This window comes from Eleutherodactylus coqui, chromosome 3 (assembly GCF_035609145.1).
Source record: "Eleutherodactylus coqui strain aEleCoq1 chromosome 3, aEleCoq1.hap1, whole genome shotgun sequence".
Taxonomy (NCBI): domain Eukaryota; kingdom Metazoa; phylum Chordata; class Amphibia; order Anura; family Eleutherodactylidae; genus Eleutherodactylus; species Eleutherodactylus coqui.
The window spans coordinates 303,619,627-303,763,805 of NC_089839.1; the positions used below are offsets into that span (position 1 = coordinate 303,619,627).

Below are 144,179 nucleotides of genomic sequence, written 5' to 3' on the forward strand. Positions count from 1 at the left end.
ATAAGTGAAACTACAGTTGCCGCTACGGAGCGTAGTTGCGCACGAACAGTTTTTTTTTTCCTTCTCGGACTTTTCAAAATCTGCGCTAGTTCTCTGCAGGAAGAGTTGTATTTTTTAATGGTACCATATAATGCATTCCAAAAATTAAACATTTTTTTAAAGTGGGGTAAAATGGGGCAGCTCACAACAGTTACAATCCTGGAGTAGAGCGCAGGTAAGCCGGACGCTTACCATTTAGTCCCATGTGCAAATCTACTCCTCTTGCGAAACTCGGTCCTGACAATCTGCTGTGCAACACCCATAGTCCTTGTTGGGTGCTCAACTGTAGGTCATCTCTTGCTCCAACCCCGTCAGTTATCTCTGTGTCTCCTTTATAAGGAACCCCCAACTTAAAGGGCTTTTCCCAGTATGAAAAACGTCATAAAATAAAAAAAGAGACAGCACTCACCTCTCTTCTGCCCCCTAGGAAACAGTTGAGTGACTCCAGTATATAGGTCCAGCGGTAGTCAGGTGACCACCACAGCCAATCAAAGGCCACAGCTTTATCATCCCAAGCTCCTGGCATCACGGTACCCAGTATGTGAGCGCTGATGCCAAGAGTTCAGGCGGTGATGCTGTGGTCTTTGATTAGTTGCAGTGGTCACCTGACTTCTGTCGGACATACATACTATGATCCGGAAAAGCTCAGCCCATCAGCTGTTTTCCAGAGACTGAAGAGAGGTGACTATCGTCTCTCTAATTTTTTATGGCATGCCCAGATCCTAGAATTGTTTTGTATAGTGGGACGACCTCTTTAAAGGGATTGTACCAACATTCCAAGTTATCCCCTATACGTGTCCCGCGGCTCTGTCGCTGTGAATGGAGCACTAGGGGAGCATGGGCAGTCAGCGCGCCATTCATTTTAATGAGGCTGATGTTAATACCCTTATGGGTGCCACTCGGTTATCTTCGCAGTCCCATTGTCAGTGAATGGAGTGCTAGTGCGCATGTGTGACCCGCGCCCCATTCAGGCTCCTCCTCACTGCGGGGATAACTTGCAATGTTGGTACAACCCCTTTAAGGCTCCTATTAGCATACATCAGCCACGCCTCCCAACATCCACAGCCGCCCTGCCGCACTCCGCGCACCTTTACAACAAGTGTAGCACGACTTTAGAAAACTTTGACAATTTTGCAGATAACTTTACGCAATATCCGCATCTTCAGGTGATAAATAAAAGCTAAGCTCCGAAAGGGAGTCCATCTGCCCATCCGGACCCAGACAGCATTGCCAGAATCACATGTACCTGTAAAAATGCCATTAAACTAATTTAAAGCAATATTCCAGTGTTGAGATAAAACTCTGTCCTGGGACAGGAGGGTGGGGGGTATGTTACCTGCAGTTGCTCTTCTCTGCCGCCCCTCCAATCCCCTGGTTCTGGGGTTTGTTTTTGGCTGTCCAAGGTGGCTACAGGTATTTTCTGACTGCCTAATGCACACTGTGCACTGCTCTCTGGTTGGCCAGCACTGATCATGTGAGCAGCACTGGCCAATCAATGAGCAGATATAGAACATTGGTAGTTTAGTGGGGAGTAGGTAGTCTGAAAACTGCATTGGCCATCCTGGACAGCCGAAAACAGGACTGGAATTGGCAGATTGGAGGGACAGTAGAGAAAAGCAACTGCAGGTAGTATGGCTCCTCTGGTCATGGGGGTCAAGTCATTGGGAACCTGTCACTTGCCTAAAGCACCGAAAACTAAGTTATGGCGCTGTTGGGCAGGTGCCAGGGAGGCACCTTTCATAGTCGCCAGCTTCTTGGTTCCTGCGGAGCCCGCCTGACAAGTTCATGCCCCGGATGAAAGTCTGATTCTTTTCAGAGCCCCATGTGCGCACTCTTCCATAGACTTGTATAGGAAAGCAGGGGATGCTGCAAAGAGTCAGATTTTCGGTCTGCGCAAGGACTTTACAGGTGGGCACCGCGGGATCCGCGAAGCAGGTGAGCATGAAAAATGCCTCACCACTCCCTATCAGCTGCCTAGCACCACCATGAGGCAGGTGACAGGTTCCCTTTAAACCGTAAAGAACCCTTACGGGCGCAGCCTGCGTCCCTGGATGCTTTCGTGACTCACGTACTAAGTGCTGATAAAGAGGCACAGGTGCTGCGGAGTATTTTTCGTGCCTCGTTCAATCGATTGGCTTTTGTGACCTCAGTTCTCTTCACTCTTGGAAACGTTTTGGAACAGGTGAGTTCTTGAGGGTCCGCGATCACGAATACTTCACATGGAACCGGCTGCCCTCCATCCGCCGGCTGAAAGATTAGAGGCAGCGCTGAGTGCCAGGACCGCTGCGGGACTATATAAAGAACATCACCTCATAAGGTGGGACCTTCACTGACATTACCGTCAGGACAAAGCATAAAGCTTCGTATAGTTACAGCTCCGATATAATGTGGCCACTTATAGCAGCCACAGATGGAAGGAGGAATCTCTGGTTTCACAAAACGCCTTCAACGCTCCACCACGCTGACACAACTTGGGTTAAAGGGGTTGTCTGGTTACTGGATAACATCCCTTTAATAGGTCTGAATGTACTAAAATAATAAAAAAGGCTCTACTTACCCCGCCGCAAGTATCTGGTGCTGTATCCCGCTGTGGTCCCGGTGTTTGCTGTGATAGCTGCCATTAGAGGAAATCAGGTGACCCCTGCAGCCAATCAGAGGCTGAATTGTCATGTTCCCAAACTCCTGGCATCATGGCGCCCAGGGTGTGAGAACGGGCAATGCCTTTAATATGATCGCAAAAGTGCAAATCACTTTATTTACCTAAAATGACATTTTTTTGTGCTGAAAAATCTGTCCAAAGTGCTGTCCACTAGAGGTCTGTCTCCCTTCCTCCTAATTTGCTGACCACTGCCTGTTGTCGTGTGACTTCCGCCTCTAGTAACAGCTATAACAAGACAGATTACAGGTAGAGTAGGAAGGGGATGACTCATGCTGCCCATAGAAGTCTATGGAGAAGAGAGAGGATGGTGAGGAAGAGGAGGGAGACTCACACAGGAGTGGCTGAAGCTATTTATCACTACTGGAATCACATCTACACTGCTCAGTACTTCTCTACCGTCCTCCATGCTGGTGTTATGTCTGTGTGTGTGCTACAGAGAGTAAAGGTGGTTCTCCCACGAATGACATTTATTATTTATTCATCAAGAGCAGGAGAGGGGATAAATGTCTGATTGCTGGGGGTCTGACGACTCAGACCCCCAATGATCCTGACATCTGTGCACCTCAAATACCCCATATGAATGGAGCAGTAGTGCAAGTGCGTGACCACCTCTCCATTCATTTCTATGGGATGAAAGAGGATTGCCAAGTACATTGCTCTCCCTCCATGCCATAGAAGTGAATGGAAAGATGGTCACACGTTCGCACAACCGCTCTATTAACATAGGGAACTTAGGGGGCGCAGATATCAGGATTACTGGGGTCCCAGCAGTTGCTCTTCCCCCCCTCCTCCCCCCGTCATCAGACATTTACCCCCCTATGCTATGGGTAGGGGATAACTTTATAAGTGTTTGGGTCCAACCATCGATAGCGAGAACGGGGGTGGGGGTGGGGGGTGGGGGGGGGGGGGGGAGAGGGGTCGCACATGTAAATCCCTACTTCAGCCATTGCAGTGGCAGCGCTGGAGATTGCTGGGACCCTGTACTCCGGCAGCACGCATGCGTAACGTCCGCTCCGCTCATGCGTCGTTTTACATTCACGTACAAGAAGCAAAGATCTGGAAAATAGTGAGGAATTAAAGTATATGAGAAAGTTCATCTGGCCAATGTGATGCCAGCGATGAAAGTCATCTACTAACCTGTCTGAAGGGGGAGCTGCAGAGCCACATTCACATATCAGAACTTAATGACCGCAGAGATAAGCGGCACTACATCAGTGCTGCTTATCTCCCATCTGGCACACATCACTATTCCAGGAAGTCCCTTCTGTGTCAGAAACTGACAACTGCGCCCAGCTGCTGCAGCACCTCATAACATGCACTTCTACTGCTGCAGACCTTCTAGTACATTTCTCAGCTGCTCCAGAACCTCATAATATATACCTCAACTGCTGCAGAACATCATAATATACACCTCAGCTGATGCAGAACATCATAATACACCTCAGCTGCTACGGAAAATCATAATACACACCTCAGCTGCTGCAGAACATCATAATACACCCCAGCTGCTACAGAGCATCAGTATACACAGCACAGCTGCTGCAGAACATCATAATATATACCTCAGCTGCTGCAGAACATCATAATACACCTCAGCTGCAACAGAACATTATAATACACACCTTAGCTGCTGCAGAACATCATAATACACACCTCAACTGCTGCAGAACATCTTAATACACACCGTAGCTGTTGCAGAACATCATCATACACACCTCAGCTGCTACAGAACATCATAATACACATCTCAGCTGCTCCAGAACATCTTAATACACACCTCAGCTGCTGCAGAACATCATCATACACACCTCAGCTGCTGCAGAACATCATAATATATACCTCAACTGCTGCAGAACATCATAATACACACCTCAGCTGCTGCAGAACATCATAATACACACCTCAGCTGCTGCAGAACCTGATAATACACACCCCAGCTGAGAAAGAGCATCATAATACACACCTCTGCTGCTGCAGAACATCATTATATCATATAATGTTAAAATTTACAATAGAGTATTATATCATATACAGGGTTAGCGAAATTAAACTTCCCCCTCTGGAGGGCGATCTGCTGCTCCAAATGAGACGAAATTTGGACAGCGGTCACTTCAGGGGATGCGCTCGCCATTTATATATAAAATAATTTTTTTAAACGGTCGCTGATAGGTGGCGCTATAGCTATACAAATCATGCTGCAAATGTTCAGTTTGGCCCCCTTGGTTTCACCATCGCTCTCCGCTCACATAGCCGTGATTTCCACCACTGAACTCAGCGTTTCGGCTTTAATTATTATACCATGCCGATGAATGCTATCCTTGACAATAATGCAGGTCTGTCATGGTAGACCTGGCCCGCTACAGCGCCACCTATTGGTGACTTTATTGCAAAATGTTTTTTATAAATGATGATCGTCTGAAGGGGCCGTTGTCTGAATTTGGTCTCATTTGAAGCAGCAGAACGCCCTCCAGAGGCCTCTGAGTTGGGGCAGTTTAATTTCACTAACCCTGCATTACCTTTAGTTACATACAACCTGATAAACAACTAGTAGAGCACAGATGCGTATGTCCAAAATGCAAGCAAAAGTAAAATATTATAAAAGGGGTTGTTCAGGATAGGTCATCAATAGCAGATCGCCAAGAGTCTGCCACTTGGGACGCCCACTGATCTGCTGTTTGCCAGGTTAGTGTACTCGCGTACTGAGCTGATTTCTTCAGGAAGCAGACAGCTCCGTTCCCACTGCAGTGGCCAGGCTTGGTACTGCAGGCGAAGTTCCCATTGAAGTGAATGTAAACTGTGCCTGCAATGCCAAGCCTGGCCACTGCAGAGAAAATTGAGCTGCCTGCTTCCTGCAGAAATCAGCATAGTGAATAAGCACACCAGCCTAGCAAACCAATCTGCTACTAATAGCCTATCCTACAGAAAGGCCATCAATAGTTGATAACTGGACAACCCCTTAATGGTTATCATACTTCATGAGGTCATTAGATTGTTGTGAAATATAGAAGGTTCTCTATAAAATATTCAGTAATTATGTTCAATAGATAATGAATTAGCTGACTCACAGATCAAAGGCCTTTTACAGCCCTGCAGCCTGGTTATCGTGATCAGCTATTCCATGTCATTTTTAATTATACTTAATATATCATTATTTATGACCCCATTCACATAGCAGTAATAAGGAGCTGCAAGGACCAGTAACACAGCAGCCGCATACACTGAATGACCCCTTTATTAGAGCTCCCAGACCTCCAACGATTGGCGCTTCCCTGTATGGACCTTATCTCCATGACCCCAGAGTGCGGCATAAGATCACATGACAGGTTCTCCGTGGATCAGTTTCAGTGTGATGGAGAGAATCCAGCGATCTGAGCGACTTCCAGCGAGGCCGGGTCATTGGTGCTGGACTAGTCGGGGCCGGGATTTCACCGGGGGGGGGGGGGGGGGGGGGGGGGGGAGGTTCTTGTGTAACAGTGTGGAGAATATAACAAGAATGCAGAAAACAAGAATGACGTGATTAAGGACAACATCCAGCGTAAGGGGATCCTGTAGACGGAAACAACTTATCAGCTAAAGGGGTCAGAGGAGGATGTCAGGAATTGTTCTGATGAACAGGCCCTGTGTAGTCAAGAGCAGCTGAGTACAACGCTGGAGGGCCAACTAATGTGTCTGAATGTACAACTTACTGTTCCATCGCACGGATGGGATATAATGGGCTGTAACAGCAGGCGACCAGTTCCAGCGCCATTGTGTTTAAGAGACACAAATACGAGACTCAAGCAGGCAAAAGAGCACAAGAAATGTATCACTGAGCAGCGGAAAAACATCTCCAGGTCAGATGGATCCAGATCTCTGTTGCCCCGTGCTGATGGGAGGTCAGAATTTAGTGCAAGTAGCATGAATTGATGACCCCTTCCTGTCAGCTGGGCAGAACATGTCAGCACCGCCATCTAATCCGCAGCAACTACAAGAAGCTTCCTGTCCGCAGGGGCCGATATTCCGGCAGAACGATTTCTTAACCTAGTGCAATCTACACCATGACGGACGGGTCTGAAGGCCAAAGGAGATCCAACGCGATCCAATAAAGATGGACTGTTTTAATGCAGAAGGACACAGGTCTTCGTAGAAGAGAGGGAACTACATGGCTTTGGATTGCGGGGTCCATGCAAAGGCATGGACAAATATTCATGTGCCCGTGCGAAGATTTAATTGCAATTGCGAAGCCCTGCCCCCAGAATGTTCGGGAATGTTCTAGATGCTCTGCTGGCGTTCTATAGAAGGAGAGGCGCTGCTTTACACTCCTGAATGAGGCAGAGCAGAGATTACATAACCAGTGCACAGAGTCATCAAGTAGCAGAGAAGTGTGAGACAGAGACAGCAAGGCCTTAAAATAACTGTCTACTTTGGGAGCAACACAAAGACCACCAAAGGCCCTGATGACTTGGGGGCTGAGCATCAGCTATGGAAGATGGGAGAGTGACCAGACCTCAGGGTCGAAGGATGAGAGGAGAGGGAATCTCCCTCCCCGCAATTCCCAATCCCAAGGCAGTGCTGCTGAAGATAGAAAGGCCGGTTTTTGGTGAAGCGGATGACAACAGCTGCATAAATGGACTTGTTTTCTCGGGGACGCTGATACATAAATCCCTTGCCAGGGTGGAAGGTTGGGAACCTTGTTGGCACCTCATGGGACTGTAATTTATGGCACCATAGTTTGCAAGGGTAGGAAGAGGTCTGTGTCATGCAAAGCAGATTCAATAGAGGCCAAGGCCAGGATATAATGTATGCTGCTGCCAGATGTCGTACACGATATACCTGAGATATGAGAAGTAATGTTCTGTGCATATTATGCGTTCCGTTTAAAGTACCAGCGCCCTCCTAATGGAAAGTTTGGTCAGTAAAGTTTATTTTATGAAAAAATGTATGCTGCCTCCATCTGTCACCGCCACGCCATACGCAACACCACCACCTGCTTCATGCCTTACAAAACGTACATAAGGATCTGGCCTACCCCAAGCCCTCCTCGAAAAAGAGGAAAGCCCCTAAAGTTCTCTAACCCAATTAGGGAGCCATGCAAGGGTCTTGGACCACCAGCTATCCAGGCTGCCCCCACGTTTTAACTTGAGACCCCAGAATGGGGATCTGGAGGTTTCAGTGGGAATGAGGAACCTTATGGTCACACATCTTAATAGCCAGAAGCTCTGGTGATGTTGGGTGGTCAATGGAAGAGCAGTTGATTTGGAGACCCTCCCTCCTCTCTATGACCCTATAACTGTTTCACCTCTTGTAATCTTGTGCTAACATTTATCATGCATGCTTTATAAATGGAGGGTATTGTCCTCCATCAGTGACGTATTGATCCCTGGTGGGTCCGGGTCTTCAGGGTGAGTCACAATGAACTATAGAGAGCTGGTGTGAGTTGGAGGCCAGTCGGCGCAGCAGATGCTGGATGTTTCCTGGGAGGATGGGGTTGCTGCAGAAGCTAAAAGGACTCGTATTACTGATGCTTATCAGCTTCTTCATGTTTTATGAGAGGCTCATTGCCTGCAGTCATGTTTTCCAGCTATTGTCCAACACACATGGTATAAAACCTATATACGTCATCAGATCTCCAATGTAAACCCTGAACGTCATAATTCTGCTATAATTACATTAATAAATATGTTCCCCGATGCTTTATATATTGTATGTAAGTATATACAATACAGTATTATTACTAGATCCATGGTAAAAGACACTATGTGAGGTTTGGGGGTGACCAGGGACTATGAAGCTATCTTCTGATTTTCGAGAGGCAGGTCAGAAGATAACATTGGTGGGGATCTGTGAGCTGAGAGCACCACTCATTCACAGCTAGGGAGTATAAAGGCTATGCTCACATCTATACAGGTTGGCCAGATCCAGGACACGATGGAAACCCAAAGAACCCCGTTATAGTCAATGGGGTCCATCAGGTGCGATTTATGGTCATCTTGATCCAACACTTCTGTCATTTTTGTTGTTTGACTCTGACAGTCAAACAATAAAAAGCATGAGTGCGAGTGTGAACAGAACCTAACTAGAATTCATGTGTTGACAGTAAACTGAATGACACAGTTGTGTAACTAGACTCATTGTCAAAAAAAAATCAAGCACCAAGAAGGTGTTGTTGTCTGGCCCTAAAGGTGGTTCCCCCTTGGCCTATAAAAGGCTCTCGGAGGCTCCTTGTGTAGTGACCTCTTCTTCCGCTTGTGTAGAGCTTGTTGACCACTAGACGCCTCTAAGACGCAGAGAAGAGATTTCACCCCGTTACCAGAGTCTGAGAGGGGCGCATTATTGGACTGCGAGAAGCTAGAAGGTCATATCGATAAATTGACCCCCACCGAACCGTTCTGACCAGTAGAGAGGATCGTCTTATCGTCCATCCAGCACAAGCAGCTCCAACTGTTTAGTTGTTTGACATCCAAAGACACGTGGCCCCATGGTCAAAGGACATTTGATCTCACGGCACCCATTACTGTCTTGTACACCCATCCTGCAGCCACATGTGTTGTCTCTCATGGCGGCTTCCAAGAGGCATTTTCCAGCAGGATAATGCTCGGCCGCACACACAAAGGGGTCACAGGAATGTTCCCACAACATAGTCACACTTCTGTGGCTGTCCAATCATCAGATTTATCACCAATAGAACATGTATGGGACCATTTGGGAAACCGACTTCGACAGCCTATGATTTTGCACGATCTAGAGGATCAGTTACATCAAATGTGGAGCGATATGCCGCAGGATACCATACTGAACCTGTATGCCTCCATGCTTGCCCGTACCACATCTTGCATCCAAGCTGGAGGCAGTAAAACAGGGTATTAGAGCCTTCATGCACGCCTGTATCACATCTTGTATCCAAGCTGGAGGCACTAAAACAGGGTATTAGAGCCTCCATGCCCCCCATATCACATCTTGTATCCAAGCTAGAGGCGGTATAACAGGGTACTAGAGCCTCCATGCCCCCCATATCCCATCTTGTTTCCAAGCTAGTGGTGGTACAACAGGGTGCTAGAGGTGGTACAACAGGGTACTAGAGCCTTCATGCATGCCCGTATCACATCTTGTATCCAAGCTGGAGGCAGTAAACAGGGTATTAGAGCCTCCATGCCCCCTATATGACATCTTGTATCCAAACTCGAGGCGGTATAACAGGGTACTAGAGCCTCCATGCCTGCCTGTATCACATCTTGTATCCAAGGTAGAGGCGGTACAACAGGGTATTAGAGCCTCCATGCCCCCCATATCCCATTCTTGTATCCAAGCTGGAGGCAGTAAACAGGGTATTAGAGCCTCCATGCCCCCCATATGACATCTTGTATCCAAGCTCGAGGCGGTATAACAGGGTACTAGAGACTGCATGCCTGTCTGTATCACATCTTCTATCCAAGCTACAGGTGGTACAACAGGGTACTAGAACCCACATGCCCACAGGTATCACATCTTGTATCCAAGCTAGAGGCAGTATAACAGGTTACTAGAGCCTCCATGCCCCCCATATCCCATCTTGTATCCAAGCTAGTGGCGGTACAGCAGGGTACTAGAGCCTCCATGCCCACCTGTATGACATCTTGTATGCAAGCTAGAGGTGGTACAACAGGGTACTAGAGCCTCCATGCCCCCCATATCCGATCTTGTATCCAAGCTAGTGGTGGTACTACAGGGTACTAGAGCCTCCATGCCCACCTGTATCACATCTTGTATCCAAGCTAGAGGTGGTACAACAGGGTACTAGAGCCTCCATGCCCCCTGTATCACATCTTGTATCCAATCTAGAGGCAGTACAACAGGGTACTAGAGACTCCATGCCCGCTTGTATCACATCTTGTATCCAAGCTAGAGGCGGTACAACAGGGTACTAGAGCCTCCATGCCCGCCTGTATCACATCTTGTATCCAAGCTAGTGGCGGTACAACAGGGTACTAGAGCCTCCATGCCCACCTGTATCACATCTTGTATCCAAGCTAGAGGCAGTACAACAGGGTACTAGAGCCTCCATGACCACCTGTATCACATCTTGTATCCAAGCTAGAGGCAGTACAACAGGGTACTAGAGCCTCCATGCTCACCTGTATCACATCTTGTATCCAGGCTAGAGGCGGCACAACAGGGTCCTCTCCCTAAAAGGGGTCGGTTCTCCACAATAAATGACCCTTTTGCTCTGATATTGTAATCACTTATATCAATGTTACAATCACACAGAGAAAGTTTCATTCCATCCACAACTTCTAGGGGAGGGATGGGTACTTGAGAAGTAACTGAAGGATGGAAAGTTGTGCCATTTATCAGTTCTCCTACAGAAAGTAGGGCTTGCATAGTAGAGCTGTGCAGCAGAATGCTGCCATTATATTTGCCCCTCATTTTGCACCTGGATGGATCGCTTCAGCCTTCGAACTTCATGGCAGCTGCTTTTTTTTGGACGCTGCGATTGTCTTCTTTATCACCCAGGTTCTACTGCAAAAATACGGCATGCAGCACAAAAGTGCACAAGGATGCAATCTAATGCAAGCTCTGTCCAAAAAAAAGAATGGCCACTTCCCTTATTGCTAGGCCTTACCCACTTTTGGAAAAAGCATAAACCTGCAAAAAGCCATAATTTTGTCACCTGGACTTAAAAATGGCAGCTTTTGTACACAGGTAAACATGCTCCACTGTTCCTGAATGATATCGTACAGTGACAGATAGCGGTATGAACTCCTGTAACATAGTACTGCCACAAAGCACCTATCATAAGTGCTAGGGTAGCAAATTATCTCACCTCCAGAAGAAAGAAGACTGTTTCTCTAGTGCCACCTAATGGAGGGAGCAGGGGCGTAACTATAGCGGATGCAGGGGATGCGGTTGCACCCGGGCGCAGGAGCCTTAGGGGGCCCATAAGGCCTCTCTTCTCCATATAGGGAGCCCAGTACTATGGATAAAGCATTATAGTTGGGGGCCTCGTTACAGGTTTTGCATCGGGGCCCGGGAGCTTCAAATTACGCCTCTGGGAGGGAGCTACTCTATAAGTCAATGCCCAACCCATTGAAGAACCTTGAATTATGTCTAGAGATTTTAGCCAAGCCAAACGTAAGAAACACAAGTATATAGTCAGCTGTTGAGAGTTCCTGACCTTCTTCGGTACTCTGCTCTGTACTAACAAGGGGCAAGAACTCCGAAACAGCTGACTATTGACCAATGTCTTTTCCTTTTGGCTTGGCTAAAATCCCTAGGCATACATAATTCAAGGTTCTTCAATGGATTGGACATTGACTTATAGAGTAGCTACCTCCATTAGGTGGCACTACTGGGAGAGTTTTCTACCGTCTGGAGGAGAACTAATTTGCATGCCTTTTCCCAGAGAGCACTGCCTGCAAGACTTCCCACCCCAGATAGTGGTCTCCAGACGGAGTAGCAGTACTCCCTGAGAGATACCTGGGTAGCAGGCATACTTGATATGGCTTCCAGTAGCCAATGGGCTGCATCTCCACTCTAACCGGAGGTGCAGATAATGTTCCACCTACAGATTATTGAGAGGAACAAGGAGTAGAAAACAATGGGGGACAAAGTGAGTCCAGCTAAAGCGTGCTGACAATCCTTCCAATGTCCGATTTCACTATATGTCTTAGCCCTCGCCATGAGCTTTGCCGTGAAGAAATTCTGTTCTGTGCTCTGAACGTTCAAAGATATTTACGATAAAGTTTATTTAAAAAAGTTAAAAGTTGTCTTGCGCTGTGTCCATATAAAGAAGCAAGTCTCCGGGGACTATGCATGACAGAGAGGGAATGCAGAGGAGAAGGGGGAGAATGCAGAGGGGGCTCTGCTGTCATAGCTGAGATAACAAAGCTCCATCTGGAAAACATGAGAAACTTTGCAAGAGGATGGGGGATGGGCATCTAATTAAATAGAACAGTAGTTTGAAGCAACTGCAGGTTTCCTTCTAACGTCCACATTAGGGCTTCATTCACATGGGCGTATATCGGTGAATGGTGCGCAATCCGTCCATCCGTTTTTACATCGGCCGAGAAAGATCGTTCTGGACCTATCTTTCACGGCTGGAATACGGCTGGTCCCATTGACTCATATAGGAGCCTATGGAAGCTGCCGGAAAGGGGAGGTGGGAGGGAGTTTAGCTGCATCGCTACTAAACTCCATCTCCGCCCCTTTACCGGCTGTCGGCAATGGGAGGGAGTGGGAGATTAGCACACTAGCTATGACCTGTCCCACCCCCTCCCATTGCTAGCAGCCAGCAAGGGGCAAAGAAGGGGTGGGAGTTTTGAAAACTAGCTCCCGTCTCCTCCCATTGCCAGGAGTTGGAGAGGGAGTTTAGCTCTCCTTCCGCTCGATGGTATCTCGGGTGGGGCATATACACGCGGCCTCCCTGAACGGGTGCATGAACTATCTATCTATCCGTTACAGTCAGTGTTGGTCTCCTGCTGCATCATTATCTTCTGCTTTCTAAGTTGTTGTTGGGATAGTTGCCATGACCTATTGGAGGGGATCAGCGGACCACACTGCTCAGCCTAATTTCAGACAGGAGGGTCTGATTGGTTTGCCTCTCTATAAATACTTTTCGCTTCTGCAGTGTGGTGCGGTTGATTGCTGTGACAGCACAGGTTCTATCCAGGATTCCTTGTTCTAATTCCAAGTACCTAGTTCTAGTCTAGTCTGTCCAGTCTGTGCGTCATGTGACATGGGATAGTGTATGGCATCTGGTTACCCATAAGGACAAATTGGGGATGTTTAGGGGCAGTGGTGTCTGGTGTCGAGGGACAGTATCAGGGAGAGACGTGTAGTGCAACTATGGTATACAACAAAGAAACTGGGGGCACAGACGCACAATTTCTAGTATTCACTACTGAATAATAAATAGATGATTATCAATTCAGTCGTATCCGACCCTCGGTCACTCCATGCATCAATGTTCTCAACGCATTTCTGTCTTTCACATCCAGTGTCCGAGCGTCGGATGCGACTAAACGGATAATCATCAATAAATAAATTCAAAACAAATGGATTTGACAGAGAAACAACAGGTTTATAAAGCAATGTGTTATGGAACTTGAAATTCTATCATAACTAAAATCTGCCGTAGACAAAAGCGAATGCTGCATTCTATTAGCTATATTGACTTGACTTTGCACTGTATATCTAAGACAATATATGGTCTCTTTGAATAGTCCTTCTAGTCATTATTAACAAGGTAAAAAAAAATCCTCTCAAATATTAGAGTCTACTAATGCGGCCTCTACTAGTGGTTTGGGCACCCTTTGCTTCTTGAGTAGTACTATATACTGATACTATACAACAGGCTAAACGATAGCAGCAAGAGTATCAAGCTCAAAATACTGGTGGTCGACCACTTCAAGGTTAAAGTTCAGTCCTAGATGCTTTTAAGTGTGCACACTGCACTACTGTCTTAGAGACCGGTCTCTACTTACAATTGTTTATTAAAGGAGATGTCCCGCGCCGAAACGGGTTTTTTTTTTTTTTAAACCCCCCCCCCGTTCGGCGCGAGACAACCCCGATGCAGGGGTTAAAAAAACCACCCGCACAGCGCTTACCTGAATCCCGGCGGTCCGGCGTCTTCATACTCACCTGCTGAAGATGGCCGCCGGGATCCTCTGTCTTCGTGGACCGCAGCTCTTCTGTGCGGTCCACTGCCGATTCCAGCCTCCTGATTGGCTGGAATCGGCACGTGACGGGGCGGAGCTACACGGAGCCGCTCTCTGGCACGAGCGGCTCCATAGAAGACTGCTGAAGACCCGGACTGCGCAAGCGCGGCTAATTTGGCCATCGGAGGCCAAAAATTAGTCGGCACCATGGAGACGAGGACGCTAGCAACGGAGCAGGTAAGTAAAAAACTTTTTATAACTTCTGTATGGCTCATAATTAATGCACAATGTATATTACAAAGTGCATTATTATGGCCATACAGAAGTGTATAGACCCACTTGCTGCCTCGGGACAACCCCTTTAGGTTCAGCCATAACTCAGTAATCATAGTCCACCAATGTTTAATTTGCCAGTTTTTGATAGTGGCGTATGGTGTTGCTGCTTCCTTTCGCTCTAGCGGCACTGACCAGTCCTCACAGGAGTCACTGATGACCTATTGCCGTAAGCACCTCTCGCTGTGTGTCACTTCTTTGCCCTCAGTGGCTCTCTCTCAACTTATATGGCTGCCTTTTTCTCTCCATGTGGTCAATTTGGAGGGCCCATGCTCACCCCCAGCATATTGCCAAATTTTCTGTGTCACAAGTCCTATCTGATAGCCTCCTCTAAACCTCATCGACCCTCGTCGCCCCCCTCCCCCCACCCCTCTAGCGAGGTGAACCGAACATGCCAATCAGAAATTTGCTGGGGAAATATGCAATCCAAAGGTGTTGTTATACAAATTGGCCACTAAAATATCAAATTCTATGTTAACCCTTGTGGGCTTGCCAGCTACAACTATTATTTGTGCATTTTTCACACATTCCAGCAGGGTAGCCCCCTACAGATGTAGGGAGAATTAGTGTTGGGATAACTATTTCCCTGGTTGTTATTTCTGTTCCATAAGTTCTGTTCCAGTTTCCATTGCCAGTTTCATTATATTCATCATCATCCTCACCATTTAGTTACCATCACCCTCTGCCTCTGTCATCTAATTTTGAGTCCCTATGTGTGTTTGTGCTTCAAATCTATATTTCTTGCGATGTCCAGCTCTTATCCTTTGCAGCTCTACTGTAAGTCTTGGGAGTATCTGACTGCTGGAAGACACTTTCAGGACCTTTTCATACGGGATCATTGACGGGCACAGAAGTGCAACGACAGTCTTCGCAGTAGTAATGGTTGCTGTACTGTCACATAGCGATCATTGCTCAGTGCAATCCCTTCCACTTAGCTGCCTCCATTCACAATAAACAGATAGTCGTTCATAGATAAGTGAGTGCTTACACAGGCCGATTGTCATTAGATTTTAATGCCCAGATGATCTCAATGACGAATGATAAGTGAACAAACGCCACTTCGTTGTTCAGTCGCTGCAAGCATTTAAATTGAACGATTATCGTTCAGAAACTGCTCTGTAAAAGAGGGACCTCAGAACCGAAAACCTATTTTATATCCATCTATCTGTCTATTTTCCATCTCATATCTATCTATCTATCTCTCTATCCATCTCATATCTATCTATCTCTCTATCCATCTCATATCTATCTATCTATCTCATATCTATCTATCTATCTATCTATCTATCTATCTATCCATCTCATATCTATCTCTCTATCCATCTCATATCTATCTATCTATCTATCTCATATCTCTCTATCTATCTATCTATCTATCTATCTATCTATCTCATATCTATCTATCTCCTATCTATCTATCTCATATCTATCTATCTCATATCTATCTATCTATCTCAGATCTCTCTATCTCATTATTTGTCTATTTTTCTCATATCTCTTTATCGTATATCTATTTATTTATCTATCTATCTATTCATCTCATATCTATCTATTTAATTATATATCTCATTATCTGTCTTTTTTCTCATATCTATCTCTCTCATATCTATCTATCTTTCTATCTATCTCACATCTATCTATCCGTCTATCTATCTATCTCTCTATCTATCTCATATCTATATATCTACCTATCTCATATTTATCTCATTATCTGTCTTTTTTCTCATATCTATCTTTCTATTTATCTCACATCTATCTATCTATCTATTTATCTATCTCTCTATCTCTCTATCTATCTATCTATCTATCTCTCATATCCATCTATTTTTCTATCTATCTCATATCAATTTATCTCATATCTATCTATTTATCTATCTATCTGTCTCATATCTATCTATTTAATTATATATCTCATTATCTGTCTTTTTTCTCCTATCTATCTCCTATCTATCTATCTATCTATCTATCTATCTATCTATCTATCTATCTATCTATCTCATATCTCTCTATCTATCTATCTATCTATCTATCTATCTCATATCTATCTATCTCATATCTATCTATCTATCTATCTCATATCTATCTATCTATCTATCTATCTATCTATCTCATATCTATCTATCTCCTATCTATCTATCTATCTATCTATCTATCTATCTTCTATCTATCTATCTATCTATCTATCTATCTATCTATCTATCTCCTATCTATCTATCTCATATCTATCTATCTATCTTATCTATCTATCTATCTATCTATCTATCTATCTATCTATCTATCTATCTATCTATCTATCTATCTATCTATCTATCTATCTATCTATCTATCCTGCATAACGTTTACTCTGATGTAAGCATGTAGCCTATGGACACAGTTTCTAAAGCCGGTATTCCTGCTATATATATTCCACTGTTGAGCTGGCACATGACAAGTGGCTTCAGGTGGGCATTTCATAGGGCACCTTTGTGGCAAAGCGACTACAGAGAGGTGCGTGGAGTTGCGGCAGATTGGGGGCAGAGATGATAATAGTAGCTGATGGGAAGGTGGTGGCAGTGACAGGGGATGGAGCAGCAGATGGGAGGAGAGGGGAGACAGAGCAGATGAGAGGCACAGCATGCAGAGGGAGGGCAGGAGGAGGAGAGATCCAGGGACTTCTTTTATTCCCAGCGTAACAGGAAGTGTCTCACCTGTGAACATGTACAGAGACTGAGTCAGTGACAAGGTGGAAACCTGACAGAGGAGGCGGCTGAGGGGGGAGAACGAGGAACAGGAGCCAGGGGGTCCAATTAACTCCAGCACATCCCTGCATCCCTGCGCTACCACCATGCCTCTGGGACTGAGAGGGAAGAAGAAGAACAAGACCAAGGAGGTCTCCTCCAAGTTAGTGGAAAGTGAGGAAGTGGATAACCGCACAGCTGGGAGCAGCACGGCGAAAGACGCTGCCAATGCCAACGGTGCGGCTGGTTTGCCACCTCCCCCGGTGAGCTTGCGACCCAAACTTGTATTTCATACACAACTGGCACATGGCAGCCCCACCGGCAGAATCGAGGGGTTCACCAATGTCAAGGAATTGTACGCCAAGATTGCCGAAGCCTTCCAGATCACCCCAGAGGAGGTAAGACAATACACAGGTGCCATCCTAAAGCAGGGACTGTTACCGGTTAACCTGCTCCATACTATTTAACATAGTCCCTCCGGCAGGACTTGGTGTAAAGGTCACTGGCGAGTCAAGTTACTGAGTAGCCTCACCCTTCCTCGGGTTACTGACCCATTACCAGTTTCTATGTACTGATCACTAGTGGCCCAGCAACAGTTACCCTACTTGATGCCCGGCTGGGAATCGCTGGGGTCTGAAGACCTCAGTAATGGGGTTTAATTGCTGCGTCATATCAATGACTCATCTTTGGTATGTTCCATATTTGCTAGCGGTAGATTCCTGGAGCGGTACGTGTGCTGGGTGTGCCAGAGGGGGCACCAACGAGCTATGGGGCAAGGGATTTAGACACCGGACTAGGCAGCAAATTGAATCTTTGCCCCCATTGAAGGAAAATAAGCATACTGCGTTCCCTTTTGCTCATATGGTCGGTGGGGGTTCCAGTGGTTGGACCCCCCACTGATTAGACACTAAAGGGGTATTCCGGGACTTTTTATACTTTTTGTATTGATGAGCAGTGGTGGTCTGCTGCTTGACATCCACCGATCAGCTGACTCCCATTGCCGCTGTCATTACAGTCAGCAAGGGAAGCAGAAAGCTCTGACCATAGCACAGCATTGACTTCAATGGGAGCTACGCCTGCATTACGAACCCAGGCCACTATGCTATGGTCAGCGCTCTCTGCTTTCTGGACTGACTGATGAATAGCAAATATTTTTCAACAACATTCCCAGAATTCGACTTTTTTAAATGTGGAAACCGCAAAAACCTCGTAAGCTGGCTTTACATGGGCACAATACACGGAGAATAGGACCCATTGATTGTCATTGGGTTCATTCACATTCCTGTATTTTGCACGTGCATTTCGTGTTGCGCAAAAAAAAAAATAGAACATGCTCTGTTTTTCTGCGTATTTGCACACCAAAAGTCCCCAGAGAAGTCAATGGAGGGTGTACAAATGCGAGCGCGATACGCAAGGAGATGTGTGTAACACGGCGTAATTGCTCAGGAAAAAGAACACATCCAGAACTCATTAGGACTAATTAGTAATTTCAATTGGTGTCTTTGTTTTCCGTGCCTCCCTCTTACAACTTCACCAATGTCTCTAACCTGTGCCAGCAACTGAACCAATACCTCCACCCTGCACTAGTCACTGCACCGATGCCTCCACCCTGCACTAGTCACTGCACCGATGCCTCCATCCTGCACTAGTCACTACACCGATGTCTCTACCATGCGATGGTCACTGGACCAATGTTTATACCCTGTGCCAGTTGCTGCTACGATGCCTCCACCTTGTACCATTGGTTGCCCATCCACTATAGAATACAATTTATAGTCATCACTCTCATCCATAAAGCTCTCCTCCCTATATCTCTTACCTCATCTCCATCTACCTCTGCTCTGCTATTGGCCTTACACCAAGTTTCTCCTCAATCAAAATCTCCATCTTCAAGACTTCTCCTGAGCTGCACCAGTTCTCTGGGCTGTGCTGCCCTGGACAATTGGGTTAATCCACAATATTCACAATTTTAGGCATGCCCTAAAAAAGTTGTCCTTCTAGAGAGGCCAATCACATCTCCTAACTTTTCTCCAGTTACCCCTCTTCTACACTCTCTCATAGAACCTGACCCCCTTCATCCAGCAGTATCCCCCACACCTCATACACCCTAACACACCTCATATCGGTACCTACACAAAGAATGGCTGCTGAGCGGCTCATATAGTTGAGGCCTCATTCACACTAACGTTTTTACGTGACTAATTTAGCCGCAGTAAAACAATGGCGACTATGTAAAGCATTGGATGCCACTGCATTCAATCACATGGGCAACTATTAGCCCTGTAAAAACATCCGGTTGGCAATGATAGGACATCACCGGCCAAATACGCCGGCCAATGTTTTGACGCAACCAGAAAAGATAAGTCTTGCCCTATCTTTCAGCTGCGATGAGCTGGCGGCTCCCCTAAGCTTCTATGGGAGCTGCCGCCAAAGAGAGAGGGAGGGAGTTTAGCAGCGGCTAGGGCTGCTAAACATGTCAGCTGACTCTATTGAGGCATTAGAAGTCTTAGAAGGAATTCTGGGCTATGGCGTATATACAAGGTTTTGTATCTGCATTTTATGGGAGTGTAATCACCATTTACAGGTAAATTGCACTCACAGGGTGCAGCTTTATCACCTGAAGGGATAAGAAGTGAAGAAGTGATAGGGCGGACCCGGGATGGGGGGTTAAAGTGAAACTTATCACCCATAGAACATGTTAAGATTGGTTTTGGAAGTAAATAACTCGTGATCCAAAGACTCATCTGGATTAAAGGAGCATAAAAAAATGCTCAAAAGGTATAATAAATGGCGCTGCGGTCTCAGCACATGCAGGAAGTGTTATTCTTCAGACTGGATGATGAAAAGTTACACAATTTTTCAATACACTTTCTGCATCAGCTTTCTCAGGGTTTTCTAGCTCCTTGTTTGCTGTCATTGAATGGGAGCCTCCACTCTTTCCAACCATTCCGGATTCTGCAGGACAGCCCCACATTTGAGACGCTGTCTGGGGAGGCAGGAGGCATGACCCGCTCCCAGGTTCTACATGTAAAATGAAGGAAAAATATATATATATTACATTCACCTTCTGCGCTGCCCTTCGCTCTGTTCACTGTCCCCTCCAATTTCACAGCCAGTCATGTGATGCTGCACAACTGAGGCCAGTGATTGGCTGCAACAGTCATGCGCCATCAAGCATGTGACCGGCTGTCGGGACCAAGGCCAGGAGAGATCAGTGGGATCTGGAGGGACAGCTAGCGGTCCATAGAGGTAGCAGAGAAAGTGAGGTGACTGGGGCGTCTAACGGGGCTCACTATTACTCTTAGTGCCACTGTCAGAGTTCCGATTACTATTGGGGCCACAAATGAAGATCATTATCACCACTAGGGCCGCTAACGGGGGTCACTAGTACTACTGGGGTTGTTAAGCCTACGTGACCGCTGCAGCACTAGTAAACAGAAGACGGCTTTTAAAAAAAAAAAACTTTATTGAACTTTTTTTTACACTTTTTTAATCCCTCAAGAGAACTTGAAGATATGATTATTTGATCACTAGGATACTACACTGCATTACTTATGTAGTGCATTCCACTAAACCTATGACAGCAGCCTTTAAGACTCTTTGTCAGACCTCTTGTTGCCATGGGAACCCATTGATACCTTGCAATCGTATGGTGGGGTACCGATGGGTGACAAGAGGTGCCCCCTGCCTCTAGGGCATGTAAGGGGTTAAACTGCCAGGATCTGAGGTTTCCCCGTTCCTGGCAGTTACAGCAGGAGGAGCCTGGTTGTCAGTAGTCAGCCAAGCCACCGCCTTAAAAAGATGAATTTGCAGGTTTAAATCCCATTAGTTACTACTGTAAAAGGGCGTATTGGTGGTACTAAGGGGTTAAACAATACAGCTCGCCCTGACAAATACCAAGCCCTCTTATGGTGATGTTGACAGAAAAAGTTAAAAAGTTCCGGCTCTTGAAAATCAGAGCAGAAAAAGCAAAAAGGAAAAGTAAAGCGTTAATAAACACTGAATTGCGCAAAAGATAAAATGACAAACTCTGCCGGAGGGTTCAGGCCAGAAGTCTTACTGGTAGCGATAGATGTTTAAGGAGTGATGTCACCCTTCGGGGACGTCTGCCGGGTGACGGGGCATTGTTCTCCGCAGGTTCACACGCAGCATTGAATGCACAGCCTGAAAACGAAGACCAGAAGGGGATTAAAGAGCAATCCCAGCCACAATTGGTATTAAGGAGGATCGGCCGCCATCTCCCAACCTATGTAGATAAAATGGGGGGATGTGTGGGTCCTTTAAACACTTACCTTCTAAGTAATCTAAGGAGGCTAATAGTGGCGAAAGTTCTTGATAACTATGCAAATTAGGACAGCAGAAGTCCTGGGAGGAGTAGAGTCCTGGCCGGGGGTATTAGTAGACTGTGAAGATGCGCAAGTACCATGGGACTCCGGAAGAAGGGGTAGGATGCCGATGCAGTTGAGATGGGTGATGGCTGGAGACCTAGGGCATTTGGCATAAGATCCAGGGCACATGTAGGGGCATGATAGGATCAGCCCTGCTTAGTGAAGGAAATGTGATATTTACTTGTACTTCATGTGCAACTGTTTAATCCAGGTTATGTTACAGCTCCTGTCGTGGCCAGAGGAACGTGGTGTGTATGTTCTAGATCTCAGGCTGGTGGTCACTTTTAGGTTTACCTAACCAGTCACCACTATAATGAGCATTTAAGTTCAGTGGATGACTAGTACATCACATCTCGCCCCACAGGGAGGTATCTGTAGTTGGTAAAGTGGCTGTGCATGGCACACAAGCTGTTGGTGTTGCCGCTGGTTGGAGTGCGGTGGCAGGTCTGAGAGGTCTTTGGAAGAGGTTGGGTGAAGTCTTGTGGCCATGGAAGCTGTGAGGTCCGGTCAGTGACCCACTGAGAGGTTGGAAGCCTTGCTACCGTAGACACTGTGAGTGCTTAGCCCTGAGTACCACCAAGTGTGACCCTGCAGCCATGCCAGGCCTGCTGTGTGCTTAACGAGACTGTAAGGTCGCCTGCACACGGGGGGCGGATTTGCATTACGGAATCTGGAGTGGGTGTCCACCTCCGGATTCCGCAGCAAATACCGCCTGTAGCATGCAATGGAAAAGCAATTTTTCCTGCCACGAGTGGAAATTAATTGTGATTTTCCACTCGAGGAGGAAAAATTGCTGCATGCTCTATTTCTAGGTAGATTCCATGCGGATGACTTCCATTGAAGTCAATGGAAGCCGTCCGACCTGTGGTCCTTCGGCAATCACCATTGACCATCTGCAGTACAGATCAAGGCTGCATGAACCCTTTCAGCAGCGGTGTCTGGACGTACCTCCTTTTAGAATCTTCAATATGCGGATGGTCTTTGTGGCTCGCCATTGGACTTGAGTAGTATAGATTTTTTAAAGCTCCTGCTTTTCCCGCGGAATCTGCGGACCGTTTGCAATGTCAATTGAGTACGGGCGGCGGGTCGGACGGTTTCCATTGACTTCAATGGAAGACATCCGTGTGGACACCGCAGTAAAATGGAGCATGCTGCGATTTTTCATATGGTGGCGGAAACCACAATTGGTTTCCACTCGTGTGCATGAAGAATCATTTTTCCACAGCATGTTATGGAGGATTATTGCTGCGGTATCGGGGGCTGATGCCTGCTCAGGATTCTGCAGCAAAAATCCGCCCGTGTGCATCAAGCCTAAGAAGATTCCGGAAAGGTACGCGGGGCACCCAATCGGGCACGGGGTCGGATTCTGCTGCAGAATCCCACATGCGGGATCTGACCTGTTCGTGTGCAGGCGGCCTAACTTGATCCCGCAAAAGGGCTGAAATGCCATTACTAAGTTCTAAAGACCTCGTTCTTCTACTGCCAAGTAAAGACTGTTACTTTTTACCGCAATGTATGTTTCGTCTCTTGACCTACTTGCCTAGGGGCCCCCACACATGCGGCCCTGCAGTCTCCAATGCCATCGGTTCTGGCTGCATTTGACTTGTGCAACTAATTCCAGTGATTCCTAAGCTCCATCTATACTTAGTGGCAATGCCACCATCAGGGTAGTGGCACCAGTATTGCTATAACAGACTGCGGTGCGGGTCATGGGTGCGCCAGGCCATGGGGCAAATGCTCATTTTACAAGCCACTGTGTTTAATACGCTGGCCAGGGTAAAGCTCCTTGTTGGAGCCCCTTCTACCACCAAGAATGGGAGCAGATGCCCCACATGCCCCTGCCAGGCTGGATGGAAATCCCAGAAACCAGGCTGCTCTTCACTCCGAGTGTAACTGTGACCATAAATTAAATACAGTGTCCTAATTAAAAGATAGAACATAGATTACGTTAATTATTCTGGCAAATGTCCCAGATCGCAGCCGCAGTTTATAAATAAGATTACTACTCATTTGGTGCAGGGGTAATGCATGCAGATCTTCTTGAGTAACCTGTAAATTAATTACGTCCAAGTCGTTTTGGTGCCAGCTATATAATTAGAAGAGTGCGGTAATCGCCGCTATAAATGTAATAAGCCAATTTTGCATTGATTTGGAATTCAGATGAGCCAATTGTAATATGGAAGGCTCCTTACTAGAATAAGGTCACCACCAGGAAGTAGAAGTCATTGGATCGTCCATTTCTGAGAAGTTCTTAAACAAGTTCTGCAGTCTTGGGAAACAACTGGACCAGCAGTGTTGGAATCTTTGGCCCGGTTCCAAAAACTGGTCACAAGGTTGTGGACTCTATCTGTGCCGATGATGTCATCTCAGGGGTTGGCTGTTTGACTTATTTCAATAACTAAGCCAGCCCCCTTCCCAACTGGCCAGTTCCCTGGGATGACATCATAGGCACAGGGATGGCCCATATCACCTGACCCTGTGTTGTAACCGGGCCAGTAGTGGAGGTTCCGATAAGTCGGGGTAAGAATTTCTCCTCCCTGAACAACCCCTTTTAATCATTTGTTACAACAATTTCTTAGTTAAAGGGGTTGTGCCGAGTTATATAATTATCTACAGGATAGGAGATACCCTTATAATCGGTGGGGTGAGACTACTGGTACCGCCACTGGTTTCAAGAACGGGGGTCATGGAGAAAAAGTTGAACAGGAGCGCCCCTTCTGCATTCCTTTCAATGACAGTGCCGGAGTACAAGCGTTCTGCAATCTCCAACGCTGCCATTGAAGTCGATGGAGAGTTGACATCCATGAGATCAAACCCCCATCGATCAGCAATTTATCTCCTATCCTGGGAATAGGGAATAACTTGTTTTCATGGGACATCCCCTTTAAAGAGAACCTTTCATCTTGATTGAAAGTTTACTAGCATTTTGTGTACACAGCTCCTTTGCAGACTTGTGTGTTTCTATGGCTACAGACTACAATCAAACTATGTAGTCTGACCCCTAATCCCTTCAATCTATCCTCTACTTCTCGCTCATACACATTTGGCATCTTATTAAAAAGCGTGTGACTGCAAGCATTGTTGTGCCGTCTGATCTGTAAACCCGAAATGCATAGGTCTGCGTGTGAGCTGTATACATAAAACGGAAGAAGCTCCCTAGTCAAAACTGTTTGTAAAGTTGCTTCATTATCTGTTTGAGATGCATGGGAAGAATAAAAAAGGGTTGCAAATGTGGCCATTCCCTTTAAGTTGGGTGTTCTACATGTTTTTCGCTTCTGAGAATGCTGCCTTTATGTGAGGGTTGGGTCTCTGCTTCTTAATAGGACGATTTGCTCCTCAGGAGACATGACAGCGCTATAGTGTGATGTTGTGCCGCTCATCCCTGGCAGATGGACACGTTTCCTTCATGCAGCTTTTTATGAACGTTCTGCACCTTTTCCCTCTTTTATGATCGATTGTAAAAAATGCAGAAAGTTTCCGGGTGTCACTTGTAAAGCAATGAATAAATAACCGTCAGAAGTCGTCATCCGAGTGACAGCGGGAAGAAAGATACTTTTATGGGATGACGGGCCGGGAACGATTGTAAACCTCCAGCTATTTGCCTTTATGCTCTGTATGTGTAATAAAACTGCTAATGACGCCAGCAGTCTCCACACAATGAGAGACTGACTGCAGTAACCCCGCGTACCCCACCCCGGCAAATCACACAGGGGCCGAGACCGCTGAAATATGGGGAACTGTTGGGGGAGTTCTGTAAGTAAAACCCCTGATATAGAAGACCACCCAGAGCTTAACAATACAGTGTAATACAGGATGTGACTCAGGAGCAGTACAGGATAAGTAATGTATGTACACAGTGACTCCACCAGCAGAATAGTGAGCGCAGCTCTGGAGTATAATACAGGATGTAACTCAGGATCAGTACAGGATAAGTAATGTATGTACACAGTGACTCCTCCAGCAGAATAGTGAGCGCAGCTCTGGAGTATAATACAGGATGTAACTCAGGAGCAGTACAGGATAAGTAATGTATATACACAGTGACTCCACCAGCAGAATAGTGAGTACAGCTCTGGAGTATAATCCAGGATGTTACTCAGGATCAGTACAGGATAAGTAATGTATGTACACAGTGACTCTACCAGCGGAATAGTGAGTGCAGCTCTGGAGTATAATACAGGATGTAACTCAGGATCAGTACAGGATAAGTAATGTATGTATACAGTGACTCCACCAGCAGAACAGTGAGTGCAGCTCTGGAGTATAATACAGGATGTAACTCAGGAGCAGTACAGGATAAGTAATGGATGTACACAGTGACTCCACCAGCAGAATGCTGAGTGCAGCTCTGGAGTATAATATGGGATGTAACTCAGGATCAGTACAGGATAAGTAATGTATGTACACAGTGACTCCACCAGCAGAATAGTGAGTGCAGCTCTGGAGTATAATAGAGGAGGTAACTCAGGATCAGTACAGGATAAGTAATGTTTGTACACAGTGACTCCACCAGCAGAATAGTGAGTGCAGCTCTGGAGTATAATACAGGATGTACCTCAGGATCAGTACAGGACAAGTAATGTATGTACACAGTGACTCCACCAGCAGAATAGTGAGTGCAGCTCTGGAGCATAATACAGGATGTAACTCAGGATCAGTACAGGATATATAATGTATGTACACAGTGACTCCACCAGCAGAATAGTGAGTGCAGCTCTGGAGTATAATACAGGATGTAACTCAGGATCAGTACAGGATATGTAATGTATGTACACAGTGACTCCACTAGCAGAATAGTGAGTGCAGCTCTGGAGTATAATACAGAATGTAACTGAGGATCAGTACAGAATAAGTAATGTATGTACACAGTGACTCCACCAGCAGAAAAGTGAGTGCAGCTCTGGAGTATAATACAGGATGTAACTCAGGATCAGTACAGGATAAGTAATGTATGTACACAGTGACTCCACCAGCAGAATAGTGAGTGCAGCTCTGGAGTATAATACAAGATGTAACTCAGGATCAGTACAGGATATGTAATGTATGTACACAGTGACTCCACCAGCAGAATAGTGAGTGCAGCTCTGCAGTATAATACAGGATGTAACTCAGGATCAGTACAGGATAAGTAATGTATGTACACAGTGACTCCACTAGCAGAATAGTGAGCGCAGCTCTGGAGTTTAATACAAGATGTAACTCAGGATCAGTACAGGATAAGTAATGTATGTACACAGTGACTCCTCCAGCAGAATAGTGAGTGCAGCTCTGGAGTATAATACAAGATGTATCTCAGGATCAGTACAGGATATATAATGTATGTACACAGTGACTCCACCAGCAGAATAGTGAGTGCAGCTCTGGAGTATAATAGAGGATGTAACTCAGGATCAGTACAGGATATATAATGTATGTACACAGTGATTCCACCAGCAGAATAGTGAGTGCAGCTCTGGAGTATAATACAGGATCAGTACAGGATATATAATGTATGTACACAGTGACTCCACCAGCAGAATAGTGAGTGCAGCTCTGGAGTATAATACAGGATGTAACTCAGGATCAGTCCAGGATAAGTAATGTATGTACACAGTGACTCCACCAGCAGAATAGTGAGCGCAGCTCTGGAGTATAATACAGGATGTAACTCAGGATCAGTACAGGATAAGTAATGTATGTACACAGTGACTCCACCAGCAGAATAATGAGTGCCTGTATGGCTACTAGGGGACATTATAGCTATTTATTTGGTTTGACTACATGTAAAACAATCACTGATATGTGGAGCTGTTTTTCTGGCACAAAAATGGTTTCTCTCTCATTGTTCAAAAGTTGTTAGATATGTTTGAGTAGTTATATACTGGAGACCATAAGTAGTTGATCTCCTGATGAGAGAAGACACATCATCAGTCCTGGATTTTCAGGCTCAGCATGAAGTTATAGTTTGGTTTGCAACTTTCTGGTGATCCCAAAGTCCAGCGCCATCACTTTTGGAGTTTCAGGGACCAACAGCCCAGCGATAGCAGAGTACAAGTGGTGATACGGTATATGATACAAGTGGTGATATGGCCTTATGGGGTGAGGATAGCACCCTTTGTGGTACCTTCTGTCCTTCCTCTATATAATGTCTGGTGCTGAAATTATGGAAAGTCTCATAACAGTAGGAAAATACAAGTCCAGCCTGCGAAGTCTTATTGGATTCACTGATAGAAAGGGATCAGATCCTTCCCTGATATTTCAGTTACAAATGTTTTGTGTCTCTTTTTTGTAAGAATCGTATGCTGTGAGCTGCTTAAGAAAACAGCAGGTGACTGGGGACAGGAGGTAGGAGAGTGGGAGGGAAAGTAGGTGAGCGAGCCAAGGAGGGGGGCGGAGCTTAGGACAGGATGTGGAAAGGAGGGAGCGGAAGAAGGGAAGCAGAAGAAGAAAGACACGAGGAGAAGAGGTGATCTGTGAACGGAGAAGACGGCAGTGAAAGAAGATAAAGAAAGATTAGAAGCAGAGCAGCTGAACGAGAGCGGGGAAGAGTCCAGGTGAAGAGACAAGCAGCACAGCAGAAGTCAAGCGGTTGCAGCATCGGACGTGCAGCGGTGAAGAAGAAAGAAAGGCGATCGGAGGGCTGTAAGTTAGCAAAAGAGTGAGAAGTCCCAAGACAGATGGAAGATTTGCAGAGGATGATCCGGGAGGCTATCGACCGCGATGGAGCCGGGTGGCTGGAGGAACTCCTAGGCAGCTGCAGGTCGGGATCGGAATCCGGAAGGCGGGGGGAACCAGCAGTTCAGGAGCCGGCAGCAGGAGACAAAGCAGCGCAAGAAGGGGATGCCGGGCGAGGACGCCCGAAGAGAAGGAAGAACCCTCCCGCGAGGCTCAGCCCGAGCCCCGCGGCAAAGAGGAGCGGCCGGAGGAGCAGCCGAGGCGGCGAGAAGACAGCGGGGACAGTTCGCGCCACACAGAAAAAGGCGCCAAAGTCAAATCGCGCGGCGGGAGGAACGCCCGTCGCCGACCAGCGGTCACTGCCGAGTGGCAGTCCGCTGGGATCGGGATTACAAACGGCGGCATCGTCGGGGTGCCCCGGCCCGAGGGACCAGCGCGTGGCAGGGCGCACGGCAGTGGAGCATAACTCGGGACAGAGTCAGCAAGGAAGGAGAGCGGCGCGCGGCGGTGCCCCGCAGGAGCGCAGGAGAAGACAAGATGGCGGCGCGAGCGTTCAGCAGGCGCAGGTAGGACAGACAGGGACGGGTATGAGAGGTGCAAGGGAACGAGGGGGGGGAGGCAACGAGGTAGCAGGCCACAGCAGGATCAGAGTAGAGGGGAGGGGGAGGGAGAGTTACAGCACATCTTCTAGTGTAGTTAGCAGCGCGGATAGCAGGAGAGGTAGCAGGCAGGGTAGCGGGGGCAGGGGTTTTGAAACGGATGGTAGCGCTAGTTTGTTTTCGGACAGCCCACCACAGGGCCCTACGCCTGGGGGCTACACAGATCTCCCACCCTCGCAAGGCTACGGCAGACAACTCTCGCGGCATCAAGTTGCGGCCACTGCGTTCCCACGCGGTGCCGCGGCGTGCAGTCGTGACAGTTACGGGGCGCATAGTAACCCGCCCCCACAGCAGCAGCATGATGGCGCACGCCCAACATCGCAGAGGTTCTGCTACGTTAACCCACGTTTCGTGGAGGCTCTCTCTTCAGGTGGAGGAGAGTCATCATATAGCTACGTTAGTCGCGCTAGCAAGAACAGGCAAGGCCAGGGCGCTAAGCGGAGGCAGAGGGAGAGAGCTAGAAGGGAGAGGTATCAGCGCAGGCGCGATAGCGAGCAGGCCAGGCTAGCTGCGGAGGCCAGCGGCATCAGGGCAAGAACAGGTAGAGAGACCGTAGGCGAAGGGTTCCGCGGTCCTGAGCAGCGGCACCAGACGGGAACTTACCGCCAGGCGGACATCTTGCCAGAGACTCAGAGCACCAGGGATTGCATACGCCACAGGAGGCGGGATGTTACGCAGGAGCGGCCGGAGCTGGGCCACCTTGGTACAACACAGGAAACGAGGGCTCGCAGGGCTCCGCACGTGAATTCGCGGCAATCAGCAGCACTCGGGGGCAGAAGCCCAGGAGGAAGCCCGGCAAGGTCCACCCCCTTGGCGACGCCGGAGGACAGGCATGCCGGTGAGTCCAACTACTTAAATGCTTGGAATAATGTGTTGGATCCCGCCAGGGTGGCGGAGAAATGTGATTTAGTTACGGTATTGAGATCGCTGTTGAGCAGAGTGGATAATAAGGATGGTGTGTCACAGTCCTGTGGTTCCCCAGGGGGCGCGGGCCCGCCGGTGGGGCAGGAAGGTGGTAGCTCAACAGCCGGTGGTGATGTGGACCCTATGGAGGGTTTGAGATATGCGGACTCGCTGTTTTGTGGTGTCGCCCCTTTGGGGGTCGGTTTGTCGGATGATGTGGTGGAAAAAATACGTAAAGGTATATACGTGGATATATGGTCCTTGCTGTCGGCGGACCACGTGATGGTTGACAAGGAAAGGGTTACGGAGCGTGGTGCGGACAGGAAGCCGAAAGTGGCTAAAACGTTCGCCAACTGGTTACAGGCTTATACAGTGTTGGCGTACGTAGTATGCCAACAACAGCCTAAAAAAGGCCCTGAGATGTTGGTGTACCTAAACACAATTTTTAGTGCATATAAGCTACATGGCGGCGCTGCGTGGTGGCGTTACGACGAGGATTTTCGTCGGAGGATTTCGGGCATTAATCACATAAGTTGGGCGTCAAAAGCGACGGATGTCTGGATACAACTCATCCTAGCACAGCGCCCGCAAAAAATGACATTTCAGGGAGGAGCCGTGGGGGGCGGGCAACAGCCTCCTGCGGCCTCCTCAAGACCCAATGGCACTTGTTGGCTCTACAATGAGGGCCATTGCAGGTTCTATGCCACCTGCAAGTTCAGACACGAGTGTTCTGTCTGTGGGGGCCAACACGCGGCGGTGCGATGCTTTAGGAAGCAAAGAGCAGCAGGCGCCGGAGCTGGCGCCAGCAGAGCACCGAACACCGGTGAAAAGCCAGTACCTCTCCCTGTGGCTAGACAAATATCACAGGAAGGAGGAAGCAAGAATCCTTAGACAGGGTTTTGCAGAAGGCTTCGGTATACCGTTTACGTTTCAGCCCGCGTCCACGTGGTGTCCGAACCTAAAATCAGCGACGGATAATTTAGAGCTAGTCAAAGAAAAAGTACTGAAAGAAGTAGCAGCGGGCCGCATGGCAGGCCCCTTTGCTGAACCGCCTTTCCCCTACATCATTTATCATTCCCAAAAGGGGAGTCGGTAAATGATGGGATATCGAAGGAGGAAGCGTCGGTAGTTTACGCTTCTTTTGACCAAGCAGTAGCGCTGGTAAGAAAAGCGGGAAGGCGGGCGCAATTAGCAAAAGCTGATATCGAATCCGCCTTCCGCCTCCTCCCGATACATCCAGATTGTTTTCATTTACTCGGATGCAAAGTGGACAATCAATTTTTCTTTGACATGTGTTTGCCGATGGGCTGCTCAATTTCATGTTACTACTTCGAGCTGTTCAGCTCCTTCCTGGAGTGGATGCTTAAGTATGAAACGGGCATCTCATCGGTGACGCATTACCTTGATGATTTTTTATTCATAGGTACGGAAACATCCGGCGCGTGCTCCTTGTTGTTAAACACGTTCCGAAAATTGATGTCGCTCGCGGGGGTCCCATTGTCTGAAGAGAAGACAATGGGCCCAGTCAACAGATTGATTTTCCTGGGGATCGAGATCGATACCGAGGAAATGGTTTTCAGGTTACCACTGGAAAAAATCGCGCGGCTTCGGCAGACGGTAAACGAGATTGCGAGCTGTAAGAAGGCCACGTTACGCCAAGTGCAGGTCTTATTGGGTTTATTAAACTTTGCTTGCAAAGTGATTCCCATGGGCCGCGTTTTTTCCAGGCGTCTTTCCCTTGCGACGGTAGGCATTAAAGAGCCACATCACTTCATAAGGATCTCGCAAGGAATCAAAAGGGATCTCCATATTTGGAGAGTTTTCCTGGAATCCTTTAACGGGCAAGTGGTGTGCCCTAAGGAGGAGTGGTTGGGCCCCGACCTCTGCTTGTTTGCGGATGCAGCAGGATCGGTGGGTTTCGGGGTGATTTTCCGGAACCACTGGTGCAGGGAACCCTGGCCAGTATCCTGGCTGGAAAAAAGTTGGAACAGAAACATTACGCTCTTGGAGTTTTTTCCGCTGGTGGTAGCGTTGGAATTATGGGGCGAAGAGCTCCAGGATCATAAGTTGTGTTTTTGGTCCGACAATGCGGCGGTGGTGGAGATAATTAACAGGCAGTCCGCGGCTTCCCTGCCGGTACTGGTACTGTTGAGACACGTGGTTTTGAGGTGTTTGCAGCGGAACATATATCTACGCGCAAAGCATGTACCGGGTTACAAGAACATGGCAGCTGACGCACTCTCTCGTTCGCAGATGGAGCGTTTCAGGGAGCGGCATCCACAGGCGGACGCCGAGGGCGTACGCTGCCCGCCTTTCTTGCGGAAGCTGGCCGAGCAGAGTTGCTGAAGCTAGTTGAGACATCCGTAGCGGCGGGAACGTGGAAGCAGTACAATGCGGTTTGGCAGAAGTGGGTGAATTGTGCGGGGGGCCGCATGGTACAGGGTGAAAGGGCGCGCGCGGTGACGCTGGACATGTTAGCGGCGTTGCGGAAAAGCAAAGCGTCAGTCGACGTGGTCAAGAAACATCTTGCTGGTGTTGCCTTTTTATTAAAACTCCACAGCCTGGTAGACGTTACAAAGGAATTCGTTTTCCGGCAGATTGTCCGGGGGTGGAAAAAAGAAAAGGCCCAGGTGGACACCCGCCGTCCAATAACTTACCCAGTTTTGTGTAGGTTATTGGAGGTGTTGGAAGGCATTTGCACGGACTCGGCGGAAGCGTTACTATTCAGATCTGCATTTTTGCTGGCGTTTTTTGCAGCCTTGAGAATAGGCGAGCTCGTGCCCGCCAGTAGATTCAAGGCGGGAGGGCTACACGACAACGACGTGATGATAGTAGAAGGGGCGCTACGAGTACGGATAAGAAAGTCGAAAACGGACGTGTACGGCAGAGGTGAGTGGGTATCCATCAGCCCGCTGGGCGCGCGTTGGTGCCCAGTCGCGACAGTAACACGTTATATGGCGTCCAGGCCTTCGGGCGAGCGGTTTTTGGTCCACGCGTCGGGTTTTCCCCTCACACGTTTTCAGGTTTCGGCTGTCTTGCGCAGGTCCCTACGGGCAGCAGGTTTCGACGCGTCTGATTTCGGTACGCACTCGTTTAGAATTGGCGCAGCCACATCGGCCGATGCGGGCGGTATGAGCGAAGAAGGGTTAAAGAGACTGGGGAGGTGGAAGTCTCAGGCGTATAAGTCCTACGTTAGGCCGGATCTAATGGTTGGGAACGTTCATGGTTAGTTGTGTTAGCGTTTTTTAAAAAAAATTTTTTTTTTGTTTGTGCTCAAGAAGAGATCGTTGCCCTTGGAACTGTTTTTTGTTTTCTCAGTTATGGAGCCATGGAAGGTGCACATCGTGGGCCACTCATACATATATTGGGCCCAGAAGAGGGCGGCGGTACGGCCAATGGGATTGGACTTGGGCCTTACCGGAACGTCCGTAACCTGGCACGGCGTCCGGGGGCTAAAATGGCCGGACATGCTAAGACTCGTAGCGGACATTGGGAGGCGTAACCCCGGGAGAGTGGTTTTGGTCGTCCACGCGGGGGGTAACGACCTCGGCAGTTTGAAGACCAGGGACCTTCTGGTCTTAATGAAGCAGGACATTTTGCGTTTCCAGGAATGTTTCCACATGGTGACTATTGTTTGGTCGGACATCGTAGCCCGCAGGCATTGGAGAGGAGCAAAGAACATGGAGGCGATAGAGAAAAGCAGGAGATTTATTAACATGAAAATGTCTCAGTTTGTGCATTCCCTTGGGGGGGTGGCCGTGCGGCATTGGGAATTGGAGGATCAGGAAAAAGGTGCATTAAGGGAGGACGGCGTCCACCTCAATGAGCTAGGCTTAGACACGTTTCTATCAGGGATACAGGACGGAGTGGAAGTTGCACTGGCCAAGGTCGGTGGGGTGGGACGGAATGAGCCGAAGTAATTCGCCACATCCCGTGTGGCCCGGAAGTAGTCCATGCTGGGTTAGGGTTAGAGAGGAAGGTTCGCAAGCCCAAGGACCGGGGCTTACGAATGTCCTTGGCAGACGGTTTATGGACTGTAATATAGCAGCTTTGCAGCATGGATAGGGTTTTTCAGAAAAAGTTATGAACATTAATGTTATTTACAAGTTATTCAATAAAGCTGTGGCCTACCCCACGTTTTACAGCAAGAAGTGGTAGATGGTTATTTTGTAATTAGGTAAGCGAGCGGTTTAAGTAAGTTATTGTCCCCAGTCTCGTATGCTGTGAGCTGCTTAAGAAAACAGCAGGTGACTGGGGACAGGAGGTAGGAGAGTGGGAGGGAAAGTAGGTGAGCGAGCCAAGGAGGGGGGCGGAGCTTAGGACAGGATGTGGAAAGGAGGGAGCGGAAGAAGGGAAGCAGAAGAAGAAAGACACGAGGAGAAGAGGTGATCTGTGAACGGAGAAGACGCCCGCCCGCCCGCCCGGTAAGTAGGGTAGAGAGGTGGAGGGTGCAGAGTAGGTAGTTAGTTAGGAAGTCGTCACAGCTAGTGGTTGGCCCGGAAGTAGTCCATGCTGGGTTAGGGTTAGAGAGGAAGGTTCGCAAGCCCAAGGACCGGGGCTTACGAACGTCCTCGGCAGACGGTTTATGGACTGTAATATAGCAGCTTTGCAGCATGGATAGGGTTTTTCAGAAAAAGTTATGAACATTAATGTTATTTACAAGTTATTCAATAAAGCTGTGGCCTACCCCACGTTTTACAGCAAGAAGTGGTAGATGGTTATTTTGTAATTAGGTAAGCGAGCGGTTTAAGTAAGTTATTGTCCCCAGTCATTCCAAATGGCGACTCTTTACGGCGCTGGATATTCTGAGCCGCTGGTTCTTGTCCTGCTGCTTCTGTCCCGCAGAATTACATCTGCTACTACGTTATGGAGCAAGATGTCCCTCCGATCTCACGGTGGTCCCGCAGCTGTATGGTGTGCGCTGTAAGTTCTTCTGGGAACGGGATTCCTCTGGGCTGCTGCAGATCAGAGATCACTGACCAGGAACAGACGGCTTATCTCCCTGCGGGAAGTTTTACTGGATGGAATATAATAAGCATATCTCCAAACTTTACAGGGAAGGAAAGAGGCACAGATAAGGCAGCGAACAAAGTCCGCTGAGGCACTTTTCTAAGCCCCGCCCCCAGCCAGTCCCTGCCCCTGGCCACACCCAGTCTCTACCCTTTGACCATGCAAAAATCTGTCAGAAGGATGTGCTTTTAGGGGTGGAACTAGAAAACTTTAACAACACGTTCCCTGGGTGATTAAATTACATGTGAAATGCCCATGATGCAGCACGATAGAGAATTATCCCTAAAATGAGAGTTCAATAAAACAACAGAACTCCAAGCATCTATTATTGTAATCATTAACAGTTCATTACGTAAATACAGCACCAGAGCTAAGCTCAGTACATAAATAAAGCACCAGAGCCAACATCATAAATACAGCACCCGAACCAACATCATAAATACAGCACCAGAACCAAGCTCAATACATAAATACAGCACCAGAGCCAACATCATAAATATAGCACCAGAGCCAACATCATAAATACAGCACCAGAACCAACATCATAAATACAGCACCAGAACCAAGCTCAATACATAAATACAGCACCAGAGCCAACATCATAAATACAGCACCAGAGCCAACATCATAAATACAGCACCAGAGCCAACATCATAAATACAGCACCAGAACCAACATCATAAATACAGCACCAGAACCAAGCTCAATACATAAATACAGCACCAGAGCCAACATCATAAATATAGCACCAGAGCCAACATCATAAATACAGCACCAGAACCAACATCATAAATACAGCACCAGAACCAACATCATAAATACAGCACCAGAGCTAAGCTCAGTACATAAATACAGCACCAGAGCCAACATCATAAATACAGCACCAGAACCAACATAATAAATACAGCACCAGAGCCAACATCATAAATACAGCACCAGAGCCAACATCATAAATACAGCACCAGAACCAACATCATAAATACAGCACCAGAGCTAAGCTCAGTACATAACTACTGCACCAGAGCCAACATCATAAATACAGCAGCAGAACCAAGCTCAATACATAAATACAGCACCAAAGCCAATATTATAGCATAAATACAGCCCCAGAGCCAACATCATAAATACAGCAGCAGAACTAAGCTCAGTACATAAATACAGCACCAAAACCAACATCATAAATACATCACCATATTCATAATCCCTATATCAAGATAAACATTTAATATATCCATACTGCCCCCCTGAAGGAACATGTAGCCATAATGTCCCCCTGTAGCAATGTATAGCCATACTCTCCCCCCATAGTAATATACTTCCATTCTGCCCCCTGTAGTACTATAGAGTCATAATGTCCCTCTGTAGTAACATACACTAATTACCAGTAACATCCCTCCCCTGGAGGTTGTCAGAATGGAAAAAACAATCTTTATGGTTGTAATGCTGATATAAGTGATTACAGTATCAGAGCAAAAGGAGCATTTATTGTGGAGAACCGACCCCTTGTAGGGAGGCTCTAGTACCCTGTTGTACCGCCTCTAGCCTGGATACAAGATGTGATACGGGTGGGCATGGAGGCTCTAGTACCTGTTGTACCTCCTTTAGCTTGGATACAAGATGTGATACAGGCAGGCATGGAGGCTCTAGTACCCTGTTGTACCGCCTCTAGCTTAGATACAAGATGTGATACGGGTGGGCATGGAGGCTCTAGTACCCTGTTGTACCGCCTCTAGCTTGGATACAAGATGTGATACGGGTGGGCATGGAGGCTCTAGTACCTGTTGTACCGCCTCTAGCTTGGATACAAGATGTGATACGGGCACATGGAGGCTCTAGTACCCTGTTATACTGCCTCTAGCCTGGATACAAGATGTGATACGGGTGGGCATGGAGGCTCTAGTACCTGTTGTACCTCCTTTAGCTTGGATACAAGATGTGATACAGGCAGGCATGGAGGCTCTAGTACCCTGTTGTACCGCCTCTAGCTTAGATACAAGATGTGATACGGGTGGGCATGGAGGCTCTAGTACCCTGTTGTACCGCCTCTAGCTTGGATACAAGATGTGATACGGGTGGGCATGGAGGCTCTAGTACCTGTTGTACCGCCTCTAGCTTGGATACAAGATGTGATACGGGCACATGGAGGCTCTAGTACCCTGTTATACTGCCTCTAGCTTGCATACAAGATGTGATATGGGTGGGTATAGAGGCTCCAGTACCCTGTTGTACTGCCTCTAGCTTGGATACAAGATGTGATACTGGCAGGCATGGAGGCTCTAGTACCCTGTTGTACCGCCTCTAGCCTGGATACAAGATGTGATATGGGGGGCATGGAGGCTCTAGTACCCTGTTGTACCACCTCCAGCTTGGATATAAGATGTGATATGTTGGGCATGGAGGCTCTATTACCCTGTTGTACCGCCTTTAGCTTGGATACACGATGTGATACGGGCGTGCATGGAGGCTCTAGTACTTTGTTGTACCACCTCTAGCTTGGATACAAGGTGTGATATGGGCAGGCATGGAGGCTCTAGTACCCTGTTGGGCCGCCTCTAGCTTGAATCCAAGATGTGATGTGACCGCAAGGAGGCTCTAGTACCCTGTTGGATCATCTCTAGCTTGGATACAAGGTACCGCTTTACCCTGAAAATAAGACATCCTCTGAAAATAAGACCTAGTAAAGGTTTTTCTGAAGTGCCTAATATAAGGCCTCGCCCGAAAGTAAGACCTAGCTCTGTCCCTGCTGTGCGAGTCTGCTGTGATGAGCTCCCCCTGGTGGCCGGAAGCTACAATACCGTCTCTGCTGTACAAGTGGTCGAGGAACTGCTGTGCGTGATCGTTACAGTCTCCAGACAGTGTGTGGGATCCAGGTACTTTACAGACCTTATTTCTTGTGGCCCTGTGTGTGAGTCAGGCAAGACAAGAAGTCCTCATGTAAGGACAGTGCTATTGCTAGACATAACGATTTAGGCCAATGATTCTGAAAGAAATGGAGTCACAAAAAATTCACCAGGAAATTCCGGGTTTGCATTGTTATGATGTTCCAGAAGATGATCACATGACAGTTATTGGATAAATCTTGCTTTGTACTCATAAATATGGGGATCGGTAAATGTACCATAGCTTGTAGTACATGGAAATAATGGTAGGAACAAGAAATGCTTCATAGGACAACTACTGTACAGTATAAAATAGATGTTCATTTTTTGTTCAACAATAAATATGAATTCTTCTTCATGGAAAAATAAGACATCCCCTGAAAATAAGACCTAGCACATCTTTGGGAGCAAAAATTAATATGACACTGTCTTATTTTTGGGAAACAGGGCATGATACACATGGGCATGGGGGCTCTAAGACCCTGTTGGGCCATCTTTAGTTTGGATACAAGATGTGATACCGGCGGGCATGGAGGCTCTAGTACCCTGTTGTACCACCTCTAGCTTGTGTGTCCTCACACATCCATTGGTCCTAACACCTCTAACTGTCTGGTCAGACGATACTCTCTACTGGTGGTCTGTAGGGCGTGCCCTGAGCCTGGTCACATTGTGTGCCCTCACACATCCACTGGTCCCAACACCTCCTAACAGTCTGGTCAGATGGTCCTCTCTACTGGTGGTCTGTAGGGGGCGTCCTGAGCCCGGTCACCTTGTGTGCCCTCACACATCCACTGGTCCCAACACCTCCTAACAGTCTGGTCAGACGCTCCTCTCTACTGGTGGTCTCTCGGAGGCGTCCTGAACCCGGTCGCCTTGTGTGCCCTCACGCATCCACTGGTCTCAGCACCTCCTAACAGTCTTGTCAGACGCTCCTCTCTACTGGTGGTCTTTCTGGGGTCCTGAGCCCGGTCACCTTGTGTGCCCCCATCCACTGGTCCCAACACCTCCTAACAGTCTGGTCAGACTCTCCTCTCAACTGGTGGTCTGTAGGAGGCGTCCTGAGCCCGGCCACCTTGTGTGCCCTCACGCATCCATAGTCCCAACACCTTCTAACAGTGTGGTTAGCCACTCCTCTCCACTGGTGGTCTGTAGGGGGCGTTCTGAGCCTGGTCACCGTGTGTACCCTCACACATCCAATGGTCGCAACACCTCCTAAGAGTCTGGTTAGTACGGCCCATAGGGTGGACAATTTGTCGATACGCCCATCCAGCTTCTCACAACCCAATAATGTTTTGGGTATTTACAGCATTTAATGCGCAACCCACAGAAAACAATGGGGCTGCACACGCATAATATGCGCTAAAATACAACATGCTGCTTTTTTTTTACGCACTTATAATAATACAATACGCAATACAAAAACATGTGTGAGTCAATGAAAATCAATATACTTTCTTTGACTCCATTCCCCACGCATTATGTGCGCATACATTGCGTAAATAAGCCCTTAAAGGGGTTGCCAACCCTTTTTTTTGACTAATGACCTATCCTTTGGATAGGCCATCAGTAGCTGATGGATGGGAGTCTGCTGTATGGGACGTCCATCCATCAGATGATCGTCCAGCCCACCGTCCAGTGCAGCGGTCCGGACGTTGTCATCAGCGGACTGGAGAGGAAGTGCTGTAGCGGCATCTCTCCAACTGCAATCAGTGGGAGAGCCGCTACGGCACTTCTTGCTCAGGATTGTCTGGGACGTCATGACCAGCAGAGAAGTAGGAAATAGCGTAGCGGCGCGACTCTCCTGTTGACATCAATGGCGTCTGCACTTCTTGTGGTGACTGCTGATGACAGCGTCTGGCCTGCTGCACTGGACAGCAGGTTGGACGATCAGCTGATGGCCTGGGGTCCTAGGTGGTAGACCCCCATCCATCAACTACTATTGACCGATGTAGAGGATAGGTCAAGTGTGCAGGACTTTCTTTCCATCTAAATAATGGAAATCTGAATGTATGAGTCGGTTTATTATCGGCGCACCGATACGCTGCTCTGGAGGGTAATAAGGGTTGACTTTTATAGACTGTTCCAGAGTCGGACTTTTACTTTGGATTATATAACGAGCTTTTACAAAATACCAGAAGATTGCAGAGGATCGGTCATGTGACGCGGCACGCCCCTTTAAATTGCAAAGTGCGTTTGACAAGATGAAATTGTCAGTATAACCCGGCCTATTTGAGGCCGCAGACAAACCGAAGTAACCTCCAGTGTTCCTTATAGTACATCTAAACCAGGTTCCCTGTTATCAGGCATTTCTTCTGAGGAGGGGTAAGCTGTAGTGTCCATAACTGACAGTCCAGAAAAATCTGTGCCCCTAGACCACACCTGTCAAAAACAAAGCCCACCACTTTGCATGTGCCATCCTGTACCCAGCGAAGACGCCGAGTCAGTGGGTAAAGACGGCACTGCAGCCGCCGAACCGGAGGTGTAGGCTGGGTGAGCAGATTGTCTGTAGGGATGCTGCACAACCAGAGCCAATGGGGGTGTGAGGGGGTACTATTACTACTGGATCCAATATAGGGGCACTATTAATACTGGATCCATAGTAACAGCAATCACGAATAGTCAATGTATCACAGCACACGCTTCACCTTATTCCATAAGGAAGGATAACTTCGCATGGATGGTGCACGCTCCACACGATCCTGGATCCCGGATCAAGAGTATAACAATCCCACGAAGGGTCCCACAAACAACGTTTCGACCCTACTTCCAAGGGTCTTTGTCAAGAACTTGACAAAGACCCTTGGAAGTAGGGTCGAAACGTTGTTTGTTTCATGGGCAGAATAAAGTTACTTATGTGATTTTATCCCTTGGAGTGCTACTCTTCTCTTCTTCGTGGGATTAATACTGGATCCAATATAGGGGCACTATTACTACTGGAGTCACTATGGGGGGCACTATTACTACTGGGGCTACTATGGGGGTCACTATTAATACTGGAGCTACTATGGGGGTTGCTATTACTACTGGGTCCAATATAGGGGTCACTATTATTACTGGAGTCACTATAGGGGTCACTGTTACTACTGGAGTCAATATAGGGAACACTATTACTGCTGACGCCACTTTGTGGGTCACTGTTATTTCTGGGGTCACCATTACTACTGAAACCACTATGGGTGATACTATTACTTCTTGAGCCACTATTTGGGTCACTAGTATTACTGAGGTCACTATGGGGGGTCACTATTACTACTGGAGCCACTATTTGGGTCACTATTGTTACTGGGGTCACTATGGGGGGTCACTATTACTACTGGAGTCACTATGGGGGAAACTATTACTACTGGAGCCACTATTTGGGTACTATTATTACTGGGGTCACTATGGGGATCACTATTACTAATGGAGCCACTATAAGTGTCACTATTACTACTGAAGCCACTATGTGGGTCACTGTTATTTCTGGGGTCACTATAGGGGTCACTATTATTACTGGAATCACTATGGTTGACACTATTACTACTTGAGCCACTATTTGGGACACTGTTATTACTGGGACCACAATGGGGCACACTATTCCTACTGTGGGCACAATAAGGGTTCACATGGGCATATGCTCATTTTAGTTGCGCAAATACGCTGCATATTTGTGTAACTGAAAATCACTTACGTCCACATTTTTTGCAACTTCTGCATGTTTTTGTGTACACTGCGTATTTGCACATTCAAAAAAGAATGCAGATGAGCCCATTAAAATGTTTCCTGCGTATTCACTGTGTATTTGTGCCACCAATTCACTTAAATGGTCTATTGCAGTGCGTAATACATATCAAAATAGGTCATGCCCGTATTTTTTCACGTGATCGCACATCGCATGAAAAAATACGCTCATGGGAACGAACCAATTGAAGTTTTAAAATTACAGTTGGTTCTCTGAAGGCAGCCATAAGACTGATGTGGCCCTCGGTGAAAATTAGTTTGACACCTCTGACCTAGACTAACGGTAGGTCTGGCGCTGCTACGCATACCATTGGTCCTGCTTATGGATGTGTACTAACTAGGCCTCTGTGATATTTCATAGGCACGTAATGCAAAATGGCCGTCCTCTCCAGTCACTAATGAGGTGTAGAGGCGTAGCAGAGAGTTATAAGCGTTTTGTGGTTATTTGCACATTATTAATTCAACAGGAATCGTCATGCAGTAATAAAACCGAATGGAGTAATCTAATGAATGCACGGTTTATGAGTTAGCCTGAGTTCTGAGCGTTGTCAGAGGGGCCAGACGAGCAGCAAAGGACATTGCGCGGCTGCATGAGGCAAGGGACAGCTCAGTGACTGTGGGTATGCTTGTCACTGACTAAGCTGCCCCTGCATCCAGGAAGCTAACTGCAGCGGATTCACGACTAGAGCTGTAGTGTGCTGCAACTATGGTGGAACCATAACCAGGAAAGACTGTTAGAAATCCTTTGCCTTGTAGATGTAATTGAGGACAGTCCTCAATCAAAACCAAGTGTCTCCACATGGGTTAATAGTGTAAGATGGTAAGCAGGCCTGCTAGATAGAAACATATCATGCTATACAGTTGCATATGAGCACACTTGTTGGCTATTACACCTTGCTGGAGATAAGACAGAGCTTTTTAGGAACTTTGTACCAAAAATACATCGGTTTTCCTTCTGCAGACAACGTCCTTGTACGATTTTGTTGTTAAATACAGACTATGAGCTGCATACGGCCACCTCTGAGTTAGTTCTTCTTTCTTGTAGAAAGGTGATAGAGCTTGTTGTACAGAGAACGTTATTGTAACTGTGTCCATTCACCATAAATTTGCATAGCGTGTACACTGAGTCTGGTGATAGCTAGTGATAGTCTTGGCTACAGAATGAAACATAAATGTTACTCCATATTTACCAACTGTGTATTATCCTTGTGTAAGTATATTCTCCTGCTGTCTTCAATTGTAACAAAAGTCTCTTTGTTCTTGCGTCCGGTGTCTGCCCTGTATCCTGCACTCTTTGTCGCGCCACCACCCGCGACCAAGGGATGTTACATCACTACGTGGCCTGTAGTTATTGGTGGACACAACCACATGATGTTATGTCACTTTGGATGCAACAACATTGAGGTCCAGGCCAGACCATACACAGACCAATGCAGCTATTCTCTGCGTATTGCGCACGCAAATACATGCGCAAATATGCCTGTGTGAAGGGGGCCTAATTTCACAGCGGAAGTTCTGCCACATTTCTGAACCAAGTGTATCTATGTTAAGGCCGTCTTCACACATGGGGGAAAGGCTGTGGATGTTTCAATGTCAGAATCAGGGCTTCTTCAGATGACTGTGTGCGCAAATATGCTTTCCTCAGCGCGACTTATTTGCGCATGTACGAGCCATTTTCGTGCACATATCGGTACATAGTGCATGCCTACGCAAAACACCCCCACCCTGATTTAAAAGGCTATTTATCCCATTGAGGTCCAGATGTGTTCTTTTCCCTGCATTTGCGCGGGTATTGACTGCGTATTTACGTGCCTCCAATAGACTTCTTTGGGGCCCTTGGTGTGCAAATATGCAGGAAAATAGAATAGGTCCTAATTTTTTGTGCGCAGGGAAAGCACATAGAAAAAGCGTTTCTGAGAATGAACCCATTGAAACCAACAGGTTCTATTTTCTGTGTTTTGTTTGCGTATATTTTACGCGCCCAAAAACACGCGCAAATATGGTCGTTTCCAGAAGCCCTCACAGGGGAAATTCCGCAGCATTTTCAGTACATGCCATGTGAGATTTCTAACATCTCCACATGCTGCAGAAAATGTCCACAACGAATCTGCAGCGCTATTGAATAAAACGCTGTGGATTCTAAATCCACCGCATGTCCGGAAATACGAGGGTTAAAATCTGCAGCATTTACGCAATTTAAAACATGGCCAAATCTGCCCCATAAGTGCTGACTTGGCCGCTGTGCCTTTAAAGAAAGCTGGTCACCTATGCTATAAGCCGAATGTACTGTACAATGTGCAATGTTATGGCGGCGTCACATGAGCGTTTGCGCAAATATGCTCGCTGCAGCATAGCGCATTTGCGCATGAACGAGGTTCGAAAGGGACCATAATCAGGGTGCTCGAACCTGCCAGACTGCATTTAGACTAAAAGGGCCTTTACAGAATGGTCCGTTCCATCAACAGAATGACTTTACCGCATCTTCCACCAAAAAAAGTCTGTGACGAGTAAAACAGCACACATATAAGCAGAAGGGGTGGAACATTTTAATTTCAACTGACAATCATGGCTAGTAAGCAACAGAAGCCACCAGCCTGACCCCAAATGATATGACCTACGAGGTCACCCGGTCCTCCTGCGAGCACCAATGCCCTGCTGTTGCTATGTGGCAGAGAAGTCTTACTTCGGCAACAGCATTCAATAAGTCAAAGGTCTGACCAATCAGTTGATCCATCTCCAGGGAAAATTATCTGCCCGGAGATGGTCAGAAAAAGCGGGAAAAACTCAGTGTGAAACTCTGAGAGGGGTCTACCGGGAATGTTCCATAATACTAGGTGGGACCGTCTTCAATATCCGACTTCCTGTCGGTGTGCGGCGCTGTCTGTTGCCGCTAGAAGTGAACAACCCCTTTAATGTTGGGGTAAAAGCACCATCTATGCTGACAGCAGTTGGGGCGATATACCGAAAGCCAGTGAGGCGTACTGCGGTGTATCACACCGGTGCTGATCCTACAGAGAAATGTGTTGTGCAATTACTGTAATATGAAACAGCTTTGTAATTAGTCAGCGACTCGTTATATAACCTCCCCCCCAACCCTTCCCTCATACAATTGCTCACGTGTTTTCCTTGTAAATGGCTGGCAGGATGACAGAAGCTTGTGTGTGAATTAGTGGCTGGCAGGTTGTTGTTTTTACCTGTAGCGGCCTGCAGGGAACTTCCTTGTAAGTGGCACGCCGTTCTCAATTTTAACTCCTCAAAGACCAGGGTGTTTCGGTCCTGAAGGATTTTCAGCAATTTTTACCCATTTGATGGTTTTATGGCCCTATTTTTTTCCTGACCTGCCAAAATTATTTTTGCCTCATTTTTTTCCCATCACATACAGGGCTGTAACTTTTTTCACAGAATTTTTTTTTTAAATCAGGGGTAATGTGTACAAAAAGTAGTCACTGTCAGAATGGTTAGGGGTCTACTGAGACCCTGCAGCTCTGACATCCAGGGGGTCGTTGGCGATCACATGATTACCTCGTCCCATGCAGGAAACCGCACGCTGCTTCCTGTATTCTCCATGTAACGCTCACTGAGTGCCATGTAGTTTGTAAAGGAGAAGGCAGAAGCCGTTAAAAAACACTTCTGTCTTCTCCTCCGGGTCCTCGGCTGTCACTGACAGCCGAGACCCCGACCTGCACCTGCTACATTGTGCCGTATCTTTACTGTCCCAGGACCAAGTGCTGTATATTTCTGGTGCTCAGTCCTTAACAGGTTAAGATGACGCTTATAGAGTCCTAATGTACTCTGCAGCAGTCGTTTAGTCGGCAAATGCAATATTTAGTTGGGGCTTCTTCACACAACCGTGTTTGCGCAGGTATTTGCGCATGCAAAATCTGTGCGCACTAAACACATGGAATAAGACTCATTGATTTTAACGGGTTTGTTCCTATAAGCGTGCTTTGCATGTGTAAATCTGATTCTACATAGATGAACGGCTCCCGTTTACACTAAGCGAGAAGTCGAATGAGCAATATCTCGCCCAATGCCCTGTCGGTGGCTGTGTGTGCAGGGGTGACTAGCGCAGAAAAACACCATTCCAATTACTTATTTATCACAACCTCTCTCATTTTACTTTTTGGGTTTAGAAATGTGGAAACCATCAGTAAGCAGCTGTTGACAGATCTGTTATACTTAAAAGGGTTTTTCCAAGGAGAATACTATTGATGATGTAGGTATTAGTGTACCTTGACGCCACCGGAAATAGTGGGTGTGCACAAGGCAAAGGCATTTTGACAGCCAAGTGACGCCTTCTTTTTATGATTGGCTGCAGGGCTGGCTTTACCTATTTGGCCTCACAGGTCCTCAGCACTGCGGTTTGCACATGAGATTGTCGGGCTGCCATCTGCCTTTGGTGCTCATGGGAGTGTCTCCCCTCTCAAGGGAGCTGGCATTGTCCCTGCTACAACATGCATGTGGTGTGGCACCTCTGCTCCTGCACCCGGCGCTCTGCCCGCTACAGCAAACTTCTGCAGAGGTGGCTGTGCTCCTGGCCCCCGGAGTGACTGTAGGCGGCGGCAGGTTGCAAGTACTGCGGCGCACCAGCTACAGAGCCCGCAGTCACTGTAGTGACTGGCGCTGTTCCAACGCACTTCTCCCTGCAAGAACAATGCTCTGCAGAGGTGGCTCTCATGCTGCTGCCCCTGTGCATGTAGCCGCCAGCGGTGCAAGAAGACTCTTCTGCAGAGCCGGCTGTGCTGCTGCCGCTGTGAGTGTAACCGCCGGCGCTTTCACAGCAGCGCTGTGACTGTTGGCAACGGCGGCATGACATATCCCATTAGTAGGTCCCCGAGGCCGTGTGCCAGCTAGTCAGTGGAAGGACCTGTGAGGCCGAAGCCGGGGAGCACGCCCTGCATCCAATCAGACACAGGGGGCATCACCTGGATGTCAAAATGCCTTTCCCTTGTGGACACCCACCTTTCTGGTGGCGTCAAGGTACACTAATACCGATGATGTATCCTCAGGATAGGTTATCAATAGTCGATCGGCTGGGGTCCGTCACTCTGGACCCCAAACGATCAGCTGATTGTGTGCCCGCTGGCAGTGCCGCAATTACACATAGGTTGTAGCGGAAGCAGCAAAAGTCTCTTCTCCGACCTCCGTCAAGTGGCCGGCGCTTGTAACTGCAGGCAGGCTCACGTTGATTCTGCTCCGATTCCTGTGTAATTGCGGCGCTGTCAGTGGCCACACAATCAGCTGATCATTCAGGGTCCTGAGCGACAGACCGCAGCCAATCAACTATCGATGACCTATCCCATCATTAATAGTATTCTCCCTGGGAAACCCCTTTAATTTATGGCAGGCAGAATGGTGATGTTTCCTCAATGGAAGGAAGGGCCCTTCTACACAAGCTGATACATTGTGTAGATTTTCGCATCCAGCGGGAATCTGAACAATTGTTGTTCAGTGTAAACGCCCAGACTAAACGACCAACGAGAATTTGTTTGCTTATCTTTCGGCGTTCAGTTTCTGCATGCTGGATCGGCTGTGGACTTATGAACAACTGCCTGTATATTGTGTATGGAGGCGGGATGGACCGATCCCCGGCGGCTCCACCTCCATTCACTCGGCGATGCGCAGGAATGATCGCTGGGATGACTGTCGGGCATCCACGTCCAACAGGTCATCCCGTGTAAAAGGGCCCTTAGTACAGAGCAATGCAATGTATCTGGTTGCACAGATTCCCGTGATCTCACCTGTGCTGTGACTCATGAGTTTTTGTTCTCTTTGTTCCTTGGCAATGATAAGATTTGGTTTTGTATAAATCACCATGGAGTCAAAAGACAGAAGACAAAGCAGGATCGGCTATAAAAAAAAAGTAGTCGCTGAATCAGACAAGTTTTGAGCGTTGTGAGAATAATAAACCTTTCCCCAGCGACAGCAGTAACCCCGGTTTACAGTCTATAAAACTCTGCAGAGTTAACGGGGCCGTCTACCTCCAAACTGTTGATAGCTTGTCCTCCGTTTTGGTCATACTGTAAATAGTTGATTGGTGAGAGTCCACTACATCGGACCCACACTGATCAGCACTATCAGTGTGTACGGAGACGAAAGTAGACAGCTCCATACAAATTGCAGCGGGCCAGGTTGGTATTGTATTTAGTTTAATGGAAATAGTCTGCAATATCTTAAGCTCCATTTACACACAACGATTATCACTCCAAATTTGTTCAAGTGATGGCAAATGAGCTATAATCGTTGCATGTAAACACTGCCATCGTTCACTTTTCGGCTGAATGATGATTTTTAGGTGAGTTTAAAATCCATTGTTCAGCCGGAAAGAGATAACAGAGAACACACGCTGTGTTCTGCACAGGAGTCAGAGATTACATTTAGAGATGAGCGAGCACGCTCGTTTAAGGCTGATGCCTGAGCGAGTATCTGTCTTTTCGAGTAACTGATCCCTCTTTCCCTCTCCCCCCGCATGGTGCATAGTAATCAGTTACTTGAAAAGACTGATGCTCGCTCGAGCATTAGCCTTAAACGAGCATGCTCACTCATCTCTAATTACATTGTATTCTGCCCACAGCCCGTGCGAGAACAATAGAGTTGTGTGCTGAGCTCATACTACCTGCTGTCCTCCGCAAACAGCTCCCGGAGGCCCTGTTACACGCAAATGAAGCTGATAAAGTGGTAATGGACATTAGTGTCCATTAACACTTTATGCAAAATGATCGCTCAAACTTTCAAACTTTCAGTCCTTTGAAAGATTTGCATGTAAATGGGCCTTAACTGGACAGCTGCTAAGTGTATTAAGCTATCTACTGTCAGCTCTAAGACAGCAGCCCATCAAACAGCTTATTGGTGCAGATCCCAGGAGGTGGACCCCCACCGATCAGCTAATGATGACCTATTATCAGGATAGACTGTCAATAGTTCAGACCTGAAAGACCCCTTTAAATGAAATTCATGACTTTGAATAACAAGTTAACATATGTAGTTTTGGCGAGTGGTTAAAGCTGGTTTTGGAAACAGCTTTAACCCCTTGGAGGGTTAAAACGGGACCAGCTTAAACCGGAGGGGAAAAGGTGTAAATTACCTGCAGTTGTTTTTCATCCTTCCAATATTCTGGTTCTCAATCTCGATACTAACCTATCCGATGGCCAATGCGCCCTTTGGATTACCTAATCCCTCTCAGAGATAGACTACCTGCTCCTCATTGACCAGTAATGCTCTTGTGATCAACACTAGCCAATCATAGAGCAGTGCATAGCCGATAACAGGACTGGGAGATCAGGAAGGATGGCGGAGAAGAACAACTAGAAATACAGTTTGAATCGAACCTATCTAACTCCCTGAATAGAATCCCTCATAAGGGCACAAATTTGTAAATCAGGCGTTATCTAAAAAGCACCCGATGCAACTAATCAAGGGCTTCATGAGTTGCATCAGGTGTGCTTGATATAAGACATCAAATACCTGGCCTATGATTTCATGTTAGACATATGGCAATAGAGTGGGCCAAGAGATCATTGCATTGTACAAACAGCGAAAAAGATACGAAGGCGCTGAATGTTCCTAGAGATACAGCTGGAAGCAGATAGGCCCCTCCCACACAGGTGTTAGCAAAACGCAGTGTTTTACCGTGATTCAACAGTGGTTTTTAATGCACCCCATCATTGTAATGGGTGATGAGGTGCATTGAAAAGCGCTTAAATGCACGAAAATAGAGCACACAGTGTTCGAAAAGCGCAGCCTTTGACCGCTAGTCTGTGAAGCCCCATTGAAGTCAGTGGAGGCGTTGTGCAGCATTTATTACGGCGTTCACATCAAACGTGATTTATAGCGGCAAAGCAACATGTTTAATGCAAGTATATTACAGGAATGATGAGACTCCAACTAGCAGATGAACAGAAGTTGTCCGTAAAGTTACTGCCCCTTTAACTGCGCAGTGGAGGCAGAAACTATAGATCCTGCATGTTGTAATAAAACTTGAGAGTCCGTGAAGAGCTCAGCGCAGATTACTGGATGCAAAGTCCAAAGTGTTAACCATCCTACTGCAGAACAGCGGAAAAAGCCGAGTGGAACATTTAGTCATGGGAACGTTTGTCATTTGTTTGCTTTCTCTGTCCTACAGACATTGAACACTTTAAGGGGTTGTCCAGGATTAGGAAAGTAATAATAATAATCTTTATGTATATAGCGCCAACATATTCCGCAGCGCTTACAAGACAGGAGGAGTAAAAACAAAACCACGGTTACATAGTAATCAGTTAATGGAAACATTAGGGGTGAGGGTCCTGCTCCAACGAGCTTACATACTACAAGTAATGGGGTGATACAGAAGGGGCTGGAGATGTGCGCGGTATGGCGAGGTGGTCAATGAGGGATGCTATACACACAGACAATGGTCAGGCCGTATAGTGGCTGAATCGGCATGACTGCTTGGGGCGGTTGATTACGGCTAGTAGAAACTGCAGTCGGTAGGTCAGGGAGCATGTTATCAGGCGGAGTACAGAGGGGTTTGGTTTAGGGGATATGGTATGCCTCCCTGAAGAGGTGCGTTTTTAGAGCACGCCTGAAGTTTTATGAGTCATGGATTGCCCGGATAGTTTTGGGTAGCGCGTTCCAGAGGACTGGTGCAGCTCTGGAGAAGTCGTGGAGGCGGGAATGAGAGGTTCGAATAAGGGGGGCACTTAGTCTGGTTTCGTTAACGGAGCGGAGCTGCGGAGGGCGCAGGGTGGGTGATAGATTGAGATGAGGGAAACAATGTAGGGTGGGGCGGTGCTGTGAAGAGCTTAGTGGATGAGCGTTGTAAGTTTAAATTGTATTCTGTATTCGATGGGGTTGCCTCCTTCTGGTATTACAGCTCAGGTGCGCGTAGAAGCTGGTTGCACACTGTTATATTTAACCTTACGGCTGCCTTGTTCTTGTCCCAAAGAGACATTTCTGGGATGTTTTGTTGGTAGATCAGAAGCGGAGCTTAAAGACACGGCCAACCTTAGCCACTTGGCACACATGCAGTTCATGGGGTGCTGGCCACCGGCTTGTATAGGGGCATCAAGTGGATGTAGGGTAGCAGTGATCACTTCCCTTATGTTCCTCCTGATGAATGATCTTCTTCCTCCGCCCCTAACAGCAGCGTCTTTTGTAGTAAATCATCATTCTCCTGGGCATTTGCTCCCCTCTGATGTTGCCCGACGCCTCTGTCAGCCCATCAGCACCCTGCAACACAATTGTTTAGTTCTGCTACTGTATTTATGTTATGAGCTAGTTTCTAATGTTGTATCTAGGTATTGAGGTTGATTCAGCTGTATTTATGTACTAATTTTGGTTCTTGTGCTGTATTTATGTTGTTAGATTGGTTCTGGTGCAGTATTTATGCACCGAACTTGTGCTTATGCTATATTTATGTACTCAGCTTGGTCCTGGTACTGTATTTATATTATGAACTTGGTTCTGGTGCTGTATTTATGTCATGAACTTGGTTCTGGTGCTGCATTTATGTACTCAGCTTGGTTCTGGTGCTGTATTTATATTATGAGCTTTGGTCTTGTGATGTATTTCTATTATGAGCTTGCTTCTGGTTTTGTATTTATGTTATGAGTTTGGTTTTGATGCTGTATTTATGTCATAAGTTTGGTTGTGGTGCTGTATGTATGCAATGAGCTTGGTTCTGGTGTATTTAAGCACCGAACTTGGTTCTGGTGCTGTATTTATATGCTCATCTTGGTTCTTGTACTGTATTTATATTCTGAACTTGGTTCTGGTTCTATATTTATATTATTAGCTTGGGTCTTATTATGTATTTATGTTATCAGCTTGCTTCTGGTGCTGTATTTATGTTACATGTTTGGATTTGATGCTGTATTTATGTTATGAGCTTGGTTCTGATGCTGTATTTATGTACTCAGTTGCTTCTGGTGCTGAATTTATGTTATATGTTTGGATTTGATGCTGTACATATTATGAGTTTGGTTTTGATGCTGTATTTATGTTCTGAGCTTGGTTCTGGTGCTAAATTTATATTATGAGTTTGGTTTTGATGCTGTATTTATGTACTCAGCTTGGTTCTAGCTCTATTTATATTATGAGCTTGGTTATATGTGTATTTATGTACAGAGGTTGGTTCTGGTACTCTATTTATGCTATATGTTTGGATTTGATGCTGTATTTATGTTATGAGCTTGGTCCTAGTGCTGTATTTATATTATGAGCTTGGTTACATGTGTATTTTATGTACGGAGGTTGGTCCTGGTGCTGTATTTATTCCCTTAGATGTTCTGGTAGGGTATGCTGTTACCTTATTGCTTTCTGCACAAACATAATACAGGCAGATGCTCATCAGTGCAATATACCTTTTTTTTTCCTGTGACAGGGGCGTAAAAAAAATCCTCATAGGGTGCCGGATAACCTAAGGCTATATGCCCAGGGGCGAGCGTGATAACGTGCTGAGAAATGTGCGTTTCACCCGTGGATGCAGGGTGCCTTTCATTCTAAAACGTCTTGCATCACTTCTGTGAAATTGCGCTCCGCAGATGCATGTTTTCCGTGCGCTAGAGGATTGCAAGTGTTTCCCATTGATTTCACATCGTATGTGAGCGCCATGCAGTCTTTACAGGTTCCACTGAAAGCAATGGGCGAGGCGCTCCGAGGGAATGCCAAAAGATAGAGCATGCAGCGATTTTTAACTTTGCAGCATCGCAGTGAGGGATGTGTGAATCGCTCATGTGAATCGGGGCTCCTTCGCACCGGCGATCGCAATATTGCCGGGAGAAAATCGCGGCAAATGCTCAGTTTTGTTCAGGTGATTTTCGAGCATCGACGATGCTTTTTGTTGTGAAAAATCGTGCATCACATCGCTGCCGCCCGCGATTCTCTCGTGCGAAAGTCAATAAGAGTTTCTAATGTTAAAAATGCATCGCATCCCACGAAAATCACGAGTTTGTGCGTTGCGATAAAAAGGAGGCTCCATGGGTAAACATGGGCTGGAAAAAAAAGATCGCTAAACGCTGAAAGATAGGACATGCCGCGATTATTAACTCCCAAAACACATCAGGACGAAAAACATCGCAAATGGCAATGTAACCATTGAAAATCAGTGGTTTTATAATTCTGCGTTTCCACTCGCTCTCGCATGAAAATCACGCAATTTTCTCGCAAGCGTGAAGGCACCCGTACTCTATTCAAAAGAACGGAGTTCATTTTTGTGCGAATTTTGTGCGTCTCGCAATGCTCAAAACTAATGCGAGATTCCTGCGCACGTGCATGCAGCCTCACACTGGCGGATTCCAATTGCGAAATCTGCGATCAGCGTCCGCACGGAGGATCCACGGCAGAACGCAGGCATTGGAAAGCACGTAAAAGCTTTTTCATTCTCAGATACAAATTGCATGTTACGCAAACGGAGGAAAAATCGTAGCATGCTCTCTTCTGCTGCGGATGGGCTCCGTTGAAGTCAATGGAGGCCGTACGACCCACGGGCCATCCGCAATTAACGCTGCTCATTGTAAGGCGGGGGGGGGGGGGGGGTCCGCCCCTCTCTACTGATGTCACACCAACTGCTTGTTGAAAACAATCTATCATTAATTAGGGTCTTAATTACACAACTTGTAATAATCGTTTCATTGGTTTTGTTCTTTCAGATCTTGTTTTGCACCTTGAACACCCATAAGATCGACATGGATAAACTCCTAGGGGGGCAGATCGGCCTTGAGGACTTCATCTTCGCCCACATAAAAGGTTCAAAGAAAGAAGTTGAGGTGTTGAAGTCAGACGATGCGTTGGGGCTGACCATCACGGACAACGGGGCGGGGATCGCTTTTATAAAGGTAAATGTCGCACCCAGTTTATATCGGTTTTATTCCGCGCCTGACTGATCGGTAAACCATTAGGGGCGGAGTTGGCGCTCCTAGCATAACACATGGGGGCGACCAAGTGGCCAGAATTTCAAGATGGCTGACTGTAGTTTCAACTTCCTGTCCCCGGGGGGTACTGTCTCACAAGGGTTATACTACGAAGACTAAAGCTGGCCCTTTTTTGGTCTTAGGGCCACTGATTATGTGTGGGTTTGGATAATGTCTGCCAGAAGCACCTGCTGGATGATAACACATCACATGCGTCGGGTTATTACCAGGAATGTGGATCGAGAGCTCAGATATCACTTCCTCATTTAGTGCACTTCACCCCGGAGGTGGTAATTATGGGCGTAGACAGCGTGACAGATAGATACCTACCAGTTCATTAGATAACAATGTGACCGGACTGTCATATTATGCATAGAATCAGTACAGGATAAGTAATGTATGTACACAGTGACTGCACCAGCAGAATAGTGAGTGCAGCTCTGGAGTATAATACAGGATGTAACTCAGGATCAGTACAGGATAAGTAATGTATGTATGTACACAGTGACTCCACCAGCAGAATAGTGAGTGCAGCTCTGGAGTATAATACAGGATGTAACTCAGGATCAGGACAGGATAAGTAATGTATGTACACAGTGACTCCACCAGCAGAATAGTGAGTACAGCTCTGGAGTATAATACAGGATGGAACTCAGGAGCAGTACAGGATAAGTAATGTATGTACATAGTGACTCCACCAGCAGAATAGTGAGTGCAGCTCTGGAGTATAATACAGGATGGAACTCAGGATCAGTATAGGATAAGTAATGTATGTACACAGTGATTCCACCAGCAGAATAGTGAGTGCAGCTCTGGGGTATAATACAGGATGTAACTCAGGATCAGGACAGGATAAGTAATGTATGTACACAGTGACTCCACCAGCAGAATAGTGAGTGCAGCTCTGGAGTATAATACAGGATGTAACTCAGGATCAGGACAGGATAAGTAATGTATGTACACAGTGACTCCACCAGCAGAATAGTGAGTACAGCTCTGGAGTATAATACAGGATGTAACTCAGGATCAGTACAGGATAAGTAATGTATGTACACAGTGATTCCACCAGCAGAATAGTGAGTGCCGCTCTGGAGTATAATACAGGATGTAACTCAGGATCAGTACAGGATAAGTAATGTATGTACACAGTGACTCCACCAGCAGAATAGTGAGTGCAGCTCTGGAGTATAATACAGGATGGAACTCAGGATCAGTATAGGATAAGTAATGTATGTACACAGTGATTCCACCAGCAGAATAGTGAGTGCAGCTCTGGGGTATAATACAGGATTGTAACTCAGGATCAGGACAGGATAAGTGATGTATGTACACAGTGACTCCACCAGCAGAATAGTGAGTGCAGCTATGGAGTATAATACAGGATGTAACTCAGGATCAGGACAGGATAAGTAATGTATGTACACAGTGACTCCACCAGCAGAATAGTGAGTACAGCTCTGGAGTATAATACAGGATGTAACTCAGGATCAGTACAGGATAAGTAATGTATGTACACAGTGACTCCACCAGCAGAATAGTGAGTACAGCCCTGCAGTATAATATAGGATCAGTGCTCTGGGAAAAGTGTGGTATTGTGGTATAATTAAAAGAAAAGCAAAAAAAAACCTCCGATCAGGATCCAACGCAGGTATAAAACCACCCTAAGTAGTTTAATGTTCTCAACATTTATGTAGATGAATCTAGACGCAGACTTTGACATGTGATGCTCTGCAGGACACTGCAGTCCCTCTATTGCGGTGTTATTTGCTACATCGGGTCTATAAGTTGCCTATAAAGTGTATCCACAAGTATCTGCGGCTCCTATTTACACCCAACAGATGATGAATTTCTTTCTGCTATCTGTAGTCTAATATTTCGGAGGAGGCGCATGACTGCGGGGAAAGGGGCGAGAGGTCATGGATCCGGGCGTGCAGACAGGTTTGGTAACACACACTGACTGATCTGTCAGGAGCGGTGAATAGAGAAGCAGGGACCAGATTCCGTGTGGACAGACGGCCCCCGAGCCCTTTGTCATGGCTTATTTCTCTTTCATAAGACTCTGTTAATGTTTCTTTGGTTTATTAATGAGGTTGTAATACAACAATTTTTCACAGCTGTAAACATGTGTCGCTGCCGCGCAGTCGACGAATATTCTGCGCTATGTGATCCCTGAGAAATATGGAGGAGGAGGGCGGCACAACCCACAATCCAAAAATCAGATCCCAACTTTGTAATTACAGTAATAATGTGCTGTTGACTTGACTGATGCTGCCAACTCTTGAACCATCTCAAATCTCTCCTTCGTCTCCAAACTATTGGAATGCCTGGTTTACTCCCGCCTTATAAACTATCTATCAAAATACTCTATTCTTGACCCCCTATAGTCCGACTTCCACCCAACACTCGACAGAAACCAACCTTACCAAACTGTCGAATGACCTGCTGAAGGCGAAATCGAGGGGCAACTACTCCCTACTGATCCTCCTCGACCTCCCTGCAGCATTTGATACTTTCGACCACAAACTCCTTCTCAGTATGCTTCGCTCCATCGGCCTAAAGGACACTGCTCTCTCCTGGTTCTCCTCCTACCTATCTGACTGCTCATTCAGTGTCTCCTTTGCTGGCTCTACCTCCCCTCCTCTTCCCCTTGCTGTTGGGTCCCCCAGGGCTCGGTCCTCGGCCCCCTCCTCTTCTCTTTCCCTTTCTGTTGGGTCCCCCAGGGCTCGGTCCTCGGCCTCCTCCTCTTCTCTTTCCCTTTCTGTTGGATCCCCCAGGGCTCGGTCCTCGGCCCCCTCCTCTTCTCTTTTCCTTTCTGTTGGGTCCCCCAGGGCTCGGTCCTCGGCCTCCTCCTCTTCTCTTTCCCTTTCTGTTGGGTCCCCCAGGGCTCGGTCCTCGGCCTCCTCCTCTTCTCTTTCCCTTTCTGTTGGATCCCCCAGGGCTCTGTCCTCACCCCTCTCCTCTTTTCCATCTACACAGCCCCCATCGGACTAACCATCGTTAGATTTGGGTTTCAGTACCATCTCTACACTGACGACATCCAGTCATACACCTCTTCCCGTGACATCTCTGCACCGGTCCTCCAAAACATCACTGACTGTCTGTTCGCTGTCTCTAACACTATGTCCTCTCTCTACCTAAAACTGAACCTCTCAAAATCTGACCTCCTGGTGTTTCCGCCCTCTGCCAACCGACTTCATACTGGCATCCCTATCTCAGTGTATGGCACCATAAGTCCCAGCACGCCCGCTGCCTTGGGGTTATATTCGACCCCAATCTCTCCTTTACCCCCTACATCCAATCTCCGGCCCGAAACATGTCAGCTGCACCTCAAGAACATCACAAGAAGCTGCCCTATCCTCACCGTAGACACGCTAAAAACAATGTTGCCCTCATCCACCCTCGACTCGATTATTGCAACTCGCTGCTGATCAGCCTCCCCTGCACCAGACTCTACCCTCTCCAATCCATCCTAAATGTGGCAGCCATGCTTATCTTCCTGTCCAGCTGCTACTGGGACGCCTCTGCCCTGTGCCGGTCACTGCACTGGCTGCCCATCAAAAATAGAATTCAATTTAAACTCACTACCTTCATCCGCAAAACCCTCCATAGCATCGCGCCGCCATACATTGCCTCCCTCATCTCAATCCACCACTCAGCCTGGGCTTTCCAGTCCGCTAACAAAATCAGATTAAGCACCCTTTAAACCCTAACCTCTCATTCCTGCCTCCAAGACTTCTCCAGAGCAGCACCAGTTCTCTGGAACACGCTACCTCAAACTATCCGGGCAATCCCTGACACACAAAACTTCAGGCGTGCTCTAAAAACGCACCTCTTCAGGGAGGCATACCTTATCCCCTAAACGAAACCCCTCTGTACCCCCCTGATAACATTCTCCCTGACCTACTGACTGCAATTCCTGCTAGCCGTAATCAACCACCCCCTGCAGTCATACTGATTCAGCCGCTATACGGCATGACCATTGTCTATGTGTATAGCATCCCACACTCTCTATCTCACCATACCGTGCACATCTGCAGCCCCTTTACCTTCTGTATCACCCCATTATCTGTAGTATGTAAGCTCGCTGGAGCCCCGTACCCCTGCTGTCTCCATCAACTGATTACTAGATGTAACAGTGGTTTTGTTTGTTTCCTCCTGCTTTGTAAGTGCTGCGGAATATGTTGGTGCTATATAAATAGAGATTATTATTATGAAGCGTCAGCACTTGGCAAAACTGGGCAGCTATTGGGGTCACAGTGCATGGAGCAGGGCACAGCTCTCATTTGGGCACTTACTGTCCACTGACTAACCTGCTGTGCACTGGAGGCGCCCATCTAATGCCGACATTAGAGCTGAAAACTGTGGTGATGTCATCAGTCCCAGCTGGCATGGAAGTCACTGTCGGGGCATCAGGGCTGTAAAAGGCGTACTGTGATTAGGATGGGGCATTAAGGCTGTGAAAGGGGCACTGTGGCTATGATGGGGCAGTACTGCTATGATTGGGTATAATGGCTGTGAAAGGGATACTGTAGCCTTCCATGTGGTTTTATGGCTGTGATGGGCACTGTGGTTGCGGTGGGGTATTTGTGATGGACGGAGCGCTGTATCTGTGATAGAATATACCACCTTTTTCTGAGAGGTGAATTCATATTTGCCCCCTGAGAGTAAATGCGCCCCGGATGGATTTACTGCTGAAATGTTCTGTAGCACATCTGCAGTGGCGAATCCGCGCCAATGTCTGTTGTGTTGCTGATTTGCCGCTGTGGACTTACCTGCAAATTTAGCAAAGAAGGAAAGACGAACATCGACGGGTCTGAAATCCTCTATTGTGGATTCTGCTGCTGATCCGCACGCAATCCGCAGCAAAATTCGTAATAATATATTTCATTGCATATTTTGACTCCTAGTTAGAGTCACTTGGAATATTGTAATCCGTGACAAATCTGACACGCTGCAGATTTCAGAATCCGCACGGCAGGTACCCTGCGGCTGCGGCTCAGATACTGGATTTTGTTGGGGATTTTCTGTGTACAATTCTGTACGGAGAATCTGCTGCAAATCTGTCTATGGCCCTGTGGGGGCACTATAGGAGGTAAGTATTAATACTAGGGCCACTATGTATCGACACTCTTACTACTGGGCCACTATGGGGGGCACTATTACTATTGGGGCCACTATATTGGGTAAATTTTACTACCGGGCCACTATGTATCCACACTCTTACTACTGGGCCACTATTGGGGGAGCTATTACTATTGTGGCCACTATGAGGGAGTCACTATTACTACTGGGGCTTCAATGGGGGTCACTCTTAATACTGGGCCACTACATATCGACACTCTCACTACTGGGCCACTATGGGGCACACTATTACTATTGGGACTACTTTGGGGGGGGGGGGGTGTCTATTACTACTGGGGCCACTATAGGGGTCACTCTTACTACTGGGGCTACTTTGAGGGTTACTATTACTATTGGGGCCATTATGTGGGTCATTATTACTACTAGGACCACTATGGGGATCACTATTACTAATTGGTCTACTAGTACTACTGGAGCCATTTTGGGGGTTACTATTACTACTGGAGCTACTATAGCGATCACTATTACTACTGCAGCCATAAAGAAGGGCACTATTACTGTGAAGGAGTCACTGAAGGGCACTATTATGGGATACATTCTGGAGTTGATCTCTAATAGCAGGGATTGTGTTGCCCATTGATCAGGGATTACGTTGAGCAGAATATATATCCAGTAGATTTGCCATCCAGAAGCCTGAGAAAGCTGGGTGGCGACCCCTGCGGGATCTGCAAAAGGCATTTTGATTGTTGCCCAGCTCTCCCTGAAGCACCTGACGGTCCGGTTGGCAATTCCCCTTGATTCCTGTACGTGAATAGACTTGTGCAGAGTCCAGATTCCATATACAGTAGTGACCCGAGGCCATCCTGACTACACGCCTCCCACTCTGCTGGCGCGCTGCGGGTATTTATAGGGCGCGGCACTGATTCTTGGTCTATAAATACAGAGAGGAATCCCCACTGTTTGTACAGACAGGAATTTGTAGCTTCTGTGCTAATTATCACATATCCCAACCTGGTTTCCATAACTGGTTAGTATCATATTAAGTGGTGGTGTATTTGTAGCGGGAGATTATGGGCGACACAGGTTACAGGATACGACAGTTACAACAATGGAAAATATTTATTTCACTGTTTTACGCTGTGCAATTTCCACATGGAAAATCTGCATGTAATACGGAATATGCGTCTGTAGTCTTAAAGGGGCAGTAACGTCACAGACAACTTCTGCTCATCTACTAGCTTACATTAGTCTCATCAGTTCTGTAATATACGTGCATTAAAAATGTTGTGGCTCTACCACTGTAAATCACGTTTGAAGTGGCTGCCACTAGGGGTTTCCATTCCATCTCCTCTGCAATCCACTGTCTGTTGTTAGTCACAGAGCTTCACACATGTGAAAATCGCATGTTGTTTCAATAGTGGAAATAGAGCAATCACATCATACTTGCAGGAAACTTGCATTTGTTTCCTCCCATAGGAACTAGTGGGTAATTCCTGAACTGAAGTGCCCAAAATTAGAACATTCTGCAATCTTTTTATCTCGAACATCAATCCAACAGAAAAATGATTCATGTAAATTAACCTCTTAGTGACCCCATTACGCCTTTTTCCTGACCTCTCCAATGAGCTTTAAACCTGCATATATATCTTTTTAAGTCCATGGCTTAGCTGACTACTGACAGCCAGGCTTCTGCTCTAATAGCTGGCAGCAAATTCTGACAGTTTAACCCCTTACATGCCACAATTAATAGCAACTGCAGCATGTAAGCAGATGACAGAGGGAGGGGGCTCCTCCTGCCACCCATCGTCAACCCGCCATGCGATCACAAGGTACAAATGGGTTCTTATGGCAGCTGGTGGCCTGACAAAACTCTGCATTTCAGCCACGTAAAAGTTATTTAAAAAAATGTCATAATTGCAATTTTTCTTTAGTTCGCCTCCTCAAAAAAACACAATAAAAAGTAATCCAAAGGTCACATGTACCCCAGAAAGGTGCCAATAAAAACCACAACTCATCCCACAAAAAGCAAGACCTCAGAGAGCTCAGTTGCCAGAAAAATATAAATGTTGTGGGTCGTAGAATGGCGATGCAGCGTCAGTTGTTTTTCTTTAAAATCGTGTTTTTATTGTGCTAAAATGGTAAAAAATAAGAACATCTCTATAAACTCGCAGTAATTGGGCCGATCAGGTAAGAAAGTTATGTTGTTTCTACTGATCAGGGAACGCCATGAAAGCAAAACCCAAAGAGCAATGGTGGAATCAGAAGATGTAATTTGTGTGTGTTGGGGAAGGGGGCGCTAAATGGTCCACCAATTGCTAGGACGCAGAGCCGACTGCAGAGGGCGGTGTGGCCAAGTGCAGCGGCCCCTCTAGTCAGCTGATTGTGCGAGGTGTCGATCAGACAGCCTATAATACAGATAAACTAATTACAATTTATATTTCCCCATCTTGCAGCGTATTAAAGACGACAGCATCATTGACAAAGTAAAAGTAATTAGCGTTGGAGACCACATCGAGTCCATCAACGGGAAGAACATAGTAGGGTCACGCCATTATGAAGTTGCCAAGATGTTGAAGGAGCTGGAGAAGGGACAGACGTTCACCCTGAAGTTAATAGAGCCCTTGAAAGCATTCGGTAAGTTCCGTATTTTACATCCTTTCTGAAATTTTGAGTTTTAGTAAAACTACCATATAAAAAAAAGAATATTTTTTTCCAACAATTTCTGCTTTTAGTTGCAGTACTGCTATTTAATACCTGGAAACTGTCAGCAAGCTGCTGCTGGCAAAGATGCTGCTTTCAATGTCATCATTGTTTAGTTCTTTGTTAAGGTCCTTGTAAATTCAATATATTTTAGCTCAATGAGAGAATCAAATCCCATCATTTTGTAAGGGCCCTCAGATAGGAGGGACATGGGGGCCTACCGGTGGAGGAATGTATGATGTTCCCTGGAGACCCGCAGCCAGGTTGTAACACACTTACAGACCCGCAGTCAGGCTGTGACACACGGACCCGCAGCCAGGCTGTGACACACTTACAGACCTGCAGTCAGGCTGTGACACACTTACGGACCGGCAGTCAGGCTGTGACACGCTTACGGACCGGCAGTCAGGCTGTGACACGCTTACGGACCGGCAGTCAGGCTGTGACACGCTTACGGACTGGCAGTCAGGCTGTGACACACTTACGGACCGGCAGTCAGGCTGTGACACACTTACAGTCCCGCAGTCAGGCTGTGACATACTTACGGACCGGCAGTCAGCCTGTGACACACTTACGGACCGGCAGTCAGGCTGTGACACACTTACGGACCGGCAGTCAGGCTGTGACACACTTACAGTCCCGCAGTCAGGCTGTGACACACTTACAGACCCGCAGTCAGGCTGTGACACACTTACAGACCCGCAGTCAGGCTGTGACACACTTACAGACCCGCAGTCAGGCTGTGACACACTTACAGACCCGCAGTCAGGCTGTGACACACGGACCTGCAGTCAGGCTGTGACACGCTTACGGACCGGCAGTCAGGCTGTGACACGCTTACGGACCGGCAGTCAGGCTGTGACACGCTTACGGACCGGCAGTCAGGCTGTGACACACTTACGGACCGGCAGTCAGGCTGTGACACGCTTACGGACCGGCAGTCAGGCTGTGACACGCTTACGGACCGGCAGTCAGGCTGTGACACACTTACGGACCGGCAGTCAGGCTGTGACACACTTACGGACCGGCAGTCAGGCTGTGACACACTTACGGGCCGGCAGTCAGGCTGTGACACACTTACGGGCCGGCAGTCAGGCTGTGACACACTTACGGACCGGCAGTCAGGCTGTGACACACTTACGGACCGGCAGTCAGGCTGTGACACACTTACGGACCGGCAGTCAGGCTGTGACACACTTACGGACCGGCAGTCAGGCTGTGACACACTTACGGACCGGCAGTCAGGCTGTGACACACTTACGGACCGGCAGTCAGGCTGTGACACACTTAGGGACCGGCAGTCAGGCTGTGACACACTTACGGGCCGGCAGTCAGGCTGTGACACACTTACAGACCCGCAGTCAGGCTGTGACACACTTAGGGACCGGCAGTCAGGCTGTGACACACTTAGGGACCGGCAGTCAGGCTGTGACACACTTAGGGACCGGCAGTCAGGCTGTGACACACTTACGGACCGGCAGTCAGGCTGTGACACACTTACGGACCGGCAGTCAGGCTGTGAAATACTTACGGACCGGCAGTCAGGTGGAAGGTTGTCACGGATTTGGTTGTATTCCGTGTCCAAATCTGCGCCAAAATCCTCGCCATCTACAATTGATGTAGATTTTGGTGCAGATTTAACTACTTCATTTGAAAAGGTGGAATCCGTACTTGTAATACACCGCAATAATTGACATGCAGTGGATTTAAAATCTGCAGCGCAGGTCAATTTATGCTGTGGATTTTGTCTAAAATTCCCCCCACAATGCTCGTACTGTAAGGCCTCTTTCACACGACCGTATGTGTTTTTACACTCGGCCGATCGCGGCAGTATTGCAGCAATCAAGTCCCGATCTTAATTAGCGTTTTCTTGTCCATTCACACGGATGGCTGCGATGTATCTGTGAAAAAATACGCTGCAGCACGGAAATCCCCGGCCAGCAGAAATCCTTAGAATGACCGCTTAGTGTGACGGAGGCTTCAGGCCTTGTAAGACTGTCCACATGGCAAATGTGGCTGAAAAATCTGCAGCAAATCCACAGAGGCAAATCCAGACCAAATGATGCCGATTCGCTGCAGATTTCACCCCTTCAGGGCTAAAACGCTGCGCTCTGATTGGTTGCTAGGGGCAACAAAGAAAGGTTTTTCTTGGGCAACAAGGACAGTCTTGCAAGGCCTGAAGCCTCCGTCACACGGTGGAAGGTTGTCACGGATTTGGTTGTATTCCGTCTCCAAATCTGCGCCAAAATCCTCGCCACTTGTAGCATTCTGGTTGGCTGTGAAAATCTGCGCTAAAGTTCATATGAAATCCGCATTGCAGATAAAACCGTTCGCGCGAGCAGTGCTGCGCCGCGGGCTCAGAATGGCGCAGCGATGACGAACGGAGCATGTTCTTCGATAAAGAATAACATTAAGCGACTGAGCGCGTCTCGCTCCATTGGAAATTCTGTGTATTTTTATTGTTACGCGATAAACTTTTGAAGTGACAGTACTCCTAATATCACTAGGTACCTCCTGCCATGCAGATACACCCTCTGTAACTCCTCCTGGCAGCAGCAAGGCACATAACTCTAACTGGACTGTCAGCATCCTTCGTCTCTACATACATCACTATCAATATGGCCGTAGGCAACGACCTCAAATGCCCCGTAAGAGCAGCGTTCCTTCTCACGAACATATGAATCGCGTCTGACGTCCCATAAATCCTGAGCTCGTCGAGCCTCTTCAGCACACCAGCGGTTTCTACCCCGTGTTACATTACTCTATTCGTGTACGCTCTACGTCATGTGCTTCGCTGCGCCATTTCAGGCTAGTTTCACACAGATGACAGCGATTTTGTCATGAGAAAATTGTGGCAAAATCACATCTTTATTCCTGCAATTTTTTTAGTGATATTGTTGCTTTTTGTGAGAATAATCTCTAATTGTGGACACTTACGATAAAATCGCGCCATTTTTTTTTTTATTGCGAATGTCAATAGAACTTTCTAATGTTAAAAATGCATTGCATGAAAATCGCAAGTTTGTGCGATGCGATAAACAAGGAGGCTCCATAGAGAAACATGGGCTACAAAAAACGCTAATCGCGGCAAGATGTAGCACGCCGCAATTTTTCTCGCAAGATAGCATCAGTGAAAACATCAGTAATGTGAAGAAACCCGTTGAAAGTATGAGCTTCACATAGCATCAAAATCGCACAATTTTGTCGCCCGTGTGAATGCGGCCTCACCCTGAGCGCATCATAAACATTTTACCCAAATTACACTCCATGCATGATGTCATTAACCCCTGCAAGGCCTGGCACACATTTACTGACGCCATATTGCAGGCCTTCCGCACCACCATCACGGTGTCCAGCACTGCGGGGAGGGAGACTTCCCCTCCTCCCACGTGCTGCAGGGCGTTTCACCTCAGGGATACAGTCTGTCTACCATTGGAGCGGTTTCTTCACCCTGATGCCTTCAGGGCACGCAGTGGTTGCTGCCTCTCTTTTAGGCCGGTCTCACACGACAGTACTTGAATTGCAGATTCCGTGATTGCCCTCCGCGGGCACGATACGTGGTGATTTGCGGGTATTGAAAGGTATAAACCTTCACCGGTTCGCTCAGAAGTGCAGGTAGGAATTGCAGATTCCATGAAGCAGAAGAAAAATCGCAGCATTCTCTATTTTAGCCCGGATTCCACGCGTATGGGCTCCATTGATCTCCATGGATGCGTGCGATCCGCAGTGCATACGCAATTAACCTTGAGTATGGGCGCGGATCAGCGCGCAAATAGCTAGGAGACCAGATACAAAAAGAGAGAGAAAGATGAAAAAACGATCACCCGGCGGTCCACTGTGCGATGCTCCGATGTCATTCCCTGCTGGCGAACTTTCTTCTGCACAGACAATACGCTATCCATGCGTGTACATGCGCATGAAAAACCACACCCATATGCAACTATTCGCAATTCCTTTCTGCGATCACTCACAGGTTTCTGCACCCAACAAGCTGAACGACGGATCGGACCGTGTAAACAGGCAGTTGCTCATCTATGAATGACTGCCTGTTTATTGTGAATGGAGGCTGGCGGCCGGAACAATCCTTCTCCATTCACTAGTGATACTCGTCCTGTTTTAATGGAAGAATTTGCTACGCACGCCATGTGTCCTTCTCATCGCTCAGATGTTTGCAGGTATGAGTGGCCCACTGAATGTAATGTGCCACCCATGGATGGAGTCAAGGGTAGGGTTGCCACCTTTATGACCAAAAAATACAGGCCAAGGTAAAAATGTGGCTTGGTTTGGGGGTGTGGTTTATCACAACATATTTTTACCTCCATTATTCCACTAGCCCCAGTTCTAATAGTGCCCCCTCTCAGTGGTTGCAATAGTAATAGTGCCCTCTCTCTGTGGTTGCAATACTAATAGTGCCCTGTCTTAGTGGTTGCAATAGTAATGGTGCCCCCTCTCAGTGGTTGCAATAGTAATGGTGCCCCCTCTCAGTGGTTGCAATAGTAATGGTGCCCCCTCTCAGTGGTTGCAATAGTAATGGTGCCCCCTCTCAGTGGTTGCAATAGTAATGGTGCTCTCTCTCAGTGGTTGCAATAGTAATAGTGCCCCCTCTCAGTGGTTGCAATAGCAATAGTGCCCCCTCTCAGTGGTTGCAATAGCAATAGTGCCCCCTCTCAGTGGATACAATAGTAATAGTGCCCCCTCTCAGTGGTTGCAATAGTAATAGTGCCCCCTCTCAGTGGTTGCAATAGTAATAGTGCCCCCTCTCAGTGGATGCAATAGTAATAGTGCCCTGTCTTAGTGGTTGCAATAGTAATGGTGCCCCCTCTCAGTGGTTGCAATAGTAATGGTGCCCCCTCTCAGTGGTTGCAATAGTAATGGTGCCCCCTCTCAGTGGTTGCAATAGTAATGGTGCCCCCTCTCAGTGGTTGCAATAGTAATGGTGCTCTCTCTCAGTGGTTGCAATAGTAATAGTGCCCCCTCTCAGTGGTTGCAATAGCAATAGTGCCCCCTCTCAGTGGTTGCAATAGCAATAGTGCCCCCTCTCAGTGGATACAATAGTAATAGTGCCCCCTCTCAGTGGTTGCAATAGTAATAGTGCCCCCTCTCAGTGGTTGCAATAGTAATAGTGCCCCCTCTCAGTGGTTGCAATAGTAATAGTGCCTCATTTCAGTGGTTGCAGTAGTAATAGTGCCCCATTTCAGTGGTTGCAGTAGTAATAGTGCTCCCTCTCAGTGGTTGCAATAGTATTAGTGCCTCCTCTCAGTGGTTGCAATAGTAATAGTGCCTCCTCTCAGTGGTTGCAATAGTAATAGTGCCTCATTTCAGTGGTTGCAGTAGTAATAGTGCCCCATTTCAGTGGTTGCAGTAGTAATAGTGCTCCCTCTCAGTGGTTGCAATAGTATTAGTGCCTCCTCTCAGTGGTTGCAATAGTAATAGTGCCCCCTCTCAGTGGTTGCAGTAGATATAGCACCCCTCTTGGTGCCCTCTCCTCCAACCGTGATATCGCCCTAAGAAAATCACGTCTTTTTTCAGCGATTTTATTGCACAAAAGTAAATATGAGTTTCTTATGTTAAAAACGCATCTCACAAAAATTGCAAGTCTGTGCGTTACAATGCGATAGAAAGGAGGCTCCATAGGGAAACATGGGAGCTAAAAAAAAAAACACGCAGAAAAATAGGACATGCTGCAATTTTTTTTCACTGCACATCGCATGAGTAAAAACATCGCAGATGGAAATGAAACCATTGAAAATCATTGGTTTCATCATTCTGCGTTTCCACTCCTCTCGCATCAAATGAAAATCTCACAATTTGATTGCAAGTGTGAAGGTGCCCTAACTCGCTGTGAAGCGCTAGTTAAGACAGGACACTGCAGCGCTCACAGAAGAGCCTGACTCCTCCCCCTCCCTGCATCCGCGCTGCATACAGTACGTATAGGAACGCAGATGCCAGGAGGGAGGAGTTGGGATCCTCTGGGGGCTGCCACAGTGTCTCGTTTGGACCTTGACAATGACTTACAGCACCTGACGGCAGGGTTTCTGCCCGGCCGGAGATGCTTACACCAGGTAATTTTTTTTTTACCAGGCATTAAAATAATGGCACTGCCATATGAGTGAATTACCGGCTCGGCTGGTGGTCAACTGGCCAGGGGCCCCCTAGTCAAGGGCCATATCTAATGCCCTAACAATGCGGAATTTGACTCCTACAGCTCTAAGCACTCCTACATCCGTTGCTTGGCAAGCATGCTGGGATTTGTAGTGCTAGAGCGGCTGGGAGGCTTGTAGACCTCCTCAGCCCATCGCTCTGACAGCTCTGTGTTTTGCTGTTAGAGGGAAGTAACATACATTCGGTGAGCGCAGCGACCGGTAAGATGATCCCGCAAGAAAGACGAGAAGCGAAATGGATAGAAAAGATACTGAAAAGTGTATGTGCCTGATAAGTGCGCCGGAGTCAGGTTCTCGGGAGACGGGGGAGGAACACGTAAAGGTAGAAGAGCCTCATGACTACACGCGAACCGCGTCCCAGGGGTGCCACGAGTCACCATGCAGGGGCGTCACCAGGCTGCCCGCTCTTACTGCGCCCCTCGCGTACAACCGTATGATACTAGGCAGAGGTTAGACAGAATATAGACTATAGACCTTCCCTCCATTTGCTCTGCAGTTGAATGCACTCTATTTTTCCCTGTTATCAGCCATTTAAGGCTCTGAAATAGGATAATCAAAAACCCTGCTTCATGCCACCTATCTCAGCGGCCGGACGTTCCCGGACAAGGGCTTATTTTTTGTGTGCCCGTCGGTGCCGTAAAAACACATGAACGGGCGCACAAAGCTAACATTCGTGCGCCCATTCAGATGGCCCAGCGCATATACGCTGGTCCGTAATGCCGTTGGGTGGGGGGAGATAGTTTAGCTCTGCAAACAGCTGGCAAGGGGCAAAGAGGAGCAGGGAAGGGGTTGGGAGTTTAGCAGTCACTCTGCTAAATTCCCTCCCACCTCCCTTCTCTGGCAGCTGTAATAGGCTCCCGTAGGAGTCTATGCAACCGGCGGCGTAAAAGCGCCCTGCCGAAATGCACTATCTTGGCCGGCCGGGCGCTTAACGAAAATACACCATGTGCACTGATACATTGTAAACCAGTGCATCACAGGGGCAGCGTATATCGGCTGGGCTTGAAAACCTGGCTGATATACGCCCGTGTGAAACCAGCCTAAATGACATGATACTTTTTTTTCTAGTTTGTATGATTACAATATCAATTTTAGTTTTTTTTAGGTTTTTCCACCTTTTTACAATAAAATCCCTTAAATTATTATTTTTCCTGGCACCGCTGCATTCAAATAACTTTTTTTTTAGTTTTCCATCAAGGTGGGTTTATAAGGACTTGTTTTTTGCAGGATGAGCTGTAGTTTATATTGGTACCATTTTGAGCTCTTTTGATCACTTTTGCTGCATTTTTTTAAGCAAAATGAACAAATCGGAAGCATTTTGGTTACATTTTTTAGGTTTTTATTTTACAGTTTTTGCAGTGCAAAATAAATAGTTCAATTTATTGTACATGTCATTACGGATGTGGCAATACAAAATATTAGATTTTTTTTTTATAAAAGAAGAAAGTGGGCGAAAAAGGATTTTCTACCACTATTTTTTATTTTTACTATTTTTGTTTATTTTACACATTTTCTAATTCCATGTAGGGGTCTAGAACCTGTGATCATATGATCGCTATGATAATGAGATGTGGATGAGATTGCAAGGGGCTTTTCGATTGCCATGGCGGCCTGGGGCTTTCTTAAGGCCCCCAGGGCTGTCATGACTTAGTGTCTATCAAGCTGCCTGGCAGAACGTGATATAGTGTAATACTATGGTATTGCATTGTACTCTATGTGCAATCAATTGATCACAAGTTCAAGTTCCAAAGAGATTTTAAAAAAGTTTTATCAATTATTAGAAAAAAGGTAAAAGTTAAAAAAACAAAACATTTTCCCATATTTATAGTAAAAAAAAATCAAAATCTCATCTGCTTTGCTGCAGATATTCCGTGCGGACAGTCTGCATGGCGAATCCATGACAAATCCGCCCCGTGTGGACATGGCTTTAAGGGCTTATTCATGCGGTCGTGTGAATAAGCCCTAATGGTACCTCTCTGGGCTCCTGGGAACCTGCCCTATGAGCATCATAACTTAGATTATGGTACTAATAGCTGCTGACGGGTGCCCTTTAATTAAAAAAAGTGAAAAAAAGGTATTTTCGCTCTTTTCAAGACAATTCAAAGGGCTGTCTTGTTAAAAACATATATCATAAAAATATATAGTAATTTGTATTGGTCAATGAGGCCCAGACTGCAGAAGGGGTTAATTGTTGCATTCACTAACAATGTAAAAGAAGGAACAAAAAAAACCACCCTTTTTCTTTAAAAGCGTAACGCAGTAGTACAACATGTGCTAAAACAGCCCTTGTGCAGACGCGGTCTTGGTCACCTGACACCTGCCTCTTCTTCCATCCTTTATCTTCCACTTGTCTTCGTCCTTGACAACTAACAAATATCTCCGCAGAAGTTACATGGAAAGAATAAAGGTAATAAAATAACTTTTTTGACCTGCCATCCCCAAGAGTGACCACTAGGTGGAGCTGTAAGCTTACGGTAAAGGCCCAGGCTTCCTGCTTTAGGGTTTGTGTTGCACAGAACAACATTTTGCTGCCAATTAGCGGCTGCTCGTGTGTTTAATGGAGGGGATTTGTCTGATTTAGAAACTAAACAAGTAACATAAAGGCCATGCTTTGATAAATAGAATGCAGTGACAGGGGAACAATGTAACATTCCGCTAATGCACTAATGTTCTCCATTTCTTCTTTGCTGCATCAGATTCCTCGTTAATTAGATCAGGGTTGGCATTTGCAGAGTACATGGGGGTGGCTGCGGTAATGTATATTCAATTAGTACCTGTTCTCACAATGACAGCAATGTCACCGGGACATTTCAGGCTGTTCACAGGCGCCGTGTGCCACCCTCATCCTTCCTCTTCGTCGGTGTCACCGGAGTTAGCAGAATATGTCCCCCGCAAATAAACAAATCAGCTGCAAATATACAGATGCAATCAAAGTTATTTCCCCCCCCCCATTGTAAATGAGGCTTATCTGCCAACATTCACTAACTTTCTGTTTGTAAAACAATTTAACCCCTTAATGACGCGGCCCCCTCCTCCCTTGTAATCATGTATTCCTCCAAACTTTCAAAAAAAAGTATAACTTTTACTTATGCATCAACGTAACTGTCTGGGGGTTGTTGTTTTTTTATTTAATGTATTAAAAGTGCAGTGAAATGGGGAAAAATGCAATTTCGCCATCTTGGGAGGGGGTGTCTTGTTTTTAGGGCTTATTCAGACAACCGTATATCGGCTGCGTATTCACGCCGGCCGATATATGGCATCCCACTCTGCAGGGGGAGGAGGCTGGAAGAGCCAGGAGCAGTGCTCTGAGATCCCGCCCCCTCTCTGCCTCCTCTCCGCCCTTCTGCACTATTTGCAATGAGGGGAGGTGGGGCGGAGCTAATTCCTGGAATTTAGCCCCGCCCCTGTCCTGCTTCCTCCCATTGCAAATGGTGCAGAAGGGGTGGAGAAGGGGCGGGAGCTCAGAGCACTCCTCCTGGCCCTTCCAGCCTCCTCCCCCTGCAGAGAGAGAGACGCCGTATATCGTAATACGCGGCCGATATACGGTCGTCTGAATAAGCCCTTAAAGTGTACACATTGTGGCAAAAATGCCATGATAGCTTTATTCTTTGGGTCAGTGCGATTCCTACGATACCAAATTTATATAGGGGTTTTTTTTGGCTGTACTTTTACAATAAAATATCTTTGGAAAAAAAATCTAAAATTATTTTCTGCCGTCTTCCTCTGACGGACATAACTTTTTCTTATTTCTGGTTGGTCTAGTTGTGTGAAGGCTTGTTTTTGTGGGACGTCCTGCAGTTTCTATTGGTAACATTCTGGAGTTCATATGACTTTTCCATCACTTTTTATTTCATTTCTCTTGCAGATGGGTGACCAAAAAAGTGCAATTTTGGTGTCGTGTATTTTTTTTCAGACAGTGTTCATAATGCGGGATAAATAACAGCTTACTCTGATTGATCAGACTTCCCCCATGCAGTGATACCTAATGTGTTTAGTTTTTAAACTTTTTTATAATAAATTTCTGAAAATGTTTTTTTTTAAAAAGAAGACAAACAAAAACTTTTCCCTTTTTATTTTTTCTAATAATTAATAAAACTTTTTTTTACTCACTTTTTTTTAGTTTCCAATGGGGGACTTCAACTTGTGATCATTTGATTGTTCATAAAGTGTAATGCAATACTATTATACCACGTGCTGAAAGTCAGCCCAGCAGGCAGCCCTGGGGGCCGTCAGGCCAAAGGATTGAGTATGTTAAAATCCAACATGCCAACCCCTGCTGTCCTCAGCACAGAACACTGGAAGTCACTGGGGCTGCCTTTACACATATTAGACTACTGTCTGATTCTATTGACAACTATTCTAATTAATTGGACCCGTGCACAATACTCGCTGGGTGTCAGACCACTGGCTTGGCCCATTGTGCAGTTAAGATTCCCCATGCCCGATGTCAGATTGGGTGGGTGAGTATGCCTGGACAACTCCTTTAAAAGGGTTGTGCCAAGTTATAAATTTGTCCCATATCCACAGGATAGGGGATAACTTAATGTTTGGTGGGGGACCCTCATGATCCTGAAAACAGTCCCTAAGTGACTGCAACGGAGGTCTCACAGGCTTGTCGCTGCTCCATTCACTTAAATGCCGGAGATTGTCGAAGTGCTTGACTTCGGAGGCTGACCGGTCCTCTGTTCTTGAGATCGCCGACTGATCATAAAGTTGTCTCTTACCCATGGATAGAGGATAACTTGTTACAACCCCTTTCAGGAGAGGCTGTCATGTTCTCTGATAGTGGGATCGGGTGCTTACCTTTTACAGCCGCTCTCTTGGTAAATCCATCCCCATTGTTATATTTCTTGTAGCCCCCCTCATTTGCCCGCTTTTCATGCCCGGCCCATATACACCTCCCCTCTGATGCATTGGTTTACAATGCATCGGTGCACATGGGCGTATTTCCGTGCCCTGAAAGCGCCCGGCCGGCCAATATATATGATCACATAAAAGCATGGGTGATTTCCCAGCAACGTAGGGTTAAACTGGGTGGGTTGATGTCGAAGGTCTCATATCAGCTGTTTTTATAGGCTTTAAAAGGTCTTTAAATGTCTGCATTTGTAACATTGGAAGACAGAGGTGACCAAGACCTGCATGGGGTCGAGACGCGTCCTGGTCCTGACATGTGGCGCCATTTATAAACAAAGCATGCTTGTTCACACGTGAAGCCGACCTCTCTTGGGCTATTTCCTCGAAATTGTCAGTTTGCGGGAAAAGAGTCTTAACAAAAATCAAAATAGACTAATGACATTATTCATAATAAATACTGAAACTAAAGATCGGAAAAAGTGAAAAATAAAAGCAAAAAAGTTAAAAAACGAATAAAATCCAACAATGAGACGTTTCCATAAATAACTGAAGGTCAGGAGTAAATAAACCCCAGTCCTTGGATGATTTCCTCCTGACCCCGCGAAGGTTACGGGCGGCTGCGGAGAATGATACGGTTACTTAGTTCATCATGGGTGGTATCACAACGAAATAAGTCTGTTTGCCAGCGGCGCGCTGCCGGCTTCCTTAAAAGCCTTTGGAGCGCTGCTCTGCAGAAGCCTTTGAAAGCCTTCGTCCTGTAAGAGTTCTGCCCCCCAGGCCGCAGCAACAGTATTAGGTGATACATATGTCGGCTTCAGTCCAGTCAGGGCTCAGGTTTCCTGTATTGATTCATCTTGGCTAGTTTGCGCTTTGTGATGCCACCACAGAGGAGGCCGTAGCGCCATCATGAGGTGATAACATTATGGGGGTCTATAAGTCTTACTGAACGTTTACTATTCTTAACGGTGGTCTACCACAATAGACTTCTATCACTTATCCACAAGTCTGATTAGTGGGGGTCTCACTGCTGAGACACGCAACGCAGGGAGACCCCTGCCATGAGGCGACCTGAGCCTGCTGCTTTAGGTGGCAGCCTGCAGGATGTCAGAGGGGCGGCAGCATGTTGCCACCTGCCTGGTAAGTCACCAGCCCCACCGATAGTGGATTGCTGCCTAGCTTTAGGTCCATTACGGGGCACTTTTACTAATAGGGGCCACTATTACCACTTGGGCCACTATGGAGGTCGCTATTACTCCAGGGACCACTAACTAGGTCACTCTGACTACTGGGGCCACTATTACCAATTGGGTGACTATAAAGGTCACTATTGCTACTAGGGGCCACTATGGAGGTCACTATTACTACTGGGGCAACTATGGGGGAACACAGTTACTACTGGGGCCACTATGAAAGTCACTATTACTACTGAAGTCACTATTACTACTCGGGCTACAAACGGAGATCACTATTACTCCAGGGACCACTAACTGGGTCACTCTGACTACTGGGGCCACTATTACCAATGGGGTCACTATGAAGGTCATTATCGCTACTGGGGCCACTATGGAGGTCACTATTACTACTGGGGTCACTATTTCTACTCGGGCTACAAACGGAGATCACTATTACTCCAGGGACCACTTACTGGGTCACTCTGACTACTGGGGCCACTATGGGGGCCACTATTACCAATGGGGTGACTATGAAGGTCACTATTGCTACTAGGGGCAACTATGGAGGTCACTATTACTACTGGGGCAACTATGGGGGAACACAGTTACTACTGGGGCCACTATGAAAGTCACTATTACTACTGAAGTCACTATTACTACTCGGGCTACAAACGGAGATCACTATTACTCCAGGGACCACTAACTGGGTCACTCTGACTACTGGGGCCACTATGGGGGGCCACTATTACTACTGTGGCCACTAACAGGGTCACTATTAGTCCTTGGCCCACTAATGGTGTCATTATTACTACTGGCCATTAAGGGTGTCACTATTACTATTGGGGCGACTACTCTGTTACTTCAGACAAGTCTCAATGGTTTAAATATGTTTTGGCTATCTTCTGTATTGGCACTTTTAATGCCTAAAAGATGAGGTTTTTTTTTTGGGGGGGGGGTGCCATTTCACCCTTCGCCTTACGCAGTATAAAGGCTTGAGGCACTATTGGCGCAACAATCCAGAGAACGGGGTTCCTATTTCCCCATCTTCTTGTCACTGCAGACTCACCTCATTGAGGAGACTGAATGGAGCGGCCATGTTTTCTAACTTTACGCAATCCCTTTAACGTCCCGTATATAAAGCACTCAGCCGCCATCCTTAATCTAATGGATGTCCAGGGAATTCCTTAATGATATGGCCATCACTTCCGTAGATGTTCTAATGCTCCTCCTTATAACCCGGGGACCAGTAGCTAGGTTGCTCATGCACACTTTTACTACTAAGTCCTGTAGAGCAAGAGGGGCTATAAATGAAGCTTTGATGTTAGCAATCTCCACTGGGGACACTTAATGCAGCCACCAAGTACCTTGTGCCGTCAGTTAAAGGGGTACTACAGTAATATCAGTTATCCCCAATCCATGGGAAAGAGAACTACCTACTCAGTAGTCATATGAGCACTGGGACCGCACTGATTGGAGGTCCCATGACCCCCTCTGTGACTGGAAGTTACCAGCAGTCTTTGACAGCTGAAAGTTGCTCGCAACCGCCACGATCAGCACTAACACTGATCGAGGTTGTTAACCCTTTTGACAGCTGCAATTAAATGTTCCGATTAGTATTTTGGGGTTCCATGCGGCACCTCCGCGATTGAATTGCAAGGCTCTGTTCAGTTGCCATGGCAGCTTCTGAAGGCCGCCAGGGCTGCCATAAATGATTGCCTTTCAAGGCATGGTGGTGATGTGTCTTGATAGACTGTCAAAATGCAGTATAATGCAATATTGTGGTATTACATTATACTAAATGAGTGATCAAACAATCGCAAGTTCAAGTCTCCTATGGGGATTAAAAAAAAAAAGTAAAAGTGAGTCAAAATAGTTTTATTAAATCTAAGAAAAAATGAAAGCTTAGAAAAACACTTTTTTCCATATCTATAATGAAAAAGTCAAAATAAAACCCCCCAAAACATATTTGCTATAGCTGCGTCCATAAAAGTCCAATCTATCAAAGTAAGGCTACCTATACACTGGCGAGCGTGATATCAGGCGCTTGTGAACGTGCGATTTACCCGCAGATGTGAGACTATTTTCAGGCAAAAACTCCTCACATGTGTGAAATTCCAACGGAGGATCGTAAATGTTTGCCATTGGTTTCAATGGGAAACCTGGCATTGCACTCACATGCACATGGCACGGTATGCGAGAACCATGCGATGCATTAAAGGTACCATTGAAATCAATGGGCGCTGCATACCGAGGAGCGCGAAGAGATAGGACATTCCATGAAAACATCACTCAAAAGATTGGGGTTCACATTCGCGCAAGATTTGTGAGTCTCACAACGCACAAATCTCGCACAAGTTTCTCGGCCGCGTGAAAACGGCCTATTGCATTATTTATCCCGCATGATGAATGTCATCAATAAGAAAAAACGCACAACGCCAGAATTGCACTTTTTTTGGTCACTCCGTCTCCAAGAAAAATTTTTTTTATAGAAAGCAATCAAAGAAAGCTATCAAAAAAACCATATGATCTCCAAAATGGCACAAATGGAAACTGCAGGACGTCCCGCTAAAAATGAGCGCTCACACAACCGTATCGACAGAAAAATAAAAAGTTGTGATGGTCAGAAAATGGCAACAGAGAATACTTTTATGTAGTATTTTTTAAAATATAGTGCAGCAAAAAAAACCCAAAACCCAAAAAACTGTATAAATGTGTTATTGTTGCAATTATCCTGACCCACAGAATAATGTGCTGCAGTGGGTACGCCGTAAAAACAAGCCCCTCCCAAAGAAAAATGGCAGAATTGTGCTTTTTTCCATTTTTGCCCATTTTAAAAGGTTTTTCAGTACAATAAATGCTACGCAAACGCAAACTACACGCCCTCGGACAGCGACGATGGAAGAAAATACCAGATGTATGATATTGGGGGAGGGAAAAAAAGGGGGCTTAAACAGAATCAGATAGAAACCTTTCCTTTCAATTCCAACACCTGTTGACCATAATGTAAAAAAACAAAACAAAAGTAGGGCTCCCTCCATCCACTCAGGTTTTTTTCTTAGTTCAAAAAGCTATTTTTTCTATTAAGAGGGCAGATAGAACGGAGCTCAACAGGATGGAAGCTCAGAAAATCCCACTAAAGCCAACAGGAAATAAAACGGAACATTTTCCCCCCCATTTTGCTGCTCCTCTGATGGAACGACAGACTAGAAGGCAAAAATGCTGATGTGAATGAGCCCTAAATGAGATCCAAGATCTGTGTTTGCTGTCAGTGAACGGGAACACTCTTGGGTACATTAAGGGGCTGAAAACTTGTACAAACCCAATACTTTGAAACAGGGGCGTAACTAAAGGCTCAGGGGCCCTGATGCAAAAGGTGAGCTGGGCCCCCCCCTCTATCTGTATCTGTACCCGTACCCATACCTAAACCATGCTGCACAGAGGCATAACAAAGCTTCTGGGCCCCAATGCAAAACCTGTAACAGGGGCCCCAACTATAATGCTTTATTCATAGTACTAGGCTCACTATATGGAGAAGAGAGGCCTTATGGACCCCCTAAGGCTCCTGGGCCCGGGTGCAACCGCATCCCCTGCATCCCCTATAGTTACGCCCCTGCTTTGAAAGCCTTCACTACAATTGAATCCAGCCTACACGATCCTCCGGGAGCAAAGCTAGCGGCACCAATCGCCCAGTTTGTTACAATGTAAAAATAAATCTTGTTATTTGTATAGCGCCAACTTATTCTGCAATGATTTCAGGTAATTTATTTATTACCCCCCACGAAGCTGGGTGCTCATTTTACCGACCTCGGAAGGATAGAAGACTGAGTCAACCTTGAGCCGGCTACCTGAATCATGCGGGGATTGACCTCACAACTTTCAAGTCATGAGCGAGAGCTTAGGACTGCATTTCTGCTGCTCAGTACTTTGCGCCAAACCTCTAAAGCATTGGATTCCAATGCATTCATTCAGATGACAGATTTTTAGCAGTGTAAAAATGTTGCGCCGAAAAAGAGAGAACATTGGCGACTAAATACAGCAGCTGGAAAAGATGGGTCTTGTCTAGAGATGAGCGAGTATACTCGCTAAGGCACATTACTCGAGCGAGTAGTGCTTTATGCAAGTATCTCCCCGCTCGTCTCTAAAGATTCGGGGGCCGGCGCAGGTGACAGGTGAGTTGCGGCGGGGAGTGGGGGGGACAGAGGGAGAGAGAGATCTCCCCTCCGTTCCTCCCTTCTCTCCCCCGCTGCTCCCCGCCCCCCGCATCTTTAGAGACGAGCGGGGAGATACTCGGCTAAGGCACTACTCACTCGAGTAATGTGCCTTAGTGAGTATACTCGCTCATCTCTAGTCTTGTCCTATCTTTCGGCCAATATACGCTAGCAGGTCCCACAGGCCTATCGCTGCAGGTAAAGTGTCCAAAGTCCAGCTTGTTTAGCTCACAGTGGATACAACTGTAACAACCCCTCAGCCGCGGGACGTGTTTGTCTTATCTTTTCCAGTTTCGGTCGTGATCCTTTCATCTTTCATACTTGGACGTCTTCCTCGGTAACGATCGTCTTGCCACGTCACTACACAGACTTCTGAAAGCTGTTTCCTGAGGCTGGGATGGGGCCAGGGTTTAATCCTTCTTCCAGCATGTCCGCGCTTCGTATTATAATCCATTCAAATCTAATCAATAAAGTCCAATCGTCTTCCTGTAACTTCCCACTTTACGGGAATATAGAGTCACCTCCAGTCACAGCTTGTCTGTGGTTTCCATTGTACTTGGCCCGGGCACAACGTGGGTGATGCCACAACCTGCTCTATGTCACTCCCCCTCAAACCTGCCATCATAGTTATGAAGTGCTTCCGTCTGAGCCTCTGATTCATTCAATCTGATTACTGTATTGCTTTTTGGGGGAAAGACATATTACATTTTGGCCTCTGTGTATTAAAAAGTGCACTATCCTACCAAAAGTAATTGGGCACCTAAACAAGAATCAAAAGTACTATTTATTTCCATATGTTAATACTTAGTGGTGCTCCTTTGGCCCTAATTACATCCAATACTCTCTGTGGCATACTTTCTTTTAATTTCTGTTACACTTCAGCTGGCATTTCCCTCCATTCATCCTGCAAATGTCTGGTGAGTGCTCTGAAAGACGATGCATAGGCCTGTCAACAATAGTGCAAGAAGCATCATCATTGGACAGCTGAGCAATGGAAGAATGTTCTATGGAGTGATGAAGCATATTATTCCATCTTCACATCACATGGCGGTACCTCGGTATGGAGGATGATGAGGAATGCCGCCTGCCTGAGTGTGTTGTGCCAACAGTTAAGTACGGCTGAGTTTCCGTCATGGTTTGGGGATTTTTCATATGGCATGGTCTCTGTCCGTTGGTTGTAGTGGAAAAACCATGACCACAGAGGTGAACTCTGACATTCAAGACAATAATATGTGCCCACAATGTGGTAATACTCCAGGAATGGTCGGCCATACTTCCAACCAGACGACGGGCCTCATCACCAATCCAACGCCGTATTACATTGATTTGAGGATACGGATGTTCCACGATTGGACCGGCTGCACAGAGTCCCGACCTGAACCTACTGAACATCTTTGGGATGAACTGGAATGTCAGGTGATAAAATATGAGCAGCATCCATCTTCTTTTAGAGGATTTGCCAGATGTTTGTAGGATGAATGAAGGGAAATACCAGCTGAAGTGTATGAGATGTTATTAGAAAGTATGCCACGGAGAGTATCTGATGTCATCGGGGCCAAAGGAGCCCCACTAAGTATTCACATATGGAAATAAATCCTACTTCTAATTCTCGTTCAATTACGATTGGTAGGACAGTGCATGCTTAAATCCTGCACTAGTATACAATGAATATACTGCCACCTAGTGGTTGCAGGCAGCATTACAGTGCGGCTACAGTCTGTTTTCATAACTTTTAAAATAATTCTGTTCCAGAAATGATTGAGCCAAGATCGAGAGGAGGAAAAGCATCAGAAGGGAAAATTTCCAGCGGACGAGAGACTCTGCGGTTGAGATCTAAGGGTCCTGCGACGGTGGAAGAAATGGTGAGTCTGTTTGTCACTCTGCACACGTCCGGGATAGGAGTCTGTATAGACTGACAATGGATAGGAAATGAGAAGTGTCTTCTAGGGCAGCTCCACAATCATCCTCCTCATTCATACCGCCTCGTCATTGTCTTTTAAGATATTTTCCTGCGTATCAGCATTAGGCCGCCTTCACACAAGCGCACAAAACATGTACATTTGTGCGCGGCAAACAAAATACGCACCAATTTAAATAGCAGATTTTTTCTCATAAGTTCCAGTTGTGTTCTTTCTCATGTGGATTTCCGCAACGTATCACACATCTCCTAGCATATTGCGTGCACATTTATGACCCCCCCAATTGACTTCTAAGGGGACCTTGTCATGGGCCACGTATAATGACGTGACGGGCCGGATTCGGCGTGGGCCTTGAGTTTGACACATGCTATAGAGTCCTGTGGGGTGCAGTGAGGAGGACGGGCGGACACGGGACCCCCTCATCGGTGGGGTCCCAGCAATCAGACCGATCCTGCGGACGGGTGATAATTGCTCATTCTTGAGGAGCCTCCAGTCCATGACTACTGCACACGACTACTCATCCAGCTCTGCGCGGCGCAGCCGTTCTGGGCCAGCGATGTCCAGCACAGTCTGTACAGTCAGCGCGGCCGCCGAGGACATTCGCCCCGGGCTCCACATATGAGCTGCCAGTGTAAACGTCTTCATGTGTGGCGAGACACCTGCACTAACAAAGACGGAGCCGAAGAAATGCAATCCTGCGTCCTTCTCCTCGCCCTTTAGGCTGCGTGGACACAGTGAGACCCCGACACAAACGTTCATGTCCCTGATCGTCGGCCATCTGATCGCCAACGCCCGTCCTAATACGATGATGTGCAGTCAACCAAGGATGGACGTACGGGGACGAACAGTTGTATTAACTCCTTAAAGACCAGAGCGGTTTCAGATTTTCGTGTGGAATTTACTGCGTCTCACAAAGCGTCGTGCAGCCTGTTCCGTCCGGCGGGAAAGACTCCTTAGGGCTTATTCACATAGGCATTTACAATGTCAGTCCATAAATAACAAAACTGCATTGTTTTCACTGCATGTGTAGACGCGTATTAGGGCTCCTTCATACGAGCAAATGCGCAAATGTGCACGCTTCAGCACAACCTATTTGCACTATAAGCAAGCCGCTTTTGCGCACGTGTCTGCATGTTGCACTGTACTTTTTTGCACACGCAGGGCTGTTCATATACACTGGATTTTATGTTTTTTTTTTTTTAACTCCTGCCCTATGGCGCAGAGTTTGAAAAGCCTGAGAAGGGAGGAAAAAAAAACAGAGTGTAGTTGCGCCTACGGCCATCTGAAACTGCCCTAAAAAAGAAGTTGGGGTGGTTTCACACGGCCGTATGCGCAACTAAAAACAAAAGTGCCCACAAACCCCCCAGAGAACACGGACGCTGATGTGTGTTGGCTGCGGATTTTTTTTACGCACCTACATGCTTTAATGGGCGATTTTGGTCTATGAAGACGGACCAAAACAGGACCTGCTGCGAGGCTTTTTATGCCCAATATTGGTCCGCGTAAAAAAATGCGCACATCTGAATACAGCAGTTTAATTCAATGGGGAGCAGCTAACTGTAATATTAAAGGGGATGTCTCACTAAGACATGCTGAGAAGTGAGGGTCTGACCTCTGGGACCCCCACAATTCCAGTAAGCATCCAGTAATGAGGGCAGCAACGGTCGCACTTGTGCTCTGCGTCTCCAGTCATTTCAATGGGATTGTTGGAAATAGTCGAGAGCTACCTCCCAGGGTCCTATTGAATTGAAAGGGGCAATGCAACCATAGCGGCCCTCATTGTAGGATGCCCCGATCCCTGTTCTCAGGATGGATGTGGACCAGAGGTTGGACCCCACTGATCAGCAAAAAATCACCTATAATGTGGATAAGAGAAAATGTGTTTTTGTAGCACCACGCCTTTCAAAGGAAATCCATCACCGGGCTTCTGCTGCCCAAACCGTGGGCGGCATGAACTCAGGAGAGGTAGCACCATGCCCCCATGTAAACAACCTTTCAGAATAACACTAAGGGCTCAGTCAGACGAGAGTATATTTGCGCGTTTTTCCACGTGGAAAAAAATCATACTGCGTTTGTGGGGAAAAAAATCTGCACCTACAAAACAATCATTTTAGTGTAAAAAAAAAAAAATACTTACCTCTCCGCCGCTGCCGTGACCCCCGCGGGGATGAAGAACACATCTGCCGCATGCAGCAGATGTTTCCTTCATCCCTGCTAGTTAAAAGAATTCCCTGCTGCTACATCTGCCACATCCGTGGCAGTTGCAGCAGAGGAATTCTTGAATTCTCTACCGCAGCTGCGGTAGAGAATCCTGTTGCCAGCAATCCCTGAAAATCCAATAAAAATAGTGTAAAAAAATACATACTCACCTGCCTTCAGCTGCCAGGGCTCAGCTGCGACTTCTGCCGCTGCCCCCGTCTTTGCAGTTCTGAGCCATCAGCAGCCGGGGATTTAAAATCCCCGCCTCTGGTAGCTCTGATTGTGATTGGCTGAAGTGCTCAGTATGCACGCACAAACACGCTCGTTTGAAGCCACCCTAAGAATGATGTTGAAGTATGTGGCTTTATTTACACCTTGTGGAAATGCTGCGGATTTCCCATGCATATTTGGGTACAGTAAATCCGCAGCAGATGCAGTACCAGCCAGGTAGGCAAAATGTGAACAAATCTGATCCCCTCACACAATTGCTACAGTTTTGCTACATAGTAACATACACAAGTATAGATTTCAAAAGCACTGATTCATTATTTCCCTTTTTTGCATAATCTGCAGGAAGCTCCGCAGCGGCAAATCTGCAACAAATCTGCACCAAAATGGATTTTCTGTGGATTTGCGGCTGAAACGTTCTGCAGCTAATTCATTCTGTATGAACCGACCCTGTTGTCCACTATTATAGAGCCTCTCGTCTCCCCTCCGTCCACCTCCTCTTTCCGCTTATTTGACATGAAATCTTTACGGACCTTACACTTTTGCTTGTTTCCTTTCAGCCGACTGCATTTGAAGAAAAGGCGATCAAAAAAGTGGACGACCTCCTGGAGAGCTACATGGGCATTCGAGATATTGAGTTGGGTGAGTCAATAAGATTCCGAGGTCTCCATAATCCTTCTTGGCCCCTCTCCCGGGGGCTCTAGGAAATGTTGTCCTTCTACATATATTCGGAATATGTGGTTTTAGGCAATCCTGAGGTTTTGAATCTGAAATACCGAGCCTAGAAATGTTAAAATTGAGGAGAAGACACGGAAAATTCTGTTTATTTTCCTTGTGAATACCTCGATTTCACAGCCTGCGGCTCGATGGTTTTGCTCTACATTGTTGGCATTTGGCCCGAAAAGAAACACATCACATGGATCGTATCACAAATCAAATCAGACCTTTGAACTTGACAGGTGATCCAGATCCCGAATGTTGACTAAAGTTCACGGAAACTTTCTTCCTGATCTGATTTGAAGACATAAACCCCGGCGGTGCCGCCACCTCGGTCAAGTATGTGTCTAAGATTAACCGCATCCCCTCCGATCGAGGAGCTTGGCTTCTGGGTCACGGCTTCTACCTGGAACCATCTACGTTGTCTCCAACTATGTGGTCTGGCCAGCCAGAGTCTTTGTTAGATGAGTTCCATGTGTTTGCTTGTCGACAGTTATGAAGGGTGACTGTTGTGTGCGATCTGAAAGAAGACGATTTACAAATATTTGTTCCAAGTCATCACATCTCACACATGGAAAGGATTTGGGTTCTTTGTGGAATGTTTGACTTGTGTTTGTGCTGCCACTTGTTACGTCAGAGAAAACTCCTTGCATCGTCAGGCTTAAAGGGCAATTCCTGTGCCCTGTTAGGTGCTATAAACATCAGATTAGGGGAAGGGGGCACTTGCTTAAAAGTTTGTTGTGGTCATTAATTAGCTGACAAGAGGGGGCAGGAGGGAGCAGAGTGAAACTAACTGAGGGATCTGCTGAGAATCAGACTGCAGCTTCATATATACAGTGATATGCAGAAGCTGCAGAAGGCAAATCGTGCTATATTTTTAGTGAAACCTTATTGAAAAAATGATAGGCCAAAGACCCCCCCCCCCCCCCCCCTCACTCACACACACACACATACACACACAAAAGTGTCCATTATCTTTAACTCCAACCTGCCCGAGGACGTAAATTTACGTCCTGGCTGAGAAGGGGTTCCTACAAATGGACATTAATTTACATATTGATGGCACAGGCTTAGAAGCTGAGATCGTGCCATCTGCAGTGGGAGTCTGCTATGACTGATAGCTGACTCCCACTGCAACAGCAGGGATCAGTGAGAACACGGATCCCTGCTGTTAACCCCTTACATGCCACGATCGTTGTTGTTCACATGTTAAAGGTTCACAGAGGGAGGGTACTCCCTCTGTGAGGTCATCAGCCCTCCGCCATGTAAGTACTGCAGTGTATTATCAAAGCAATCATAGCATCGCAGGTTCAAGTCCTCTAAGGAGATATAAAAGTTGTAAAATAAATCGTGAAAAAGAAAAAAACCCTTTTTGCACTCTTTCCCCTCTTTTGTTTAAAAAAAACAAGCAAAAAAAACAACATGTTTGCTATTGTCGAATCAGTAATGACCCGTACAATAACAATAAACAAACTTTTTGGCCAACACAGCAGATAATATAAAAAAATGTAAAAAAAAATGCTTTTTTTGTTCATGTCGCTTCCCCCCCCAAAAATGCAATAAAAGTGATAGTCATATGTACCCCAAAATGATATCAATAAAAACTACAGCTTGTCATGAAAAAAAGCCCACCGAGAGCTCCATGCATTAAAAAAATAAGTTATTTTTACTTTAATGCAGCGATGCAAATAAAAAAGAAGAAAAAGAGTTTTAATTGTGCAAAACTGAAAAAACTTAAAAAAACCATAATTTTGGTATCGCCGTAATTGTACCGACCCGCAGAATAACTTTATTGTGTGATTTTATCACAAGCTGCATAATGAACACTGTAAAAAACAAATACCGGGATCGATTGTGTTTTCTCTCCCTGCTCCAGAAAAAAATAAATAAATGTTCTACAATACATTATATTTACCCAAATATGGTACCAATAAAAACTACGGCTCATCATGCCGAAAACAAGCCCTCATACGGACGTGTCAACAGAAAAATAAAAAGTTAGGGTATTTGAAAATCTCCCAAACACGGTCTCATTCTTATAGCCAAAATAGGCCTCGTCACTAAGGGGTTAATGGGAGAATTCATCATTTGCTTGGAATCTGTTGTAAAAAAGTTGCTAATTTTTGCCCAAAAATTTGCAACTGTTTTTGTTCTATGGCGCATTTAGTAATTTCCCAAAAAGAAGAATCCGTTAACAGATGACAACGGAAGGCGACTTTCAACAAGATGGCACAACATCCGCACGTCTGATGCCGACACACGGGAATTCGAAAGCTGCTTCGGTGACCGATTAATTTAGAAGAATCTGTGGGCGCCAAGATGGCCGGACCTGACGCCCCTCATGTCCTCTCTTGGGGTTTATTTAAGGAGGGCCATATATATAGTAATAAGCCAAGAACACCTGACAGCCTCGGAGACGCGATACGGCAGGAGGTTGCCGCCATGACCAATGTCACATTAGCGGATGCCGTTGCCAATCTGCGCAGTCACATACAAATGTGCTTGAATGCTGGAGGTGCCAATTTCAGCAGACGCTCCGGACAACATAGAAGGGAATAGAGATGAGTGCTAAGAGAGAATCAGATAGAAGCTACACAATTATGGAGGAACATTCGGGTTTCCTAGGGAGAGAAGTATGGTGGATGTGATGCTTGACCGAAATGGCGCACATTCTTGTAATGGAGGAAGAACAGAGTTTTTATCACATTTTCTGCCTGATATGGAGGCGCCTGGAGTGATGATCAGAGTTTTACTACATTCTATACCTAGAATATACAAGCTCACGCAGAAGTGATAACAGTGACTGCCTGCCACCTTGTGGTCAAGGATTGAGTTCGCATGTGATTCACTTGGTGCCCTGCGGGGGCAGGGTGGGCACAGCAGGACGGAGATGAGGTGTTATCAGGGATATTGCACGTGGTTAAAATACAAACTATTTGTCTGAAGACTCCGCAATACAGAAATGGTGATCGATGCTGATGTAAGCTGGGGCTCCACACGACACATGAGAAACCCCCCCGCTGTTGGCAGTGAGGCCCCGGCTAGTCCAGCACCGATGACCTGGTCTCATTGGAAGTCACTCCGATCGCTGGATTCTCCCATCTAATGTGGATTCACAGTGAAACTGATCCACGGAAAACTTGTCACGTAATTGTATGCTGCACTCCAGTGTCACGGCGGGAATCTCCATACAAGGTAGCGCCAATTATGAGAGGCCGGGGCTCTAATAAAGAGGCCATTCAGTTTGTGGACCAGTCACATGTCCTTTATATACAGCCTACCCATATACCATGGGTATATAAGTACCATTGACATGCCCCTCATATACATGTACCCACCCATATTAATTGCTTGCCATATGCTACACTATGCAAAGCCACCACCGCATGTCCCCGATAAACCATCCTCCTCTAGCCATACAGAACACTTACCTCCCCTGCGCTCCCGTTTCGTTCCGCTTGTCTCTTCCTAAATAGGAAGTACTCGCTGAGTGATGCTGGCACCTGCTGGCACAACTGATTATGTATCCTTATTGCAGCCTTCAGAGATGGGACCCTTCAAGCTTAGGAAGGGACACTTGGGGGTCTTAGGCACCGACGGACACAGTGCATTACTCGACAAACAAAAGTTGCGGTGGAGACAACAACTTCATACCTGGTTTGTGAGTTTAGGGCCCGTCCATACTGACACTTTCATGTAGGTTTCATATAGAAGTGTCAGTATGGACGGGCCCTAAACACACATTTTTTACTGTTTTGCTTTTAATACAGTTTTGTAGTTCAACACTTTTTTCCCCTCCGATCACAAAAAAACGTATATGTTTTTTAAAAAAGTATGCGTTTCCATACTTTTTTTGGGAGACACAAAAATATAATAGGTTGTTTTTCAATCCACAAAAAAAGCCCAAAACGCCTATAAACGTACGCCAGGCTAAACGCGGTCACACGTATCTGCATAGTCAGAGTCCGTTTAAACCATTACAGCCTACGGGGTCTGTGAAATGCGACATTTTCATCTTTTTTTTTTTTTTTTGAGAAAAACCGTATGTGTTTGACGGATGAAGATGTATCGGCGTCAGCGGCCCCTCACAAGTGGAAAGTTTTGTAGTAGAACATGAAGTTCCTCTCTGCAGCATCTTTGCAGCCGCCTCTTCACGAGTCGCTCTGTGCAATCCTCTAATTATACGCAGACAGCGGCTCCTCCAGCCGAGCGCGCCCGCCGGCTCCACCGCTGCCCGGGTCAACAACTACCACCGCTGTCTCCGTCCCGCTGTAATGACGTTACTGCAGTTAGCGATGGCATATGGAAGATCACTCTAAATGGAAGAAGACAATGTTCAGCGGCTAATGAGGAGCGCCGCGTCTTCGGCTCGCGCGTTTAATGGAGTCTTTGTAAATAATATCGTTTTAATTTGGTATTTTGTAAAGCACCTTCATTTAATGTGATTTTTGGGAGCAGTCGGATCTGTAACGGCTGGAGATTGTGTTTTAATAGCATTAATCTGTTTACTCCGAGCAACGGAGGCGTCTCTTAAAGGGACATTGCTTCTCCTTAGGGAACCTCGCCGTGTCCGTGACGGCATGGTGTGCAGAGACTTAGGCTGGCTCAAATGACCGCATCCTAATTACGTAATACCCGCACGGTTTCGGGTGCGTAATACACAGTAGCAAAATCTCATATACTTTAATAATGCCGCTCACACAAGCTGCACAAAATCCGCACGCAAAACTAATTGCAGCATGTTCTATCCTGGCGTCTAAATGCCAAGATACTGCATCTGGATTGTGGCACGCAGCAAGTATGCATGTCATCGTGTAATCACTGCGGCTAGCGCAACGCGGAACTTAATACGGACGTGTGAGCCCGACCTAAAAGGAAGTCTGTCAGCTAATATTTGCCTTTTAAACTCTGTAACTCCCATCTCCAGGTAAAGACGCAGAAAGGCTTCCCACGCCGTATGTTAATTAGGCTCAGATCGCAGCCGCCTGATTATGACACAGGCACTAGCACCACGCCCGAGCTACGCAGCCACACCGCCTTCTGTGATAATGGGTCCCCATCACAGCCAGCCTGCGGATTGTCCTTGGGCCTCTGAGTTGGGTTTGTAGAAAGAGCCCCATTTGCATTAACTCTAATGTGGCTACAGTGAGTCCACTAGGTCCTGGCATCTACCCGGAGGCTGACTAGAACAGGCCATGGCCAACCGGCCCACCAGGATTTCTCCATGGGGAACCTATGACCAATTTACCTCCTGTGGCTGTGTGTGGTGGTATTACATAGGTAGTGTATGGTGGTCTTACTTGCCCCGTTTACTGCAGTATTGAATGAACTGTTTATGGCAGTATTACATGGGCTGTGTATTTTTGAAATTATATGGTCAGTGTACAGAGGTACTATGTAGGTTCTTGATATGTATAGCATGTTACATATTTGCAACCTCTTGCTAACCTCTAGTACCTTCCGCTCCTCATTTAAACACTCCATCATATCCCCTCTGCTTAAAAAGCCAACCCCCAACCCGACTGATGCTGCCACTACCGACCCGTCTCAAACCTCCCCTTCATCTCAAAATTACTAGAACGCCTGGTCTACTCCCGCCTTACACACTTTCTCTCTGACAACTCACTCCTTGACCCCCTCCAGTCTGGTTTCCACTCTCTACACTCGGTTGAAACCGCCCTCACAAAAGTATTAAAATGACCTGATGACGGCAAAGTCGAGAGGTGATTACTCCCTACTAATCCTCCTTGACCTTTTTGCTGCATTTGACACTGTCGACCATGACTTAACCTCTCTAAAACTGACCTCCTTGTCTTTTCACCTTCTAACCGACCTCCCCTCAACATCTCCATTCCAGTGTCTGACACCATCATAACCCCCAGACAGCATGCCTGCTGCCTTCAGGTCACACTGGACCCTCACCTCTCCTTTACCCCCCCATATCCAATCTCTGGCCCAAACATGCCACATGCACCTCAGAAATATTGCTAAAATACGTCCGTTCCTAACCACGAACACGCTAAAGACGCTCGTGGTTGCCCTCATCCACTTCCAACTCGACTACTGAAACTCGCTACTCATCGGCCTCCCCCGCACTAGACTTGCTCCACTCCAATCCATACTAAATGCAGCAGCTAGGCTCATTTTTCTTTCCAGCCATTACTCAGACCCCTCTGCACTATGCCAGTTGCTGCATTGGATGCCCATCCACTGGAGAACTAAATTTAAGCTCCCCTACCTCACTTACAAAGCTCTGCATGGCGCTGCGCCACCATACATCGCCTCCCTACTGTCAGTATACCACCCAGCCCGCTCACTCCGATCCTCTAACACACTCAGACTAAACACCCCTGTAATACGAACCTCACATGCTTGCCTACAGGACTTCACCAGAGCTGCACCCATCCGCTGCAACGCTCTACCCCAAGGCACCCGGACAATCCCCAATGCACAAAATTTCAGAAGCGCCTTTTCAGATTTACCTCCTCAGGGAGGCATACCAAATCTCCTGATCTAGTCCCCCTGCCCGTCCCTTTGGCTCCCCACACCTTCACCCTGCTTATTGCACTCGACTTCTACCCCTGCACCTCTTTACTGCCCCATCCCGTTTGCTTTCTATTAACTGATTTCCATACGAAATTCCCGTTTTTGCCTGTGTTCCCCATGCCTCATCCCCCCCCCACCTTGTACCTCCTGTACCACCCCCACCCCATATGTTTCAAACTGATTGTATATCACATGTAATTGCTGTATTATTTGTGTTTCTCCCATGTTTGAAAGAGCAGCGGAATTGTCAGGACAGTGTCCGGGATATGGGGGTCCCTGAGATATCCCGCAACCCCTGTCCCTGCCTACTTGCCCCCCTGGGCTAACCCCCAGGGCGACAACTGGGCGACGGTCCCTACCCTCACTAGGGAAGCGGGACACGGGAGACAAACAGACACTGAGACAAGCAACGGTAGAATGGTCAGACAATCCGGGTAGGCAACAAGAGGGTACGCAGTACGGAGGGGTCAGGCAAAAACGTAGTCAAGTCCAAAAGCAGGTGTCAGAAAAGCCGAGGTCACAAGAGCAGTCAGGATAAACGCGGGTGCAGCTGGAGAACCAAACTAACACTGGCAAGGCCTGAGAGGAAAACACACCTATTTAAATGCTGTCAGCGCTCCCGCCCCAGAAGCTGATTGGGGCGGGGAGCCTGACAGCAGCAGGGCTAATCAGGGCGGTGCTGGGGGCACGCCCCCAGTCTCACTGCACAGACAGTTACTAGGGAAGCCAGCCTGGTAGTCAAGCGACTAGAAGCACCAGCTGCCTCCCTAGCAACCCGGCGGCGACCAGTATTACAGCGGCCCGGGGAGATCACAAGAACCGGGGTACCTCTGCGCCGCGCTCCTGTACCCCGGGTGGCCGGACCGGTGGTGCGGGCACGGAGGCCCCGAGAGTTGCCGGTTCTGACAGTACCCCCCCTTCTACGGGGGTACACCGGACCCCCATGGCCAGGTGCGGGCTTAAGCGGGAAAGCCCTGTGGAATGCCTGGACTAGGCGTGGCGCATGAACGTCCCTGGCAGGGACCCACGTCCTATCCTCAGGGCCAAATCCTCTCCAGTGGACCAGGTACTGCAGCCCACCTCTAACCCGTCGGGCATCCACAAGCCTTTCTACTTCATACTCCAGTTCCCCCTGTACCAGAGAGGGAGGAGGCGGGTTCTGGGTGGGGAGAACTGGAGTCACATACTTCTTAAGCAAGTTCTTGTGAAAAACCTTGTGGACCTTCCAGGGGTCAGGAAGTGCCAACTTATATGACACCGGGTTGATAACCTGAGAAACCGTAAATGGGCCAATGAACCGAGGAGCAAGTTTCAGGGAGGGAACCTTAAGTCTCAGATTCTTAGATGATAATAAAACCTGCTCCCCGACCACAAAAGGTGCAGAGATAGTACGTCTTTTATTTGCGTATTTACGCAGTTTCTCTTGGGAACCCTGAAGGTTCTTACGAACCTGGGCCCAAACTGTGCACAGTTCTTCGGCGGATATGTCGGCGGCCGGATTGTTCGAGACCAAAGGAGTAGAAAGCGAGAACCGGGGATGGAACCCATAGTTACAAAAAAAAGGTGACAGTTGGGTCGACGAGTTACCATGGTTGTTAATAGCAAATTCGGCGAGAGGTAAGTAGTTGGCCCACTGATGCTGGTTATCAGAGACAAACAGTCGCAGATACTGGATAAGTTCTTGGTTCATCCGTTCCGTTTGTCCGTTACTCTCGGGATGGAAAGCGGAGGAAAAGGACAAATTAACGTTTAGATTTTTACAGAAGGCTCGCCAGAAGCGAGCGACGAACTGAACCCCTCTATCAGACACAATATCCTCGGGGATCCCATGTAACCGAACAATCTCCTTGATGAACATCTCAGACAAAAGTTTGGCGTTAGGCAACTTGCCAAGTGGAACAAAATGAGACATTTTGGAGAAACGGTCAACTATTACCCAAATGACCGTATTCCCCAGCGAGGATGGCAGATCAGTAATAAAATCCATGGACAAATGGGACCATGGCCTGGACGGAATGGGCAAGGGCAGAAGAGGCCCCTCAGGACGTCTCCTGAGGTTCTTCCCCCTTGCGCAAACCGGGCACGCGGACACAAATACCCGTACATCCTTGGCCATGTGCGGCCACCAATAGAGTCTGGCCGCTAACTCCAGAGTACCCCTGATACCGGGGTGTCCAGCTAGGACTGAAGCATGTGTCTCCTCTAACACTTTCAATCTCAGTGACAACGGGACAAATAATTTGCCTTCCGGAAGGGCTTCAGGAGCAGATTGTTGAGCGGCGTGAATGAGAGGTGAAAGGTCGGAGGAGACAGCAGCGAGGACCACCCCAGGGGAGAGAATGCTCTCAGGCTCCGGCTCGGAAGGTTCCGGAGAACCAAAACTCCTAGACAGGGCATCAGCCTTGACATTCTTAGAACCGGGTCTATAGGTAACAACAAAATTGAACCGAGAGAAAAACAAGGCCCAGCGGGCTTGCCGAGCATTTAACCTCTTAGCGGAATCTAGATAAGTGAGGTTTTTATGGTCAGTGAGTACAGTAATCTGGTGATGGGCTCCTTCCAAAAAATGCCTCCACTCTTCGAAAGCCCACTTAATCGCCAGCAATTCCCGGTTGCCTATATCATAGTTCCGTTCGGTGGACAAAAACTTCCTAGAAAAATAGGCACACGGTCTAAGGTTGGTGAGAGTGGAGGGACCTTGGGACAGTACCGCTCCCACACCAAACTCAGAGGCATCTACCTCCACCACAAAAGGACTGGACAGATCCGGTTGTACTAGGACAGGTGCAGACGAGAACGCCGCCTTTAGGGTATTGAAGGCCCTCAGAGCCTCAGAAGACCAGGTCCTCACATCTGCCCCCTTTCTGGTGAGGTCCGTTAGAGGTTTAGCCACCACGGAGAAGTCTTTAATGAATTTGCGATAGTAGTTGGCGAAGCCGAGGAAGCGTTGAAGGGCTTTCAACGACCCTGGCTGGGCCCACTCCGTGATGGCCTTCACCTTTTCAGGATCCATCTGGAAGTCGCATGGCGTGATGATATACCCCAAAAATGATATCTTTTGTACCCCGAAAACACATTTCTCGAGTTTAGCAAACAGCTTGTTATGTCTGAGTCGAGCTAGCACAGTCTGAACGTGAGTATGGTGACTCGGCAAGTCGGAGGAAAAAATCAAAATGTCGTCTAGATATACAACCACGAACACCCCCATGATATCCTGAAACACTGAGTTCATGTACCCCTGAAAAATGGCGGGGGCGTTACACAATCCAAAAGGCATAACTAGGTATTCAAAATGCCCGAGGGGCGTATTGAAGGCGGTTTTCCACTCATCCCCCTCCCGAATGCGGATGAGGTTGTATGCTCCCCTGAGATCAAGTTTAGAAAACCATCGGGCACCAGCGACCTGGTTGAGGAGGTCCGGAATGAGTGGAAGAGCATACTGGTTTCGGACTGTGATTTTATTTAGCTCTCTATAGTCAATACAGGGCCGGAGACCCCCATCCTTCTTCTCAACGAAGAAAAACCCGGCACCCACCGGGGATTCTGAGGGCCGGATGTGCCCCTTGGCCAGGCTGTCCTGGATGTAGTCCCTCATGGATTCTCTCTCTGGAACCGTAACGTTATAAATGCGGCCCTTAGGAAGTTTGGCCCCAGGAATCAAGTCTATTTTACAGTCCCATTCCCTATGAGGGGGCAGAGCTTCAGATAATTGTTTGGAGAACACGTCAGAAAACTCGGAGAGGTATTCTGGTAGGGGGCTCCCCTCGCAGGTGGAGATTCCCACCTTCACCGCACAAAGGTGATTGGCACAGCGGGGACCCCACTTTACCAGTTCCAACGTGTCCCAATTTACTACCGGGTTGTGCTCCCGGAGCCAGGGGAGGCCTAGGACGACGTCCACAGACAAATCTCTCATCACTAGAAAGGTGCAGGTTTCCACGTGTAAGGCTCCTATAGTAAACCTTACTTCAGGGGTCACCAGATTAACCACCCCTGCTTGCAAAGGAGTGGAGTCCACTCCTGAAACCAGAATCGGAGTTTCTAAACGTAACAAAACCCCGGACAGTTGAGCAACGAAATTAAAGTTAACGAAATTAGCCGCAGCCCCCGAATCAACAAAGGCTTGCCCAGTACGGTGGAAAGCATGAAATTCTAGGGTGCAAGGCACTAACATTTTGGACAACACAGGGAGTACCTTGGCTCCTAGACAGTCCCCCCGACAACTGCCTAGGAGCGGGAGTTCTTCCTGCCGTGGCTTCTTAGCGCAGGTAGCAATGCGGTGACCCGGCTCCCCACAGTAGAAGCAGAGGTTCTTCTTCAGGCGGTGTTCCCGTCGTTGCTCGGGGTTCACGGCTCCCAGCTCTATGGCCTCGGTGGTGGGAGGGTAAAAGGTCGGGTCAGTCGAAGAAGTAGACGTGGGGAGTGGGGTGGTCCGAGCGGCGTGTCTGGCCCTCAAACGTCGGTCGGCTCGAATAGCCAGCGACATGGCTTGCTCCAGGGTTCTAGGCTCTGGGTGGGCCACAAGTAGGTCCTTGAGACCCTCAGACAGACCGGTCAAAAATAAGTCTTTTAGGGCGGCATCGTTCCACCGGGATTCCGTACAATGTTGACGGAATTGGGAACAGTAGTCCTCCGCCATCTTACAACCCTGGCGCAGGGCCAGAAGTTTGGAGACTGCGTAGCCCGCCCGGTCGGGTTCGTCATAAATTTGACCCAGGGCGGAAAAAAAGGCGTCAAGGGATAGTCGGGCTGGAGAGCCAGCTGGTAGCGAGAAAGCCCAATTTTGGGGCTCTCCCCTCAGGCGGGTAATTACGATTCCCACTTTCTGGTATTCAGTACCAGAGGAGTGGGGGCGGAGATCAAAGTAGAGCTTGCAGCTCTCTCTAAATGCAAAAAACTGATCTCTCTCTCCGGAGAAGCAATCCGGAAGCGTGGCTCGAGGTTCTGACATCGTTCCTGGAGCGGACGAGGGCTGCATGGGACCTGCAGCTGCCACTTGTTCCCGTGGCTGCAAGCGGGCTGTTAGGTCCTGGGCAAGGGTCGTAAGGACCTGGACCTGGTTCGCTACAGCCGCCACGGCCTCCATCGAGGGGCTCAAAGTTGCCGGGCGGATGCAAGGGTCTGACCTTAGTTCGGCCAGTGTTACTGTCAGGACAGTGTCCGGGATATGGGGGTCCCTGAGATATCCCGCAACCCCTGTCCCTGCCTACTTGCCCCCCTGGGCTAACCCCCAGGGCGACAACTGGGCGACGGTCCCTACCCTCACTAGGGAAGCGGGACACGGGAGACAAACAGACACTGAGACAAGCAACGGTAGAATGGTCAGACAATCCGGGTAGGCAACAAGAGGGTACGCAGTACGGAGGGGTCAGGCAAAAACGTAGTCAAGTCCAAAAGCAGGTGTCAGAAAAGCCGAGGTCACAAGAGCAGTCAGGATAAACGCGGGTGCAGCTGGAGAACCAAACTAACACTGGCAAGGCCTGAGAGGAAAACACACCTATTTAAATGCTGTCAGCGCTCCCGCCCCAGAAGCTGATTGGGGCGGGGAGCCTGACAGCAGCAGGGCTAATCAGGGCGGTGCTGGGGGCACGCCCCCAGTCTCACTGCACAGACAGTTACTAGGGAAGCCAGCCTGGTAGTCAAGCGACTAGAAGCACCAGCTGCCTCCCTAGCAACCCGGCGGCGACCAGTATTACAGCGGCCCGGGGAGATCACAAGAACCGGGGTACCTCTGCGCCGCGCTCCTGTACCCCGGGTGGCCGGACCGGTGGTGCGGGCACGGAGGCCCCGAGAGTTGCCGGTTCTGACAGGAATAAGTTGGCGCTATACAAAGATTACTATTATGTCTCCGTATGGCGGTATGAATGGATGGTGGGCTCATATAAATAATATGCTAGGGCACACAGACTTTAGTTATTTCTCAGTTTCCTGTTTTAGTTATTGCTTGGGCCAAAATGAAAGTATTGTACATGTCTTTTCAGCATTTCTGGAAATGTAGAAACCCTTTATCCCCTGTGGGTTAGACGGACATTATTAGAAACACTTGCTGTTATCCCTAGAAAACTTCCCTTTTTGTATAATCATGGCCGGCTTCACATGAGCGTTCGTAATATGGATGTGTGCCCCGGCCCGATTACTGGGTTTACTGACCCGAACTGTCACCATCATCCATGGTGACAAGTTCCAAGAAATGTGCAGAAAGGCCCAAAAGTTGCACAAATTTGCACATTTTTAGCCAGATCTAGAGTATGAGGGTTGTTAAATTTCCAGCATAATTTTCTATTAGTGGTACAATGGGGGCAAATACTTTTCTACTCGGTTAATATAAGTGTTGAATAACTTGTTTCTTCCATTTTTTATATATATTATATGTTTTTGTTACTTTTTACAGTAAAAATTCATTTATTGTGTTTTCATTCCCAGCTGCGACCATGGTGGAGGCCGGGCGGGATAAGAAGAATCCAGATGAGTTTGCGGTGGCCTTGGATGAAGCTCTTGGAGATTTTGCTTTTCCTGATGAGTTTGTCTTTGATGTTTGGGGAGCGATCGGAGATGCTAAACAAGGACGTTTTTAATCTGAAACCCCAACATTTCCAATCACTTTTAATTACTGCTAAACACATGACTGATGATGATCTTCTAATCACATCCCAGTGGGATCTGCGGAGGAATCCACCAATTCCACGAACCAAAGTTTATATCTGGATGAATAAACTGAGTATTTCTGACTGATGAATGTGTCCTGCGGCACGAGGTGTGATCACACGCAGAACTACCACTCATGGACATACTTCTTAAAGGCATGTCCACATTGCACACATTGATTGTATATAGACTCCACTACTGGATGCATCTTCTGTAGAGTAGAGGAGAGCTGTGATTAATCTGGTGGGGACCTCCAAGTCGCGGACACGGGCTATGGTGGTCATGATGCAACCCACCCAGTACTCATCCATGACTTCACCTTCCTCTAATTCCAGCTGCTCTTCATCCCCTCCTCTTCCCATCTCTTGTTTGCTAATGTTGAGGTACTTTTTCGAGAGGCGAGCCTTCTACAGCCCATGGGGTAGGAGAATAGGGTGACCAAATCTAGGCCTTCTCCCTATACAGGTCCTGTAGCCTCCAATGGGCCTGTGTATTATCTTTTTATAGCTCCCACTCTATACTACTAATGTAGTAGCACTTGAGCCATGGACATATATTACTTTAAGCTGATTAACTTTTTGCAAAAATGTTGGCTGGTTGTAATTTTTGGCACACATAAGGGGGCCCACGCGAAGGCTTGGGCAAATAGTTGTGCGTAAATGGTCATGAGTGGTCGCACAAGCGAATATTTTTGGTGCTCAAGTGAAGCGCCGCCTCCGAATGTTCGAGAATATATAAGGGAAGGAACTGTATTACAGCTTCAGAGCAGGACAGAATGGCAGCACGCAGGAGAGGTCAAGCAGTAGTCCTAGTGGGCAGCAGAGACAGACCTGCAGAGACGTGGCAACGGGCATTGACTGTTGGAGCATATTCGTTAATCCTCATGTATGTAAAACAATGTGTGAAGGTTGCAGGAGGGTGCATAAAAGCATGCCAATGAAAGCAACCTGAAGATGCATTTATTTTCTACTTTCACATTGCTAAAGAGATTTCAGCTTTGTTTATAGAAGGCCAAGAGGTGATTAGATGGTCGCTAAGACCCTAAAAGAAGAGTCAGTCAGTGTGAATATGGCCTAAAAACAAAATTCAAAGGCACATCCGAGTTGAAACTGCTCATTAAACTGATGTCCTCTGTAGGTGCATTCCAAGAGCCCACCTACCACTATTCCTAGGGGGTTCTGAAGAAGTGAGCCCCACCCCAGACTCAGTAAAACTCTCCTGGTTCTCATCACTGATGCAAAGAGTCTCCCTTCTCGAGCCAGAACAATGCTTGAGAGGACTCTTCATGTTTCTAGAGAGTCTGGGTGGGCTTTGTCTTTTCTTAAAGGGGACTTGTTACTGGACAAAGTCACTAGGGTTGGCTGCATGACCCCATTGATTCTATCCCCATACTTACTGCTCTTCGCTCGGGCAGGCTTTTCTTAGGTTTGACCCCGCTGCTCTTACTGTGTCAAGTGGGTGGTCCCCACTGCTCACTCTCAGTGGGTGACATTGGACTGTCAATCAAGTCCCACATTACCCATTGAGAGCAATGAGTACCACCCACTTGACGCATTCGCAGCACCAGGAGTCAGACCTAGGAAGATCCTCTTTGAGTGAAGGTCAGTGGTTAGAGGGGGAAAAACCGGGATAGTCATTTAGACCGTGGCTGCACAGCCCTTCTGTCTTTATCCAGTGACAGGTCCTCTTTATTAATAAGCGTATCAAAGGGATTCTGTTATTAGATTCATACTGCCTGAACCGCGGGCAGCATAAAGGCATAAAGGCGGGGCGGAACTAAGTTTCGAGTCATGGAGGCTGGCCGTGTCGGCCTTACCCTGCCTGCCGCATGCAGAGCGACAGCTTCCTCCCTATACACAAGCATGCAGGAGTACTGTCACCCTGCATGCAGCGGGTAGGAAGAGGCCGGCACGGCCCGCCCTGTGACTCGGGTCAAACTTCAAGGTACATTTATTCTGAAATGCCGCAGCATTGCATTATAAACCCAGATCCCCGGGAGCAACAGTCATCCTTACCCCCTAGTCATGCTGTCCGTGGTTCAGGCAGCAGAACCCTGATGCCCGAATACACCTTTAAACGAATTCTATCTTAGCTTTTCATAGCGACGGTGCGGAAAAAAAATGTGAAAAAAAAATCTGGCTGCGCATGTGTGACGGCCAGCCGACGGGTCCATCCACAGTATGGATTACCAGCGACAGACCCGGTACGTGTGGACGCTGCTGCTGTCAGAGCCGGACTTCGCTGCGGGATTCCGCATGCGGAATCCGGCTCTGCAGTGTGCAGGAGGCCTAAATGGGTGAACTAAACGGTGGAACAGAAACTTTATGCTGGGCTCCCACAGGACGGCTTCACCGCAGAAATCTCGCAGATTTGCCGCAGCGATGAACCGTAAGATTTTTGCTGGATAAGTGCAGCTTTAAATCCCACAGCACTTAGCCGAGGGTTTTGGAGCAGTATTGCCGCATGCTTCTCTGTTGTGGCCAGCTCTCCTATAGAGAGGTGCGAGGCCCCAACGGAAAAAAAAATTGACATGCTGTGTCCCGGGAATCCGCGCCACAGTGCCAGCTTTGCTGCGATGAATTGTCCGCCCCGTGTGGATGAGATTTTTGACAAATCTCATCCACATGGCTGGCTAAGGCCGGGATTAGCATCTGCAGGTGGATTTGCCGCAGGGAAAATTTCGCAGCAAATCCGCCCTGTGTGAACCCGGCCTTACTCGCCTTTTCAATGGTTTTTGTTGTGTTTAGATAACTTGTTGTAGCAAGTTAATAGGGGGTTCATTTTGCTAGTGAAGGATTGGAGGGGGCGGAGCATGACACGTATACTTTTTTGTGTTCTTGTCAAGCTCCGCCCCCTCAAAGATAGCACAATGTATCAGTTTTGCCTCGAATGTCCCTTTATTCTTGATGAGCTCCCATTTAGAGCTTCGCTTGTGGATTCAAATTTGCTAAGCTTTCAGTGAAGCGATACCTTTATATGGACCCTCTGAAGTCTTTCATATGTAAATATTTTATACACAAATACCCACAAATTCATCCAATGTTCATTTTTTTCTCTGTGTTTTTTGTTTTTTCTAGATTGTATAAGATTTATGAACCATCATTAAAGGGGTTTTCGAGGAATATTCATTATTGGCCCATAAGCCATTGACATACTATTAATAAATGTTCGAACCTTGGGACCGCTACTGATCAGCAAACTAAAAAGTGGCAGACCTCCACTGATGGCTTATCCCTATCCATGACCTATCAGTGGGGGTCCTATGGGTCAAATCAGCAGAACTGTTTGTCACCAATGAGGATAGGCGATTGATAGATATTCCTGGAAAAACCCCTTAAAGCCGTTTTGTCCCTGACTTGATGTTGATCACACTGATGTACATTTTATGTGATTGGTTTCTTTTGTATAAAGCCCTGCTTGACTCATGAAGTTATATACACTTAATATACTGTTATATAAAGATATACATTGGTAAAATACACTCCTTGTCAAAAACATCCGCCCCAGAAGAAGTTGTCATTTTACTGCAAAACTCAACATACAGTTGCTTCTTAGTCAAATATGCCAATAACGAGAGTTGTGGTGATTAGATGGACGGTCTTGTTACCGGTGGCCCTATAAGTGGTTCCCCTCTTGGCCTATAAGAGGCTCTCGGAGGCTCCTTGTGTGTAGTGACCTCTTCCACTTGTGGAGCTTGTTGACCACTAGACGCCCCTACGACGCAGAGAAGAGATTTCACCCCATTACCAGAGTCTGAGAGGGGTGCATTATTGGGATGTGAGAAGCTGGATGGTCGTATTGATGAATTGTCCCCCACCGGCCGTTCTGACCAGACTGTTAGGGGATGTTGGGACCAGTAGATGAGGGCACACAAGGTGACCGGGCTCAGGATGCCCCCTACAGACCACCAGTAGAGAGGACCATCTGACCAGACTGTTAGGAGCTGTTGGGACCAGTGGATGGGGACACACAAGGTGACCAAGCTCAGGACGCCCCCTACAGACCACCAGTAGCAGACCATCTGACCAGACTGTTAAGAGGTTATATGTTCTGCCTTTGACACCCAACATCACCAATGCTGTTGTGAACAATGAAAATGGATGCTAAATAGTGGAACCGGGTTGTCTTCAGCGATGTATCCAGGTTTAGTTTAGGCACTGATTACGGCCGTGTTCGTGCCTGGAGACCTCGGGTGAGCACCTCAATCCTGCCTTTGCTTTGGAGCTGCACACTGCCCCCTGCTGGTGTGATGGTCTGGGGGGGGGGGGGGGTCATCGCATATGACAGTCGGTCCCCCCTAGTAGTGGTACAAGGGACAATGGTAGCTCAGCGATATGTTCAGGACATCCTGCAGCCACATGTATTCCTCTCATGGCAGCTTCCAGCAGGATAATGCTCGGCCGCACACACAAGGGGGTCACAGGAGCCCCCACAACATTGTCACACTTCCACAGATGCTCGACTGCCATATGTATCACTAATAGAACACGTATGGGACCATCCGGTATGCCAGCTTTGACAGTCAGTTTGCACCATCTAGAGCAGTGTTTCTCAACTCCAGTCCTCATAGATATACTATAGTAAGAACACCTGTGGCAATTTTGAGGACTGACAATAATTACATCACCTGTGCAATACTGAGGAAATCCAGAAAACATGATCTGTTGGCGGTCCCTGAGGACTGGAGTTTGTGAAACACTGATCTAGAGGCTCAATTACAGAAAATGTGGAGCAATAGGCCGCAGGATACCATACAGAATCTGTGTGTCTCCATGCTCGCCCGTATCACATCTTGTATCCAAGCTAGAGGTGGTACAACAGGGTACTAGAGCCTCCATGCCCCGCATATCACATCTTGTATGCAAGCTAGAGGCGGTACAACAGGGTACTGTAGCCTCCACGACCGCCCGCATCACATCTTGTATCCAAGCTAGAGGCAGTACAACAGGGTACTAGGGCCTCCATGCCCCATGTATCACATCTTGTATCCAAGCTAGAAGTAGTACAACAGGGTACTAGAACTTCCATGCCTGTCTGTATCACATCTTGTATCCAAGCTAGAGGTGGTACAACAGGGTACTAGAGCCTCCATGCCCACCCGTATCACATCTTGTATCCAAGCTAGAGGTGGTACAACAGGGTACTAGAGCCTCCATGCCTGCCTGTATCACATCTTGTATCCAAGCTAGAGGCAGTACAACAGGGTACTAGAGCCTCCATGCCCGCCCGTATCACATATTGTATCCAAGCTAGAGGCAGTACAACAGGGTACTAGGGCCTCCATGCCCCATGTATCACATCTTGTATCCAAGCTAGAAGTAGTACAACAGGGTACTAGAGCCTCCATGCCCCATGTATCACATCTTGTATCCAAGCTAGAAGTAGTACAACAGGGTACTAGAACTTCCATGCCTGTCTGTATCACATCTTGTATCCAAGCTAGAGGTGGTACAACAGAGTACTAGAGCCTGCATTCCCGACTGTATCACATCTTGTATCCAAGCTAGAGGCGGCTTATCAGGGTACAATAGCCTCCTTGCCTATCAGTATCACATCTTGTATCCAAGCTAGAGGCGGTCCAACACGATACTAGAGCCTCCATGCCCACCTGTATCACATCTTGTACCCAAGCTAGAGGTGGTACAACAGGGTACTAGAGGCTCTATGCCCACCCGTATCCCATCTTGTATCTAATCTAGAGATGGTACAACAGGGTACTAGATCCTCCATGCCCTCCTGTATAACATCTTGTATCCAAGCTAGAGGTGGTACAACAGGGTACTAGAGCTTTTATGTCCGCCTGCATCACATCTTGTATCCCAGCTAGAGATGGTACAACAGGGTACTAGAGCTTCCATGCCCACCCATATCACATCTTGCATCCAAGCTAGAGGAGGTTCAACAGGGTACTAGGAGCCACCGTGCCACCTCTATCACATCCTGAAACCAAACTAGAGGCGGTACAACTGGGTACAAGAGCCTCCATGCCCGCCCATATCACATCTTGTATCCAAGATCGAGGCAGTACAACAGGGTACAAGAGCCACCGTGCCACCTCTATCACATCTTGTATCCAAGCTAGAGGCGGTACAACAGGGTACTGGAGCCTCCATGTCTGCCTGTATCACATCTTGTATCCAAGCTAGAGGAGGTACAACAGGGTACTAGAGCCTCCATGCTCCCCTGTATCACATTTTGTATCCAAGCTAGAGGTGGTACAACAGGGTACTAGAGCCTCCATGCCCACCCGTATCACATCTTCTATCCAAGCTAGAGGTGGTACAACAGGGTACTAGAGCCTCCATGCTCCCCTGTATCACATCTTGTATCCAAGCTAGAGGTGGTACAACAGGGTACTAGAGCCTCCATGCCCGCCTGTATCACATCTTGTATCCAAGCTAGATGTGGCACAACAGGGTACAAGAGCCTTCATGCCCCCTCCCCCGTATCAAATCTTGTATCCAAGCTACAGGCAGTACAACAGGGTACTAGAGCCTCCCTACAAGGGGTCGGTTCTCCACTACAAATGACCCTTTTGCTCTGATATTATAATCACTTATATCAGCTTTACAATCACACAGAGAAAGCTTCATTCCATCCGATAACTTCTAGGGGAGGGATGTTACTGACCATGACTATACATCTATATATATATAAAGCTGAAAGCCCTCACTGACTGACTGACTGACTGACTCACTGACTCACTGACTGACTCACTGACTCACTGACTGACTCACTGACTCACTGACTGACTGACTGACTGACTCACTGACTCACTGACTCACTGACTGACTGACTGACTCACTGACTCACTGACTCACTGACTGACTCACTGACTGACTCACTGGCTCACTGACTCACTGACTCACTGACTGACTCACTGACTGACTCGCCAAAAGTTCTCCAACTTCCCGATATCGTAGAAACATGAATTTTGGCACAAGCATAGATTATCTCCAAAATAGGAAAAGTAATTGGGTCCCAACTCGATTATTCAATTCTAGCGCAAAAGAATTGGCGTCGAAATTTAACGTACATAATCTAAATCTCTCACTTCCCAATGTCATAGAAACTTAAAACTTGGCACGGGCATTGATTATGTCATAAATAGGAAAAGTTAATGGGTCCCAACTTGATTATTCAATTCTATGCGCAAAAGAATTAGCGTCCAACTTTTACGTACGGAATCTAATTTTTTCACTTCCCGGTGTCATAGAAACTCGAAATTTGGCACGAGCATTGATTATGTCATAAATAGGAAAAGCTAATGGGTCCCAACTTGATTATTCAATTCTATGCGCAAAAGAATTAGCGTCCAAATTTTACGTACGGAATGTAATTTTCTCACATAGAAATTTAAAATCTGGCACGATCATTGATTATGTCATACATAGGAAAAGCTAATGGGTCCCAACTCCATTATTCAATTCTATGCGCAAAAGAATTAGCGTCAAATTTTTACGTACGGAATGTATTTTTCTCACTTTCCAGTGTCATAGAAACGTGAAATTTGGCACGAGCATTGATTATGTCATAAATAGGAAAAACTAATGGGTCCCAACTCGATTATTCAATTCTATGCGCAAAAGAATTAGCGTCAAAATTTTACGTACGGAATGTATTTTTCTCACTTTCCAGTGTCATAGAAATGGGAAATTTGGCACGAGCATTGATTATGTCATAAATAGGAAAAGCTAATGGGTCCCAACTCGATTATTTAATTCTATGCGCAAAAGAATTAGCGTCCAAATTTTACATACGGAATGTAATTTTCTCACATAGAAACTTAAAATTTGGCACGGGCATTGATTATGTCATAAATAGGAAAAGTTAATGGGTCCCAACTCGATTATTCAATTCTATGCGCAAAAGAATTAGCGTCCAAATTTTACGTACGGAATGTAATTTTCTCACTTTCCGGTGTCATAGAAACATGAAATTTGGCACGAGCATTGATTATGTCATAAATAGGAAAAGCTAATGGGTCCCAACTTGATTGTTCAATTTTAAGAGCATAATAATTAGCGTCCACATTTTACGTATGGAATCTAATTCTCTCACTTCCTGATGTCATTTTATATAAAGGAAACGTCGCATGGTTACCTCCCGTGGTGTTTCCTAGGTAACACAGAGAACTACGCAAAATGGTGAACATATGTTTTTCCGGTATCTCTAAAGTAACCACGACTTCATAAGATTTCTGTGTGAACACCAGATAAACACCAGTACCAAATTAACTCGGGCGAAGCCGGGTATATCAGCTAGTGTGTATATATATATATATATAACTTAGAAGCAGCCAAACTTGCATCTTTAATACAACATAAATGTGATAATTCGGTAGATAAAACGAGTAGTTGGGAAAAGTGACTTTATGGCATTATCCTGACCCTGAGCTGTACCTATTTAATGAAACACATAATTTGAATGGCCACTTTATTGGAGACCCCCATCTAGTAGTGAGTTGGACCTCCCTTGGCTATCAGAACCACAGCAGATAGTCGTGGCATAGATTCCACTAGGTAATGAAATAGTTCTACAGGAATACAGTAAAATACAGGATGTAACCCAGGCTCAGTACAGGATAAATAATGTATGTACACAGTGACTCCACCAGCAGAATAGTGAGTGCATCTCTGGAGAAGGTTGGGTGTGTGAGAGCTCTGCAGGAACCAGGGTGTGATCAGCAGTGAGAGGAATCTTACCCAGCCAAGTCTACAGGTGCTGGGCTTGCTCCAGCCATGGAGTCCCAGACCTCCTCCCTCCAGCTTCGGTCGGGGGGAGGGAGGACTGCACCCCAGGAGGGGAGAACACCTAGTCGGAGTGGCAGCAATGTCACCCTGACTCCCCTGGAGGAGCCCAAGAGGACCCGCAGCCAGATGAAGAGAGTGGAGGACCATGCGGCAAAACAACGTCTGCAGGCAAGTTGGGCTGATCGCAAGGAGGGCGAGTCAGTGACGGATGTGGCAACCCGTATTGCCAAGTACATGAAGGACTTTGGGCATGTCGGGAGGCAGCTGAATAAATATAGGCAGGAGCTGCACGTTGCCCGCTATGATGCAGAGCGGGCCAGATCCCGCACCAGGAAGTTAGCCATATCGCGGCAGATTGAAGACTGTGAGGAGGGTATTGAGTTTTATGAGGAAGAAAGGGAAAGGATCCTGCAAAGAAGCGGGCCTTTCAAAGAGAAACTGTTAAACGACGAAAGGTTTAGCAAAATGGCATCTGTGAGCAGTTGCGGCATTAAAGAGCGCTCTGCCAGGTGCTCAAGCAGCAGCACAGGCGAATCAGACAGTGCTGAGGATGGGCGAGCTGGGTGCTCTGGTGAGCAGCAACCGTCGCTGCCAGGTGGGACTACAGGGCCCAGCATCCCAGCTGAACAGGTCAGCCTGCCCCCCACGTCAGGCGAATCTGACCAGGAGGACACCGACGACAGCTGCAGCAGCAGTGGAGAGGGGGCGCTGATAATGCGGCAGATTCAGCTGCAGGAGTCCCCAGAGAGGCTACAATCCTGCTACTTTGGAAAGGATTTGCCCCCAGAAACCTCAAGCAAAAAGAGGAGGAAAAAAGAAAAAACGTATATTCAAGAAAAATTCGTTTATGTCACCAAGCACTCTGGTTTGGCTGAAAAGTCAGACCAGGGTGGTAACCCTGAGCTCCTAGTCCCGGGCTCTGTGGTGGGTCCGGTGCAGGGGACTGGTGAAGAGAGGGTTAATGCGGCCCAAAACTCCAAGCCCACTTGTGCTAATAGTGGGAATGGAGGAGTAAAGGAGGTGGAGAAGAGCGTTCGGAAAACGAAGAGTCGCGGCCAGTCCAGAGGTGCTGGCGCTGTTGGTCACGTCCCAGTGGGAGGGGGGCGTGATCCGGCGCCAGGTCCCACCGGTGGCGGCTTAGCTGTCCCCCCTGTGTCCCTAAAGCGCCTTTCCGGTGCAGAGGGGGCGCAGGGGGTGGTGGCTGGGTCTGCCGATCCTCCCACACATGGTAAACATCCTTCTGCTGCTGGAAGGAAAGCTGGAGGAACTGCAAATCCAAGAGTGGCTAAGGTGGGCGGAGCTACAGCCACCAATGTCAAAAGAAATGTTGAAGTACATCTTCAGCCACCCACCGAAGGTGCCATGGACTTGCCCTCAGGGCATAAAGAGAAAATTAAGAGTAAAGGTAACATGGGTCCTGGTCCAGCAGCTAATGGAGAAGTGAGTGCGGTAATGGATGCGGCTGTTGGTACCCCTGCTGCCCCTGTTCCTGCAGGAACAGGTGTCCCCGATTCCCCGGCTAGTATGCCACCTTTTGTACGGGAGGGTGGGGCTTTGGAGGGTAGTCAGGGGGTGGGTCAGGATCCAGTCGCCCCTCCAGCGGCGACAACATCTGGTAGAAGTTATGCCAGTGTCGCCGCTGGAGGGAGGGGGGATGCGTCCTCCTCGTCTTTGGGGTCTGGGGACGGCGTTTTGCAACAGCGCCTCCTGGAGGCCTTGAGGAGGGGGGAGAGCTCCATGAATGTAGGGGGCAGAGTTGTGGATTTGTCTCTCTGGGTGGAGAGACATGGTCTTGGTGCCTTCCGAGAACAAAGGGGGGAGACCGTCTGGTCCCTGCCGACAACCGGGCAGGACATTGGCCGTAGGAATGTGGCTCGTCTTCAGTGGAGAGGCAATGACTCGTGCCCATCCAGGAGTAGGGTGGTGGAGCTTCTGCTGAAGATGGGTTTCAGGGCAAATGACATCTATGCCCTGATCCATCCTTATGGCACGTCTGAGTTCGACATCAGCTTTGCTCGCCCGCAGGGCCTGGAGCTCTTCTGGGGGAATTATGAGCTGATGAAGGATGAGCCCGGCTGGCGCGGTTTCGCTGCACAAGTGGTAACCCGCCAGACTGGAGTCAAGAGAGTGACCGTTTTGACTCGTAACGAGTCCCTCTCTTGTTATGATATCATGACTTGGATAAGTCGGTATGGAGAGGTGGTGGATATGCCCAATAAGAACCGGGACGAACACAGCATCTGGTCCGGAGCCTGGACGTTTATGGTGAAACTTAAGCGTTCAGGGAATTCGGTGGCCCACATACCATCCGCGGCTTTCCTTGGCAGGGATCGTATCTTGGCCTTCTACCAGGGGCAGCCGAAGCTCTGTCACAAGTGCGGCGACCCCACACATTTGAGTGCAGCCTGTAACGTCATCAAGTGCGCTCTGTGTGGCGAGGTAGGTCATCTTGCGGCATCTTGTACAGAGATTAGGTGTCACCTGTGTGGTGACCTCGGTCACCCATTCAGTCGCTGTCCGCGCTCTTTCGCCAATGCGGTCATGGCCCCAGCGGAGGAGAGCCGTGAGGTTGCTTCTGCGGGGGAGGGGACCAGCAGAGGCGATGGGGCCCAGGAGCCAAGGAAGAACAAACATGCTGGGGCAGCCAAGCTAAGGCGCCAAGAGAAGCGCGGAAGGGGCAGGGAGCTGGTGGAAACCCAGGTGGCAGGTGGGTCAATGCTGGCCCCTGCTCTGGACGCAAATCATGTGGCTGAGGCTCCAGGGGACAGGGAGCTGGATGAGGAGGTCAGGAGGATCCAAAGGGAAGAGGATGCCACTTATTCAGATTCTTCCCACTATGAAAGTGTGGGTGAGGGCAAGGATGAGTGGCAAAAGAAAAAGCGCAAGCAGGGCTCCAAAAAAATGAAAAAAAGGGAAGGGAAATCTTCCCCTGCAACGGGACAGGTGCAGGAAGGCAATCCAAACTCTCCTCTTGTTGGGCTCTCCAACAGGTACCAAGCTCTCTCGTCCTCGGAGGAAGAGGTGCCTAGGACAAGCGTGGGGCCTACAGGGGGTGCTGAGCCTTCCTCTTGTGGGGGTTTGGTGACCTCCAGGGGGAGGGCTGGCCCAGAGCCCAGTGGCAAGGAGGACGAGGTTGAGGAGCCCCTTGCCATGGACCTTTCAGTGTCCAAGAAACGTGGCAAGGGGTCATCCTCAGACCCTGATGAGAAGGGGGGTGGGAAGAAGAAAGCCATCTAACTCAATCACCAATGATGGCGGCACCCGCTCCGTTGGCGCTGGCATCCATTAATGTTGCCAGCATTAAGTCTGATATGGCTAGATTTGCGGCCTTTGATTTTCTCGGCCGCGTTGAAGCCGACATTTTGTTTTTACAAGAGACCAGGCTGCCAAATTTGGCAGCTGTGCATAAGGCAAGGAGGGAATGGAGGTCTGGTTCATCTTACTGGTCTCTTGTGGCCGAGCCATATAGCGGAGTGGCGGTACTTTTTACCGCAGCGGTTGAATGCCGACGGGTTATCGAGTTAGAAATAGGGAGGTGCCTGATCCTGGATGTTCTCATGAAGGGACAAGAGCTTCGGCTAATCAACATCTACGGTCCCCAAACCAAGCGGGACCGCAAGGATCTCTTTATGAGGATCAAGCCATACCTTTTTTCCAGTCGGCAGGTGATCTTTGGGGGTGACTTTAACGCAGTCACGAGGACCCGTGACAGGGGAGGCTCCCTAGGCAAGCTGACTTATGATAGCGTCGCGCTTAATAGCATAGCTAGCGAAGCTCGCCTGGTGGATGTCCACATCCGGCACACCCCAGGCCACGCGGGTTTCACCTATTATAGAGGCGAGTGCAGGTCTAGAATAGATAGGTTTTATTTGAAGGAGGAAGCCATCTCTTCACCAGTTTCTGTTGTTGAGGTGGAGTTCTCCGACCACTGTCTGATTTTGTTTTCCCTGAATGTTGCAGAGACCCCCCGGATGGGTAGAGGCTTATGGAGGCTGAATTCATCACTCCCGGAGGAAGCAGAGATAAGACAGTCCTTTGAGGATTTTCTGCAGAGCCAGGTACCATTACTGGATCTTTGTAGCAGTAAGTCAGAGTGGTGGGAGATGTTCAAGATCAGGGCGGCGAGGTTCTTCCGCCAGCTCTCTAGCCTCAGGAGCCTGAGTAAGTACCGTCTTTATCAGGGCCTGAGGAGGAAACTCGAACATCTCGTCTCGACTGGAGGTAGCCGCGAGGAGATCTCCAGAGTGAAGTCTTTGCTCAAAGGGTGCCAGTATAATAGGCACGCATCTTTGGTTTTTGAGAGGGACTTCGGGAAGTACCACTCACCTGACCCTTACAGAAACTGCAAGATGTCAGTGAATCGTAAAGTTGTCACTGGACTGATCGACGGTACGGGATCTCTGAACAGGTCCAGATCAGGGATTCTGGAAGTCATCAGATCCTTCTACTCGCACCTTTTGAGAAAGAGGGATCTAGATCGAGATGTGATGTCGGCTTTCCTGGCTGAAGCTGTTCCTGAGCCAGGGGATGACATCTCCCTTAATGTTTTGACAGAGGAGATCAACATAGAGGAAGTTAAACTGGCGATTGATGGGCTTGCGCTCAAAAAATCGCCAGGACCGGATGGCTTAACATCTGAGTACTATAAGACCTTTAAGGACCTCTTGAGTCCCCTCTTGACTGAGGTTTTCAATGAGTGTCTTTCCTCGGACACTCTCCCAAAGTCAATGAGGAGGTCGGCTTTGATCCTTCTGTCAAAGGATAAAGACTCGAGCCGTATTGAGAACTGGCGTCCCATAGCGCTTCTCAATACGGACAGGAAGGTTCTGGCAAAAGTGCTGTTTAACCGGCTGGTGAAGTTTGCACCCCGGCTCCTCTCGGGCGCCCAGCATTGCTCTGTTCCAGGCCGTAGCACCTTTAGTGCTGTTCTAGGTGTCCGGGAGGCAGTGGAGCAGGGTAGGGCTGGTCACTGGGAGGGGTACCTGCTGTCCTTGGATCAGGCCAAAGCGTTTGATCGGGTTAATCACGAGTACCTCTGGTCTGTTCTTCTGAGATATGGCCTGCCAGTGGGGTTTGTCAATTGGCTCAAGACATTGTACGCGGGGGCTGAGACTTTCCCGCTAGTGAACGGTTGGGTTGGCCACCCATTTGAGGTTGGGTCTGGCGTCCGTCAGGGCTGTCCTCTGAGCCCCTTGCTGTACGTGTTTGCCATTGATCCTTTCCTTAGAATGATTGATGGTGGGCCTATGGCGGGGGTCGGGATGGATCGGGCGGTGCCGGAAGCCGCCCTCAGGGTGGCAGCGTACGCTGATGACGTCACCATCTTTGTGTCCTCGAGGGGGGAGGCAGAGTACGTGATGGCAGAGGTGGATCGCTACTCGGAAGCATCTGGGTCCGACATCAACTGGGATAAGTGCGAAAGTCTCTGGTTAGGAAGGGGATATCCTACATTTAGTCTCCCGGACACCCTTCCAGTGCCCCAGGACTCGTTTAAAGATCTCGGCATCAAATTTGGCCGGGGAGATTACCCCATGCAAAATTGGATGGTCAGGCTCGATGGTGCCACTCAGAAGGTGGCCCAGTGGAAGGGTTGGTCTTTGACCCTTCGGGAAAGGGTTAACCTGATCAAAACATACCTGCTCCCTTTATTCATCTACCTGGGCAGCGTATGCATTTTGCCAGAACCTCTCTGGACCCGGGTCTACAACCTGTTCTTCCTAATGTTGTGGGGGAACAGGTTGAACCTAATTAGGAGAGATGTCACGTATCGCACGAGGAGACTAGGGGGGTTATCTATGGTCAACCCCGTGGTGTTTCTCGTAAACACCTTTGTTAAGATCAATATAGGCAACCTCTGGCAAGAGAGGGCTCCTCCGTGGGTATTCTCCTGTTGGGGATGACTTCGGCCTTTCTTCCAGGAATGGGAGACAGGAGGGCGAGTGAAGGATCTTCGCACGCCGCACGGGCATCTTCCAGCTTACGCTACCGTGGTTCTGAAGATGATACGTCGGTGGGGTCTGGGGATGTGGGAGATCAGAACTCTGTCGAGGAAACTCCTCGATAAGAGGGTTCTGTTGACCCATTTCCAGAAGCCCCTGGCGCTCAAGGACTGCCCAAGTCGGGACCTGGAGGGAGGGTTACGTTTATTGAATTCTGACAGGATCCCCTTGAAGTTTTGGGACTTGACTTGGCGCTGTTTCCACGGGAGACTGTATGTAAGGGGCAACTTGAAGAGCAGGCCACTGGTGGATAGGGGTTGCCCCCGCCAGGAGTGCAGCAACGTACTGGAAAGCATGGAGCATTTCCTGCTTCAGTGTCCGTTTAATACAGAGGTGTACAAACGGGTGGAAGCCTCCATTGGTTGGCCCAGGTTGGCACGCCTCTCGTATGCGGAATGGGTCTATGGGGCATTCGGGGACCTTGGTCGCAGGGACCGGTGCACTTTATTCTTAGTCAGCCTAGTGGTCAGGTTTCACATTTGGAACGCACGGTGTTTAGTTTCGACGGAAGAGAAAATCCTCCCCGTGGATGAGGTGAATAGAAACATCCTTGGTGACCTGGTGAAGGTGCGCTCTCTGGATTATGAGAGGTTGGGCACGACTAAGGCCTCTCTCCTATGGAGAGGGTTTGTATTTCGTTAGGGACAGTCTTCTTATTGTTAGGGTCTTTGTAGGGACAGAATAGGGAGAGGTAGGGACAGTTTCTCTGAGGGTAAGTTTTAGGGAAGGAGTAGGGACATTGTAGGGACAGATTAACTATAGGGATAGTTTTTCTCTATTTGGTCGGTGCCCGGCTTATCATATCCAGTCCTTGTGGAGGGCTGTGTGTGCCACTAGTAGAGTTTTTGTTTTCGGTCAAAGATCAGGTATGTACGGCTGCAGGTAACTGAACCTTAGGCTTTCGGGTATTAATATGTAGTGTTGGTTTGTAGTTGTGTAGTATAAGATATGTTATATGTTATGTTATGGTTTGTTTGGTATATAGGGCTAGGGGTTATAGATAGGTTGGGAGGGGGTTTATTGGGGGGAGGGGGGGGGGATTTATGCCTCAGCCGTAGCTTGACACGTCCCGGACAATGAACACTGGGCACGGACTGTTGGTGCGGGCGTGGCCCTCAGGCTGCGGCGGGCAGGGTGTGTGTATGTGGTGCAGCTCGGCTCGTCCTGGACATAGACATTGAGCACGGACTTGGGATGCAGGCGTGGCTCCCAGGCTGCACCGTAGGGGGTTGTTTGGGGTGTGTGGTGGTTTGGTCTGGATATAGGGTTAGTTTAGGATTATGTAAGGTTTTATTCTTTAGGTGGTGGGCATTAAAAAAAAAAAAAAAAAAAAATTTAAAAAAAAAATAAATAAAAAAAAAAAAATAAAAAAATAAAAATAGCAAAAAAATATATATAAAAAAATAAATAAAAAGGTATTGGGTTGTTATTATTATTACTTTTGTTATTGTTGTTTGCATTATTGTTATTATATCATTGCTTCGGTTATTAGTCGTTTTCTTTCTTCTTTTTTTGGGATTTCAGGCTGGATCCTGTGAGTTAGGGATGTTTTCTCACATGTGGGTTTATTGTTATATGTAGTATGTAGTGTATATGTATTGGTGAGGATGAGTGAGTGTAGTTTGGAGTGCAGGTTGGTGTAGTGTGCTGTGTGTATTATTTGGACCAGATGGACCTTTTGCTTTTGTCCCTTTGTCCTGCAGTAAGGCAAAGTACAGATAACACAAGTGATGATTTGGTTTTGTTTTATGTTTATGTCTTATGCCAAGTGAGCGATATTTATGTTCTGTTTATTGTTATGTTTTTCACTTTTATAATAAAAAGATCTACAGGATGTAACTCAGGATCAGTACAGGATAAGTAATGTATGTACACAGTGACTCCACTAGCAGAATAGTTAGTGCAGCTCTGGAGTATAATACAGGATATAACTCGGGGTCAGTACAGGATAAGTAATGTATGTACACAGTGACTCCACCAGCAGAATAGTGAATGCAGCTCTGGAGTATAATACAGGATGTAACTCAGGAGCACTACAGGATAAGTAATGTATGTACACAGTGACTCTACCAGCAGAATAGTGAGTGCAGCTCTGGGGTATAATACAGGATGGAACTCAGGAGCACTACAGGATAAGTAATGTATGTACACAGTGACTCCACCAGCAGAATAGTGAGCGCAGCTCTGGAGTAGGGTTTGTTCTGGTAAGGCTCTGCAAGTTCCAGGGTGTAGTCTGAGAAGGAGGCTTTGGCTTCTTTGGATCCCAGGGAAAGTACACTTTTCTGGGCTTCTCTGGGAATGGAGTCCCACACCTCCTCCCCCCCAGGGCCACTCGGGGGGAGGGAAGTGAAGGCAGTGTTGGCATCAGCAACGCCGAAACAAACTTTGCCACTGGTGCCAGAGAAGCCAGCAGCACGTAACAAGGCAGGAGCTGCTGGTGAAGGTAAGAGGAGGCTTGGACCTGGTCGTGGTTGCAGCAGCGAGGGCCTGTTTGTCAGCACAGTGGCTTCTGATTGTGACCCGCAGCCAGACCCACAGGAGAGCAGGTGAGCCACAGACCCTGGCAAGCATGGGGAAGTGGAGTGAGAGAAGAAAGGAGGAATCCGTGATTGAGCTGGCCTCCAGGCTGGCTAAGAGTATAACTGACTATAACTTTGCTGGAAAAATGTTGGTCGTACAAAAGGGGAAGCTGCCGATGCCAAGATGTTAATGGCACAAAAAGTTTCCAAGGAGAAAAAGGCAGAAGCCAGGACAGCAATAATGCAATGCAAGGACTGGAAGAGAGCGGGCCCTTTAAGGAAAAGATACTAAATGACAACCGGTTTGCTAAGATGGCGGCAAGGTGCAGTGACCACGAGCAAACGGAGACAAGCGATGGTGAAGCCTCTGATGAGGAGTTATATGAGGATGTGCAGGAGACCCTGGCGGAGCAGCCCGTGCGTTCTCAAGAACTAGCACCAACACCTAGTGGCACTATAAGTCCCAGAGACCTGCTGCCTGAGGAGATTGCACTGCCACCTACCTCAGGGGAATCTGAGGTGGAGGGAAGAACAGGAAGGCTTTAGATACAGAAGACCCCCCAGCCGGAAGCCTCTGTGCATATGGGGGGCTTTCTGTTCAGCAATGAGATGCCAGTTGAGGACACGGGGATAAAGAAAAAGACACCGGAGAAGCTGCAGGAAAAGCTTGTCTTTGTTTCAGTTCCTGGGAGCGCTGGTCTGTCTGCAAAGTCGGATCAGAGTTCTGATCCCAGAACCCCTCCTGACTTGGACTCTATGGTGGGCCTGGAGTTGGGGATAAAAGGGCCGAGCTGGTCAGACCCACTGTCCCTGTGTTAGTTGGTAATGGGGGCAAGGAGGTCAATAAGTAAGGTGCAGTAAAGGTTAGTACAGCTAGAGGTCGTGGTAACGGCAAGGAGGGTGGCAGCGGTGCCACTAATACAGGAAGTGGTGCCTGTGAAGCGGAGGGGGCTGCGGACCTAAAATCTGGGGTCTCCTATAATCTGGGAGCAAGTCAGGCAGGATCCCGCGCCTCCAGTGATGCAGAGGCAAAAAAGAAAAAAAGGGAAAAGTAAAAACAAAAACGCAAGCAAAAATCCAGAGACATTACCATCTACCTCTGGAAAGGCCAGGACCCATGGACCAAATGATCCAGGAAAAAAAGGAGTGGATGCGGTGGATGTGAGGGACAATGCCGAGGGTACTTGTTCTTCTGCAGCTGCTGGGCCTTCAGGCACCTCGGATACCCCTGGCAGCCATGAATCTGGAGGCTCAGGAGATAAGGTGATTAGGCCAGAGGGGTCACAGTTATGCCGCTGGAGGGAGGGGGTCCTCCTTGTCTCCAGGCTCTAGGGACGGCATTTTGCAACAGCGTCTCCTGGAGGCTTTACGGAAGGGGGAGAGTACAATCACAGTTGGAGGAAGAGAGGTGGATCTATTTCTCTGGAAAGAGAGACATGGCTTGGGTGCCTTCTGAGAGCAAAGGGGGGAGACCATATGGTCCCTACCGACACCCGGACAGGACGTAGGTTATAGGAATGTGGTCCGTCTTCGCTGGAGAGGCAATGATACATGTCCCCCAAGGGGGAAGGTAGTGGAGCTTCTCCTGAAGATGGGCTTCAGGGTGGTTGACATTTTTGCCCTGATCCATCCCTACGGCACGTCTGAGTTTGACATCAGCTTCGTTCACCCAGAGGGTCTAGAAATCTTCTGGGGGAATTACGAGCTGGTGAAAAACGAGCCCGGCTGGCGAGACTTTGCCATCCAGGTGGTGTCTCGCCAGAACAAGGTCAAGAAGGTGACCGTTTTGACTTGTAATGGGTCACTTTCTTGCTTTGACATTATGACGTGGCTCAGTTGGTACAGAGAGGTGATGGAAATGCCCAAAAAGAACAGGGATGAGCGCGGCATATGGTCCGGAGCCTGGACATTCATGGTCAAGCTGAAGCGTTTAGGAAACTCAGTGGCTCACATACCATCTGCAGCCTTCCTCGGCAGGGATTGTTTCCTGGCCTTTTACCAGGGGCAGCCGAAACTCTGCCACAGGTGCGGTGATCCCTCGCACTTGAGCGCCGCTTGTAAGACCTTGAAGTGCGCTCTGTGTGGGGGTCTGGGTCATCTAGCCACCTCCTGTGCAGAGATTAGGTGTAACCTGTGTGGTGACATCGGTCACCCATTTAGCTGCTCCTTTGCCAATGCGGTCTCAGCCCCTATGGATTGGGGTCCTGATGTGGCCTCCGGGGGTGAGGGGACCAGCAGAGGTAAGGGAGCTCAGGAGCCAGGGAAGAACCATCAAAAGACGCCTACTGAGCAGAGACGTCAGGAGCAACGCAGATGGAGCAGGGAGCTGACAGGAGCGCCCACAGCAGGTGGGTCAGTGGTGGCCCCTGTTCCAGAAGCAAATCTTGCTGCTGAGGCTTTGAGGGACAGTGAGTTAGATGAGGAGGACAGGAGGATCCAGAGGGAGGAGACCAACTCTGCAGATTCCTCCCACTAGGAAAGTGTGGATGAGGAAGGCAAGAGGTGGTTAGAGAAAAGGCGTAAGCTAGGTGCCACGAGGAGAAAATGAAGGTGGGGATTGAAGATCTTCTCTCACCCCGGGTCAAGTACTGAAAGGAAAATCTTGCTCACCTCCAGTTGGACTCTCCAATAGGTTCTGAGCCCTTCGAAATATCTCTTCCTCCTTTTCTGAGGGGGAGGCAGAGGGCAAGGATCCTAGGGCAAAGAAAGGGTCAACAGGGGGTGCTGAGTCTCCTCCTTGTGAAGGCATAGTTTCTTCCGGGGAGGGGCTACTCTGGAACCTGGAAACAAGGACGACGGGGTTGGGGGATCCCTTGCTAAAAAAAGAGGCAAGGGGCTTTCCTCTGACCCTGAGGAAGCGGGTGTGAGGAAGAAAGCTATCTAATTTAATCACTCATGATGGCGGCACCCATTCCACTGACGCTGGCATCGATTAATGTTGCCAGCATTACGTCAGATACGGCTAGATTTGCGGCCTTTGATTTTCTTGGCAGTGTTGAAGCCGACATTTTATTTTTACAGGAGACCAGGCTGTCTGATGTGGCAGCCTTACATAAAGCAAAAAGGGAGTGGAGGTCAGGCCCTTCCTACTGGTCTCTTGTGGCTGAACCGTATAGTGGAGTGGCGGTCCTTTTTACCGCAACAGTTGAATGCCGATGAGTTATTGATTTAGAAATGGGAAGGTGTCTGATCTTAGATGTCCTCATGAAGGGACAAGAATTGAGACTTGTAAACATCTATGGTCCCCAATCAAAAAAGGACAGGAAGAGTCTCTTCATGAGGATTATGCCCTACCCTTTTACCAGCCGCCAAGTTGTCTTTGGAGGGGACTTCAATACCGTCACGAGAGCCCGCGATAGAGGAGGCTCTGGAGACATGCGGTTGGCTTTTGACAGCGTTGCACTTAATAGCGTAACTAGCAAGACTCACCTGGTGGACATCCGGCACACCCCAGGCCACGAGGGATTCCCCTTTTATAGAGGTATGAGTAGATCTAGAATAGACAGGTTTTATTTGAAGGAGGAAGCCATCTCTTCTCCAATGATAGTTGTTGAGGTGGAATTCTCCGACCACTGTCTAATATTGTTTTCTCTGAATGTTGCAGAGACCCCCCAGATGGGCAGAGGTTTGTGGAGACTGAATTCATCACTCTTGGAGGAAGCAGAGATAAGACAGTCCTTTGAGGATTTTCTGCAGAGCCAGGTATCATTACTGGATCTCTGTAGTAGTAAGACAGAGTGGTGGGAGATGTTCAAGAGGAGGGCAGTGAGGTTCTTCCGAGAGCTCTCCAACGTCAGATGCCTGGACAGGTACTGCCTGTATCAAGACCTAAGGAGGAAACTCGAACATCTCATTTCGACTGGAGGTAGCCGCGAGGAGATCTCCAGAGTGAAATCTTTACTCAAGACGTGCCAGCACGATAGACACGCATCCTTGGTTTTTGAGAGGGATTTTGGGAAGTACCCCTCGCCTGACCTTTACAGAAACTGTAGGATGTCAGTGAATAGTAAAATGGTCACTGGAGTGATCGATAGTACAGGGTCCCTGAATCGATCCAGATCAGGGATTCTGGAGGTCATCAGATCCTACTACTCGCAACTCTTGGGAAAGAGGGATCTAGATTCGGAAGTGATGTCGGCTTTCCTGGCTGAAACTGTCCCTGAGCCGGGGGTAGACACCTCTCTTGATGTTTTGACAGAAGAGATCAGAGTAGAGGAAGTTAGACTGGCAAATGATGGCCTCCGGCTCAAAAAGTCACCTCTCGGGGGCCCAGCATTGCTCTGTTCCAGGCCATAGCACCTTTAGTGCTGTTCTCGGTGTCCGGGAGGCAGTGGAGCAGGGTAGGGCTGGTCACTGAGAGGGGTACTTGCTGTCCTTGGATCAGGCCAAAGTGTTTGATCGGGTTAATAACGAGTACCTCTGGTCAGTCCTTCTGAGATATGGCCTGCCAGTGGGGTTTGTTGATTGGCTGCGAACATTGTATGAAGGAGCTGAGACTTTCCTGCTGGTGAACGGTTGGCTGGGCTGCCCTTTCGAGGTGGGGTCCGGTGTCCGTCAGGGCTGTCCTCTAAGTCCCCTGTTGTATGTGTTTGCGATAGATCCCTTCCTTAGGAGGGTTGATTGTGGACCTATAGCACGGGTCGGGATGGACCAGGCAGTGCTAGAGGCTACCCTGAGGGCAATGGCATATGCTGATGATGTCACGCTCTTCGTATCCTCAAGGGAGGAGGCGGAGTTTGTGGTGTCAGAGGTGGATGGCTACTCGGAGGCATCTGGGTCTAGGGTCAACTGGGATAAGTGTGAGAGTCTCTGGTTAGGAAAGGGGGATCCTGTGTTTGATCTCCAACAAAAGTTCTTGGCATCACATTTGGCCAGGGTAATAACCCCATGCAAAATTGGGTAGACAGGCTGGACGGTGCCACTCACAGGATTAATCAGTGGAAGGGTTGGTCTTTGACCCTTCGGGAAAGAAGTAGCCTGATCAAAACATACCTGCTCCCGTTATTCATCTACCTGGGCAGCGTATACATTTTGCCAGAGCCTCTCTGGACTCGGGTCTACAACCTGTTCTTCCTAATGTTGTGGGGGAACAGGTTGAACCTGATCAGGAGAGATGTTACGTACCGCACAAGGAGACTAGGGGGGTTATCCATGGTCAACCCCATGGTGTTTCTTGTAGACACCTTTTTTAAGATCAACATAGGCAACCTCTGGCAAGAGAGGGCTCCTCTGTGGGTCTACTCCTGCCGTGGATTGTTTTGGCTCTTCTTCCAGAAATGGGAGATAGGAGGGCGAGTGAAGGACCTTCGCACGCAGCACAGATATCTCCCGGCTTACGCTACCTTGGTTCTGAAGGTGATACACCGGTGGGGTCTGGGGATGTGGGAGATCAGGACTCTGTTAAGGAGGCTCCTCGATGAAACTGTCCTTTTGACCCATTTCCAGTGGGGCTTATGCCTTGAACCGTAGCCTGGCACGTCCTAAACATTAAACTCTGGGCACAGACTGGTGCAGTGGGCATGGCCCCCAGGCTGTGGCTGGGAAAAGTGTGGTATTGTGGTTTTATATATATATATATATATATATATATATATATATATATATATATATATATAAACAAAACCACCGTGTGGCTTGGCATGTCCTGAACTTTGAACTCGGGACACGGACTGGTGGAGCAGCATAATACATGATGGATCAGTGCAGGATAAGTAATGTATGTACACAGTGACTCCACCAGCAGAATAGTGAGTGCAGCTCTGGAGTATAATACAGGATGTAACTCAGCATCAGTACAGTATAAGTAATGTATGTACATATTGACTCCACCAGCAGAATAGTGAGCGCAGCTCTGGAGGTGTAATAGAGGATGTAACTTGGGGTCAGTACAGGATAAGTAATGTATGTACACAGGGACTTCACCAGCAGAATAGTGAGTGCAGCTCTGGAGTATAATACAGCATGTAACTCAGGATCAGTACAGCATGATTAATACAATGTATGCACACAGTGTCCCAACTTTTTATGCAGAGACCTTGCAAATATTAATTTGAAATTAATGTTATTGTAACTTAAAGGAGATGTCCCGCGCCGAAACGGGTTTTTTTTTTTTAAACCCCCCCCCCCGTTCGGCGCGAGACAACCCTGATGCAGGGGTTAAAAAAACCACCCGCACAGCGCTTACCTGAATCCCGGCGGTCCGGTGACTTCAATACTTACCGCTGAAGATGGCCGCCGGGATCTTCTACCTTCGTGGACCGCAGCTCTTCTGTGCGGTCCACTGCCGATTCCAGCCTCCTGATTGGCTGGAATCGGCACGTGACGGGGCGGAGCTACACGGAGCCGCTCTCTGGCACGAGCGGCTCCATAGAAGAAAGCAGAAGACCCGGACTGCGCAAGCGCGGCTAATTTGGCCATCGGAGGGCGAAAATTAGTCGGCTCCATGGGAACGAGGACGCCAGCAACGGAGCAGGTAAGTATAAAACTTTTTATAACTTCTGTATGGCTCATAATTAATGCACAATGTACATTACAAAGTGCATTATTATGGCCATACAGAAGTGTATAGACCCACTTGCTGCCGCGGGACAACCCCTTTAACTACAATGTGGGAAAATGAGTTATCACAATCTGACATGTTAACAATTGCTACATCTGTAGATTCTTGCTACAAGTAAACTGTAAAATGACATTCTTCAGTAGAGATGTACTCTGATCTCAATCTGGCAGTATTCTTGTAAAAAGTTCTGTGAAACTTCCTTCACAGTCATCACTGAATATCCAGTGTTATGACCTTCCATTCGGCTCCCGCGCAGTGAGGTTATTGAAAATTCATAGAAATGTCACGGCACAAGGTGATTCTTTATCTAACTTATTCTTCCGCCACAGAATGCAGAGGCCGAATAAACTAAATCCATAAAATAACCTTGAAATCCGTGGATACTGTTGTAAAATGGTGAAAACTATAGAAAATCCAATTCTTTGTGCTGACAAACTATACAGAAGTAATAGAATGTGCAACTTTATTATTTAATATTATTACTAGATGTTTTGTTATACGGTATAATAGGTACAACCAGAGTACAAATAATGACCATAGAAAGTGATTAGATCATAGGGGGCAGTATTATAGTATATTCCTGTACATAGGGGGCAGTATTATAGTAGTTATATTCTTGTACATAGGGGGCAGTATTATAGTAGTTATATTCTTGTACATAGGGGGCAGTATTATAGTAGTTATATTCTTGTACATAGGGGTAGTATTATAGTAGTTATATTCTTGTCCATAGGGGGCAGTATTATAGTAGTTATATTCTTGTCCATAGGGGGCAGTATTATAGTAGTTATACTCTTGTCCATAGGGGGCAGTATTATAGTAGTTATATTCTTGTACATAGGGAGCAGTATTATAGTAGTTCTATTCTTGTACACAGGATTCAGTATTATAGTAGTTATATTCTTGTACATAGGGGGCAGTATTATAGTAGTTATATTCTTGTACATAGGAGCAGTATTATAGTAGTTATATTCTTGTACATAGGGGGCAGTATTATAGTAGTTATATTCTTATACATAGGGGCAGTATTATAGTAGTTATATTCTTGTACATAGGGGGCAGTATTATAGTAGTTATATTCTTGTCCATAGGGGGCAGTATTATAGTAGTTATATTCTTGTACATAGGAGCAGTACTATAGTAGTTATATTCCTGTACATAGGGGGCAGTATTATAGTAGTTATATTCTTGTACATAGGGGGCAGTATTATAGTAGTTATATTCTTGTACATAGGAGCAGTATTATAGTAGTTATATTCTTGTACATAGGAGCAGTACTATAGTAGTTATATTCCTGTACATAGGGGGCAGTATTATAGTAGTTATATTCTTGTACATAGGGGGCAGTATTATAGTAGTTATATTCTTGTACATAGGAGCAGTATTATAGTAGTTATATTCTTATACATAGGGGCAGTATTATAGTAGTTATATTCTTGTACATAGGGGGCAGTATTATAGTAGTTATATTCTTGTACATAGGGGGCACTATTATAGTAGTTATATTCTTATCCATAGGGGGCAGTATTATAGTAGTTATATTCCTGTACATAGGGGGCAGTATTATAGTAGTTATATTCTTGTACATAGGAGCAGTATTATAGTAGTTATATTCTTGTACATAGGAGCAGTATTATAGTAGTTATATTCTTGTACATAGGGGGCAGTATTATAGTAGTTATATTCTTGTACATAGGAGCAGTATTATAGTAGTTATATTCTTGTACATAAGGGGCAGTATTATAGTACTTATATTCTTATACATAGGGGCAGTATTATAGTAGTTATATTCTTGTACATAGGGGGCAGTATTATAGTAGTTATATTCTTGTCCATAGGGGGCAGTATTATAGTAGTTATATTCTTGTACATAGGAGCAGTATTATAGTAGTTATATTCCTGTACATAGGGGGCAGTATTATAGTAGTTATATTCTTGTACATAGGAGCAGTATTATAGTAGTTATATTCTTGTACATAGGAGCAGTATTATAGTAGTTATATTCTTGTACATAGGGGGCAGTATTATAGTAGTTATATTCTTGTCCATAGGGGGCAGTATTATAGTAGTTATACTCTTGTACATAGGAGCAATATTATAGTAGTTCTATTCTTGTACACAGGATGCAGTATTATAGTAGTTATATTCTTGTACATAGGGGGCAGTATTATAGTAGTTATATTCTTGTACATAGGAGCAGTATTATAGTAGTTATATTCTTGTACATAAGGGGCAGTATTATAGTAGTTATATTCTTATACATAGGGACAGTATTATAGTAGTTATATTCTTGTACATAGGGGGCAGTATTATAGTAGTTATATTCTTGTCCATAGGGGGCAGTATTATAGTAGTTATATTCTTGTACATAGGGGGCAGTATTATAGTAGTTATATTCTTTTACATAGGGGGCAGTATTATAGTAGTTATATTCCTGCACATAGGGGGCAGTATTATAGTAGTTATATTCCTGTACATAGGGGGCAGTATTATAGTAGTTATATTCTTGTACATAGGAGCAGTATTATAGTAGTTATATTCTTGTACATAGGAGCAGTATTATAGTAGTTATATTCTTGTACATAGGGGGCAGTATTATAGTAGTTATATTCTTGTACATAGGGGGCAGTATTATAGTAGTTATATTCTTATACATAGGGGCAGTATTATAGTAGTTATATTCTTGTACATAGGGGGCAGTATTATAGTAGTTATATTCTTGTCCATAGGGGGCAGTATTATAGTAGTTATATTCTTGTCCATAGGAGCAGTATTATAGTAGTTATATTCCTGTACATAGGGGGCAGTATTATAGTAGTTATATTCTTGTACATAGGAGCAGTATAATAGTAGTTATATTCTTGTACATAGGAGCAGTATTATAGTAGTTATATTCTTGTACATAGGGGGCAATATTATAGTAGTTATATTCTTGTACATAGGGGGCAGTATTATAGTAGTTATATTCTTGTCCATAGGGGGCAGTATTATAGTAGTTATATTCTTGTCCATAGGGGGCAGTATTATAGTAGTTATATTCTTGTACATAGGAGCAGTATTATAGTAGTTATATTCTTGTACACAGGATGCAGTATTATAGTAGTTATATTCTTGTACATAGGGGGCAGTATTATAGTAGTTATATTCTTGTACATAGGAGCAGTATTATAGTAGTTATATTCTTGTACATAAGGGGCAGTATTATAGTAGTTATATTCTTATACATAGGGGCAGTATTATAGTAGTTATATTCTTGTACATAGGGGGCAGTATTATAGTAGTTATATTCTTGTCCATAGGGGGCAGTATTATAGTAGTTATATTCTTGTACATAGGAGCAGTATTATAGTAGTTATATTCCTGTACATAGGGGGCAGTATTATAGTAGTTATATTCTTGTACATAGGAGCAGTATTATAGTAGTTATATTCTTGTACATAGGAGCAGTATTATAGTAGTTATATTCTTGTACATAGGGGGCAGTATTATAGTAGTTATATTCTTGTACATAGGGGGCAGTATTATAGTAGTTATATTCTTGTCCATAGGGGGCAGTATTATAGTAGTTATACTCTTGTACATAGGAGCAATATTATAGTAGTTCTATTCTTGTACACAGGATGCAGTATTATAGTAGTTATATTCTTGTACATAGGGGGCAGTATTATAGTAGTTATATTCTTGTACATAGGAGCAGTATTATAGTAGTTATATTCTTGTACATAAGGGGCAGTATTATAGTAGTTATATTCTTATACATAGGGACAGTATTATAGTAGTTATATTCTTGTACATAGGGGGCAGTATTATAGTAGTTATATTCTTGTCCATAGGGGGCAGTATTATAGTAGTTATATTCTTGTACATAGGAGCAGTATTATAGTAGTTATATTCCTGTACATAGGAGGCAGTATTATAGTAGTTATATTCTTGTACATAGGAGCAGTATTATAGTAGTTATATTCTACTACATAGGGGGCAGTATTATAGTAGTTATATTCTTGTACATAAGGGGCAGTATTATAGTAGTTATATTCTTGTACATAAGGGGCAGTATTATAGTAGTTATATTCTTGTCCATAGGGGGCAGTATTATAGTAGTTATACTCTTGTACATAGGAGCAATATTATAGTAGTTCTATTCTTGTACACAGGATGCAGTATTATAGTAGTTATATTCTTGTACATAGGGGGCAGTATTATAGTAGTTATATTCTTGTACATAGGAGCAGTATTATAGTAGTTATATTCTTGTACATAAGGGGCAGTATTATAGTAGTTATATTCTTATACATAGGGACAGTATTATAGTAGTTATATTCTTGTACATAGGGGGCAGTATTATAGTAGTTATATTCTTGTCCATAGGGGGCAGTATTATAGTAGTTATATTCTTGTACATAGGGGGCAGTATTATAGTAGTTATATTCTTTTACATAGGGGGCAGTATTATAGTAGTTATATTCCTGTACATAGGGGGCAGTATTATAGTAGTTATATTCTTGTACATAGGAGCAGTATTATAGTAGTTATATTCTTGTACATAGGAACAGTATTATAGTAGTTATATTCTTGTACATAGGGGGCAGTATTATAGTAGTTATATTCTTGTACATAGGGGGCAGTATTATAGTAGTTATATTCTTATACATAGGGGCAGTATTATAGTAGTTATATTCTTGTACATAGGGGGCAGTATTATAGTAGTTATATTCTTGTCCATAGGGGGCAGTATTATAGTAGTTATATTCTTGTCCATAGGAGCAGTATTATAGTAGTTATATTCCTGTACATAGGGGGCAGTATTATAGTAGTTATATTCTTGTACATAGGAGCAGTATAATAGTAGTTATATTCTTGTACATAGGAGCAGTATTATAGTAGTTATATTCTTGTACATAGGGGGCAGTATTATAGTAGTTATATTCTTGTCCATAGGGGGCAGTATTATAGTAGTTATATTCTTGTCCATAGGGGGCAGTATTATAGTAGTTATATTCTTGCACATAGGAGCAGTATTATAGTAGTTATATTCTTGTACACAGGATGCAGTATGAGGGCTTAGTCAGACGGGCGTTTTTTGCCGCGATTTGCGCATGCGCATGCGTCCGGCGATTTTTTAAAACCATTGCTTCGCAATGGTATCGGACACATGAGCGCTTTTTATGCGCTGGTCCGAAAAATTATAGAACAAAAAATCGCAGATCGCACCTATCTGCGATCTGCGATTCCTGTTCGCTTCTGTATATGCGCTCAATGGGGCCGGCGGCAGCAGCGCCGACCCCATTGAGAACATATAGAAGACAAATCATTCTTCTCTGCCACAGCTGTAACAGCTGTGGCAGAGAAGAACGATGTTTGCCCATTGAATTCAATGGAGCGGCAATACAGCCGCTCCATTGAAAGCAATGGGCTGCCGGCGTGCGCGGGGTTAATTGTCGGGAAGGGGTTAAATATATAAACCCTTCCCTGCAATTCATGCTAAAATGTGTTAAAATAAAAAAAAATTGTATACTCACCTTTCCGCTGCAGCCGGAGTCCAGCCGCGGCCGCTGTCAGTTCTCCTGAACTGCTTCTCGGCACTATTCAGCCGGCGGGGCTTTAAAATCCCCGCCTGCTGAATGATCTGCTCTGATTGGTCACAGCCTGACCAATCAGAGGCCGGTTTCACTCACACACCCATTCATGAATTCATGAATGGGTGAGTGACTGCTGCCTCTCAGCGCTGAGCCAATCAGGGGCAGGTCTGACTCACATCCATTCATGAATTCATGAATGGGTGTGAGTGAGGCATGCCTCTGATTGGCTCAGCGCTGAGCCAATCAGGGGGCAGGTCTGACTCACACCCCCTTCACACCCACTGCAGGACGGCTGCCCGGAGCTGCAGGCAGAAGGTGAGAATGCAATTTTTCTTTATTTTAACACATTTTAGGATGGATTGCAGGTAAGGGCTTATATATTTAAGCCCTTACCGACAATTCATCCCGGGCTTGCCCGCAGCGCATTGCTTTCAATGGAGACGGCTGTATTGCCGTCTCCATTGAATGCAATGCGCTGGACAGCTCCGGCCCGTTTCTAATGAAACGCGGCTAGGAGCAGATTTTCGGGCGATTTGCGGGCGACTTGCGTGCACCGGTCACGCGATTTGCGGATGCGCATCAGTCATGCGATCCGCAAATCGCGGCAAAAAACGCCCGTCTGACTAAGGCCTTATAGTAGTTATATTCTTGTACATAGGGGGCAGTATTATAGTAGTTATATTCTTGTACATAGGAGCAGTATTATAGTAGTTATATTCTTGTACATAAGGGGCAGTATTATAGTAGTTATATTCTTATACATAGGGGCAGTATTATAGTAGTTATATTCTTGTACATAGGGGGCAGTATTATAGTAGTTATATTCTTGTCCATAGGGGGCAGTATTATAGTAGTTATATTCTTGTACATAGGAGCAGTATTATAGTAGTTATATTCCTGTACATAGGGGGCAGTATTATAGTAGTTATATTCTTGTACATAGGAGCAGTATTATAGTAGTTATATTCTTGTACATAGGAGCAGTATTATAGTAGTTATATTCTTGTACATAGGGGGCAGTATTATAGTAGTTATATTCTTGTACATAGGGGGCAGTATTATAGTAGTTATATTCTTGTACATAGGGGGCAGTATTATAGTAGTTATATTCTTGTACATAGGAGCAGTATTATAGTAGTTATATTCTTGTACATAAGGGGCAGTATTATAGTAGTTATATTCTTATACATAGGGGCAGTATTATAGTAGTTATATTCTTGTACATAGGGGGCAGTATTATAGTAGTTATATTCTTGTCCATAGGGGGCAGTATTATAGTAGTTATATTCTTGTACATAGGAGCAGTATTATAGTAGTTATATTCCTGTACACAGGGGGCAGTATTATAGTAGTTATATTCTTGTACATAGGAGCAGTATTATAGTAGTTCTATTCTTGTACACAGGATGCAGTATTATAGTAGTTATATTCTTGTACATAGGGGGCAGTATTATAGTAGTTATATTCTTGTACATAGGAGCAGTATTATAGTAGTTATATTCTTGTACATAAGGGGCAGTATTATAGTAGTTATATTCTTATACATAGGGGCAGTATTATAGTAGTTATATTCTTGTACATAGGGGGCAGTATTATAGTAGTTATATTCTTGTCCATAGGGGGCAGTATTATAGTAGTTATATTCTTGTACATAGGAGCAGTATTATAGTAGTTATATTCCTGTACATAGGGGGCAGTATTATAGTAGTTATATTCTTGTACATGGGGGGCAGTATTATAGTAGTTATATTCTTGTACATAGGAGCGGTATTATAGTAGTTATATTCTTGTACATAAGGGGCAGTATTATAGTAGTTATATTCTTATACATAGGGGCAGTATTATAGTAGTTATATTCTTGTACATAGGGGGCAGTATTATAGTAGTTATATTCTTGTCCATAGGGGGCAGTATTATAGTAGTTATATTCTTGTTCATAGGGGGCAGTATTATAGTAGTTATATTCTTGTACATAGGAGCAGTATTATAGTAGTTATATTCCTGTACATAGGGGGCAGTATTATAGTAGTTATATTCTTGTACATAGGAGGCAGTATTATAGTAGTTATATTCTTGTACATAGGAGCAGTATTATAGTAGTTATATTCTTGTACATAGGGGGCAGTATTATAGTAGTTATATTCTTGTACATAGGAGCAGTATTATAGTAGTTATATTCTTGTACATAGGGGGCAGTATTATAGTAGTTATATTCTTGTACATAGGGGGCAGTATTATAGTAGTTATATTCCTGTACATGGGGAGCAGTATTATAGTAGTTATATTCTTGTACATAGGGGGCAGTATTATAGTAGTTATATTCTTGTACATAGGGGGCAGTATTATAGTAGTTATATTCTTATACATAGGAGCAGTATTATAGTAGTTATATTCTTGTACATAGGGTGCAGTATTATAGTAGTTATATTCTTGTACATAGGGGGCAGTATTATAGTAGTTATATTCTTATACATAGGGGCACAATTATAGTAGTTATATTCTTGTACATAGGAGCAGTATTATAGTAGTTATATTCCAGTACATAGGGGGCAGTATTATAGTAGGTATATTCTTGTACATAGGGGGCAGTATTATAGTAGTTATATTCTTGTACATAGGGGGCAGTATTATAGTAGTTATATTCTTGTACATAGGAGGCCGTATTATAATAGTTATATTCTTGTACATAGAGGCAGTAATATAGTAGTTATATTCTTGTACATAGTGGGGCAGTATTATAGTAGTTATATTCTTGTACATAGGGGGCAGTATTATAGTAGTTATATTCTTGTACATTGGAGGCAGTATTATAGTAGTAATATTCTGGTACATGGGGAGCAGTATTATAGTAGTTATATTCTTGTACATAGGAGCATTATTATAGTAGTTATATTCTTGTACATAGGAGGTAGTATTATAGTAGTTATATTCTTGTACATAGGGGGCAGTATTAGAGTAGTTATATTCTTGTACATAGGGGGCAGTATTAGAGTAGTTATATTCTTGTACATAGGGGGCAGTATTATACTAGTTATATTCTTGTACATAGGGGGCAGTATTATACTAGTTATATTCTTGTACATAGGCGTCAGTATTATAGTAGTTATATTCTTGTACATAGGGAGCAGTATTATAGTAGTTATATTCTTGTACATAAGGAGCAGTATTATAGTAGTTATATTCTTTTACATAGGGGACAGTATTATAGTAGTTATATTCTTGTACATAGGGGGCAGTACTATAGTAGTTATATTCTTGTCCATAGGGGGCAGTATTATAGTAGTTATATTCTTGTACATAGGGGGCAGTATTATAGTAGTTATATTCTTGTACATAGGGGGCAGTATTATAGTAGTTATATTCTTGCATATAGGGAGCAGTATTATAGTAGTTATATTCTTGTACATAGGGGGCAGTATTATAGTAGTTATATTCTTGTACATAGGGGGCAGTATTATAGTAGTTATATTCTTGTACATAGGGGGCAGTATTATACTAGTTATATTCTTGTACATAGGGGGGAGTATTATAGTAGTTATATTCTTGTATATAGGGAGCAGTATTATAGTAGTTATATTCTTGTACATAGGGGGCAGTATTATAGTAGTTATATTCTTGTACATAGGGGACAGTATTATAGTAGTTATATCCTTGTACATAGGGGGCAGTATTATAGTAGTTATATTCCTGTACATGGGGAGCAGTATTATAGTAGTTATATTCTTGTACATAGGAGCAGTATTATAGTAGTTATATTCTTGTACATAGGGGGCAGTATTATAGTAGGTATATTCTTGTACATAGGGGGCAGTATTATAGTAGTTATATTCTTGTACATAGGAGGCAGTATTATAATAGTTATATTCTTGTACTTAGGAGCAGTATTATAGTAGTTATATTCTTGTACATAGGGGGCAGTATTATAGTAGTTATATTCTTGTACATAGGGGGCAGTATTATAGTAGTTATATTCTTGTCCATAGGGGGCAGTATTATAGTAGTTATACTCTTGTACATAGGAGCAATATTATAGTAGTTCTATTCTTGTACACAGGATGCAGTATTATAGTAGTTATATTCTTGTACATAGGGGGCAGTATTATAGTAGTTATATTCTTGTACATAGGAGCAGTATTATAGTAGTTATATTCTTGTACATAAGGGGCAGTATTTTAGTAGTTATATTCTTATACATAGGGACAGTATTATAGTAGTTATATTCTTGTACATAGGGGGCAGTATTATAGTAGTTATATTCTTGTCCATAGGGGGCAGTATTATAGTAGTTATATTCTTGTACATAGGAGCAGTATTATAGTAGTTATATTCCTGTACATAGGAGGCAGTATTATAGTAGTTATATTCTTGTACATAGGAGCAGTATTATAGTAGTTATATTCTACTACATAGGGGGCAGTATTATAGTAGTTATATTCTTGTACATAAGGGGCAGTATTATAGTAGTTATATTCTTGTACATAAGGGGCAGTATTATAGTAGTTATATTCTTGTACATGGGGGGCAGTATTATAGTAGTTATATTCTAGTACATAGGGAGCAGTATTACAGTAGTTATATTCTTGTACATAGGGGGCAGTATTATAGTAGTTATATTCTTGTACATAGGAGGCAGTATTATAGTAGTTATATTCTTGTACATAGGGGGCAGTATTATAGTAGTTATATTCTTGTACATAAGGGGCAGTATTATAGTAGTTATATTCTTATACATAGGGGCAGTATTATAGTAGTTATATTCTTGTACATAGGGGGCAGTATTATAGTAGTTATATTCTTGTCCATAGGGGACAGTATTATAGTAGTTATATTCTTGTACATAGGAGCAGTATTATAGTAGTTATATTCCTGTACACAGGGGGCAGTATTATAGTAGTTATATTCTTGTACATAGGAGCAGTATTATAGTAGTTCTATTCTTGTACACAGGATGCAGTATTCTAGTAGTTATATTCTTGTACATAGGGGGCAGTATTATAGTAGTTATATTCTTGTACATAGGAGCAGTATTATAGTAGTTATATTCTTGTACATAAGGGGCAGTATTATAGTAGTTATATTCTTATACATAGGGGCAGTATTATAGTAGTTATATTCTTGTACATAGGGGGCAGTATTATAGTAGTTATATTCTTGTCCATAGGGGGCAGTATTATAGTAGTTATATTCTTGTACATAGGAGCAGTATTATAGTAGTTATATTCCTGTACATAGGGGGCAGTATTATAGTAGTTATATTCTTGTACATGGGGGGCAGTATTATAGTAGTTATATTCTTGTACATAGGAGCAGTATTATAGTAGTTATATTCTTGTACATAAGGGGCAGTATTATAGTAGTTATATTCTTATACATAGGGGCAGTATTATAGTAGTTATATTCTTGTACATAGTGGGCAGTATTATAGTAGTTATATTTTTGTCCATAGGGGGCAGTATTATAGTAGTTATATTCTTGTTCATAGGGGGCAGTATTATAGTAGTTATATTCTTGTACATAGGAGCAGTATTATAGTAGTTATATTCCTGTACATAGGGGGCAGTATTATAGTAGTTATATTCTTGTACATAGGAGGCAGTATTATAGTAGTTATATTCTTGTACATAGGGGGCAGTATTATAGTAGTTATATTCTTGTACATAGGAGCAGTATTATAGTAGTTATATTCTTGTACATAGGGGGCAGTATTATAGTAGTTATATTCTTGTACATAGGGGGCAGTATTATAGTAGTTATATTCCTGTACATGGGGAGCAGTATTATAGTAGTTATATTCTTGTACATAGGGGGCAGTATTATAGTAGTTATATTCTTGTACATAGGGGGCAGTATTATAGTAGTTATATTCTTGTACATAGGAGCAGTATTATAGTAGTTATATTCTTGTACATAGGAGCAGTATTATAGTAGTTATATTCTTGTACATAGGGTGCAGTATTATAGTAGTTATATTCTTGTACATAGGGGGCAGTATTATAGTAGTTATATTCTTATACATAGGGGCACAATTATAGTAGTTATATTCTTGTACATAGGAGCAGTATTATAGTAGTTATATTCCTGTACATAGGGGGCAGTATTATAGTAGGTATATTCTTGTACATAGGGGGAGTATTATAGTAGTTATATTCTTGTACATAGGGGGCAGTATTATAGTAGTTATATTCTTGTACATAGGAGGCCGTATTATAATAGTTATATTCTTGTACATAGAGGCAGTAATATAGTAGTTATATTCTTGTACATAGTGGGGCAGTATTATAGTACTTATATTCTTGTACATAGGGGGCAGTATTATAGTAGTTATATTCTTGTACATTGGAGGCAGTATTATAGTAGTAATATTCTGGTACATGGGGAGCAGTATTATAGTAGTTATATTCTTGTACATAGGAGCATTATTATAGTAGTTATATTCTTGTACATAGGAGGTAGTATTATAGTAGTTATATTCTTGTACATAGGGGGCAGTATTAGAGTAGTTATATTCTTGTACATAGGGGGCAGTATTATAGTAGTTATATTCTTGTACATAGGGGGCAGTATTATACTAGTTATATTCTTGTACATAGGGGGCAGTATTATACTAGTTATATTCTTGTACATAGGGGTCAGTATTATAGTAGTTATATTCTTGTACATAGGGGTCAGTATTATAGTAGTTATATTCTTGTACATAGGGAGCAGTATTATAGTAGTTATATTCTTGTACATAAGGAGCAGTATTATAGTAGTTATATTCTTTTACATAGGGGACAGTATTATAGTAGTTATATTCTTGTACATAGGGGGCAGTACTATAGTAGTTATATTCTTGTCCATAGGGGGCAGTATTATAGTAGTTATATTCTTGTACATAGGGGGCAGTATTATAGTAGTTATATTCTTGTACATAGGGGGCAGTATTATAGTAGTTATATTCTTGCATATAGGGAGCAGTATTATAGTAGTTATATGCTTGTACATAGGGGGCAGTATTATAGTAGTTATATTCTTGTACATAGGGGGCAGTATTATAGTAGTTATATTTTTGTACATAGGGGGCAGTATTATACTAGTTATACTCTTGTGCATAGGGGGCAGTATTATAGTAGTTATATTCTTGTATATAGGGAGCAGTATTATAGTAGTTATATTCTTGTACATAGGGGGCAGTATTATAGTAGTTATATTCTTGTACATAGGGGACAGTATTATAGTAGTTATATCCTTGTACATAGGGGGCAGTATTATAGTAGTTATATTCCTGTACATGGGGAGCAGTATTATAGTAGTTATATTCTTGTACATAGGAGCAGTATTATAGTAGTTATATTCTTGTACATAGGGGGCAGTATTATAGTAGTTATATTCTTGTACATAGGGGGCAGTATTATAGTAGTTATATTCTTGTACATAGGAGGCAGTATTATAGTAGTTATATTCTTGTACATAGGAGCAGTATTATAGTAGTTCTATTCTTGTACATAGGGCAGTATTATAGTAGTTATATTCTTGTACATAGGGGGCAGTATTATAGTAGTTATATTCTTGTACATAGGAGCAGTATTATAGTAGTTATATTCTTGTACATAGGGTGCAGTATTATAGTAGTTATATTCTTGTACATAGAGGTAGTATTATAATAGTTATATTCTTGTACATAGAGGGCAGTATTATAGTAGTTATATTCTTATACATAGGGGCACAATTATAGTAGTTATATTCTTGTACATAGGAGCAGTATTATAGTAGTTATATTCCTGTACATAGGGGGCAGTATTATAGTAGTTATATTCTTGTCCATAGGGGGCAGTATTATAGTAGTTATATTCTTGTACATAGGAGGCAGTATTATAATAGTTATATTCTTGTACATAGAGGCAGTAATATAGTAGTTATATTCTTGTACATAGGGGGCAGTATTATAGTAGTTAAATTCTTGTACATAGGAGCAGTATTATAGTAGTTATATCCTTGTACATTGGAGGCAGTATTATAGTAGTAATATTCTGGTACATGGGGAGCAGTATTATAGTAGTTATATTCTTGTACATAGGAGCAGTATTATAGTTGTTTTATTCTTGTACGTAGGAGGCAGTATTATCATAGTTATATTCTTGTACATAGGAGCAGTATTATAGTAGTTCTATTCTTGTACATAGGGCAGTATTATAGTAGTTATATTCTTGTACATAGGGGGCAGTATTATAGTAGTTATATTCTTGTACATAGGAGCAGTATTATAGTAGTTATATTCTTGTACATAGGGTGCAGTATTATAGTAGTTATATTCTTGTACATAGAGGTAGTATTATAGTAGTTATATTCTTGTACATAGGGGGCAGTATTATAGTAGTTATATTCTTGTACATAGAGGGCAGTATTATAGTAGTTATATTCTTGTACATAGGAGCAGTATTATAGTAGTTATATTCTTATACATAGGGGCACAATTATAGTAGTTATATTCTTGTACATAGGAGCAGTATTATAGTAGTTATATTCCTGTACATAGGGGGCAGTATTATAGTAGTTATATTCTTGTACATAGGGGGCAGTATTATAGTAGTTATATTCTTGTACATAGGAGGCAGTATTATAATAGTTATATTCTTGTACATAGAGGCAGTAATATAGTAGTTATATTCTTGTACATAGGGGGCAGTATTATAGTAGTTAAATTCTTGTACATAGGAGCAGTATTATAGTAGTTATATCCTTGTACATTGGAGGCAGTATTATAGTAGTAATATTCTGGTACATGGGGAGCAGTATTATAGTAGTTATATTCTTGTACATAGGAGCAGTATTATAGTTGTTTTATTCTTGTACATAGGAGGCAGTATTATCATAGTTATATTCTTGTACATAGGGGGCAGAATTATAGTAGTTATATTCTTGTACATAGGAGCAGTATTAGAGTAGTTATATTCTTGCACATAGGGAGCAGTATTATAGTAGTTATATTCTTGTACATATGGTGCAGTATTATAGTAGTTATATTCTTGTACATAGGAGCAGTATTATAATAGCTATATTCTTGTACATAGATGGCAGTATTATAGTAGTTATATTCTTGTCCATAGGGGGCAGTATTATAGTAGTTATATTCTTGTACATAGGGGGCAGTATTATAGTAGTTATATTCTTGTACATAGGGGGCAGTATTGTACTAGTTATATTCTTGTACATAGGGGGCAGTATTATACTAGTTATATTCTTGTACATAGGGGGCAGTATTATACTAGTTATATTCTTGTACATAGGGGGCAGTATTATAGTAGTTATATTCTTGTACATAGGGAGCAGTATTATAGTAGTTATATTCTTGTACATAGGGGACAGTATTATAGTAGTTATATTCTTGTACATAGGGGGCAGTATTATAGTAGTTATATTCTTGTACATAGGGGCAGTATTATAGTAGTTATATTCTTGTCCATAGGGGGCAGTATTATAGTAGTTATATTCTTGTACATAGGAGGCAGTATTATAGTAGGTATATTCTTGTACATAGGGGGCAGTATTATAGTAGTTATATTCTTGTACATAGGGGGCAGTATTATAGTAGTTATATTCTTGCATATTGGGAGCAGTATTATAGTAGTTATATTCTTGTACATAGGGGGCAGTATTATAGTAGTTATATTCTTGTACATAGGAGGCAGTATTATAATAGTTATATTCTTGTACATAGAGGCAGTAATATAGTAGTTATATTCTTGTACATAGGGGGCAGTATTATAGTAGTTAAATTCTTGTACATAGGAGCAGTATTATAGTAGTTATATCCTTGTACATTGGAGGCAGTATTATAGTAGTAATATTCTGGTACATGGGGAGCAGTATTATAGTAGTTATATTCTTGTACATAGGAGCAGTATTATAGTTGTTTTATTCTTGTACGTAGGAGGCAGTATTATCATAGTTATATTCTTGTACATAGGAGCAGTATTATAGTAGTTCTATTCTTGTACATAGGGCAGTATTATAGTAGTTATATTCTTGTACATAGGGGGCAGTATTATAGTAGTTATATTCTTGTACATAGGAGCAGTATTATAGTAGTTATATTCTTGTACATAGGGTGCAGTATTATAGTAGTTATATTCTTGTACATAGAGGTAGTATTATAATAGTTATATTCTTGTACATAGAGGGCAGTATTATAGTAGTTATATTCTTGTACATAGGAGCAGTATTATAGTAGTTATATTCTTATACATAGGGGCACAATTATAGTAGTTATATTCTTGTACATAGGAGCAGTATTATAGTAGTTATATTCCTGTACATAGGGGGCAGTATTATAGTAGTTATATTCTTGTACATAGGGGGCAGTATTATAGTAGTTATATTCTTGTACATAGGAGGCAGTATTATAATAGTTATATTCTTGTACATAGAGGCAGTAATATAGTAGTTATATTCTTGTACATAGGGGGCAGTATTATAGTAGTTAAATTCTTGTACATAGGAGCAGTATTATAGTAGTTATATCCTTGTACATTGGAGGCAGTATTATAGTAGTAATATTCTGGTACATGGGGAGCAGTATTATAGTAGTTATATTCTTGTACATAGGAGCAGTATTATAGTTGTTTTATTCTTGTACATAGGAGGCAGTATTATCATAGTTATATTCTTGTACATAGGGGGCAGAATTATAGTAGTTATATTCTTGTACATAGGAGCAGTATTAGAGTAGTTATATTCTTGCACATAGGGAGCAGTATTATAGTAGTTATATTCTTGTACATATGGTGCAGTATTATAGTAGTTATATTCTTGTACATAGGAGCAGTATTATAATAGTTATATTCTTGTACATAGATGGCAGTATTATAGTAGTTATATTCTTGTCCATAGGGGGCAGTATTATAGTAGTTATATTCTTGTACATAGGGGGCAGTATTATAGTAGTTATATTCTTGTACATAGGGGGCAGTATTGTACTAGTTATATTCTTGTACATAGGGGGCAGTATTATACTAGTTATATTCTTGTACATAGGGGGCAGTATTATAGTAGTTATATTCTTGTACATAGGAGCAGTATTATAGTAGTTATATTCTTGTACATAGGGGGCAGTATTATAGCAGTCATATTCTTGTACATAGTGGCAGTATTATAGTAGTTATATTCTTGTACATAGGGGGCAGTATTATAGTAGTTATATTCTTGTACATAGGGGGCAGTATTATAGTAGTTATATTCTTGTACATAGGGAGCAGTATTATAGTAGTTATATTCTTGTACATAGGGGACAGTATTATAGTAGTTATATTCTTGTACATAGGGGGCAGTATTATAGTAGTTATATTCTTGTACATAGGGGCAGTATTATAGTAGTTATATTCTTGTCCATAGGGGGCAGTATTATAGTAGTTATATTCTTGTACATAGGAGGCAGTATTATAGTAGGTATATTCTTGTACATAGGGGGCAGTATTATAGTAGTTATATTCTTGTACATAGGGGGCAGTATTATAGTAGTTATATTCTTGCATATTGGGAGCAGTATTATAGTAGTTATATTCTTGTACATAGGGGGCAGTATTATAGTAGTTATATTCTTGTACATAGGGGGCAGTATTATACTAGTTATATTCTTGTAAATAGGGGGCAGTATTATAGTAGTTATATTCTTGTATATAGGGAGCAGTATTATAGTAGTTATATTCTTGTACATAGGGGGCAGTATTATAGTAGTTATATCCTTGTACATAGGGGGCAGTATTATAGTAGTTATGTTCTTGCACATAGAAGTAATATTCTAGTAGTTAATGCTGGCGAAAATCTATGCATTAGTACAGAACATTCAGTGTTCTGAAACCAACGATTATATAAACCATGTGTCACATCATTTCACTGCTCTTTTATTGAGCTAATATAAAGTGAATTACATTCAGCAGTTGGCAAGAATGGGCATAACTGTAGAAATATAAAATGTGTCATCCATCTGGACGCCTGAGGACAGGGACTTTTCAAGTGAAACCTGTTCTCAGTATTAAGTCAGTAATGTTTCCTGTAGTATAAATAATATGACGTGACCAATCTTTATCAATCAATGTAACGAGGTCCCAATGACTCCCGCGATACAAAGTGCAGTCCAATGTACATTCTTTACAGCAGAATCCAGGCTCGTGAGATATATATTAGGGCTTTACAACTGTCTGTGTAAGAGACATCCTTTACAGTAGCTTTAGGAGTTAATATTGTCGTCATTTTCGTTTTTGTGTATCATCAGCAGCCCCTTTTCTGACTTACCCGAAATCTCATTGTATTAAGTTCTTGGCTAAGAAAAGCCTACATTATAATTAACAATGTAGACATGCACTGCCGGTCAGATGTTTTAGAACATTGCACTTTTTCCAGTTATTTTTTACATTAAGGCCTCCTTCCCACGAACGGATTTCCACCGCGTAATTCGCGGCGGAAATCCGCTGCGTTGCCCGCAGCTATTAGGTTCTATTGAACCTAATAGCTCAGTGGTCACGGTGCAGAATACCACCGCGGAATTCCGCACCGTGAATTCACCCGTCCTCACCCGCGGCATGCTCTATTTGCCGCGCGTGAACGCGCGTAAGGCTTCCATTGCAGTCAATGGAAGCCGTCCGTTCACGCTATCTTCCGCTGTAGCACAGCGGAAGATAGCGTGAAAACACTTCCCCGCCCACCGCTGCCACGTCATATGATGCGGCCGGCGCGTCATATGACACGGCCGCCCGCGTCCTGTGACACGGCCGGCCGTGTCATGTGATGCGGTGGGCGTGTCACATGACACGGCGGAGTTGGGCGGGGAAGCGTCATGCGGGAGCGAGGACGCCGGATCCGCAGGTAAGTATGGGGTCTCCTTGGGGGCACCATGACGGGCTCCGCTGCGGAATTTCGCGGCGGAGCCCGTCACGGCCGTGTGCAGCCGGCCTAACACAGTTCAAGTCCAGCAAATAACATGAAATGGTCAAAAGGTTCATAAGTAATTGAAAAACATTAAAAAAGTATGAAATTTTAACCTGTGATGCAACAATAGTCTGAATTTATTATTGTAACCAAAGGGCTTTTTTCAGGGAACACATGAAGGTCAGCTGCTCGGCAGCACAGAAAGCAAATCACAGTTTGAAATCGGATAGAAATCATTCCTACACGTATCTCAACTTTTGTTAATTACTTTCAAACCCTCTAACTCTATATAAGGCCTTGATCACACAAGCGCTCTTTTCACGAATTAAAGGCGCATGAAAAGAGCTTTTCTAAAGGAAGTAATGGTTTCCTATAGAAGCGTTCATATGAAGGAATTTTAGATGCGCTAAATACTTGCACCAATCAAAGATTGGACATGCGACTGCAATGCTCGCATCTAAGGTCCGTGGTGCGAGAAAAGATAGGACCTGTCCTATCTTTGGTGCGCGATGTGCAGGAGTTTCCAAAAACTCTTATGGGAGCAAGTGCCTATGGAAACTCCAGCGCAGGAAAATGAGATTACAGATCTCATTAGGAGGATTTCTGCCAATGGAAGGAATTCCTCGCTGCTTACAGCGGGACTTTTAAAACATGCTGCCCAAAAGCACATTTTGAAAGTCACACTGTATGCAGCTGGGAATTACTCCAGCAGCTGGGGGCAGTAGGGGACTCCCTCCACCTTTCTCCCCAAGGGATTTGCCTATAAGGAAAGGTAGAGAGAGTGGGCAGGGTTACAGGGTGTACCTGAGAGCCTGGGAGGAGAGGGCGAGGCTGGAGGGATCCACCCACTAGCCCCGCCCCTCTCTTTTTGCTATGCGGAATCCCTGTGAGAAGACTCTCTCTGCGCTATGGGGATATCCTGCAGGGATCCCCGAAGCAGGGAGAGAGAGAGGGGGGCTATGGGTTAATTTTTTTTCTACAGCTAGGAATGATTTTTGGGGTAGGGCTTATATTTCAAGCCCCCCCAACCCCCAATCGTTGCTGTGGGGGTTGCCTTCATCACACTGCTTTCAATGGGATAGCCTTGAGCTCCTCTGCCACAGCTGTGACAGCTGTGGCAGGGGATTATTTCATCCCCGCGGGGAGTCCAATCATCACTGAACACTGTGACAGTGTTGTCACAGTGTTTAGTGATGAGGACACTCACCGCAGGGATTAATGGAACCCTCCGGGCGTCCCCTCATCTCCACAGGGACTAGGGGGATAACAGTGGGACAGTTAAAAGATGCTTCTGGCCAGAAGCACCTTTTAAATGTCCTGCTGTAAGCAGCGGGGAGTCTGTTCTATGCGCAGGAGTTTCCATTAACTCCTGCTCCCATAGGAGTCAATGGAAGCTCCTGCAAAATGTGCACCTATGTCCTACCTTTTTTAGGTGCGGGCTGTTTTGCACTTCAGATTCCGTGCATCTGAACGCTTCTATAGAAACCCATTGGTTCTATTAGAAGCGTGCATTATGCATGCGCAAAACGCTCTCTCGTCTGACCAAGGTCTTAATAGGTAGAGTATCAGTAAGAAACCACTGCCTTGATGGCAAAATAAAAAAAGACTTGCCTGGGCCAAGCGGCACCTCCAGTGGACGACTGATAAATGAAAGGAGGTCTTATGGACTAATGAATCAAAATTTGACATCTTTGGTACATCCTGCAGGGTTTTTCTATGCTGTTGAGTAGGTGAAAGGATGGTTCCTGAGTGTGTGACACCAACAGGCAAAAAATGAAGGAGGAAGCTTGATGGTCTGGGACTTCAGAGTTGGCAACTTGCACAGGGTGCCTGGCACACTGGACACAAAGGGCAACTACAGCATTTTGATACGACATCCAATACCCTCTGGTGTGCGCCTAGTTGGTCAGAGGTTTATATAATAGCAAGACAATCACCCAAAGCAGACTTCTAGGTTATGTCAGAACTACTGGAGAAGACAAGAAGAAGCCGGGAGGCTTCAAAGAATGGAATGGTCTGCACAGTCTCCAGACTTAAAACCCCATTGAGGTTGTTTGGGATGATCTGGACAGAAGGGTTAAAGCAAAGCAACCTGCAAATGCAGCACATTTATGGGAACTTCTGCAACAATGTTGGGAAGAAATTTCTGAAAATATCTAAATGTCTTATAGAAAGAATACCTCAGTGTTGTAAAGCTCTTATATCAGCTGGAGGGATGACTGGGAAGAGTCAAACAATCTACATTTTCATTTTATCCATTATTACTCCGTTAATCCATTATTTTATCCATCTTACTTGTTTATTTGTTCTCTGCTTTCATTTCAAAGTACAATTCAGACATTAAACTGTAAATATCAATAAAAACTATAAACATTGAGGTCTTCTATAAAACCTTTGACCGGTAATGTATGCATAGTACCTGGATGACATTTCTATAGCACAGATACAATATGCTACTCACAGTCACTGCTTCTTAAGTTACAAAGCTACTGTACTGCTTAAGACCACCAGGTGCAGCACAGGAGAGACTTGATAGAACAGAATCTTATTGTATAATTTGCACCACATGGTAATGTTAACTGTACAATTGTGTTGTTATGTAGGAGTAAGGGTAGAACTGCTGTGTTCTCGGAGCGCTCAGCTGGTATACAGCTGAGCGCTCTGAGTGGGGTATGCAGAACATAGCTGGACCGCTGTCTTCTTCTTACTTCTGCTGTGTTCTCCGAGCGGGATACCAGCTGAAACAATGGTATCAGCGGTATCCCGCTGAGAACTCAGCGTGCGGCACTGGTAAGGCCAATTATTAACTTTTAGCTAGCTGGAAGTTAGCGATGAGCGAATTGTGCACGATGGCTGCGCATTTAGACATGAGGATTATCGCTCAAAAGACGGCTTTTGAGTGAATTTTGAGCGATAATCGTTGTGTCTAAATGGAGTATTACACCTTGTAGCATTAAGGGGGGTGCAGGAGATTAGAAAAACATGGCTGCTTTCTTACAAGAAACAGGTCCATAGTTTTTGTCCGGTGTTGTGCTACTGGAATGGGGCTGTCCTGCAATACCGGATGTAACCTGTGCACAAGTGTGGTGCTGTTTTTGGAAGCAGCCATGTTTGTCTCATACCGTATCACACTGCATAACTTTTGGCTTCCGTTGCAGTCTTTTTGTCCTTGGCTACTGTAGACGCTCATAAACGTCGTGCCCCCATATAAACTGGACAGGATTAGCTCTAATTGTACGTTATCGGATTTAATGACCGTCAGTGCGACCAAGAATAATGTTTATAGAGACCTCAGGACTACTGCCCCCATTTGGCACCGCAGCTTCTTCTTGCAGCTCGTTGTTTCTATTCCAGCTCCGATCCGAAGTGCGAGATAAAACGGCGCCAAACCTGCAATTCCTTTTATGAGCAAATAATACTCCATAATCAGTGTAAATCCTGCTTGCGGGCGGACGGAGGAGCGAGTGACGGAGCTTCCCCGCCAGCGTTACTGATGGGCGACTTGTCTTACAGTAAATCCTTTCTGGCGAACGCCAAGTAACCACCACATGTCTCATTTCATGCAGATAAGAGGCGGCCAAAACACTTCTGCCATAAATGGAACTACAGAGAGAATTTTCATGTATATTAAAGAAGTTGTCCAATCCACAGGATAGGTCATCAATAGTAGATCTATGGGGTTACCTCACCAGAGACGACTGCTGATCAGCTGTTCTATGAGGTGGTACGCTCAAGCACTACACTGCTTTCTGCAGGAAGCAAACAGCTCCGTTCTCCCTGCAGTGGCTAGGATTGGTACTGCAGACCAAGCTCCCATTCATTTCAGTGGGTGCTTGGCCTGCAGTATCAAGCATGGCCACCGCGGTGAGAATGGAGCAGTGCCCTTCCCGCAAAAATCAGCTCAGTGCATGAATGCATTGGCCTAGAGATAACAGCTGACCGGCAGGGATTCCTAGCGACAGACTAACTCTGATCTACTACTGTTGACCTATCAATAGTTTACAAGTGGACAACCACTTAAATTTTACTGCTCTTGGAATGATGAGAATTCTATTAGCTTTTGTGTTTTTCTTTGCCTGGTACATTACATCTCCTACAATGCAACAAGCAGGACATGCTCTATATATACATAAGTCAGGAGGGGTGTTGTGTCTCCGCAAGGAGAGCACTCAGAAGGGGTGTGGGGACACCTAGAAGCTGAGTAAGGAGACTTATAAGACCATGCAACCTCCTCTGGGAAATATATGCAAACAAGGAAGATGGAAAAATACCTCTGCAGCGCCACCTATTGGATGGCAGCATTCCTTACAAATCAATGTAACTTTCTAACAAGTCTTAAAGGGGTTGTCCCGCGCCGAAACGGTTTTTTTTTTTTTTTAACCCCCCCCCCCCCGTTCGGCGCGAGACAACCCCGATGCAGGGGTTAAAAAAAAACAACCCGCACAGCGCTTACCTGAATCCCGGCGGTCCGGCGTTTTCATACTTACCTGCTGAAGATGGCCGCCGGGATCCTCTGTCTCCGTGGACCGCAGGGCTTCTGTGCGGTCCATTGCCGATTCCAGCCTCCTGATTGGCTGGAATCGGCACGTGACGGGGCGGAGCTACACGGAGTCGGCATTCTACACGAGCGGCCCCATAGAAGACTGAAGAAGACCCGGACTGCGCAAGCGCGGCTAATTTGGCCATCGGAGGGCGAAAATTAGTCGGCTCCATGGGAACGAGGACGCCAGCAACGGAGCAGGTAAGTATAAAACTGTTTATAACTTCTGTATGGCTCATAATTAATGCACAATGTACATTACAAAGTGCATTAATATGGCCATACAGAAGTGTATAGACCCACTTGCTGCCGCGGGACAACCCCTTTAATGATTAGGAATTGACTTCTGTGGGGATTTTGGGTGCACAGGAACATAGAGCATGCTGCGGGGTATTTTTTGCACGAGCGAAATGCACAAGAAATTTGCGCATATGAACGAATCTTTTGAAATCAATGGGTTCTATTCTCGTAAATACGCCCATGTGAAGGGGCTTAAGGTATTTTTTGTATAGTCTGAACGGAGGAGTTACTTCCAGAAAAGGCAGCTGGCTTCTAATAACTCGCACCGTCATTACTAAGTGCGTGCGGCGAGAAAAGCCTTTGACCCCGCCTCCCAGTAATTCGCAGTCATTACTGGAATATCGCGGACACCGGTGGCTTAGAGAAGTCAGATAAGGAATGTTTGGCAAGAAAAATCTACCCTCAGCCATGTGGATTATGTGATCGGGCCGAGGTGATGGCTGTCCCAGCAGGGAATAGTCCTTGGACCACCGTGGTTTTAGGCAATTCCGACTGATTCATTGCTGTCATGTGACAACCCTCACGGATACAGTCACCGCGCATCTAATGTGTCTCTTAAAGGAGTCATCCAGGGTCACCATCACCCTTGTCCATGGATTGTGGTAATGCAGCGAAGTCCGTACAATTAGAGATGAGTGAGTATACTCGCTAAGGCACATTACTCCAGCGAGTAGTGCCTTAGCCGAGTATCTCCCTGCTCGTCTCTAAAGATTCGGCGGCCGGCGCGGGTGACAGGTGAGTTGCGGCGGGGAGCAGGGGGGAGCGGGGGGAGAGAGAGATCTCCCCTCCGTTCCTCCCCGCTCTCCCCCGCTGCTCCCCGCCCGCCGCCGGCCCCGAATCTTTAGAGACGATTGGGGAGATACTCAGCTAAGACACTAGCCTTACTCGCTCGAGTAATGTGCCTTAGTGAGTATACTCACTCATCTCCACGTACAATCATTAGCATATTTTAACCCCTTTTTTTCATGTTCGATTTTTGCTCCTCACTTTCAAAAAAAATACTACCTTTTTTCGTTGTCCGCTACATGGGGCTTGTTGTTTTTTGCGGGACGGGTTGTAGCTTTTAATGGTCCCATTTCATGTACCATATAATTTACTGGAAAACTTTCAAAAAAACTGAAGTGAAATGGAA

General features: G+C 45.9%; 1 protein-coding gene across 1 annotated transcript; it reads left to right on the plus strand.

Annotated features, from left to right (window-relative positions):
* The first annotated feature begins 17,297 nt into the window (after positions 1-17,297).
* GIPC2 (GIPC PDZ domain containing family member 2) lies at positions 17,298-99,392 on the plus strand. The gene is made up of 6 exons (XM_066597831.1): positions 17,298-17,758; positions 53,204-53,389; positions 61,000-61,180; positions 79,394-79,503; positions 82,548-82,629; positions 95,674-99,392. The coding sequence occupies exons 1-6, from the start codon at positions 17,468-17,470 to the stop codon at positions 95,823-95,825; spliced, it is 1,002 nt and encodes a 333-aa protein (XP_066453928.1). The 5' UTR covers positions 17,298-17,467; the 3' UTR covers positions 95,826-99,392.
* Positions 99,393-144,179: the final 44,787 nt, after the last annotated feature.

Excerpts from the sequence above, each read along its gene's own strand:
- GIPC2 (XM_066597831.1), top strand. The coding sequence starts at position 17,468 with ATGCCTCTGGGACTGAGAGGGAAGAAGAAGAACAAGACCAAGGAGGTC. Across the intron at positions 79,504-82,547 it reads CTGCGACGGTGGAAGAAATG|CCGACTGCATTTGAAGAAAA; the intron begins GTGAGTCTGTTT and ends GTTTCCTTTCAG. Across the intron at positions 82,630-95,673 it reads CATTCGAGATATTGAGTTGG|CTGCGACCATGGTGGAGGCC; the intron begins GTGAGTCAATAA and ends TTTCATTCCCAG.